Source organism: Bos javanicus, chromosome 9, assembly GCF_032452875.1.
Source record: "Bos javanicus breed banteng chromosome 9, ARS-OSU_banteng_1.0, whole genome shotgun sequence".
Lineage (NCBI taxonomy): Eukaryota > Metazoa > Chordata > Mammalia > Artiodactyla > Bovidae > Bos > Bos javanicus.
The window spans coordinates 34,158,531-34,302,709 of NC_083876.1; the positions used below are offsets into that span (position 1 = coordinate 34,158,531).

The following is a 144,179-nucleotide window of genomic DNA, read 5'->3' on the forward strand; positions in this document are numbered from 1 at the left end:
AATTTGTAAAGGTGTCACTTATTAAATTATAATTTAAACCAATAACAAAATTCCAATAGGATTCTTTATGAGAGCAATAAATTTATAAGTTAAAATGTCAATTTTCTGTAAAAAGTTTATCAGCGAATGTGTCATTATACAAGAATCAAATCATATACATAAAATTATTTACAAGATAATGAAGTCTATTATAGTTTGTAAGAAAATGATACAATATTCAATAAATAATGCTGGGTAAATTTGCTTTATTTGAAAAAATACATTTTCTTTTTTAAAATTTTTTTAAATAAATTTATATGGAATATAGTTAATTTTAAGAGAAATCAACCCTGAATACTCATTGAAAGGACTGATGCTGAAGCTGAAGCTCCAGTATTTTGGTCATTTGATGTGAACAGACGACGCATTGGAAAGTCCCTGATGCCGGGAAAGATTGAGGGCAGAGGGAACAGAGGATGAGGTGGCTGGATGGCATCACCAATGCCACGGACATGAGCTTGGGCAAACTTCAGGAGATGGTGAGGGACAGGGAGGCCTAGCGTGCTGCAGTCCATGGGGTCGCAAAGAGTCAGACACAACTGGGAGCTAAGCAACAACGATAGTTGATTTACAAAGTTGTGTTAGTTTCTGCTGTATAGCACAGTCAATCAGTTATTCATATACATAGATTATACATATTTTAGATTATGGGAATACTCATTACAGAGTATTCTTAAACATAAAAATAATATCCAGATGAAATAAGATATAATTTATGAATATATGGTAATACTTGAGATACAGATGTTGTAATTGTTGTTTAGTTTCTAAGTTACGTCCCACTCTTTTGCGACCCCATGGACTATAGCCCACCAGGGGCCTCTGTGAGATACAAATGCTCATAAGTAAAACACAGGATGTATAAGTCATAAAACACGTTTGAGTCATTTGATTACTTAAAAATTAAAATCTTAAAAGTGAAAATAGCCCACAAGCAGTTTATTTTAAATTGACGGTGCCTGAAGATCACAGATTGATCACATGTTATGACCACCCCTTTTGCTCAAGAACTTCAGGAATTACTGAATGAAAAATTTAGAGATACCCCGTAATTGTTTGCCACAATATTAAGGGAATCTTTTTTTGATCAGAAACTGAGGAATCCCTGGAAATAAAAAACAGGTCACAAATGCACATGATATAAAGCTACTACATTAATATTTATTAATCCCTGAGGTTTTTCAATAATGAACCAAAGGCAGTCAAGGATTGCAACATTTAAAAAAATTGTCTTTGGGATTTGATCTTTTAGGATTATATGTATTTGGCTGAGAATTTTATTCTTCATTTATATCCCAGATGAACCTCAAGGGGAAATCTTTCATCTTCTTTTGGAAAATCTTGTGAAACCTTTTACTCTGAGCCATAGACAACATGATTTTTCCAGCCACTAACAGTACCTGGGATGGACAGCAAAGAAATTGCTTTGGTGACATTTTAAGGATGGGGAAACATGATAACCTAGTGTTGGGGAAACATGCTAACCTAGTGTTGGAAAAACATTATTTTTCCTCTTTTACTTTTTTCTTTGCCAAGTTCCCAGTTATGCCTCCACAAAGCCATGACTCACCCACTGTACGGAAGCATGTGAACACACTTACCATTGTATTTATATTATAATTACATACAGACAGTGTGCCTTCAACTACCTGGGAAAAAAAGAAAATTACTATAAATTGATGACTGTTTTGTTCCAGGCTAACACTGGTTATTGTACATTACAGAAGTACTTAAAAATTCCGTAAGATCAGTCAGCTAATATTTAGCAATGAGGACATGAATTTTCACACAGAGATTTTCATAAGTAGTCCAAGGTTATACATTTATAATGTCAAAGCTAAAATTATTACACCTTTACCCAGTTTAGATGTGAGATAGCCTTAAACTAAACTTACAGAGATACTGATTTCTGATGACAAACAGCAGCTGATAGGAGGAGTAGCAATAAAAGAAAATGATTTTTAAAACACATGGAAATATAAACAAATGAAACTCCAAATAAACTGAAAACACAAACAAAAACTTAGTGAAGACTGGTAAACTCTTTAGTTACCAGTTCTTATTTTTCAAGAGAAAGGGGAAAATTATACTTCAGATTAAGTGAAAGAAATACTAACTTAGAGAAATACAAAGCCGATGTTTATTGCTGCTGGACGTAGACGCATATGACCTTTCATGTGTTCCAATTTATTTGTCATATGACGAATTCATTTATTCTGCAAACTCTAATCACCAAAGGTCAGATAAATGAGATGTTTTCATCAATTTTATGATATGAGATTTTGGTATAATAAAAGGTATCTAATAGCCCCTCTCAATAGTGAAAGAAAGTCATTTGTGTTATTACATCTCCCTAGGGGGAGGTTCAGGATTAATTATGGAGATGTAAAAGTGGCCTGTGATGGACAACAGTACAGTCATCATACATCATCAGTTCTGTGGTCTTGTTAATGAGGCGAAAGAGTTTAACATTAAATGAACACTAAATGAACAACCGCTTTGTGCCAGGCACTGTGCTAGGCGTTGGTGGATGCTCAAGTGTCAGGTAGGAAGAACTTACAATTTTAGGATATTTATCAGATACCTTCTAGGAAAACATAATGTAGTTTCTTGTAAGACAAGAAGCAGAAGCCATGGAAACGCAACTAACTAGGTAAGAGAAGAAGGCCAAAGGGACGCCATTTTTGGAAACTCTGGAAGGAAGCCCACACACTACACTGCGGTTCATTCGCGCCACAGTCCAAGACAGCCATTCACGGCTAAACTTCGCCTTTTCGAAGGAAATGACCATCCACAGGTTCCTGATTCAGCTCTTTCCCCAGAAATTCACAGAATTTTAACACAGAACTTCTGAGATTCTAAGGGTATGAAAATTATGCAAATTATAAGAAAGGAGACTTATACAAATGTCACAGCTAAATATCATGATGGGGATGAAAAATGTAAGTGCTTAACAACAGACTGGTTCCAAACAGGAAAAGGAGTACGTCAAGGCTGTATATTGTCACCCTGCTTACTTAACTTCTATGCAGAGTACATCATGAGAAATGCTGGACTGGAAGAAGCACAAGCTGGAATCAAGATTGCCGGGAGAAATATCAATAACCTCAGATATGCAGATGACACCACCTTTATGGCAGAAAGTGAAGAGGAACTAAAAAGCCTCTTGATGAAAGTGAAAGAGGACAGTGAAAAATGTTGGCTTAAAGCTCAACATTCAGAAAACGAAGATCATGGCATCTGGTCCCATCACTTCATGGGAAATAGATGGGTAAACAGTGGAAACAGTGTCAGACTTTATTTTTCTGGGCTCCAAAATCACTGCATATGGTGACTGCAGCCATGAGATTAAAAGCCACTTACTCCTTGGAAGGAAAGTTATGACCAACCTAGATAGCATATTGAAAAGCAGAGACATTACTTTGCCAACAAAGGTCCATCTAGTCAAGGCTATGGTTTTTCCTGTGGTCATGTATGGAAGTGAGAGTTGGACTGTGAAGAAAGCTGAGTGCCGAAGAATTGATGATTTGTTAATTAAGATAATAGTTCATTTTGTGAGTGTGGCATAACTTGAAAATTAGGAATCAATGATATTAGAACATGTATTAAAATGAGCTGCTCAGCAAAGAATCTCTGATTTCATATCATGAATTCTCATTTATCTGAATCATTTAGGAACTTTTTGAGACACTTATGATCTCCTCCCCCTTCTTTCTTTCTAGATAACTCTGTAATAATATCAGAGTGAAAAAGACAATAGGTAACATGTCTGTGACCAAAGGCATTCTTTTAGTTTCCTCATATCCATGCCAAAAAAAGTGATATGGTACACCTAGCAACTAAGAAATGACACCAACCTTTTTGTTTCTTGGGATTTTCCAAAGCTTAGTGAAGTCTTCATTTTCTAAGTGTTGTCTCACAGAGGCCAGAGTAAGAGGACCCGGGGGAGAAGTTGAGAGTCTTTGGCAAGTTTGTTTAGATTCTTTGCACACATTTGTTGAGATGCTTTACTCAAACTCACTTTAGATAACTCCGCACTAATAAATAGCTTATCTTGCTTGACTAACAAATGAGCCACTTCAAATTTGATTGTAGCTTCACTTTTATTTTTATTTTTCTGAAACAATTCTGCTGTGATGAGGTATTCTGTTTAAAATTTTATATTTTTCTGTTCATTTCTTTCCTGTCATTTGGGAATGTTGTGATCACTGCTTAGTCTGGTTATGTTGAGGCATATTGTATTCTTTCAGCATAACTTTAAGTGTTATTGTTTACCAACTTTTAAATCAAAGTAATCCATACGTCATTGTACTTTAAAAATGATACACTTGAATCTACTTTTCTTGCTTTTACTTGATGAGTATGTATTGGTAATAAAATAATACAGTATCAGAGTATGGCCATACAATGGCACACGAAGTGCCATTTACTAATAATGACATCACTGTGATTTTTCTTAATTTTTTATTAAGGCAGTTTATAAGTGGAGAGTGAAAAAGTTGGCTTAAAGCTCAACATTCAGAAAATGAAGATCATGGCATCTGGTCCCACCACTTCATGGGAAATAGATGGGGAAACAGTGGAAACAGTATCAGACTTTATTTTTCTGGCCTCCAAAATCACTGCAGATGGTGGCTGCAGCCATGAAATTAAAAGACGCTTACTCCTTGGAAGAAAAGTTATGACCAACCTAGATAGTGTGTTCAAAAGGAGAGACATTACTTTGCCAACAAAGGTTCGTCTAGTCAAGGCTATGGTTTTTCCTGTGGTCACGTATGGATGTGAGAGTTGGACTGTGAAGAAGGCTGAGCGCCGAAGAATTGATGCTTTTGAACTGTGGTGTTGGAGAAGACTCTTGAGAGTCCCTTGGACTGCAAGGAGATCCAACCAGTCCATTCTGAAGGAGATCAGCCCTGGGATTTCTTTGGAAGGAATGATGCTAAAGCTGAAACTCCAGTACTTTGGCCACCTCATGCGAAGAGTTGACTCATTGGAAAAGACTCTGATGCTGGGAGGGATTGGGGGCAAGAGGAGAAGGGGACGACAGAGGATGAGATGGCTGGATGGCGTCACCGACTCGATGGATGTGAGTCTGAGTGAACTCCAGGAGTTGGTGATGGACAGGGAGGCCTGGCGTGCTGTGATTCATGGGGTCGCAAAGAGTCGGACACGACTGAGCGACTGATCTGATCTGATCTGATAAGATTATGTAAGTTTCAAATGAACAACACTGTATTTCTGTTTCTGAAGAACTTACAGCCTGCTCACTCGAAAAATTTAGTTTTCATTCCATCTATTCCCATACAGTTCTTCCCCCTTTACATATTTCCTACCGCACCGCCACCCAACCCACCCCAGCCCCTTACCCTCTGATAATCACTATTCTGTTCCCTGTTCCTATGTGCTTGGTTTTGTTTGTTCATTTATTTTGGATTGTTTGTTTATTTATTATATTCGTCTTATGAGTGAAATAATACAGTATTTGTTTTTCTTTGTCTGATTTACTTCACTTAACATAGTATTTTCAAGTTCCATCCATGTTGTCATAAATGGCAAGATGTTTTTATGGCTGAGAAATATTCCATTTCATATACATGTAAAACATCTCTATTCATTCATCAGTTGTTGAACACCAAGTTTGTTTCCTCATTTTGGCTATTGTAAATGATGCCATAATGAACACAAACAACGCATATGACTCAACAACAACAAAAACAACCTAATTAAAGGATGGGCAGAGGAGTGGAATAGAAGACAGACAGATGGCCAACAAGCAAGCACGTGAAAAGATGTTCAACAAAACTATTATCAGGGTAATACAAATAAAAGCCCCAGTGAGATATCACCTCACATCTGTTAGAATGACTTTACCAAATAAGGCAAGAAAAAATGAGCGTTGGCAGGGATGTGGAGAAAAGGGAACCCTCATACACTGTTGAAGTAAAGTGAAGTGAAGTCGCTCAGTCGTGTCTGACTCTTTGTGACCCCGTGGACTGTAACCTACCAGGCTCCTCCATCCATGGGATTCTACAGGAAGAATACTGGAATGGGTTGCCATTTCCTTCTCCAGGGGATCTTCCCGACCCAGGGATTGAACCCAGGTCTTCCGCCTTGCAGGCAGACACTTTAACCTCTGACCCACTGTTGAAGGGAACGTAAATTGGTGTAGTTACTATGGAAAACAAGCTTCCCAGGTGGCTCAGTGGTAAAGAGTCCACTTGCCAATGCAGGAGAAGCAAGAGATGTGGGTTGGAACTCTGGATTGGGAAGATCCCCTGCAGTAGGAAATGGCAATCCACTCCAGTATTCTTGCCTGGGAAATGCTATGGACAAAGGAGCCTGACGGGCAACATTCCATGGGGTCTCAAAGAGCAGGAAACGACAGAACGACCGAGCATGCATGCCCTATTGGAGAACAGTACAGAGACGGCTCAAAATTTAAGAATAGAACCACCATATGATCTAGCCATCCCACTTCTGGGTATTTATCCAAAGGATACAAGAAATAACTCAAGAAAATATGTGCACTCCATGCTAATCATGGCATTATTAACAGTAGCCAAATTATGAAGACATCATTGTGATTTGCAGTGAGATGAGCAGTAGTGGGAAGCAAAGAGTTTGTTGAGCACCGTAAATTGTCTCTGTCACTCTACCTGGCCATTGCAGTGCAAAAGCAGCCGTAGACATATGGACACAAGTAAGCATGTGTGCCAACAAAACTTCATCCATTACATTGAAATTTGAATATCATATAATTTGCACGTGGCACAAAATATTTTTCTTCTTTTAGTTTTTGTAATTTCTTCACCTTTACTTTTTTTTTTTTTTTTTACTGTTGTTGGAGTAGAGCTGATTTATTGACACTATTTTGTGTTAGTTTCAGGTGTGAATCAGTGAATCAGTTATACATATACACACATCCACTCTTTTTTAGATTCTTTTCCCATATAGGCCATTATAGAGTACTGAGTAGGGTTCCCTATGCTACACAGTAAATCCTTATTATTTATTTTATATATACTAGTGTGTGCATGTCAATCCCAATCTTCCAATTTATTGCTCCATTACTTCTGGTAACCATAAACTTTTCTTCTACATGTGTAATTCTATTTCTGATTTGTAAGTGAGTTCATTTGTACCCTTTTCTTAGATTCCACTTGTAAGCAGTATCATATATTTGCCTTTCTCTGTTTGACTTACTTCACTCAGTATGACAATATTTTTTACATTTTATTTACTTGTTTTTGGCTGCACTGGGTCTTCGTTGCTGTGGGGGCTTTTCTCTGGTGTGGCGAGCTGGAGCTACTCTCTAGTTGGGTTGTGCATGCTTCTCAATCGCAGTGACTTGTTGCAGAGCAGGGGCTCTAGGTTCACAGGCTTCAATAGCTGAAGCAGTATATGTGGATCCCAGGCTCCAAAGCACAGGCTCAATAGTTCTGGCACACAGGCATGTGTTGCTCTGTGGCACTTGGGATGCTCCTGGACAAGGGATTGAATCCATGTCTCCTCAACTGGCAGATGGATTATTTACCACTGAGCCACCAGCACAGCTCTAGTATGACAATCTTTAGGTCTACCCATGTTGCTGCAAATGACATTATTTCGTTCCTTTTTATAGCTGAGTAATATTCCATCATATATATGTACCACACTTCTTTATCCATTCCTCTGGGGAGGGTTTTGAAGTCCTCCCAGCCCAGATTCTTGCACCTTTACTATGCACTGGATCTTGATTCAAGATAGACAGGTTTAAAACTGAAAACTCAGTTCAGTTCAGTCGCTCAGTCATGTCTGACTCTTTGCAACCTCATGGATGATAGCACAACAGGCCTCTGTGTCAGTCACCAACTCCCAGAGCTTGCTCAAACTCATGTCCATTGGGTCAGTGATGCCATCCAGCCATCTCATCCTCTGTCCTTCCCTTCTCCTCCCGCCTTCAACCTTTCCCAGCATCAGGGTCTTTTCCAATGAGTCAGTTCTTCACATCAGGTGGCCAAAGTGTTGGAGCTTCAGCTACAGCATCAGTCTTTCCAATGAATATTCAGGACTGATTTCCTTTAGGATAGACTGGTTGGATCTCCTTGCAGTCCAAGGGACCCTCAAGAGTCTTCTCCAACACCACAGTTCAAAAGCATCAATTCTTTGGCGCTCAGCTTTCTTTATGGTCCAACTCTCACATCCATACATGACTACTGGAAAAACCATAGCTTTGACTAGATGAACTTCTGTTGGCAAAGTAATGTCTCTGCTTTTGAATATGCTGTCTAGGTTGGTCATAGCTTTTCTTCCAAGGAGCAAGCGTCTTTTAATTTCACAGCTGCAGTCACCATCTGCAGTGATTTTGAAGCCCAAGAAAATAGAGTCAGTCCCACAGTCTCCGTTGTTTCCCCATCTATTTGTCATGAAGTGATGGAACCAGATGCCACGATCTTTGTTTTTTGAATGTTGCGTTTGATTTGAATGTTTGATTTGGGCTAGAACCTGGAAAAGCCCCAGGCCAAGGGACATTGTTAAAAATAATCATAGTCATGGTGGGAAGCCTTCATGGAAGGTCAATATTGCAGATGTGATACTGGCTTGCATAATGAACAGAAAAACCAGAAATGCTAACAGAGACATCCAGAGGATGTGAGAGTCATAAGTGGACTTTGATAATCAACTGTATATTTCAGGGGGTCTGGCAGTCTGAACATATGCACAAGGATGCATGCACACACAGAAGAGACTGTATTGCTCTCCACCCATCATCATTCTAGAGCTAAATATGATGTCCTGTGCATCAAAAAGGCAAAAATCATGAAATATTTGTTAACTGCCTGAACTTTTGAATGTGCACACCAACTCACACCCATATACCTCAGCAAGAAGGTGGAGTAAAGGTGTTTACACACGACTTAGGACAATTACTAGCTGATTATTAAGACATACTGACCCAGTGTGCTTAGTCACTCAGTCGTGTCCAACTCTTTGTGACCACATGGACCATAGCCCACCAGGTTCCTCTGTCCATGGGGATTCTCCAGGCAAGAATACTGGAGTGGATTGCCACTCTCTCCTCCAGGGGATCTTCCCAACCAGGGATCAAACCCAGGTCTCCCGTACTGCAGGTGTATTCTTTGCCATCTGAGCCACCAGGGAAGCCCAAGAATACTGGAGTGGGTAGCCTTTCCCTTTTCCAGGGGAACTTCCTGACCCAGAAATCAAACCGGGGCCTCCTGCATTGCAGCAAATTCCTTACCTGCTGACATGGGATTGACACCTAAGAAGCCAAGATTTTTGTAAAATGGGAATAAAACACACAAACATGCACAAAAGTAGAGACATTAGTGATCATTGCGAGGAAGAAGGCTGCGGAATTAGTCAAGGCTAGTGACGAAACTGGAAAAACAGGCTCCATAGAATTAATTTTATTTCTAAGTTCTTTGAATTGTCTTTCTGAGTTATCTTGTACCTTGTTGAATTTCTTCATGACAGCCATTTGAATTCTTTATCAGTTATATTGCAATATTATGTGTCTTTCAGTTCCTTTGCTTAAGAATTGCCATTTTCTTCCTGCGATACTGCATTACTATGCTATTTCATAACATGTGATAAAAATCTCATTTGAAAGGGCAAATGCCTTTCTTATTTAGGGAAGATTGTGTTTACCTTGATTCAACAGTTTAACAGATTGACAGAAACCTTTTTTTTTGTTTTCCAGGAGATGGCTCTTAGCACAAATTTTTGGTTTCTCTGAGTGGATCTGACTTGCAAAAAAGTTGGGAGTGACCCTAAAAATTGTGGCCTAAAAAGAAGCTGGTAGCAGAGTGGGGAGGTATGTGCATGAGACCTGGGGCTTTGGCTGTGTCCGCAGCCCAGTAGGGAACCCCAGGGGACTGAGTTGTCTTCCTGCTGAGATCATGGAGTGGACAACAGGAAATGCGATCCTCTTATTCCCTTTGTCTGCTTTCTTCCCTTTCCTTTCCCTCCTACATCAGAGTTTGCTTCACAGATCCAGGTGCTCCTGGAGAGCAGCAGGTCTTTCCAGCTATACCTGAGCAGGCAGATAGATTTTCACTAAACACTTCCCTTTCCACCTCCTCTGCTAGAGAGGCCACGACCGCCCCTTCCCTCCACAGCAGCTGTGATACTCATGGCCCCCTAGTCTCCTCTGAGGTCCAATCCATTCCCTTTCAGATGCAGACAATGGATGTGTCTCCCAGCTGTCCTAGTGCAGTGCACAGAGGCACTTTTGTTTGGTTATACATATCCAATTGGTTTTAAATCAAAGGAGAGGAGAAAGGGAATATCTTATGCCACGAAGATGCTGATGTCATTCTCTGGCTTCTTTATTTCAATGGGTGTGATTGAGAGTTGGGGGAAAAAAAATCTTTTTGAAATTTTTTTCTAAGTGGGAGCTGATTTAAGGTTTAAACACAGTAGAGTCATTTCCTGGGAAAAACGGGGATGCAGGAAAATTTAGGCAGGGAACCTAAGATAGGCCACATTTCAAGGAACAACTATAGGTGCCTTTTTTACTGTTTAAAATTTTATTCATGCGAGAAGAGAGAGAGAAGCCTATCTGGGAAACAGAATTCTGTGTGATATCAATCCAATCCAGAGGAGTTTAAAGCCCATCAAGTTCGCTCAAACGACCATAAAATTCTAGAATCAAAACCCTATCATTCGAGTTCTGGTTGCAGGATGGTGGCATTAATTCCCTTTGCCCATCTTTCAAATATCTATAAACTCTCTGGACAAGTGAATTTAAAAACCCACAACTAGACGAAGATACCAAAGAGTAAACAAAAGCAGAAATTTTGTGGAGGGGACACAAAACTTGAACAATTGGTCACGTGTAGGGGATGATTGCCTATTTTTTGTTTGTTTAGTTTTGATGTTTGCCTGCTTTGTCCCTGGAGCCAGCCACTGCGGTCCCATAACACTGGTGATTAAAAAGCAATAGATTCCTTCACCACTAGATGGCACCAGTTAACCCAAAATTTTCAAGACAATGTACTCAATTTGGTTTATAGATAGGATACAGGCCTTTTCATAATCAAAAGAAGCATTTAAATTTAATACCATTTACAGAGTGAACAAGCAATCTCAGTAATACAGTGTGCTTAACAATTAGGACTCTATTATGAACAAAAATTTCTTATGAAATGGTAGTAATGTATCATATAGTAACCCAGAGTAAAATTCCCCAAAATTTTACTCCTCTGTTCATAACCATGCTTTGGCATATGCTTATCCTTGTTTATTTTTTATCATAAAAATATGAATTAAAAAAAAGAAACTCCTCTCACTTGCTACAACATAAGCATTGCTGTCTTGTTATATTGCTAGAACTTAATGTTCTTGAAGCCTAACTGCAAGATTTGCATGATTTCCATACCCCTGGAGACTTTTAATACAGTATAATCCATGCTTATTAGCTAAGCTACTTGCTACCTTGAAACTGCCTCCTAGCAGTGAGTCAAATACAAGACAAGGCTTTAATTATATTACCTCAATTTAATTCTCCTCTAACAAAATTGAATTCCACTCCATGCTTAAGTACTTTGTGAAATAAGTAATAAATATTTTGTTTTCTGTACCAATTCGTCTTATTCTCAAATCCGCCTTCCTGCCAACAAAATAAATAAGTAATAAAACTATAAGATTATATCTCCTTGAGTGTTGAACATGGATTTGAGGTAAATTTAATTAAGACAATTAAAATTCTCTGTCACGGCTGTTTCTCCCCTCCTAACCTATCTTGCATCCTATGCTCCTTCTCAAAAGGGAATATGACACAGAAGAAGCTGAGTGTCTGCATTTTCGGGGTTGGGGGTGGGGTGGGCTCAGCTAGTCCGGCCTGTGTTCTGTCTTCTCAAGCTCTGCAGACCCTGGGGAGACGTCTCTCCTTCCACCAGGGCCTCCAGCATAGTTGTATGCTGTGTGAAACTGGCAGCTACTGATGGTGACCATGGACCTGCTTTGCCTGAGGTCTTGAGTTCCTTCTCCTCGGAGCCTCCTTATCCCCCTACTCCAGGTCAGGTTCTATTATCCCTTCTTCATCCTTTATATAAGAGCTAGGGGGAATTGATGTCCTAGACAAAATACTTTCAGCCCTATCATCCCCCATATCCTCCGGGGGAGGGAGTCTTTTTTCATAATACTTGTTTAAATTGAGTTGCGATTTATAATACGTGCTGTAAAATTCATTAATGTTAAATGGGTAGTTGATGAATTTTTCCTTTTACCTCAGGTGACATTATGGCTCTCCACAGCACTGTCAAAATTTTTGATAACCCTTTACAATATTCTTGAACCTTCCCTAGCATTTTCCCATCTTAATTAATGGAAGAGATTGAGTACATTTGGAATCCAACCCACCCTCTTTCTTTCCAAGTCCTTTGATGAGTTTGCCCAACAAAGGTAACAGGAGAAAGAGGCCTTTGGGCAACCCTAAAGCAGCAGCAAGCTAGTGTCCTTCACACTTCCCTGTTTATAGGAATTTGCACTTCATGTGTCATTTGCGGAAAACTTTCCCTGTCTCTTTAGAAATCAATGGTCTGAAATTACTCCTAGTTCTTGAAATGCGTGACTCATTTGTAATCATACAATCCCTAACTTTGCTGCCTGCCGTGTGCGTTCTCTGAAAGACTAACACTGGGAGCTGCTTGTACTAGTTTACCTACTGTTTGTAGCTTCATAACACTTAACTGGCTAGCACATAAATATTGAAAACCCACAATTGCCTTTCTTCTGGAATCCAAGAATGCATTGCTTTACTTCTTGGCACATGTATCTTGGGAGTTTGTCCCACTACAATCAATGACCTCATCCTTTTCACTCATAAGAGATGTTATTGACATCTCTCTTAGATTTACCTCAACTAGGAAATGTTCATGTAATCTTTTGCTGCTGCTGCTAAGGCACTTCAGTTGTGTCCAACTCTGTGCGACCCCATAGATGGAAGCCCACCAGGCTCCCTCGTCCCTGGGATTCTCCAGGCAAGAACACTGGAGTGGGTTGTCATTTCCTTCTCTAATGCATGAAAGTGAAAAGTGAAAGTGAAGTTGCTCAGTCGTGTCCGACTCTTCTCGACCCCATGGACTGTAGCCTACCAGGCTCCTCTGTCCATGGGATTTTCCAGGCAAGAGTACTGGAGTGGGGTGCCATTGCCTTCTCCGATGTAATCTTTTAGACGTGTTTAATTAATATTTACCCACTGTTTTTCCTAAGGCATCAAAGAATGTGAAGTGGAAACTAGAAGCATTATTCAAAGCTTCAGACAGCAAACAGAACATTTCTTTGAAATCTCGTATTTTATCTTTAAAATGCATGGTCATCTTGCATTCTATTCCATAATTCATTCACTCAAAAATCAGGTGCCTACTCAGTGCCATTGTTCCAGGGATACAGCAACGAACACAAATATTTGTGTAGGTGTTTCACCTAGTAATACTGTATACCATTTAACACAAGTTAAAAACTGAAACAATTTTCCCTGATTCAAGAGCAAAACTGGTAATTCAAGACGAGCCAATTATTGCTTCAAATACCAGCCAGTCATGCTGTTACTGGGTGGGGCTTCCCAGGTAGCACTAGTGGTAAAGAACCCGCCTACCAAGGCAAGAGAACTAAGAGACCTAAGGGTTCAGTCCCTGGGTTGGGAAGATCCCCTGGAAGAGGGCATGGCAACCCACTCCAGTATTCTTGCCTGGAGAATCCTATGGACAGAGGATTCTGGTGGACTGCAGTCCCTAGGGTCTCCGAGTCGGACACGACTGAAGCAACTTAGCACGCACACGCGCTGTTACACATCTTGCAGTTATGTGTGCTTCAGTGTGAGAAGCAGTCTTTGCTTAATTCCCAGAATACAAAGTCAACAGTGTATTTTTATGCAAATGAACATCTGTGGGAGTATCATTAGAACGAACCAGGTTGTCTTCATTTCCATTTCACTGGGTTCTGCCTATATTTGAAATGACAAAGGTGCATATTCGATACCTGTAGAAAAGGCATAAAACATAGACTTAAATGAGGGGCAAGTGTAATCATTCTTTACACTTCAAGTCTTTATTGACCTCATGCTACACGGCTCACCACTGCTTTTCTTAACCTTAACCGAACCACTCTTTCAGGTTCTTAAGCAACTGACTAGCTACAGAAAGGATTTCACCTTAGGAAAAGTAAAATCTCACATAACAAACTTTTGGACTTCTCTTTGCATAGAAATACTGAATATTACTACTATTTCTTTTTATTGTTCAAGATCAAGGTGAGTGATGAGTATTAAATTCTTCAATGATGCTTTTGTCTTAACTCTAATCATAAAGCCTGACTTTAAAAATAAACATGGATATTGCCGCTCTGTGGGTATACAGTTCTTGTACTTTTGAACACAGACAGCCATTTGTAATAGCACAAGTGCTTTCCTGTTGGGGTTAAGAGTCAATACTCCAAAACTGCAGACTGGATAACTTGCATGAAGCCTGGCTCTCCTGCCTAGAGCCCCCAAGTCAATCATTCCATATTATCCTGAAGGTCTCATGTGCATGAATGTGAATGTGTGCAGTGAACAATCCCACGAATTCAGATCCCTTCAGACTGTCAGTTAGAAAAGTTGGGAACGTCACAGTTTATAGACCTGACAGCTGCAGGACAGCGGTTCTTCATCAGGAGTGTGCGTCACAGTCGCTGTATCTCTGGCACGAGATCTCACTCATAAGGCTCGGATTGAGGCTCAGTGCTTATTAAGCTTCACTGAGAATGGTCTAGCAGTGTACTCTTCCGTAACTCCAAAGATGATTCTTATTCAGGTATTATTATAGGACTAAAGTCCATTTTACTCCTGACTCTTATATGGGCTTCTGGTTTTAAGACTTAAGTTTATCATGTCTGAAGGCTAGAATTCAGGTTTAATGCCCTGCTCACTCAGTCTTCTAATGTTTTATATGAATGAAAACCCTTAGAGTTTGAAAGTCACCACTATCTCCACACAGAAATTTCTACTCCAATTCCTTGTACATAAACACACACTTGTGTTCAGCAATGGCACATCTTCCAGCCTGAGTGTTTTGGGCAGGATCTCTTTCCAACACTAAATGACTTTATAAACATTTGACCTTCTTCCCACCAATAAGAGGAAGTGAACATTTTAATATTTGAAATTTTTAAGATCAATTTATTAAGTTCAATGATGAAAGCCATCAGAAGAATATTCTCCTGAAAATTATTTTTTTCTTAGAAAAAAGAAAGAAAAATCAACACCCTCTCAGCATAGCCACAGATGCTGTGGCAGTCAAGCCTCTCTGCAGACGGGAATAGTCCATCAGTCGGTCAAGTCACTCTCCCGGTCAGCAGGATTGTAGTCTGGATCATCATCATCATCCTCCAGCTCCAAGTCATCCATTTCCTGGAACAAAGACTCATCTACCTCCACGTTGTTTCCAGCTGCAAAAGACAGAAGATTTCCCCTTCAGTCCTACACTCAGAAATAAAAGATACAACCCATTGGCAGGACCAAACAGGCTTCTTAAACACGCAGCTGTAGTGCACGTGACACAATCCTGAACTCCTACTGCAAATCATACCAGCGATGATCTGCACTGGTCAACAGAGACTCACACATCTCAAGAGCATCTTCAGGTTTCCAGTTCATAGTCTAAAAAGACCCAATACCAAAAAGGCCTTCCTAGAATGAATTATTTATGATCTGGCATGTTGTAAGCTAGAGACACCGATGATACAAAGTTGATTATCACTGACCAGGAGACCTGTACCAAGAGTTCATCTCTTTCCATACTGAAGATATGTATATACATCATTAAAGCTCAACTATCGCTAAGAGTCAGACACGACTGAGCGACTTCCCTTTCACTTTCCACTTTCATGCATTGGAGAAGGAAATGGCAACCCACTCCAGTGTTCTTGCCTGGAGAATCCCAGGGACAGGGGAGCCTGTTGGGCTGCCGTCTATGAGGTCGCACAGAGTCGCACACGACTGAAGCAACTTAGCAGCAGCAGCAGTAGCAGCATACATATAATCAGCTGACAAATTTATTTTGCTCTTCACTCTCATCCACCTCCCCTGTAACCAGTGGCATGCCTTTCCAAGATTCCAAATGTCTAAACCCTACCGGAAGCAATACTCAAGCTTTGCATGAAACAGCTTCATTCTTCAGTCTGTCTGTAGTACACCTAAGTAGGATATTACAGTACTCTTAAACCACCGAACGTTGTTCACCTTCTTTCCCTCTCAGACTCTAGTCCACTGACATTCAACACAGTGAGAAGAAACCCTGTTTCATGAAGCCTAAAAGCAGTTCAGTAATAAAATACAATTTGGTATGCTCAGGCCAAAGAGTAATTGACTAGGCCTGGGACAGGAAGTAGTGAAGCCTTCACAGAGCAGATGACATCTGAAATATCTTCATGAAAAATTCGAAACTATCCAGAAGAAAAGGAGCCAGGATGAAGCGATTCTAGGTAGAACATTATGCAAAAGCAGAGAAAAAAAGTTAAGACCTTGAATCCTAATTGGAACACAAGATTCATGAAGAAAAACATCCGAAAATAACAGATGAAGGCCAAATCGAAGGACCAAAGTAGGTCAACCCCTTCCTCTAAGCAGCAGAGACCACCAGAGGATTTTTAAGGGAAGAAACGGCACGATTAAACATGGGTTTTAGAAATACTGCCTCAGAGGTGGTAGCTACAAGGTAGGTAAGGGCGCGAGGAGGAAGAGACTGAGGAGGGCAATAATGAAGCTCCTACTAAAGTCCAGTTGAAAAAGAACAAATTTTCAAATCACGAGGAAAGAGTTAAAAAGACACTTCAGGGGCAGAATCAACAGAGCACTTTTGATAAGTTATTGGCTATAAAGAGATACTTGATCCACCAAACAGGAAAAAGAGTCAAAAATGAGTAAAGACAGTAAAACTTTTAGAAAAAGACGTTTGATACTCAACCTTCTTCCCTTCTCCAAAAGGTAGTCCAGGAATAAGGTCAAAAGGCCAGATGCTAGAGGATCCCAGCAGGCACAGAAGGAGGGGCATGACAGAAGGATGATGGAGCACAGAACTCGGGGAGCTACTGGAGGGTGACTGAGTAAGGAGCTCTGCATTTAAGATACGCTCCCTGGCCTCCAGCTCCGTGAGGGCAAGGGACTTATCTGAAGTGTTCTCTGCTGTATCCTCAGTGCCCAGGACAGTGCCAAGCTTATAGCAGGGATGCAATAGATATTTGTGGGTGAATGGAAATGAGTAGATGAAGACAGCAAGAGGATAAGGGTTAGGATAAAAAAGAGAAGGAAAGCACCAGATGTTCCAAAGACAGTAAGAGTGGTGTGAAATATAAGACTTTTGGTTAGTTCCAGGTTTGCAGCTTTTATAAAGCTCCGTGACAGACCACGGATTACAGTTCCCGTAGATTTGTGATACTATAACTTTGAGGAAAATAGGTGATCTGAGTCACAGTGACCTGGTTTACCAAGTGTTAGAGGCAAAAGTGATCATATTGTTTACCTATTGCTATCTTTGATTTTCCTTATCATAAAACTTTTAAAAAATACACTGCCATAGTTTAATGTATAAGCTGATCAAACATTAGAATTTATTCTTCAAAGTGTGATTCTTTAGAGCCTTGGGAGGAAGAATTTACATTAAGTTATCACTATGATTTTCATGGTTTAATATTAAAAACAGCACATTATATACATATGGAATTCTAGTATTATCTTACCATCTTCCAAGAACTGGATATCAGATGTGTCAAGATTATGATCTGTTTCAAACAGTTGTCTCCCTAAAAGAAATAAACATATTTAATTAGAATGGTATAGTTTTTCTCTATCTTCCCTACAATACCTTTAAAAGGTATAATACTTTTAAAAAGTTAAAGATATAAAAAAATCTGAAAACCCATTTTTCTGTGAATTTCAATAAATGTATGAACTCAGTAAGTAGCTAAAAGGCGTATGAAATGTATTGGCATTAAAATGGAACAAGTGAAAGCCTAGTCCCAGAAAAACAAATGGGTTTGATTCCACCACTCTTAAGCCTTGTGATCCTAAAAGTCTTGGCAGCTATATCTGAAGATCTATCCCTTGCAATAGATTAAAGATAAGCCATAAAATTAATGATAATTATGTGTGAAGAAACATCATCATACGGAGATAACACTCTCTTTTTGCCCTATATGCCTAAGTATATTATTTTCTTACAGAAATCTATCCAAATGATCCTCTTGCTATACAAGAAGTAATACAGGAGGGCTTAAAGGGAACAGGATATTGGGTGGGAGGTGGTGTCATACCACTTAATTTATTTTTTCCTGCTTGCTCTTCTTCCTTCATCCGTTTCTTTTTAATTTCCAAGAGTTCTGCATCAAACTTGGCCTTCCAATTTAAGAAATTCTCAATTGTAACAGGAGTACCATGGAATAATTGCTTATGAAAGAAAAAAAACACGTCACCAGATAAATGAAACAACAGTTAGAAAATAAAGCCTAATGAACTTCTAGACTAATGAACACAGCCACTGAGAGGAAGCAAAGAGAAAAATGGTTTCAAGTCCATAATATTTAGTCTGATTTCTATCTGCACTGGCTACTTTCAGTGGTTTTGGCAATTTACTCTAGAAAAGTCTGTTTTTATATAATTACAAAAAACCAAAGATAATATGTGAGGTGTTAATATGTTTAAATATACATCAATTCATAACACTAAATCCCTGCTTACATTTCTTACTTCATTTTAGAATCTAAGGTTTTCTTTAAAATTCAGTAAATATTTAAATTATTCTGACAGGAGCTTTATAATTCTAAACTTTATACTGTAAGTGAAATAATTTATATGTCTTGATTTTACCTGCATGCACTTTATTAACCTTTAACCAACTAACTGATCGTTATTGTGTGATGCCCACCAAGTAAATGAAGGCCCTTCTAAAATTTTACTTAGTAAAGCTTTATTAAATTTTACTTGTGCTTATTTTTGTGATTTCCTCTCAAATTATTGAAATTTCCAAAACAAAAAAAAAAACCCCAAATGACAGATTTAAAGAATAATGAAATAAAATATGACTTTTAAATATACCTTTTCGGCTTCTTCTGCTTCTTTTTCTTTTTGTTTCTTTTCTTCTTCTCTTCTAGTTTTTATTTGATCTACTATTTCATTTAATTTTTCTTGCACAGCTGTCACTAAGGTGAAGATCATCACCATACCAAGGTTTTCTTCTGCCTATGTAACCAAAAAAGAAAAAAAAGGCTGTAGTTAGAAACATAATTCTCAGAAAAATAAAAACAACCAACCAGTGGTGGGCAGGAGGTGTTTTAGCACAATCACTACACTCATACATGTATAATATGATCACTAATTCAGTTACACCATAAGTTCAGACTCTTGGATCATTTACGACAGAGGATGAGACGGTTGGATGGCATCACCAACTCAATGGACAGGAGTCTGAGCAAGCTCTGGGAGTTGCTGACGAACAGGGAAGCCTGGCGTGCTGCAGTCCATGGGGTCGCAAACAGCTGGACACAACTGAGCAACTGAACTGAACTGAACTGAACTGATGTGTGTGTGTGTGTGTGTGTGTGTGTGTGTGTGTGTGTATAAAGTGAAGTGAAGTGAAAGTCGCTCAGTTGTGTCCGACTCTTTGTGACCCCATTGACTATACAGTCCTTGGAATTCTCCAGGCAAGAATACTGGAGTGGGTAGCCTTTTCCCTCCCCAGGGAATTTTCCCAACCCAAGTTTCCCACATTGCAGGCGGATTTTTTACCAGCTGAGACACCAGGGAAGCCCATATACAACATCTTAAATTTTAAGTCTTATAATTTGCTATATTCAACTGAAAACAGATATTTCAATAGATTCTATGTAATAATCATATATGTAGGTAGAATTCAGAAAACCCTTTTCTACAGTAGCTCACAACATCAGTTCTCCAGCATATATTCATCATTTTAGCTTTAAATCATTACAAAAAGAAAGAAAAAAAGATACATAAAGTTAAATCATAAAAGTATCTACATTGTTATTATGTAGAAAATCCTTTTGCCTTCAAAATTCAGGTTAGTGTCACAGCTCTCAAAATATGCCCAAAGCACTAAAATGATATAACATGCTAGACACTGCTAGCTACTGCAGGAAAAAGTTTTCTGAATTCACACCAAGTGTTAACAAGCAGTTATACCTGACTGGTGAGATTAAGAATAATCTTTATTTTCTTCTTCATTGTTTTCTGTATTTTCTGAGTTTTTTTGTAATATAAACTATTTTGATAACTAAAAACTAATACAACTAAGAAAAAGATACAAATATGCCCTAAATACCTCTGATCACAAGTAAGTATCAGAATCAAAACTTCATTTTTGAAAGAAAGGAGTTTGAATATAAATAAAATATACATATTAACAAAAATCACTCAGATCAAGAAACTTATATTAATACATGAGTGACTGAATACAGTATATTGTTCCAAGCTTTCTACAATGTTTCCAAATGAAGCACTTTAAACTAAATGATATAGAAATAATATGACTTCACACTGGGTGATGAAGTGAACAGGACCTAGAATCAGCATAAATTAATGTTTGATATATCTTCTTTCACTCCTCATTCTCTAACAGCTCCAGATATTTTTAAAAGGTCAACAGTGAAAGCACCCACAGTTCTTGAAATATACCAGTCATATTTACAGTGGAGATGTTTTCTGTCAGTTTTTCTTAGAAAAACAAATAAAACTAGGACTTCTGCTTTTAAGATGGTGGAGAAAGATTTTATTTGCCCTCCCTACTCTCTACTGTGAAGAATCCATGAAAACTCTACCCAAGTAAAAGAGAGCTTTAAATATCTACCACGCCTAGACTGTGACTAGCCTGACCCATCAGAGAACGCTAGTAAGAACTTTCCAATACCCATTTTTTCTTCCAAGTAAACACCTGCTCTTGGAAGGGTCATAGACTATTATTGCTGTTCATAAGTTTAGGGAGCAGGAGAGATAGGAAAGAAAAAAATCAATCACCACTCCTCTCACCAAATTGCAGGTAACTAGACTGCAACAGATCAGAGGGCTTAGGGGCTGTACTTTTTTTTGAGTTTCAAACAAGGGTATAGGGAGAACTTCTCTTATTCAAATTTTAAAGGTATGGGAGGGAAGAATAATAAAGATGCTTTGTGAATGTGTGTGTGTGTGTGTGTGTGTGTGTATACACATGCATCATGAATTCTGCTTGTTCAGTACACTCGTTATACATATTTAATTTTCTGACTCAAGATTAATGTATAATATTTAAGGCCAATAAAATAATGCCACTACAAAACGTGTTACTTCCTTACCTGTAATGCTAATAATTTTAAAATGTCTGCTACATCATTATCTTCTAGATTTAACTGGGCGAATATTTCATAAAGGGGAGCTTCATCTGGGTATTTTTCACTGTATGTAAACTTGAGGGTTGTCTGGACAGCTAAAGACATAAGAGAAGAGATTAATACAAATACCTTAAAATGTAGAGAGAGGTCAAAATCTTTGTTGAATTAGTAATTAATTTACAATGTGTCAATGAAAAGTAGCACAAAAGATTCTCCTACAAAAGGAAAACAAGGTTACTATGAGACCAGATAATCATTAACATACATAACATATACCACAAATGTAGGTAAAAACAAATCACAGGGATACCAAAGATCACATCTAACACATGAAATACATTTGCTACTTATGAGTATTTTATCTTACTGCATGTCAGAAGAGGATGAAGAAGACACTCCTTTTAAAACCCTCCTTAAGATGAACAAAAGGCACTGAACATGACACACAGAAAAAGTACCAACTCAGGCTCATTTCCAGGCCTCTCCCAGAGCCGGCGTCCAGTGCAGAAGATCTGACTTTAGCTCCAGAGTCCATACTTCTATCTGCACAATGCCAGCAGAGCATTGCTAAGGGACTGCTGGAGGACACAGGTGTAAACTGGACAGTTTGAGAGGTTGTCTGAGAAACTTTTAACCTGACTCACTGACATTCTCCCCCAGTCTTTGGCCTATGCCAGTTCACAGACAGGACACCGGTATAGGTGTGACGTTCTTAAAGGCACATAAGTGGGAAGTATCTCTCTGCTACCTAATCTGATGAATTCTCAGTTTTGCCAGGCAATCTAAAACAGAGCAGTAGTGGTAAATATTTTTTGTTAAAACCTATTTGTCAACAAGACCCTTTATCTCCATTTCCTGTAACTCATATTTTAATTATTAAAACCTCCTGCTTTTGATGATTTAAACTAACATCTAGATTTCTCTCCATGGGAATGGAAAAAAAAAAACCTCAAAATCTGCTGGCTTGGTATTTTTGTGTATGATGTCAACAAAGAATTTTATGAATCTACGGATATAAGATTGAACGTCAGGTAAGAAACACATAGTGTCTCTTGGCATTTTCTTTCTTTTTTAATTAACATGTTTCTAAATTTTATTGCTAGCACAAGTTTTCTTTTTTTTTTAATTTACCGATTCCACTATATGATGTAACAGAAACTCATTACATAAAATTTAGCAATATATTAAAGGAAAAACAAAATCAATAATGATCCCATCCTCAGAAAGAGATCACTGTTACCATTTTGGTATCTTTAAAGTATCTTAAAAGTACTATTAAAAGGATACTTTAAAGTATCTCTCTATGCATATAGTCTTTTAAACAAAATGTCAAAGGATCCTCATGTGTAATTGAGACTTTATACATATAAATAAAATCCATCTATATAAATATGTTAATAACTGTATCCAATATCTCTTTATTTCAGATTTCAGTAATATCAGTATTAACCTCATTTTCAATTCTATAAGACAGATTTAGTATTATCAAGTGATACCACTAAAATTGGTGTAACTGACTACTCATGACAGAATTTTAGTTGACTAGCTTAACAGGAAAAAAAAAAATTCTCAGGGTTAATGCCAACTTATATAACATTTTTATCAAATTACAGTATTAATTGAACTTGACCAAAGCAGAAATAAACTTAAGATACGCCTCTCCCAACATGTGCCAAATTAATTTGATCTTATTAATTTTATAGCTCCCTTATTTCAATTTGTATATTTGTCTTAGTTTGACAGTTATATAATATTGGTTTTTATCTGGCTTTATGTATATACATATTTAAATAACAGTACACTATCCAATCTAAAAAGACAGAGGGAAAATACAGGTAGGTATTTATCCAGCCCAGTTTATTACAGCAAATGTCTAGTAAACAATCTAAATATCCAATGAGGAAAAAGTAGATGGCATGCCATGGAAAACCACACAACCACTATATTATGCTTGCAGAAAGTCTTATTGACAAAAATTTCCTCCCCTTTCTCTACCCGCTATATTGTTAACATTTCTGTTTCACTTTTAAAAGTTAAGCTTTTTCTGCCAGAAAATCTCCTTGACTTCCTCTCTGTTTCTCCAGAAGTCATTATTACATAGTAAATACTGGTTAGAAACATGTTAACAATCATACTAAATTCTTAACAGAACCTTAGCACCTCCACACATCCAATGGCCTGCTAAATGGCTGCAGAAGGAATAAAATTCCTGAGAGAAGTGTAGAAAATTCAAAAGTATTTTTAATTAGACTTACTTTCATCATTTTCTCCAGCCTCAGATGTCACAGTAATGGTGAAGCTGGGTGGATTTTCTGATAATACTGCAAGAAAATATACACAGAGGTTAAGTTATTAACATAAGGCACATGCTTTTCCTTATTAGCAAAATACCAATTCCCAGTTCTGGAAACTGACCCCTAGCCTGTATTTCCATTTCCACAAATACAGACTTAATAGCAACAGTTCAGATGATAAAACATCCATCAATTTCTATTTAAATCTAGGGTTTTCTTTAATCTGGGAAAAAACACCTGTAATAGATACTCTCTTGGAGTTGTATCAATTAAGTAATTTATATTTTAATTCAAAATTTTCACCCACACATGGAAAGTCACATTCTAAAAAATTTCCAAATGAAATGGCAAAAAAAAAAAGTTTGATGTTTCTCATCAGAACCTACCCACCCATAAATACTCAGTATTATCACTAATTTTTCTACTTATATATTTTGAAATACAATTCAGAATCTCTATGACAATCAGTAAATATCAATTTGTAAGAGTTTCTATCTTTTAGTTATCTCTTTCTCCCACATTGTCTCTAAAACCTTTGTTCTTTCACAAATTATTGAAACCTACCATCTTTCATGGAATTACAAAATTATCCATGAATTCAAATATCAAATTACTTCCAATTTGTCAAGCAAGACATGTCAATCAGCATTTTCATAAATAAGAAAGCTTTATATGCTATTTTACTGCCTGATGTCTATCTGATACTATTTATCTGTTTATGATCTATTCCCCCACAAGAATACTGTAAGAACTCGGAGAACTGGTGGATCAGTGCCAGGCAGTATCTAGAAACTCAATAAATTCTGGCTCAATGAAAGATCTAAACAATAAAAAGAGAAAGACAATAACAAATAAAACTCATATTCGGAACCATCAGAAAACTAAAAAAGGAAAATTCAAGCCACCCTTAACTACTGCTGAGCACACAAGTCTGCACTTCACTTCAGGCCTGAAAAGCACTAACCCCTACCCTACCAAGGTTGGTAACAGCTCAGCAGCCTGTTTCTGATAAGGGGCTCCCTGAAGATGTCACCATGAAAAGGACTCAGCTTTTCCTACTCAGTAACTTCTGAAGTCTTCATAAATATTATCAATAAAATTTTCAAGACATATGCCCTCATTCTAATTGAAGTTTGGAAGTACCTGAAGCAATGATGAACACCTATGACTAGTAGAGAGGGTTTGTCAGAAAGGAAAAAAGACTCACAGGACGCACATTTTAACAGGTCTCAGGCTGTCCAGCCTATGTTGAAAAAGCCCCTAAAAGGCAATTATAGTAGTAAAGCTTTTATAACATGACTGGCTCTGCCTCTTTTTCCTAACAAATGTGCGTAAAATATATTAGATGTATTTCACTCCCATTTTTTTCATAACCAACTTTAGCATTTACATGTCATGAAATATAAACAGTGCAACTACAGAAATAAGGGTTCAATGAGGCTGTAATTTAGGGGAACCTACACCAATAACTACAGATGGTGACTGCAGCCATGAAGTTAAAAGACGCTTACTCCTTGGAAGGAAAGCTATGACCAAACTAGACAGCATATTCAAAAGCAGAGACATTACTTTGCCACCAAAGGTTCGTCTAGTCAAGGCTATGGTTTTTCCTGTGGTCATGTATGCATGTGAGAGTTGGACTGTGAAGAAGGCTGAGCGCCGAAGAATTGATGCTTTTGAAATGTGGTGTTGGAGAAGACTCTTGAGAGTCCCTTGGACTGCAAGGAGATCCAACCAGTCCATTCTGAAGGAGATTAGCCCTGGGATTTCTTTGGAGGGAATGATGCTGAAGCTGAAACTCCAGTACTTTGGCCACCTCATGTGAAGAGTTGACTCATTGGAAAAGACTCTGATGCTGGGAGGGATTGGGGGCAAGAGGAGAAGGGGACGACAGAGGATGAGATGGCTGGATGGCAACACTGACTCAATGGATGTGAGTCTCAGTCAACTCCGGGAGTTGGTGATGGACAGGGAGGCCTGGCGTGCTGCAATTCATGGGGTCGCAGAGAGTCGGACACGACTGAGCGACTGATCTGATCTGATCTGACACCAATAACAGCTAACATTTATTGAGCATTTCTTTGCACTTGTGCTCTTCTATGCATTTACACAGAGACCCTTAATTTCTCACACCAAAACGGTGGTTTTATACTATCATCATATTTTACCAAATTTAAGATGCCATCAAGTATATAATGCACCCTACTTTATGTACCACTAAGAAAGAAAAAAGGAACTGCCAACTAAACTATGATATGTAGTCAACTGTTCGACAAATTCAGACTTCAAAGATGTTTAAATGTTAAGATGTCTTAGAATCAATTAAATATAATATCATTCGAATTTTATAGATGTGGAAACAGGGATAAAAAGCTTTTAAATAATGTGCCCAAAGCTATACAACTGGCAGGACTAAATAAACTGTATAGAATTTCACCTAAAAAGAAAAAAAAAATTCCAGCTGAGAAATTCCAGGGAAGTCACTGGAGCCAGGTGGTGGATTAAGGCATACTCTATGCGATCCCATAGATGGCAGCCCACCAGGCTCTGCCATCCCTGGGATTCTCCAGGAAAGAACACTGGAGTGGGTTGCCATTTCCTTCTCCAATGTGTGAAAGTGAAAAGTGAAAGTGAAGTCGCTCAGTCGTGTCTGATTCTTAGCGACCCCTTGGACTGCAGCCCACCAGGCTCCTCCGTCCATGGGATTTTCCAGGCAAGAGTACTGGAGTGGGGTGCCATTGTCTTCTCCGACTCTGTAAGCAGAGATGGAGAAAAGGAATGCAGGTTAGAGTAACGTGGCAGCAAGGGTATAATGGTAAGACAGCTTAAGGAACATACAAGGAATTAGAAGTTATTCCATTGGTGGATGTATGTGGTGAATAAAACAGGCTGAAAATAAACAGCTGAAAGTTTAGTGTGGATAGTGATAGCTTTTTTTAGTGGTAGTAATAAGGTCAGAATTCTATTTCTAAACACGGAAGATAAATCTAGCAACGGTGCATAAAACAGAAGGAGAAAAACAAGACTAGAGGCAGGATGAAACTAGATAGCCACTGAAATTGTCTCAGCAAAGTTAATGAGGTTCTGAATTAAGCTGGTAGCAATGGAAACAGGGAAGAGGAAGAAATCGAAGATGGTGATGGGTGACAACCTGAATTTGCAGGCAGGACCACCAACAAAAACAAGGACTAGAAATGAAAGACCAGACATATTTGAAGGACACAGGGTGCTTTCAGCTGGAAATATCAAGTAATCAGAAATGGGCAAATGACGCTGAAGAAAGTTGGGCTGGAATTTAATTTGGGGTCATCCACAGAGAGGTAACAGGGAAAGGCATTTGACTAAATGAAATCACCAGAGAGAACGCAGAGAGAAATAAGGGCCAGGATCAGCTGTGTAAGGAGTCCTAAACTCGGGGAACAAAAGCAAGAGGACGAAATAGTTCCAGAGATTGCAAGAAAAGCAGTCATGACAGGTCAGCCCTCAAGAGAAGCCTGAGTACCGAGGGATGCAGGTCTGACGAGGCAGTACCTCCAGTGCGCCATGTGTGTCTGGGGCGCCAGGGTGAGGGTCATGGAGAAGGAGCCTGTAAGGTCACACCTAAATCCCTAACAAGGCCCTTGGTGATCTGGCCCCTGCATACGTGGCAGGCCTCATTTTCTGTGTCTCTCTACATTCTAGCTATACCCAACTACCTGTCCTTTGCACACATGGCTTTCACAGAGTCACAAGTCTGCACATGTGCCCCCTCCCCCAGTCTCGTTTATATAACTCCACATGACCCCTCAGCTCTCCAGAACAACTCAGTCCCCTCTCCCTCAGTTCCTGCTGCATTCTATATATACCTCCATGAAAGAATCATCCCACTGTGTTGTAAATTACTTATGTGATGTCTTTGCCCAAGAGACTGAGCTCCTAACAGTACAGACAGTAAATATTTGTAAGTGAGGAAACCATTTGGTAAATGAGGACAGGGGAACACTAGCAAGAACATCACTGAACTGCCTGACCATGATGAACAAGACAAAAGCTGATAAACTACCAATCCATGAGAATTTGTGATGAGAGCCATGTTCAGTAAAAGCCTGGAAATGAAAGAACTGCAGGGCTACAAAGTGTATGGATGGAAAGAGGAATTTCAGAGGCGAAAATTTTAAAGATGGCATTTCCAAGCTGTGACTATCACCCCATGCAGTTGGAGGAAACAGAAATCAAAACTGTCTGTTGATAAAGACAGGAGTTATGAAGCCATCAGAAGTATCAGAAGCAGCAGCAACTAAGATGGCAAATTTCCAGGAACCAGTATCTTATATTTGTTTAACAGTTATGAAGTTTCCACACTAGTATCAGTGCTCATGCTCAGTTGTGCCCAGTGCTTTTCGACCCCGTGGACTGTAGCCCACCAGGCTCCTCTATCTATGGGATTCTCCACGCGAGAATACTGGAGTGGGTTGCCATTTCTTCTCCAATGGATCTTTCTGATCCAGGGAGGAAACCCGAGTCTCATTTCCTACACTTGGCAGATGGATTCTTTACCACTGCGCCATCTGGGAAGCCCCTGGTGGAAGGTCCCCTGGAGGAGAGAAGAGCTACCCATCCAGTATTTTTGCCTGGAGAATTCCACAGACAGAGGAGCCTGGTGGGATACAGTCCATGGGGTTGCAAAGAGTCGGACATAACTGAGCGACTAACTCTTTCACACTTACATTATTCCTTATTAAATAGATAAGGAAGCAAAGGCTTAGAGAGGTTATATGATTTGTCCAAGGACAGAGAGCTGATACCCACTGCACCAAATTGCCATTACAGAGAAAAAATGGTGAATCAGGAACAAACAAAGATTTTGGAGAACAATGCTAATTTCTGCAGTAGCCACTCTCCCCTTTTTTCAGTTACACCATTTTTAACTGAGTGTACTGCCCATCCAGAATAAAAACTGTCTTTCCCAGCCTCCCTCCAGTTAGGTCTCACCAAATGACTGAGTTACAGCCAATGGGATAGAAGGAAGTAAGTCCTTTGATAGTTTTTGAGGAAATTTCCTTAAGGAACTGCTGTCTTTTACTTCTTTGTCCCCGCTCCCTTCATTCCTTTATCTATCCTACTGCCTGGAAAAGGAATGCTGCTATCCTCACCATGAGGGTGAGACTATATCTTAGGGATGACAGAGAACTAGGAAGAAGACTGGTTCTTGAAGAAATCTTGAACTAGAGCTACATAAGTCTCATTTATGTGCAAGAGTAATAAACTTTTACCTTTTTAAAACCAGCTATTTGGGGTTTTCTGTCATAGCTAAACCTAACTAAAAAACAAACAAACAAAAAAAAACACAGAAAATTTAAAAGGGATAATATTCCAAAGCTTGGAGGTTACTAAAATAGGGAAACTTACTTAATTGGACTCGAAAAGATGAATTATTCCTGAGTTCTCATGAAGTGATAATCCTATTCCAATGCATTACTATCGTACTGTGAGCTGAGGCAAGTTGAGGAAAGATTAGCTTTCACTAAAGAGATCGGTCAATCCTAAAGGAAATCAACCCCAAATGTTCACTGGAAGGACTGATGTGGAAGCTGAAGTTCCAATACTGTGGCCACCTGATGTGAAGAGCTGACCAATTGGAAAAGACCCTGATGCTGGGAAAGATTGAGGGCAGGAGGAGAAGAGGGTGACAGAGGATGAGATGCTTGAATGGCGTCACTGATGCAATGGACTTGAACTTGGGCAAACTCCGGGAGATAGCAAGCGACAGGGAGGCCTGCCACAAAGAGTCAGAGTCACAAAGAGTCAGACATGACTTAGCGACTGAAAAACAACAACAAAGAGACCAGATATCCACCACTGTGAGTGGATCAAAATCCTTTTGAAAAAAAGAATACAGTTGTTGGGCACTGTTCAAGGAGCCAGTGGAGGGGCAGGAGAAGTGTTAGGTGACACAGGGGCAGATGATGGAAAACTAGACAAAACTAAGAATTTTGTCAAAAGCAGAGAAATCGGAGGTAGTAACTGAAAGGTACACTAAAGGAGCATACAAATGACAGGTTTTCCACAAAAAACCAGATCAGCCCCTATTAAAGGAAGTCCCTATGGGTCTTAGACAGCAACTGTCCTAGAAAAACTGCTTTCACAAGATGACTTCTGCCCCGAGTCTAAATGCAATTCTAACTGTTAAGCTCACAGCTGTTAACTCAGAGGTACTAACACAAGCAAATACAGGATTACGTACCCCTCTTTGTAAGGTCAAACAGAATTTAGGGAACCTGACTTTGGCTAGCCTGAAGCTAACCAATTTGATCCAACAAAACTCCCCATATATAGCCAGGGACTTTGATACAGAAATGGAAATAACCAAATTCAACTATCGTAGCAGGATCTTGTGAAGTGAAGCACTTCTGAAGGAGGATGTGGCATCAGGAGCATCCATGTATATTTTAGAAGACTAGTTGTTAGGAGGATTGGATTAGTGTGCAATCAAGTTACAGAATGGACACAAAGAAGAAACTGTATTATGATCTGTTAGAATTCACAACAAATGCAACACTGGGCCAAAAGTTCTCTGCAAATAGCCAGGAAATCAGTTCTCAAGTCAGGTTAGGTCTATGTGCCTAGGTCTACGGCTGGATGAGCAGTGCCTCTTCAGCCTCCACAAGGGGGCCATGATGTACTTAACAAAGGCTTCTCTGTCAGCACTCTATCATTTATTTTAAAAATTATATATATATATATACACACACACACTTCATCAACAGCATTGAGCACTTACCAACTCTAGTATTCAATGAAATTCAAAATGAGATTTGAAAACTACCAATTATTGTTCCTTGGCAAACTAATACAAACAAGCTCTCTTTCTTAAACCAGGTATGAAAATACTAAAGTATGAAATCATCAACACATAAGGAAGCTATAAAAAAATAGTACACCTTGCAAATCCTCAAAAGATTCCAAAAGACCAAACACAGAAATAAACGACTCCAAAGTCCGCTTGCCTTTGCCTTGAGATTGCATACAGTAGTTGACCAAAGTTCCTAAATAACTATAAATCAGGACAACTCCTTTTAACTTATTTAATGCAACTGTAGGGGTGCTGATAGGAATTAAGAGACAGAAGGGCTCAGCTGATACTGCAGAATACTTGAGGCGTCCAAGATCCACAAATTTTCTTTTGTTAACTTGGCTCAGAATTCTCAAGCACTTTTGCATCTGACAAGAATTTCACATACCCAACTACATCAGACCCTAGTACAATTTGAAAGAACCATCCAATTATTTTAGGGTTAAAATGTATCACTTTTACAAATGTTTATAAGCACAATATTTAATGAGTATATCTTAATGCCCAAAGAAATGAGAAGAGCACATCTTGTGCTTTCTTCAGTCCGCCTATGCTGTGCTCATGCCTGTCCCCTTTCCAATGTACCAGAAATGACCAAATGTCATGATTAAGAGCATATCCAACAACTGACCCTATATTCTGTTTTATTTAGACATTGATACATCAGCAAGGATAGAGAAGGGAGCCAGACTCCATACACACTCACCCAGTTAATGACACTCTCAAACCCCTCTTCACTCATCCCCTTAACATCCTCACAGCACAGCTGAACTGCTGGTGAGAGAGAACATGAACAGGACTGGAACTATACAGGGATAGCTGAGAGACATAAGCCTGTTGGCAAAGCAGAACAAAATTTGCTACCATTGCAAGCAGTGATCAAAGGGTAGAGCTAAGAAAACTAAGCTAAACAATGACAAGGGAGAGGGGTTAGAGTTCATGAGTTAAAATAACATTACCTTACACTCTGAATTCTGACAGTCAGTTATGCACAACACTCAAAGGACGGGGTAAGGAAGGTAAGTCCCACAAACCTAGGCTATACTCGCTCATATTGGCTTTATTAGATCACCTCTCAAAACCTGAGTGTAAAGTGAGAGAAGGCATATTGATATGCTTATCTTGAAGCATTTTCAGAATCATCAGAAGGATGGTTTACTACAGAAGAATTCTCTTCCTTGAAAATATACCTAATGAACTTCTCATAACCATTTTACATTAGCCCAACTTACCAAGTAACTTTCTGCTCCCCGTCATACCAGCTGGAGTGGAACCCCAGTCCCAGACCTAACTGTTATTACCAGTCCTGCTACTAACTTGCTGGCCAACCCAGAGCCAACCGCTTGCCTTTCCCAAGCCTCCACTACCTTGCTTCTAGCAAGAGGAAGCCAGGCTGCTGCTGCTGCTGCTGCTGCTGCTGCTGCTAAGTCGCTTCAGTCGTGTCCAACTCTGTGCGACCCCATAGATGGCAGCCCACTAGGCTCCTCTGTCCCTGGGATTCTCCAGGCAAGAATACTGGAGTGGGTTGCCATTTCCTTCTCCTAGACAACATCTAATATCCTACTACAAGTCTAACTACCTGTGATCTTACAGTGGACCTGAGATTTGAGCCAACTCATTCATTGGGCAATCTGAAGAATGTCAGAACATTAAAAAAAAAAAAGAAGAGAAGAGAAAAACGACAAACTTCAGGGACAAGACTACTCTCAAAACTGATCCTGGGTAACTTTGAGAATTCTGAATCCCACAAACTTTAAAACACCAAATATGAGAAAACAGCCTGAATAATGGTGAAAATGTGAAAACTGATACTTCTGCGGCTCTGGAAAGGCTATTCCCACTTGGAGAACCTTCATTCGTGTATTTCACTAAACCTCGCGCTGCTGTTAGTTCAGGTCCTTTCAGTCGCTCAGTCGTGTCCGACTCTTTGCCACCCCATGGACTGCAGCGACACAGAAACCAATGTGCACCCGACTGAATTCCAGGCCTGCCACTCCAGGGACCTTGCTAGCCTCGCCCGGACTTTCAGATTTCAAGGAATTAGCGGAGAAGAGAGAACAGCCGTAGAGTTACTAGTAAATGTCTGATCACTGCAAGAGAAGAGCTAGAGGAGAGAGTGGCGAGCCAGGTGGCCACGCGGCCTGGCTGTTCCCTTCTCCATCCTGGCAGGGGATGTCGAGGGCCGTGGAGCGGTCCGTCCCACTCCACCCCGGGTAGCTGCCGGCCTGTGGCCGCGGAAGTCACCTGTGAAGGAGTCAGGGTAGATGGACTCCAGAGCCTCCAGCTCGTTGCGCTGCTCCTCGCCGTAATCTGTCATCGCGGCCCTCGCTGCAGCCCATGGATCGCCCAGATACCCAGGCGGCGTGCTGCAGCCTGGACCGCGGCCGCGCCGGGAGAGCAGGCAGCGGCCGGGCGGGCGCAGGCGCAGAGTCCCAGGCAGAGAGGCCTGGGGCCCACAGCCAGGCTGGGCCTGCTGATCAACAGCCCTGCGCCGGCCTCCGCCTTCTCCCTAGTTCCGCTTTCGACTCGTCGGGCCTGGCCGTTGGGTTGACTGTCCCACGCCCGCTCGGGACTTGCTGGGATGGGGAAAACACCAGGTCTGGCATTTGCCACAGACACCTAAGGATTGGTTACTGGGCTTTGCAGAACCAGAACTTGAGAAGGCCCTCAGCGCCGCATCCTCGCTCTACTAGTCTGGTCTTAAGGCCAGCCTCGGGTACCGGGGAGGGACTATCTAGCTGGAGGCGGGACGCTGCGGGCGTCCCTGCTCTTGATCGCTTCGGGTCTCCGGCTTGCGACCCTGTGGCAGCGTCCAGAGGGCGGATGCCCACGTCCTAGTGCTGACTAATGGCGTGTCCCAGGTGATTTCTACGTTTCTGGAACCTCCAAGTTCTCGGCATCCCACAAGACTGTAGAATCCAGTGGCCAGAGGAACAGCTCTCGTAGTGCATCAGGCGGGTCCAGAAAGCTCGGCCCAACTTCCGAGTAACGAGTCAGAGTGGATCTGGGGGAGAAAGCAAGTGAAAGTCCTGAGATCTTTTGAATTTGTAAAATGAACGCGGCAGGATGTAGATCTAAATATTCTGAGATCGCGTATTTCTGAACTGATGAAAGAGGTGTAAGTTTCGGTAACAGTTTTGGTTAAGTATTGTCTCCGAAAAATACTCAGAACCTTTGATTTGGAAGGATGAAACTGAAGAAGTAATAGTACTTAATACATATACATCTCTTATCTTCCAGTTCATCACAGCAGTTACAAAGAGAGTTTTCAAAAAATAACTGTAATGGCACAAACTAAGAAAATGGCCAAACATGGTACTTTTATGAAATGAAAGCTAAACTTCCATTTATGTGTATAATAAAGGAAGATTTTTAGTTTTTTAATGCAGAAAAATATAAGAACATTAAAATATTTTTCATATTTGTCTGTATTTTTCTTTTTGTTTCTGTATTAAAGCTTAGAGATAACGGCTCTGAAGTTTTCTCTTGCTAAAATGATGATGTCCCATGGACCAGAAGGTATCTTGATATTCTCTTGGGACTTATTGCCTCTTTGGCAACCCACTCCAGTATTCTTGCCTGGAGAATTCCATAGACAGAGGAGCCTTGCGGGCGAGAGTCCATGGGGTAGGAAAGAGTCGGACATGACTGAGCAACTGACACACACACTGCTTACTTAGCAGAAGGATATGTGAAAACGAACATATTCACTTCGGTACTGATTCCATGTCTTCGGTATTAAGGGTTATTAGGGCATGCATTGGAAAAGGAAATGGCAACCCACTCCAGTGTTCTTGCCTGGAGAATCCCAGGGACAGGGGAGCCTGGTGGGCTGCTGTCTATGGGGTCACACAGAGTCGGACACGACTGAAGCGACCTGCAGCAGCAGCAGCAGCAGCAGCAGGGCATTGTTTTAAATTTTCAAGAAAAAAATGGGAACTCTTCTGAGGATGGTAAGAATCTCATGAAATACGTGAAGTAACTTTGCAAATACAGGGTGCTTCTGGGAATCCTCGGTTTAGGGAAATCAGTGATTTGTTACTGGAGAAGAAGGTTCTGTGCAAAGGGGGGAGCCCGCTTGTTATTTTGGAAGCCAGTGTGGCTGGTGCATGGTGAACTGGTGTGGGAGTTTGCAGATCATGTAGGATCACTGGAGGATTTAGGTGGAAGAGGGACAAAGTCTGAAAGTGTGGAGACCAGTTAGGCCATGGCAATAATCTAAACAAAGACAGTGATGATTTGGACCAAAGCTACAGGACCAAACAGGTTCTGGATATATTTTGAAGGTGTCAGGATTTGATATGAGTTGTAAGAAAAGGATGAGTAAAGGGTGATATTTGGCAGGAACAGCTGGAAAGATGAAGTTCTTTTGACCAAAATGACAAATGAGGAAGATAGAATGAGTTTGGCAAGGAAGTTGATAGCACCTATAATCCATGGATCAAAGAAAAACACCCAAGTAAAAACTTTTTTAATTTTCTAAATGATAATCAAAACACAAGTTATCAAAATAGGTGCAGTGAAGCAACCAATTTAAGCTTTATATTAGGAAAAGAAGGTTGGTTACAAGTTTTAATCTTTTAAATGGAGTGCCCCTTTATCTCCTTTATTTTTTTATTAACAGAATTTTTGGTAAAACATTTTCAAATCTGTTGTATATTTACTATAAAACCTTCCTATTTCAGGATGCTCAAGAGTGATTCTTTAATACTAAAGATAACTTCCAGTGCTAATGTAAGCAAGAGAACTCACTTCCAAATCTTTGTGTTACCTATTTGGGCATCATTAAGCATTTTTGGTTGATTTCTAATTTCCTTTTGACACAGAGACACTTCACAGAACACCTGTCTGAAAGTGGGTGATTTTTATGAGACAGACTGACTTTCTTTCAGTGTCTCATTTTTAATTTATAGTTAAAGATGTTACAGGATAAGTGTGTTTCAAGCTCTGCAGACAGGTAAACGATATAGTGGAGCCAAGCATCATGGGATCTTAAGCCAGAGTGGGAAGCCCAGCCTCAGCACTAACCTTTACAGTTATATAAACTTTTAAGATCATTCGAGTAACACGAAACAATGTATGTGACAGTGCACTGCAAATTCTCAAATAGGTTATCAGTATTAGTCATTAGAAATATATAGAAATGTATATATTCCTCTGAAGCAGTTCTGTTGTTCTCTTCTCTGTTAATCTTTATTGCTAAAGAAAAATGTCTGTAAGAGATTCATTGTATCATTTGTGTTTCTTTCTACAAATAATGCAAAGTCACAGTTGCTACTTCTAATATTAGCAGTATTCAAAATGTGTTTTGAAGTTTATTTTTGCTTTTCTGTGCTTATGAGTTTTTTAGGCCACCTCACTTTTCTCAGAGGTGCAGAATTGAGAATTCCCTATTTAAAGGTTAATCTTAATTCTCAAACAGTTCATGTGGCTACTTTCATTTAGTCAGGTGTTTCAAAGACTCATTACCCTCATAAGTGTAAACACCCATATGAAATTCTGATTCTGAGAGTTCCTCTAAATGGTAGTGAATCACTGCCTGATCACTGTTCTGAATCACTGATTCAGATCACTGATCTGAATCACTTCCAGCCTAACTAATCTTCCTGACTGACTCAACATAAAGGGACCAGAGTGATCTGTTACAATGTAAATCAGGTCATGTTCCTCTTTCGCTCATGACTGCTCCCTCCCCATCTCAGATTAAAGGCCCAGGTGTTGACAGTACAAGCGGCTCCCTGACCATCACCTGTACCTCGCAATTTCTCTGACCTTACCTCCTATTACTCTTGTCACCTACTCTGTGCTTCAGCCTCACTAGCCTCCTTGCTGTTCCTCAAATATGCAAGACAGGCTGTCCTCCTGCAAAGGGACTTCCTGTTCGCTCTATCTGGAATGCTCTTCCTTCCATGCCTACGTGGTCTACTCCCTCATCTCCTTGGGATCTTCTTCACATATAACTTTTCAATGAGGCTACCTCAACCACTGTACTTAAAATTACAGCCACTATTGATTCACTCTTTCCTATTTTATTTTTCTCGTGACACTTTAAAATTACACTATGTATTATGTTTATTCTATTAGAATGTAAATTCCTTAGGGTCAGCGATTTTAGATACTGCTGTACTTTATGATATAGGGTAGCGCCTGACACAGAATAGGCACTCAAAAAATATATATAGTCTCTGAAGGAGTGAATCCTATGCAATGATAACATGGTATGGTTCTAAAAGCACTGGACCAGGGAGTTATAAAACTATCGCCCTTCTTTACAGTTACCATATGTGTTTGGATAAGACCCATCCTCTCTGGGTCTCAGCTTCCCTATCTGTGAAATGGGGCTGTTGGGCAAAAATTATCTTCGTGATGCTTTCTATGTGTAAAAATCTATGATTCCTCAAGGTCATGTATATACTGATGATAGTTGTGTGAAATCAAAGTTAGTGCTTAACATCTCTGACCCAAGGTGTCATGGCCACAAGAGAGGTATGTGTGGGTGGAGTTGTTACATTCCTAACACCCTAACACCTTGACACTAATGTTCTTGAACCAAATAACAAGATGGGAGCCTCCATTCTGGAGCACAACAAAGTGGGGACAACGTGAGTTTTAAGTGGGCTGCACTTCCAACATTACCTTGCACATAAAGATGACGTATGCTGTTTCCAAGAAGCAGCATCTATACATGTTCCTTTTCTCCACCTCGTAAGGACCATTTCGATCACTTGTTCTCTTTTTTTCTCCTTCTCTTACTCTTCCTCCCTCTTCTCTCTCTCTGTCCCACAGGCACATATGCACTCACGGGTATATGCACTTTGCTTTGAATTTGAAAGGGACTGAGTAGAGAAGGAAGAGAAAATAAAGGAGTAAAAGAGGTGTGGAAGAAGATAGGATTAGTGAAATGCAATATGATTTTTTAAATGTATGGAGGGAAAACAAACTTGGAGGTTAAAGTGGAAAGCTAAAATTTAAGTCAGATTACATTTTTGGCTTCCTGAAAGAAAATATAGTGAAGGTTGAGCCAGGGATGCCCCTAAGTTTGTGCAAAGTCCTAGGCAAACATTTCTGTGGGGTCTTTGGCGATAAAATAAGTAATGATATTAAAAGATGTATTTTATGGGCTCACGTAAGATCCAGTGGTTAACTGATGTAGAATAATAAAGAGAGACACCTACACATCAGTCTACTGTTTAATCAGTGTCCATGCACCATCCCTTCCTGCTCAGGTTGAACACCCATCTCTTCCTGTTCTTTATTGTCAGATAAACTGGTTCCATCTAATTTCATATCTCCTACAATGACTTTTTTAAACATAGCAGTGCTGATACTATTGTCAATACTGTGGCTCTTTGTAATTTCTATCGAAACAATATAGTTCTTGCCTCTGCAGTATTCTAATACCATTTCGCGGGTGACATCATTACTCATTGACTCCATCATCATGGTGCTGCTCCTGAACACTGGCTTCCAGTGATTTTCTTGAAGAATGTACCTCTAGATGATGTCCACAAATACAATTCTTACTCAGGATATGCAGGAAAATGTGACTACCATTTGTTTTCCAGTCACGTTAAATTTACCATCTTCCAAAAATGTCTTGATTTCTTTGGGCCGTAATCACTGCATCCCTAGCCTGGGATCTGTGTTGGAGTTGGATGCACGCCGCCTTCCACACAGCGCCACCAGCTGGGAGGACCAGACAGGAAACTGCAGCGGAGCCAGAACAAGGGTCCCTTTTGCATGCAAGGTGGGAGTTGACCCACCCAGCAGAGCACAGCGTCATCACCCCGTCAGCAGCCAGAGAGGACCGCGATCGGAAGGCCGTCTGAGTACTTGTTGCCGCCGCCCCCACCCATCCACCCAGGTGCCCACCCTCACCCAACCACGCGCCCACTCCCACCCACTGCCTGGTCAGAGGCGGGCAGCCTGCGCGCAGTCCACCCTGAGCGTCCGCGGTGCTGCGCACGAACAGAGGGGCCGTCGTCACGGCCAACTCGGACGCTGTAGCCGGAAGCTGGCACCTCTGGTCGAAATACCCCCGGCACCCCAAACTCGGGGAAGAGGGTCGGGGAACGCACGGAAATAAAGAAACCGGCCCAAGCGGTAGGGCCCCAGAAAGTCTCCAAGAATGAGCTCAAAACGCAGAGCTTGCTGACCACAGGCAGCACAGAACTGCGTACTTACTCCGTTTTATTATTCTAACTCTGCCCGTAATAACTTGGATGGTTTTTGCTTTTCGCTTTATCTTCCCTGCAAAATAAAGGCCTTTCTCACAGTACTCTTAGGATCCATTAAATCATTAATGGAGTAAAGATGCTTGACATCATCAGAACTGTATGTTATACTCTTTCTCAAAAGCAGCTTTCTCAAATTCAAGTTATCTCCAAGGGAAGGAAAGGCAAGCATGAACTTACTAGCCAACTATTCTTAATTTATGAAATTTAATAAATAAAACACCACATGGATCAGGATTCGTTTTTTCCCTTTGGCATTTGTTTTCCTACGTTTCAAATGCTGGATTATATCCACAATATGTCATCGAGTATAACATATGGTTCTGTTGATGTCATTAACCGGCAAGGACACAAGACAAATGTAATTTAAATATTTTTATTTGTTTGGATTGAAACATCTATAGAAACATAAAATGTATATTCAGCTGTTCTTTCAGCACTTTAGAACACCTTTAGAATATTTTATATTTTTATATTATAGTATAAATATATTTGTTTTCCTAGAGCAGCAGTTCCCTAGGGCAGAGTATCAATGCATAAATGCTTATGCTAGAAAGTACCTTGAAGAGGCCTTAATCCAAAGCATGTCACTTGTGACAGGCTTGTGGGGTCATAAACTCCTGAAATGTATCGATATGTGTGTTTATTTCCTATCTCCCACTGTAGCCAATCACCACGAACTTAGTGGCTTAAAACAATGCAAATGTATAATCTTACAGTTTGTAACTGTGAGAATAGTATATATTTCTTACTGTCAAACACAGGTCAGACACAGGTCTCAGTGGGCTCCAATCAAGGTGTCAGCAGGACTGTGTTCCTTTTAGGGGTTCTGGGAAGAATCCATTTCCCAGCCTTTCCAGCTTCTAAAAGCTGGCTGCATCCTTGGCTTAGGATCCTCGTTATCTTTAAATTAGCCCAACTATGGCTAATTTCTCAGACATCACCCTGACACTCCACGACACTCCTCTTTCGTTGCCACTTGGTCTTTTCTCTGACTTTGGTTCCTCCTCTTATAAGAGTCTCTGTGATTACAGTGAGTCCACCAGGATATTCCAGTATAATATCCCTGTCTCAAGATCCTTAACTTGATGACATCTGCGGTGTCTCTTTTGCCATGCAAAGTATAAAGTAAGATTCACAAATTCTAGGGCTTAGAATGTGAACATGTTCAGAAGACCAACATTTAGTCTACCACAGTACACAGCCTCTGAGGTATGTGGGCCTGTGTGGGTATGTTTGCACAGCCTCTGGATATTTCCTCAAGATAAATTTTCCCGGAATGGCCCTTCAAAGGGTCTGTGACTCAGGATAGTTTAAACACTTAACTCCCACCATTTGATCAGCCTCTCTATCTTGTGGAAGGGAAATTAGTTCCAGAGAGATTGACTTGTACAAGACAGTATGAATGATGAGAGAGTGTGTTTTCCTTTGTTCCACTTTGACCCTTTATAACTATACCCTATCAAAAACAAATCGACAGATTATAGCAGTGTTCTGCCACTACCAGAATGAGAACGTGAACACCGGAGATTCCTGGGCAAGCTTGCAGTTAGTCTGTAGCTAATAAAATCACTGTCGCTGGTTGTTGAGTAGTTCAGGTTCAGAGTGACAGCAGACAAGTCACTTTGCTAAGAACAACACTGCCTTGAAAGTGAACCATTATATGTGTAGGTGCAGTGGAAGTAGAAAGAGATAGGCAGGTAAGATAGGCATCTTATTTTTAGAACTCAGGATGTTTTAGTGATTCACAGACAGGGGTAGGAGGAGAACCCCCTGACGTCTACAAGGCCCTGGAAGGTTTGTGATATGCCTCATTTTGCTGTATTCAGTGCTATGGAGTGCAGTGTCAAAAGTCAGACTAGCAGGGAACTTTAGCAAACTGCTTGACTTCTCTATCTCAGTCTACCTCATCCATAAAATGGGAGAACTTATTTTATTTGGGTCAAATAAGACTGGATGCAAATTATGAACAATGATTCACCAGTTACCAAATAAAAATAATTATATCTTAAGAAAGCATTTTATTCATATAAGAATTTACACCACTCAGAATTCCTTCACATTCTCTATGTCATTAATGTCATTTCAGCAATTCATTTTCTAATATGTGACTCTACCATTTTGCTGTAAAGAAAGAATGGGGTCATTTGTTTAAATTAGCTTCATAATACATAAATAGTAAGAATTCTTTTGGGCGTCCCAGATGGCTCAAGGGTAAAGAATCTGCCTGCAATGCAGGAGATGCAGGTTTGATCCCTGGGTCACAAAGATATCCTGGGGAAGAAAATGGCAACCCACTCCAGTATTCTTGCCCAGGAAATCCCATGGACGGGGATCCTGGTGGGCTGTAGCCTATGGGCTCTCAAAAGAGTCAGATACAACTTAATGACTAAGCAACAACAAAAGAATTCCTTTTACAGTGGCTGCTGTGGCCACCACTATACTTGAGTGCAGCCATCTGTCTATACCATGAGAGGGCAGCAGAGGAAACAAAACTTGAAAAACATTTCTGACGTTCTAGTGAGTCGGACACGACAGAAGTGACTTAGCGGCTGCAGCAGCAGCAGCAGCAGTGTACTGAGATTAGAGTTTAATTGTGCTTGGTGGTTTGAGTTTGAGCAAGCTCCAGGATCTGGTGATGGACAGGGAAGCCCAGCATGCTGAGACTGAGTCCGTGCTGAGTCTATGAGGTCGCAAAGAGGCCAACACGACTGAGCGATTGAACTGAACTGAACAGAAGAGTAATTCAGGGTCAGGGACAATGAAATTTGTCTCTCTGAAAGTACCATCATTGCTCCTTGGTCCAGAGGTCACATTTATAACTGTGCCCCACAGCTCACGGAGCCAATTGTATAGCTGTCTACTCTAAGGACAGCTTGCCAACATCTACTCCTTTAGTAACCAAAATTATGCCAAATTTTGGTAGGTTTGTTTAGAAGCTAAAATGAAAACTCTAAACCATATATTTTGATGTAGCAAATAGCTGCTGAGTCTTGCATTTGGAAGGCCTCTGATTGGTTGTGATATTTCAAGGTTTTAAGGTTAATGTGATTTCCCCTTGTGCTACAAACAGAATGCAAGAAAAATTTGTAAAATCACATTGTTGTTTCTTATTACAATCATCGGAGAAAGCAATGGCAACCCACTCCAGTACTCTTGCCTGAAAAATCCCATGGACGGAGGAGCCTGGTAAGCTGCAGTCCATGGGGTCGCTAAGAGTCGGACACGACTGAGCGACTTCACTTTCACTTTTCACTTTCATGCATTGGAGAAGGAAATGACAATCCACTCCAGTGTTCTTGCCTGGAGAATCCCAGGGACAGGGGAGCCTGGTGGGCTGCCGTATATGGGGTCGTACAGAGTCGGACACGACTGAAGCGACCTAGCAGCAGCATTACAATCACATGCTAGAATTTTTTTAATGGAACTGGAGACTGAGAACAGAGAAAGAAGACAAAGATGATGAGTATAAGTATTATTCTGCAGTTCAGCTTTGGAAAGCATAAATAAGCAGGGTAAAACACGTCTAAACATTGGAATTGTATTTGTCTCCTGGGAAGGAGGCAGCTTGGATTATGGGAGGCAAATGTGGGAGCTGATGAAGGTAAGAAATGAGCAAGTCTGTATTTATGCCAAGCCACAGCATTTGATGTAGTATCCAAAACCACCTGGTAGCAAAATGTAAGGTAATATTAGCACATAATTGATTTTAATTATATGTTTTAAACTTACATAAATCCATTAAGCATAAAGGAGAGGAAGCACAATGTTCTTAATGGAAAAGTTTTGTCCAACTGGCTATGGAACAGAAGAATATTCTTGGACCAAAAAAAAAAAAAAATTGGCAATTTAATTTAATTTGAAATAGATAAGATACAATAAAACGCAAGAATGCGTACTATCCTTTAAATGTTCATACAGATGCTATAAAACCCTTTGAAGCTATACAGAAGAGTTCCAAAATACTTACAATCCTTTGACCGAAAGTGAAAGATCATGATAAAGTGGTCCAAAAGATAAACTGTATGCAATACTCTGAAACAGCTTGATTTAGAAAGTACTTCTAGAATTTAGTGGAAAGAAACTTTCCTGGTGTCAGTATAGGAACAACCATTCTTTCTGATAATATAAAGTTTTAACCTCATACACTCTGATTTTGATAACTGAAAATCTTACTAGAGTATTTATTCTAATTTCTGTATATTATTCTATCAGAGTATATTTCCTGAAAACTAATAAAATAACTCAGATCATGGTATAAAATGTTACTTTAACTAGTGTATCCCAATACAAAAAAACTTCAAAGAGTCTCAGAGCCATGGGATTTGGAGCTGGAGAAGATGCCAAAGAACAAAGTGGAGGTGGCCTTCCATAATGTGTTGTTGTTCGGTCACTCAGTCATGTCTGACTCTTTGTGACCCCATGGACTGCAGCATACCAGGCTCCCCTGTCCTTCACCGTCTCCTGGAGCTTGCTCAAACTCATGTCCATTGAGGGGGTGATGCCATCCAACCATCTCGTCCCCTTCTCCTCCTGCCTTCAATCTTTCCCAGTATCAGGGTCTTTTCTAATGAGTCAGCTCTTCGCATCAGGTGCCCAAAGTATCAGAGCTTCAGTATCAGTCCTTCCAATGAATATTCAGGATTGATTTCCTTTAGGATTGACTGGTTTGATCTCCTTGCAGCCCAAGGGACCCTCAAGAGTCTTCTCCAGCACCACAGTTCGAAAGCATCAATTCCATAATTACACAGCTCATTTATATCAGAGCAGACCAAGACCCTACTTCCAAACTTACTTCCATTTTTTAAAGATCCCTCTTGTCATGTCACATCAGAATTGTATACAGAATTAGATAAGTGGAATAACTTTTCTCGGCCACTTGAAAAAATCAGTACACTAACATTTTTTTAAAAGTAGAATGCCAGTGAATGTCTAGAGAGGAAAGCTCAGAAGCAAACTTGGTGATATTTTCCTTTCAATAGAAACAACCTAAGCTACTAGCGCTCTAGAAGATTGTACACTTATTCACCTGTATATGTATAAACATCTTATTAGACTTAGAAAGGATCTCAAGAATTCATTTGGTTCAGTTCCTTCCCTTCCAGCAGATAAGGTATCACTATCCCAATCTACAGATGCAACAGTTGAATTCCAGAGAGACTAACCAATTTGCTCAGTAAGTGATGGAGAGGGAGGAACAGGTCTCCTGTCCTGGCAAACTACTATAATATGTATCTCTCATTGGTTAAAAAAAAATAGTCTTCTTAATATTCATCTTTATTGTTTCTATTAAATTTGAAAGACCCATAATTTCACACGAAATGGACTCTTCCATGATTGTAAGATTACCAGGTAAGCGACTGCATTTTAGATGGTCAGATTCTCTGGTCTCCTTGAAAATGAATCTTGAAAGTCACCTTGACTACTGGAAGTTGGTCCATTGCCCAGTAAGTAGCCATTATTTTGCTTAAAAGATAAAGAAAAACCCTCACTTTGCTTATTTTGACCAATGAACCAGTTGTTCAAGTGAATGTGGCAAAAATCAGACATGAGACTATATATACATCAGAAATAATGAAGATAAAATAGAAAACTGTCAAATATTAGAAGTGAAAATTTAGGTAGGTCTTCCCTTTTAGAGTTTAGGTAATAGATACACAAATATAGCTTACAGCCTTCCTTCCTAAAATGGGTTTTGAGTACAAAGGTGTGATAACAAAAAGACATAGATGCTGTCCTGGTAGTGGAACACAGGGGGAACTTTCTAGAATAAACTTTCTATATCATAGCTGTAAAAATGTTTCCACTATGGAGACGCCACAAATAACATTTATAACACCAGTGAGGATACAATATGTGTCCATCTTTCCTTGGGCATGGCAAGATGACTCAAGACCTTCTTGCCTGGGCTTCCCCCCTACATGGTAACAATTTATAAAGGTTTTTTTTTTTTTTTTTTTTTTAAATCTTGATTCCCAAAAGATTAGATATTTAAGCTTGAAGAAGAGGAAGAAGCAGTGAAAAGTCACTGGGTATTATACAGAGGGAGAAAATTTTAAAAACAAAACTTAGAAATGGCGAAAATAATGATAAAAGACAAGCAATGCAAAGAGGAAGGGCAAAAATAACATTTATGAGCACTTATTTTATGAAAGGCACTGTGCTGAGTACTTAGCTTGTATTATCATATTTAATTGTCATATGTGTCCTCACAAATCTCAGAAGTAGCTGCTATCTGAATGCAGATGCAAAATAGCACTCAAAGATATTCACTTTTGCACGACTAAGTAACAAAACTAGGATCCAAATTTTGATATGACTACAATTTTCGTATTTGTAAAAAAAAAAAAAAATCAGGCCAATATATGCACTACAAGACCATCAGTGAAATTTCAAAACGAGAAATTGTTACCATGATCAGATAAACTGATTTCGGAAATAGCATTTCAGATGAACTGACATAAACAAATATCAGAAGAGAGAGAAAAAGATGAAGGGATTGATGGAAACTTTGTCCTTATAAAAATAAAATACTTGAATTGTGCAAGGTGCTATGATTAAGGTTTTAATTCAATACCTCCTGATCTGCCTTCCTCATTATCTTCATCCACCCTGCCTCCAAGGAAGCTGTAGTTACCTTGCACGTCATTACCCATGCAGAGAAAGCTGGGGACTGACATCTCTCTCCAGTCCCGACATGAAGGAATATGGATGTGTCTGACATCTTCATTTCCGGGAATGACGCCAAATAGCTTCTTTATACGCTGCAGGATGAGGAGCCGGGAATGCTGCGCTGCGGCTTGTTCAAAGAGCTCCCTCTCGTTGTGGAGGTGGTTAGTAAAGTAGCAGTGCTGCAGGGAGGTGAGGGGTGAGCAGCACCTCGCCAAAGAGTAGGAGACTAGGGCGGTGATGGTTGCCAAGGTGATCAGAATCCAGCCCAGCATCTTCACATAATCATTCAAAAGAAAAACAGAAAGCATCAATATATTAAATATTCAAGAAACAGCCATGATGGGAGGGATCCCCACAAATCTGAGAACTAAAATATGGGTAAGAAATTTGCTTTTCTAGTCTTTAGCATATTGACAGGTGCTATTCATTTGATCCTGGGTGCAGGTGTGACACAGGATATAGGCCCAACCATTTTCAACTTGGCTTTGGGATTACCAAGGATTTTTGGATTGGGGAAATTTCCAAAGATTTTGAAGTGGGTTCTAGATACTGTCCTGGAAGTGGCAAACATTATAACCTGCCTATTATCTTTGCATAAGGGACATAAACCACATTTTTTATTTTAGTTTAAGCATCAGGTGTAGGCTCATACATTTCTTTGGACACTTAATAAATATTTAATAATGATAGTGATGAAAATTATGATATAATAGATAATGGTAGTTTTATAAGCTACCAAGCTCAATGATGTGCCAGCAAGTATTCACTGACATTTCTTCCCAAATGACTATTTCCTTTTATTTTTTTGTGACTGAAGAAAGTTAATGAGCAGACTCTCATGCCCTTAAATGTGCACCACCTATTGTTTTCCTTTTCATCTTCCTCTCCCTTCAAATAATCTTTTGCTGGCCAGTTTTATGATTGGTTTTTGAAATATACTTTGAAAGGAAAGTCAACTAGATTTTATTTGCAACTATTTAGTTTCCACTTTTAAAGACTGACAAATAACAAATAACTGTTTTCTATGCTTAGAATCCTTTTTTTTTTCTTTTCATTATTCTTTTTTCAATATTTAGTGGTTGTTATGTAGAGTGAGACAGATGGGCTGCACACATTTAGGGAAACCACCAGTATGCAGCCAGAATCTAAATGGAGAAGGTCTGTTCCACAGCTTGTGATTCACCAACAGGCCTGGAATCACCAGTGTGTGCACAGCAAGATAGCTTCACTCTAGAGAGGCTGAAGCCTACAAAGTGATACTCATCATGTCATGATTTAACTTATTAGAGGCCAGCATGGTTGAGGAAAGGTCATCGCAGATGCCCATTAATTCATCAGCTATCATTTACTGAGCCCGAGGTTGACCTCCCACCATCTGTTGTACATACTGCTTGGTTCCTGGGACACAGATCCAGATAATTTTAGATATATTCTCTCTTTCCAAATCTTTAAGCCTAAAGAAGGAGTCAAATATAAAGCCAAAAAAATACAGTAAAATAGGATAGTTTTGTTAGGCGTAAACACAAAGCCCAAGGAAGGACAATGAAGACACATGAACTTGTTTAAAGGAGAAGAGTGTCAGGGAGCACTTCCCAGGAGAGATGGTGAGGCTCAAACTTAATTTATTAAAGACAAGTTCACCAGATGCAAGAGGTTGAGGAGAATTCCAATTAGGGAAGAAGTCAGAAGAAGAAGCATGTGAAGAGTTGGGAAAACCCCAAGAAGTTGAATTCACAAGGTCATAGGAATCATATGGGGAAATGGTCAGGGGCCACATATTGAAGGATATTGTATGTCAGGCCAAGAATCTGGATTTGTGCTTAGGCTGGTAGAAAATCACTGAAGGACTTTATATGGGTGACAGTGCATGGAGCAGGGGTAGAGGGAGGGTTCATCATTCAATTTGCAGTTAGATGATTTGGGCATGGGTATAGAAGGTATCGAAATGGGATGAAATAAATGTCCAGAAGGTACAGGCAGAGACAGGATTTAAGCTTAATTTGATCTGGTGGTCAACCCAGAATTATCTGACAGAAAGATAGTACATATTCCTCAAATGAGATTGGAGTATGAGGTGACTGTAGAAGGTGGGAGGGCAAATAGAAACAGCCGCTGGTCTTTGGCTAGCTTGATAAGCCATTTATTAGCTCTATAAACTTATGAAAGTTATCAACTCTTTGAGTTTCAGTTTCCTCACCCGTAAAATAAGGTTGATTATACCTACCTCTTAGGATTATGAAGATTAGAATTAAGATATAACGTATTTGTACACTATAGGATAAGCATCTCAATAAATATTAGTGGTCAGTAAATATCACTTAGTTGTGTCCAACTCTGCAACTCCATGGACTGTAGCCCACCAGGCTCCTCTGTACAAGGAATACCCCAGGCAAGAATACTGGAGTGGGTTGCCATTCCCTTTTCCAGGGGATATTCCCAACCCAGGGATTGAACCCTGCTCTCCTGCATTGCAGGCAGGTTCTTTACTGTCTGAGCCACCAGGGAAAACCAAATATTGGTGGTGTTGTCACTAAATCAAAAAATCCACTTGCTCATGGTACTCAGAGTTATAAAACTGTCTTTTCACAGAAGTCTGTGTATCATGAGACAAGATGTTTTATTTTGACCTTAAGAACATCTCACCATTGTGTATTAAACCTTAGTTTTAGTTTTTTAAAGCAAGAACATTTTTTAAAGTCAAAATTGTCCCACTGATTTTTTCACTTTTCACAGCTCCTCTGCTTGACATTTAAGGCCAGTATAAATAGGTTCAGACAAATCCTTTCTTAATAAGATTTCTAATTTTGTTTCAACTGGCCCATATGTAACACTTCAATATTGTTGTGTTGACAGTAATTTTTTCAACTAAATATCATCAGCACTTTTAAATTTTAATAACTGAAAAGTGATGGGTCAAGAGAGGCCTTTGCAATAAGTAGTTTAGAAATTAATGTGTTTTTCTCAATATTCAATAATAACCTATATGGGAAAATAATCTGAAAAATAATAAAAGCATAGATAGATGGGTATGTATAACTGAATCACTTTGTTGTATACTTGAAACTAACACAACATTGTAAATCAACTATGCTGCAATATAAAATAAAAAGTAAATTAAAAAACATGAATCTGTTCTTACGGCATTGCAGTGATTTGAAATACGTTTTTCTCCCAAATCCCTGGGAGAAATCAGGGATGAACACCAATGATTCTTTCTGTACTGACAAAAATGTACTTTTACATCTTTAGATTCAACATATAAACCTAGTAGGTTTAGGCCTTCCCGTCACTTGACTCCACTCCCTCCCACAAACCTATCTAATGACACGAAATTTAGAACTATCATCAGTGTTTATTTTTAATTATAATTAAGCCTTCTGTAATTTTAGATGTGATTTAAATATATAAGAATGCATATTGAAGAATATACATGCAGAAAGATGGGATTTAGTAATAATATTTTTAATAACAATATCTAAAATTCCTTGTTGAAGAAAAGTTATGACCAACCTAGACAGCATATTAAAAAGCATAGACATTATTTTGCCAACAAAGGTCCATCTAGTCAAAGCTATGGTTTTTCCAGTAGTCATGTATGGATGTGAGAGTTGGACCATAATGAAAGCCGAATGCCAAAGAACTAATGCTTTTGAACTGTGGTATTGATGAAGACTGTTGAGAGTCCCTTGGACTGCAAGGAGATCAACCAGCCCATCCTAAAGGAAATCAGTCCTGAATATTCATTGGAAGGACTGATGCTGAAGCTGAAACTCCAATAGTTTGGCCACCTGATGCGAAGAACTGACTCACTGGAGAAGACCCTGATACTGGGAAAGACTGAAGGCAGGAGTAGAAGGGGATGACAGAGGATGAGATGGTTGGATGGCATCCCTGACTCAATGGACACGAGTTTGAGCAATCTCTGGGCGTTGGTGATAGACAGGAAAGCCTGGCATGCTGCAGTCCATGGGGTCAAAAAGAGACACAAGTGAGCAACTTAACTGAAAATTCCTTGTTTTTAATATATAATAGATTCTGAACACAGTACTGAGTGCTTTAGATGCATTAACTTGTTTATTACTCACTCCAACCCTATATGACAGATCATATTAACAATATCTCCATTTTACAGCTGAGAAAAGTGAAGCATGGATAAGTCAGATAACTTGCTTAAGGTTTTGCAGGTTAATACATGGTAAAGCAAGCCTCAAATGCAGGTCTGCTCACTCCAAAGCCCAATATCCTAACCATATTTATGCAGCTGCTCAGTAGAAATCTAACTGATGAGTGGCATCCAGTTTGTGTTCTATAATCAGACAATATGAGAAGCAGCAGGAATGGAAAATGTTTCCAGTGATTGTAGTTAACATGAGATTGCTGTTGTTCAGTGGCTAAGTCCTATTCAGTTCTTTCGCGACCCCATGGATTACAGCCTGCCGGGCTTCTCTGTTCTTGGGACTTCCCAGGCAACAACTGGAGTGGGCTGCCATTTCTTCCTCCAGGGGATCTTCCCTACCCAGGGATCAAACACGCATCTCCTGCACTGCAGGCAGATTCTTTACCATAGAGCCACCAGGGACGTGCCAGTTAATACGGGATAGCAGAGCTGAAAATAAAAAGCAAGAACATACCTGTGACTGGTATCTGTGTAGAAGAGCTACTTCGTCTCTGACCAGGATCATATTGGGTGGAACTGGTCTGCAGCATGGAAACCTGGCTAGGATCTCTTGCTGTTCGCCGGCACTAATATTGTCAAACGCTCGGTAATGGTCCACAGATGCGAATTCACTTGCCGCACATTCGTAGTACTTGCCTGTCAGCAGGGTCACCGCCAGCCACGTTAATGGAGCAACAAGTGCCCTTCCGGTGATGCTGAAGAAGTGAAGGCAAGCCAGCTTGCGCTCCAGGAGGCTGATTCTCCGGAGCTGAGGAACACAGCTGCAGCAGTATTCACTGGTGATTGTCCACGTCTGGCTTCTCAGAGCAAAGCCGGCAACCAGAAGGATTAAGGCAGGAATGATCAGAAAAGCAGAACCATAGTAGAAATTTTTCCCAACCTGACAGGGACAACTGAATGTGAAAGAGGAGAAGAGTTGTTGCCCACCGATAGTCAAAGCAGCAATTAAAGTGTTGATAAATGTTCCACTTCTCTGCAGAGAAGACACAATGTCCCCGAGAGCTGAGCTCATCTTGAGAAGCTCCTTCACAAATCAGCTCGTAGCCCTTTCTGATCATTAGACTCCACCAGCTATAACCATTTTATGGGATCTTACTGGTTTAACTGGTTGTGTCAGGCGACCCAACATCCTTACATGTTTAAAGGATTCTAGCATCTTTCCTTGTGTACTTTGTGAATCCTGAGCTAATAAATGAACTTCAGAGTACAGCCAGAGGGACCTGAGGGAGAGATTCATCTGGCTTGAGTAACAGGGGAAACTTCTTCAGTATAGTAAGTAAAGTAAAGTAAAGTAAGGTTGCTCAGTTGTGCCCAACTCTTTGCGACCCCGTGGACCGTAGCCCACCAGGCTCCTCTGTTCATGGGATTCTCCAGGCAAGAATACTGGAGTGGGGTGCCATTTCCTTCTCCATCTTCAGTATATCTTTCTACTAGAAAGAGGATGACTTGATTGCAAAGCAAACTGCTGCCATCTTTCTATGTGCTCCTTTGTGTGACACAAAATGCTTAGCACCAGCAAATACAGTACTGAAGAAAATCAGAACATTCTTACCCTTGTACTAGTCCAAGATTTTGTTACCATAAAATTATAGCATAAAGAATCGTGGAAGTTATCTAATACTAGAACAATCGAAATGTAGGGCTGTCTGGAGCATCCGTAATTTCAGAGTTCTTCCATATAGATTCCAAAAGTTTTCCCAAAAGATACGAGCAAGACCTGGGTACCCCTGAAGTCAAATCACAACAAAAACACTCTACCTTTGCATAAAAATATGTTTGTGTTGACAGAACATAATGTAACAATGTGTTGTCTTTAAAGTTAAGTTGCAAATTTGTTAATATGGTATCATTTGTTATGTGAAAATATATTTGTGTAATAAAGTTATATACATATAGATAAGAAATTATATGATCACACATAAAATGTCTATATTTAATCATCAAATGCTTTTTGTTTAAAGAGTGGCTTTTTAAAACCATATTGCTTTGGCTTATAAAAAATGAATAAGATACAAATTTCTCTTCTTAAATAAATCTCAGCTGGCCTTGGTTAAATATATCATCAGTGAATTGAAACATAATGCTGAGGAACTAACCCAAAGTGCAGTATGAAAAGACAAAGAAATAAAAGAGTATATTTTAAAAAGCAGTTAAAGGGAATAGAAAACAGATTAAGCAACTCCATGACCTATCTAATAGGAGTTCTGGGGGGGAAAATGAAGGAATAGACAATATTTGAAGAGAAATAACTGAGAATTTTGCAGAATCAAAGAAAGTTCTCACATCAGGAAAGTGTTATCTATTTTAAATAGTTTCACTAAAGATAAATTCACACTGGACACATCATATTAAAACTGCACAGTGTGAAAAACATAAAGTCTTAAAAGCTGTCAAAAATAAAAGATAACCTATCAAAAAGTGGCAATATATTGACAGCACACTTCAGTAACAATAGAGACCAGAAGACAATATCTTCAGAGTTCTTAATACCAGCTAAACCATCATTTGAAATAGAGCAAAACAAAGACAGCACACAGAGACTAAGGGAATTTACCACCCATAGAACCTCATTAAGAGGATTATTAAAGGATATGTTTCAGCAAGGAGAAAAATAAACTCTAAGGAAAGACATAGGAGCAAAAAATACTGATGAGTACAAGTATATTTTTAAAGTTCCTTTATTTATTAGTTATTTCTATAAATAACCACATTTTATTTCAAAAGATACAAATAAGATAATCCATGGTTATAGTAAGATATCACTACATATCTGATGTAATGGCAAAAACTAAAAAGGTACTCCATACCAAATGTCGGTAAGGACTGTAGGGCAACTAACTCATATACACTCACGTTGGGAATGTAAAATGAGACAATCACTTTTGAAAATTGTCAGTTTCCTTAAAAGTTACTTGTATATACCTCCCATACAACATAACTTACTTCCTGGTTATTTACTCAAGAGAAATGAAAGCAAACGTCCACACGAAAACCTGTACATGGATGACACAAGCTTTATTTACAATAGCTGCAAACTGGAAACAACACAAAAGCCATGCACAGACTGTTTTATATCCCTGTAAGGGAAATTTACTCAGAAAAATATGAGGAATAAGCTATTAATATATACAGTAACAAGAATTGATTAAAAATAATTTTCTAAAGGGAAGAATTCAGGCAAAAGAATACATAATGTATGACATTTATATAAAATCCTCGAAAGCATTAATTAACCTCTACTGATAGAAAACAAACTAGTGCTTACCTAGAGAGTGGAGGAGAAGAAATAAGAAGAGAGGGTTTGCCAGGGGCATGGGAAGACCTGTGGGGGAATGTATAAATTTGAACCACGATTTTAATTTATGGGGGTGACTCGATGATGACAGAGAGGCCAATGTCATCAAAAGGAAATTTTATTACTTACATTTATTAAGAGAAAGGGGCATGCCAGTCCATGCAGGGCCACTTGGGGAAGCACCGGGTTGGGCTGGAGGCAGAAAAGGAGGAGGGGAAGCCGAAGCCAGAGCGTTCCCTGGGGTTTCTGTGGGAAAGTCAAAGCAGGTGAAGGGAAAGAGCTTAGAACTGGCTAATTTAAATGATTCTGGTGGGCTTCAGGGCATGGGGGATGTTGCTATTTGTCTGATACCTGGTCCTGGGTTGATTAACAGCAGAGGAAATATTGGCTTGGTGTATGAGAGTTAGATAAGAAGGTGGGTCAGAGTACGGACTCTGGGTCACGCAGGAGATACAAACTATTTAGCTGTTAAATTGGCTGTGCAGTTAATGGATGCAAATTAGACAAAGAATCAAAGAAAACACAGTTATAAAACTGGAGTGATGGGTATATTAATTATGGTGATTAATTTGATGGCTTCAAGGGTGTATACATATGTCAAAACTCATCAAACTGTAAAATCACTTACATCTTAATAAAGCAGTAAAAATCTTAAGTATAATTATTAAACAATAGAAACACAGTGCATAGATCACTCAGAAAAAAGGGAAATAAAAAGAGAATAATGATAGGAAAAGAAATAGTAAACAGAGGAAAAAGGATGGTAATCAGAAAACAGAAAATAATGGTATATATGAGACCAAACACATACAATAATCACACATACAACATTTTAAAATAGCTAACAATTATTGAGTGCTCACTACATGCCAGGTAAGAACATTATCTTATTTAATTTCCATAATAATCCTACGATGAGGTACTAATATTATCCTCAGCTTCTTTACAGATGAGAAAAGTGTACTGTGGAGAGATAAAGGAAATTGCACAGGGCCATGCAGAGATGAGGGAAAGGGCCAGGACCAGGACTCAGGTGGTTTGGCACATGCCTTTAACTACCACACCAGAGCTGGGGTAAATGCATCTACAGAGATTAAAAAATAGAGTCATGCCACTCACAAGTGACACCCTTAAAACACACAAAGCTTGAAAACTAAAGGTGCTGAAATGTATACCCTTGGAAGTAACATTCAGTTCAGTTCAGTTCAGTCCCTCAGTCGTGTCTGACTCTTTGCGACCCCATGAATTGCAGCACACCAGGCCTCCCTGTCCATCACCAACTCCCAGAGTTCACTCAGACTCAAGTCCATCGAGTCAGTGATGCCATCCAGCCATCTCATCCTCTGTCATCCTCTTCTCCTCCTGCCCCTAATCCCTCCCAGCATCAGAGTCTTTTCCAGTGAGTCAACTCTTCACATGAGGTGGCCAGCCTACTGGAGTTTCAGCTTTAGCATCATTCCCTCCAAAGAAATCCCAGAGCTGATCTCCTTCAGAATGGACTGGTTGGATCTCCTTGCAGTCCAAGGGACTCTCAAGAGTCTTCTCCAACACCACAGTTCAAAAGCATCAATTCTTTGGCGCTCAGCTTTCTTCACAGTCCAACTCTTACATCCATACATGACCACTGGAAAAACCATAGCCTTGACTAGATGGACCTTTGGTGGCAAAGTAATGTCTCTGCTTTTCAATATGCTGTCTAGGTTGGTCATAACTTTTCTTCCAAGAAGTAAGCGTCTTTTAATCTCATGGCTGCAGTCACCATCTGCAGTGATTTTGGAGCCCCCCAAAATAAAGTCTGACACTGTTTCCACTGTTTCCCCATCTATTTGCCATGAAGTGATGGGACCAGATGCCATGATCTTCGTTTTCTGAATGTTGAGTTTTAAGCCAACTTTTTCACTCTCCTCTTTCACCTTCATCAAGAGGCTTTTTAGTTCCTCTTCACTTTCTGCCATAAAGGTGGTGTCATCTGCATATCTGAGGTTATTGATATTTCTCCCGGCAGTCTTGATTCCAGCATGTGCTTCTTCCAGCCTAGCGTTTCTCATGATGTACTCTGCATAGAAGTTAAATAAGCAGGGTGACAATATACAGCCTTGACGTACTCCTTTTCCTATTTGGAACCAGTCTGTTGTTCCATGTCCAGTTCTAACTGTTGCTTGTAAAAGTGAGCTAAAGGCAAAAAAGTGTCAAAAGGGCTAATTTTGAAGACTCAATCATAAGAAAGGAATGATCCATTATGAGATAGGACAGTCATCAACTTGTCTATGACTGTATTACTGAAATATATAAAGCAAAAATATCAAATTATAAGGAGAAATTCTTATAATCAAAGAGATTTTTAACATTTTAGAAGTGATCAAAGAAACATTAGGAGATAAACATTGAAAGGATATAAAAGATACGGAATAACAAAATTAGCGAGCTTTGTCTAACATCTAGTATTCCATACCCTAAAAATAGAGAATGCACTATTTTTATAAGTTCTCTATAAATCACTTGCTAAAACATACTGATCGTATACAAGATCACAAAAGGAAATTTCAGCATTAATGTCTAATAACAAGGATACAAGTTGAGAAACCATGGTAAAAGAACGGTATAGAGTAGGAGTTGGCAACCTATATATAATTCAGGGACCAAACTGACCCACTGCCTGCTTTGTAAGCTTTTAAACCAATAATAATTTTTTTTAATGGTTTGAATTTTTTTCAGTATTTTGTGACGTGTGAAAACTACGTGAAATCCAAATCTGAGTGTTTATAAAGTTTTATTAGCACGTATCCACACTGGTTCCTAATTGTCTAACTGCTTTCCCACCACCTGAGCAGAGTTGAGTAGTTTGTGACAAGAGTCTGTGTGGCCTTAAAACTGAAAATGTTTACTATCCAGCCTTTTATAGAAGAAGTTTGCGGAGCCTCTGTGAAAAATAAGTAAACTAGAATGAACGGTATGAATAGAGATAAAGCTTCAATAATTTTTAAGAATGCAAGCTGTATGATACCTGCAGCATGTTACACTCTGTAAGTTTTAAAATAAAATAATATTATGTATTCTTTGTGGTTACTGACATCTGTAGAATTTAGAAACATGTACAGAAATAACAAATATCAAGTTTCAGGTAGTGGTGACCACTGAGGAGGAAAGAATAAGATTAAGAAGGGTACAGAATATTTCAACTGTATCAGTATTGCTTTAATGCTTAAAACAAAAACTGAATTATATACAGCAACTTGTTCAGTAGAGCTTGGTAGTAAGTACTACATCTTCCTTATGTTTATAATATAATGTTTTAAAACTCCATTTAATAGAGTATATGGTAAGGAAGTGGAGAAGGAAATTGTAGGCCACTCTTTCAAGGAACATTGATTAGAAGTCATTATTGAAGTGTCAAAGACTTGCTGTAAAGAAATTTGTTGATTACAGATTCTTAAGTATTTATTTTCATTTACTATTGAAAGAATTGACTCTGTCTGCAGTACCAGCACATACTTTGTCAATGATCATGAATGGTCACATCCATGGATAATAATTTTCTTTGGGGCTTTATAGCCAAATGGTGTCCTTGTTAGTCTGCTGTTGCCTGTCTGAATGAAAGTGAATGTATTAACGGCTCAGTCATATCTGACTCTTTTCGACCCCATGGACTGTAGCCTGCCCAGCTCTTCTGTCCATGGGATTCTCCAGGCAAGAATATTGGAGTGGATTGCCATTTCCTTCTCCAGGGTATCTTTTCAACCCAGGGATCGAACCCAGGTCTCCTGCATTGCAGGCAGATTCTTTACCATCTAAGCCACAGGGAAGCCCATTGCCAGTCTAGCCAACGTAAAGCATCTACCCCTTGGCAGGGATACCCTAGCTCATTCACAGAGCACACACTCGTAACACCGGTGTGGGGAATCAGGTCTGAGAGACAGCGCTGTCCTCAGAGGGGTAGGGATGCTGAGTAAATTAACACTGATTTTACGTAAAGAAATTCACTTAAACACCAGAAGCAGGCTTAAATAGAAAAAGAAGCTGCAAAAAGATAACAAGCCCCTGGCCCAGATGTTATAGTATTTGGAAGTGGCTTTGCCTTGTCTGAGAGTTTGTGGATGGGGTCAGATAGTAAACCGACTGCTGACACATCAGTAGGTGTCCTCTGTGCATCTCCCCAGTTCTCGACTCAGCTGCCCGGGGAATTCTTCAAAGGCTGGTATAGGGGGTGGCCTTACTTGGTGAACAAGTAAGTTCACCACTTACTTGTGGTGATTGGCTGCTGTGCAGATAAGATGAGATTGATGAATGTGTCATTTTTCCAACCCAGGCTCCAAATTCAGTCCTCAGTTACAGAAAAAATACTTAACGAAAGAGGGAAACTTTCCTCTCCTGCATTATTTTGAAATGATTCATCTTCCTAATTTGCTGCCAAGGCAGAAAAGTAGAATCATACAACCCGGGGGGTCGTCAAAGAGTCTGAGCCGACTTAGCGACTAAACAACAACAACCTGTTTGAAACACAATCTCTGTGCCTCCCTCTCTATTTAAGTGAAGGATGGTTTTACATAAAAAAGAAAGAGCCTGGGGAATGCAAAGCTCGCTCTGATCTGAAGAGCTACTAAAGGCAAGTAGATTTCATGGTCTGAACACCAGAGCTGTGCTTGAGTCAGTTATGTTTTTGCACAGGCCCGCCAGGCAGGGGTTCCTAACTTAAGCCCCGTGGTCCTGGCTGCAGGGGAGGGAGAGGGGGGAGACCCAACCATCTGGGAAAGAGCTGGGGTTTTCTTTCTTTCTTTCTTTCTTCATTTTTAGTTGCTTTGGGTCTTCATTGCTGCTCACGGGCTTTCTCCAGTTTCTGCAAGCAGGAGCTACTCTTCTTTTCAGTGGGTTCCCTTTATGGCGGCTTCTCTTGTGTGGAGCATCCTCTGGGGGTGGGGGTGATGGGGGCCGGGGACTGGGGGAGTTGTAGCACATAGGCTTTAGTTGCTCCTTGGCATATGGAATCTTTCCAGACCAGGGATTGAACCTGAGTGCCCTTCATTGGTAGGTGGATTCTTATCCACTGGATCACTAGGGAAGTCCTGGCTTTTTCTAATGAATCTAGGATGTCCTGAATTCTCACAGTGGCCCTGATGTCACCACAGCATTAGTTTAGTGAAATCAGTTCCTGTATCATCATTCGCCTCCCACCAAGTACACAGACTTTTTCTGTCTTTCTCTGGATCTTTCATCTAGAACCCAGAATTATCCCCAAATTGGGCCCTGCAACATATTGTCAGCATACCTTCTGAGATTTTGTGAGTCGACCTCTAAAATATTTTGCTCTAATGTAAGTAGCATATGAGCAGTGGAAATAAAAAAAGACATTGCTGATTTGGAGTCAGCAGATTTAGTGCAAATTCCTCTTTGTTATCCACTTTCCAGCTTGTTGTTGTTCAGTCACTCAGTCGTGTCCGACTCTTTGTGACTGTATGGACTGCAGCACGCCAGGCTTCCTTGTCCATCACCAGCTCCCAGAGCGCGCTCAAACCCATGTGCATTGAGTCGGTAATGCCATCCAACCATCTCATTCTCTGTCATCCCCTTCTCCTGCTTTCAGTCTTTTCCAGCATCAGGGTCTTTTCTAATGAGTCAGCTCATCACATCAGGTGGCCAAAATATTGGAGCTTCAGCTTCAGTATCAGCTAATCTTGAACAAATTTCTTAATTCTCCAGCTAACCTTCAACAAATTTCTTAAGCTCTGACTTTTAGATTTCTATCCTTTAAAATGGTCATGATTACAGTACTGAATACTTCAAGGGTGTAATTAAATTAAAATGAGACCAAATGGCTTAGTGTGCCAATGCAGGAGACACAGGAGATGTGAGTTCAATTCCTAGGTCGGAAGATCCCCTGTAGAAGGAAATGGCAATCCACTCCGGTATTCTTGCCTGGGAAATCACAAGGATAGAGGAGTCTGGCAGGCTATAGTCCATGGGGTCACAAGAGTCAGACACAACTTAATGACAACCACCACCACCAAAGAAAATGAAAAACAGGTTGTAAACCGTACAGTTTATATAAACATAAGATGTTATTAAAATCTGCTACTGAAAAGTCCCACACTTCCCAACCCAGCAAAACTGCTCTTCCTGATAATGGTATCTTGGAAGAAAAGCACTAATAGAAATACCTTAAGTATTGGAGCATACCATTTGATACATCACCTACAAAAACCATCTACAGTAATTCATGTTTGTATAGTACATGATAATGGAGAAGGAAACGGCAGTCCACTCCAGTATTCTTGCCTGGAGAATCCCATGGACAGAGGAGCCTGGTGGGCTACAGCACATGGGGTCGCCAAGAGTCGGTTTGTAGCACACATCATTTCCTTGATACAACTCTTCTGTGAGGTGGGCACTGTTATTGCCATTTTCCAGATGTGAAAACAGATCCAAATAGCAATAAAATGCCTTGCCCATGGTGACACAACCAGTAAATTATAGAAACGCAGCTAAGCCTGAGCCTTCCAAAGCCTCCTAGGCTCTTTGAACTAAGTCACACTGTTCTCCAAAGTAGTCAGTAGTCTGTCACTATATAGCAAGAATTTTCCAGAACACATAAGACTAATCGACTCAGGCTGTAAGAAATAGAGAACTACTTTCTCAAATTGAATTTTATGCTTCTATTTCTGGAAGAGTTTTGATCCTCTGAACCCTGCAGTTGTCAAGATGAGAAGGTTTCTTGTTTTTAACTTGAGGTATCTCTACTTCTGCGTAAATAAAACAGCCTTCAATAGCTAATATATTAGGTACTTTCAAAAGAAAGCTAAGGGCTTGTTTTCTCTGCCAGAATCATTATACATTATTAAACTGTAGAACATGCATTTTGAGCAATAGTTTTGTAAGAAAATATTATCACCCAAATTCTATCACACCTTAAATGGCTGCTTATGAAAAAGAAAGTTACCAAATTTGGATTTGTAATCACACTAAGTGGGGATCTTTCATACTTATTATTTGGGGGATAAAATGAAACCCATTAGAGTTGTCGATTAGGTTTGAATCCAGGATTTAGTGTCTATAAATTGCTGATCCTTTCTCGAATCCACACCACAATCAATACAAAGACTGAATAATGCTAACATTTAGATCTATCTTGGATTGTGAAGGTTTATGTTTGTGATTTTAAAACAATGCTTTGGCATGAGAACAAAACACCACTCTTAATACTCCCTTGGGCCAAAGAATTCTCAGTAGCTGGTGCTTCTGGTCTGACTTTTCACTCTCAGCTTTTATGTCTTTAGTTTACAACTCGTCCCTACAAGTGAAGCAGTATTTGATTGCTGGCACTGTACTTGGCTATAAGACAGTCCTATTTATGATTCTTTTCCTCTCCAGTTCAGCAGAGAGCAAAAGCTGTAGAGTACAGAAGTAGCACCCGTGTCTCAGAGCAAGGAGGAGCTACAGAAGCAATACGAAAAGACAAAGATCGGTGAACCTTCTTCACCTGCCAGGCACAATGTCTTGTCCTGCACACAGAAGACCAGAATACCGTAAAATAGTAAGATCTCTTTATAAATATATTCTCAAAGAGATTATTTTTTTCCTGCTTTAGAGAAAATGTTTTCCCAAGTGATTTCTGAATTATTTTGAAAGGTGATGCTATTAAGTAGACTTTTCCAGTGGAGCAAAGGGAGTGTTTTGTGGAGAGAAACATAAATGACACTTCTGGGAATAGTTACAATGATCTTTTACATACTGTGAGAGAATAATCAATTCTTTATACATATTTTAAAGTCTTCTTTTCTGACTAATTATATCTACAGAAGTGTCAAATTTTTCTTCTATCTCTAACAGTAAAAGTAAAAAGATTAAGCAGTTCTTTGTATTTCATACTTGTAACTGGTTGTATTTCATACTTCATGAAATAGGAAATGAAACATATACAAAATAGATGATTATATATTACATTAAGTAGGAATAGGTCATCAAAAACTCAATACTAAAATGATTGCCTTTAAACTATATTTTCTAGTCTTAAATATGATTATTATTGTGACTTGGTGTGGGCTCTTATCTTTCCTGTATATTCCAAGTTCAGAGTTATTTTTAAAACTATTTGAGGATTAGATTTGGATAAGTGTTGTTCTTTAACTCTCTTTTATTATGGTTTAGAGGTATTCAGAAGTTACAGATGTTAAAATTCATCATTAAGTTTAAAACTCTGTTAATTATTTCAGCAGACTCAAGGGCATTACATAAAAGTAACTCTGGACATGAATACTTAGGATTGTATGACTAACCCATGCACACCCCATTTGGAAACGGCTGTAGATGCCAGTCTGGAATCTTCATTTTTTTATGGGACTCCTCAAATGCTGAAAAATATTGTATGTGCTTCATATTATACCTAAGTCACTTAATTTATGTATCAGTTAAAACACATTTTTATCTTGATATATCCAAAACCTCCTGAAATAATTAATGGTGTTCTATTTTTTATGTAAAAAAAGATTGATTTTTATGTTTTCAAAACTGTGATGATAAATTTATGTTGATCTCTCTTGTGATCAATCTGAGACCCTTCTGGACATGTGTTTCAAGATACAGTCTTTGACCATGAAACAAAATGAAGAACACTGGCCTTTATGGGCACCGAGCTTGAAACTCAGCTAGAAGTAAAACATAGTTAGTATCCACCCACCAGAGAGAGAGAGGAAAGAAAAGAAAATGCTATTTTTTTTTTCAGTTTAGCCTTAATTATAAATGGGCACAATGTTGAAGGTATGGCACATAGATAGGTGTAATTTTATCTCCTGTTCTCTATTTTTCAAATTCTTTTGTTTTACTGCTGGCAGCAACAACCACATTCATTCATTTCTCTCTCTCCTTCAACTTTGCTTATTCTTACACTGTCATATTGGCTTTTAACAGTGATTTATCTTCTGCTGTAGCTCCTTATATGTTAGGCAGATATTTTCTGTATAATTTACAGGCAGTTCTTGTGATTTATGATTAGGTTCTTGGAAGGTTTAAATAAGAACGGAATTAAAACTGAATACATGATGACCCTTCAGTGGTTTGCTTAACAAATATTTTTATTTAAATCACATGCTTTACATCATTGGTTTCCTACTAGAAATATTAATGTACTCATTTTTTCCTATGCCTGAAGTGTGTACATTAGTGCTTAATGTCAATTAATGTATTTAATGTCAATTAATGTATTTAATGTATATTCTACACATGTTTATGACATTTTGATTTAGCTTTTCAACAGAAATTATGTCCCTATGCACCATATACTATTTGGATTCTTTTGATTTATCATTTATAATTTAAATTTTAAATTATAATTAAATTATAATTTAAAATTTACAAAGTTATAATAAATATTCTACCCAATTAAAGAAACCTATTTATTGTGATATAAACCTATTCATAAGAGAATGGACATTGGTGGTATTGGGTCAATTTTGGAAGCATTTGGATCAATATCATATAACATTTCAAAGAAGTCACTTGGTTGAATAAACTATTTTATTGGTTTTCTGAGTCATTTCTACTACTTATTTAAGAAAAAATAATTGAATACATATTATCAGGCCTTATCTTGCCCTCCATGTTGTGCTACACAAGATACCTGAGCCTGCAGGTAAAAACACCACTTCTAACCTGGAATCCATATTTGATCTAGATTATGCACAAAATAAGATTATTTTTGACAATGGTACCCCTTCCTACCTCCCTCTCCCACTCACCTCTACTCCAGGCAGTGCCTTCTTTTGTGCACCTCAAAGAAAATTGCTACGACAGAGAGGAGCCTGCAGTCTCAGACTCCACCCGGGCTCTGCCAATCATGGCCAGTTGGGCGAGTAACTCATTCCTCCTGAGGCCTCATTCCCTGCTCTGAAAGATTGAGGGAATTGTAGTAAATTATCTCAGATATCTTCTTCTATTTCTTTGTTTTCAATAGCAGATACAAAAAAAACTTTTTTTTAATTGGAGGATAATTGCTTTATAATGTTGTGTTGGTTTCTGCCATACAACAATGTGAGTCAGTCATAATTATACATATATCCCCCCCTCTCTTGAGCCTACCTCCCATCCCCTAATCTACCCCTCTAGGTCATCACAGAGAGCCAGGCTGGGGCCCCTGTGCTATTCAGCAGCTTCCCACTAGCTATCTTTTTAACACATGATAGTGTATATATGGGGCTTCCCTGGTAGATTAGCTGGTTAAGAATCCACCTGCAATGCGGGAGACTCTAGTTCAGTTCATGGGTTTCGAAGTTCCCCTGGAGGAGGCATGGCAACCCACTTCGATATTCTTGACTTTCTTAATTTGTCCCACCCTCTCCTTCCTCCACTGTCTTCACAAGTCTGTTCCCTATGTCTATGTCTCCAATCCTTCCATCCAAATAGGTTCATCAGTACAATTTTTCTAGATTCCATATATATGCATTAATGTACAATATTTGTTTTTCTCTTTTTGACTTACTTCACCCTCTATAACAGGCTCTAGGTTCATCCACCTCACTGCAACTGACTCAAATTCTTTCCTTTTTATGGCTGAATAATATTCCATTGTATATCCGTACTACATCTTCTTTATCCATTCATCTGTTGATGGATATCTGGGTTGCTTCTATGTCCTACCTGTTGTAAATAGTTCTGCAGTGAACCAAAAAAAACTTTTTAAAAGGGATTGATTGAATTTTGTGTTTTCTTTTTTGCATATTTTCAACATATCTTTGGTAAACTAAACCAAATTTATTCTCAGTTTTACTTTTCATTTTTAATTTATTCTTAAAAATATTACATATTTTAGAGATCTATAAGAAAAGTACAAATTCTTTTTTCTCTAAGTATAAAGAAAAACTCTAAATTTGTTGCTATAGTAGGGTTCAGCCTGATGGTCTCCTTAGCAGATCTGAAACGTATTAGGGATTGTGCAGACTCATGAGACATCTCACCCAATTTTTCCTTCCAAGTGAAAACATGGTCAAAATATACCAAAGGCCATTCTAGAACAATAAGAATTTATATTAGCAATTAGCATTTTAAAAAACTTCCTCCATGAAAACATATTGTAAGTTGTATAAGCAAATGCATAGAAAGATGTTCGCATGTTAAGAAATTTATTTCAGAGCTCTTTTTCCCCCAGCAAAGTATGCAAATATGGGTACAATTTGTTCTCTAGTGAAAATTACTGCAGTCATCAGACACAACTGAGCACACACACTTAGTGGGGAGGGGGATGGAAGAAAGGAACAGATGATCTTAAAGGCTGCTTCTGGCTAGAAAACTTTTTATAAAGGACCAGTAGTATATTTCCCATAACTTTGCCAATAACATAAAACTATCTCTTTTTCCCCAGAATAAAGATCTCTTTGTCCTCACCTATGGAGCTCTGGTTGCCCAACTCTGTAAGGATTATGAAAAAGATGAAGATGTGAATAAATATTTAGATACAATGTGAGTAGACGTCTTTTATTCTTGTGGAATGGAGTTGGTCTTCCTCTTTTGACTTGTCTTGCTCCATTTTAGCTCCTCTTCTATTTCAACAAATCCCATCTAGAGAGGAACATAATTTCTAATAACTGCCATTTAAGTTGCCATAAAGCCTAAAGCAATAAGAAGGGGCTTTTATTCCATGAATATCAATCATGTGACATTTTCTTTTTTATTAGAAATCATTTATTTGCTAGTGTTCTGTAAGCAAAAGACGTGGTAAAACTGAAATTGCTCTTTAAAGAATATGGTGGGTCATCACATTTCTTTTCAAGTCTTCTGTTCTAGCATAATTTCTTCCAATGTAAATGTGTGTTTATGTAAGCATAGACTATCTATGGAAGGATCTGTGCAAAAACTGCTAATAGTAGTTGCCTGAGAGAACTGGGGGGAAGGGCAGGAGATTATGGGTAGAAGGGAGATATACTGTTCCTTACATAGTGCGTTTATTATCCGAACACTTTTAACATTACTCTGTTTTACTCAAAATCATACTAAATAAAGAACTCATTCCTTCCTTTTAAAATAAAAGTCCATTCTCCTTTATTAATAGACATTTCTCCTACACTAATTCAGCCTTTAATTTTCAGAACAATTATATGATTATTATATTACTGCTTAACAATAAAACGTCTATAAATATACTTAAATCTCTTAATTATGGATCCTTAAAAGGTTTCTAACAGAGCAATGACTGGAAAATTTGTACTAGTTAGAAGGTTCCATTAGAAAGTTTGAAGAGGAAATTTAGTGTAGATGAGCATTTTGGACCTCTTTTAAAACGCTCATTATATTCTTGATTGACATACAGAAAAAAGACATTAAGAAAAGCTTGAAAGATTTTTTTGTGAGCTCTTGCTTTCCTCCCTTTCTATATGCTTATCCTTTTTCTATCAGAAAGTTCTCCTTCATTGTTCTAAGTTCTGTTCATTTTGGTCCACATATTCTTTTAAAAAATTTCTTAATTAGTCAGGAGGACTTCCTCAGCTAAATTGTCTGTAACAGTGGTAGCTTTTTAAGCTATTTTATATTTAGGTCACTCTTAAAAACATGATAAAATATTTTCAGAAGTCAGATTATTTAACTTGTTAAATTTCCATTGTTTTGCAGAACAACAGCATAAAATGAAGACACTCATTTATTTGACACCCCCCCAAAAAAAATACCCATGGGTAGCTACTTGGGTGCATATTTTAATAAACATGAATGAAATATTATTTAAAGAATGCATTTTGAGAGGCTGTAGAAAGGCCTTGCCGTAAGAAAAACAATAATTCGCATTTGGATTTCTTTAATAGCTTCTGCTGACAGCATCTTACATTTTTAATTTGATATATAAAATATCTGCTTTGCAGAAATATACCGTTTGACCAAAGCAAGATGTATACTGCACTGACTACAACATTCTGCCTTTCCATTACCTGTCCTAGCAGCTGAGCCTGCAGATATGCATAATATAGAAAACACTGAAAACATTTTTTTCTAAAATCCTGGTACAACTATTTCTATAGTTTCTATTTTTTAAAAGTCTTTTCAACGTGAACTTCCTGCCTAGAATCACAAAGCACTTTTCTTGGAAGGCAAGTAAGCTAAACTGAATATTTCTATCTACTCAGAAATATAAACAGATAACCTCATAGATTTAGTAAATCACTTTGACATCAAATCCACCTTCCTCTCCCAGTTGACTGGTCACTGAATATCCACTCCCACCCTTTTCAAGCCCTGTGGAACAAATATAGCCCCGTATAGACTGTGATGTCTTTTGACTTGTTGAGCTTTCTGTTGCCCTGTTCAAATTGTTTCACTAGTCATGGACATGCGGCTGTGACATTAAAAGACTGATTTTGTGCCAGTTGGTAAGCAAAAACAGTCTTCTTTCTTTTATTTCCACTGTTAAGTTCATAATTCCTCAAGTAGATTGAAAGTTTTAGGTCTGTCTTGTTGAATCTGTCTGCTCAGATATATTATCACATCTCAATAAAATGATTGCAGAATTGTGCTTTGGGTACGACTCAAGCCATCTGCTGTGAGATAGAGTGAACACATAATACAAATACCTTCTCCCCAGTCCCATACATTTAATTTCCCTAAAATTAAAAAAAAAAAAAGAACTTTCTGAACTTTGCTTTTTTTGTTCTTTTCACTAAACCAGTGTTCCAACTTCAGTGTAGCTGAAAACTAAATGGCACACAAAAAATTATTTCTCCATTCCCTTCTTCCTCTCCTTCCAGAACCGATCCCAGACATACCTGCTCTCCTACCATGGAAACTATGCTAAGAAAAGATGAGCATCTAGGTACCACACCTGTAGCAGCCAAGTCAGCTAGAGCCTCATTCTGTTTCTGATAATGGCCAGTGATGAGAAAGCTAGCTGCCAATGAGACACATTAGGCTGCAAACACCAACCTCTTTTAATTTTAGTTTACACTGTCAAGTTTGGGTCAGCCTTCACTCCTCAGACTCTTTTGCTTAAAGGAGACTGGTTAAAATTTCCTGGATGAGTTGTGCTCTATGGGTCATAAGGCTGCTGCTGCTAAGTCACTTCAGTCGTGTCCGACTCTGTGCGACCCCATAGACGGCAGCCCACCAGGCTTCCCTGTCCCTGGGATTCTCCAGGCAAGAACACTGGAGTGGGTTGCCATTTCCTTCTCCAGTGCGTGAAAGTGAAGTCACTCAGTTGTGTCCAACTCTTAGCGACCCCATGGACTGCAGCCTACCAGGCTCCTCCGGCCATGGGATCTTCCAGGCAAGAGTACTGGAGTGGGGTGCCACTGCCTTCTCCGGGTCATAAGGAACCCCCTGCCAAATTGCCATTTGACTTGTCAACTTGGTTTACTTTATTATTTATTTACAAATGTCCTAACAGATGATTCCATGCTGAAACATGGAGGGACTTCTCTAATGTCTCAAATATTATTTTCATAGGACACTCTTTCCCTTCCTCCACAGGGGATACGGTATTGGAACACGGCTGGTAGAAGACTTTTTGGCTCGATCGTGTGTGAGAAGATGCCACAGTTATTCAGAAATTGCAGACATAATTGCCCAGGTAAGTGCATTTTAGCTTTGGCAGTATGTTTTGAAAAATTTTGATTGGTCCTGTTTGGTGGTTTTCTTCTCCAATTGAATGGGTTTCAACTGTTTTTGTTACTAGGTGCTAAGAGAAGGGATTCTGATCAAAACGCATTTTATTTCTGCACAGAGATAAAGCTACTGTGACCAGAGATAAATGCTGCCAGGCTTTTAAACATCTATTGATTTTTTTGACCACTTGTGGGGCGTGTACGTCCCACACTGGGAAAAATGTTTTGAGAAGGTAAACAGAAAGACAGGGTAAAAGGCAGCCTTATAACACGTATAAGGGTATGGAGAAGGGGATAGCAACCCACGCCAGTATTCTTGCCTGGAGAATCCCATGGACAGAGGAGCCTGGTGGGCTACGGTATACAGGGTCGCAGAGTTGACATAACTGAAGCAACTTAACGTGCATATAACACATATGCCCCAAACTAATTTCTTTGCATAATCATTTTTAGCACATGGAAGGAGGTAACCTTTGGTTAGCTCAGAGAATATTGGTGTAGTCATTTTGTTCCCAGAACAATGTTTTCCCCAGAGGAAAAAATAAGCTTCCTGTAAAAGCATGTGCTCTAAGAACTTTCATAGCCCTTATATATAAGAAATAACTTTGAATCATCCAGCACAAGCTCAGATTTCTTGGATATAAGGTTAGGAACTGAATCCTTAGCCAAAATTCATTTAATCTGCAGGTCTTATGGTTACTGACCTGGTGCTGTCTGTTTGTGGGAGCCCTAGAAAACAGGCATGGACATGAGATATTGATGGAGACAGTAAGCTGCCTCCAGTTCACACAACCGACCAGTCAAGTCCATATCATTTTCCTTTTCTCTCATTCTTAATATAATTCTATGTTGTCATACTGACTCTTCATCTAAGTGGTGATAATGGTTTGACATAGTGCTTTGTGATTCTCAGTGCAATTTTACATACTTTTTGTCTTTCATTCTAAAAGTATCTCCGTGAGGTAGACAGGGTAGGGGTTATTGTCCTCATTTTCCAGTTAAGAAATCTTGAGCTCCAGAAAGAATATGATAAAAACTGAATATAGTATATGTGAAAAAAATTATACTAAAAAACCACAACCAAATGAAAGATGTTTTCACATATTATTATTATTACTTTCATTATTTTGTGGCTAGTGAATCATGTAGTTGAAATTAAAATCCAGGTCTTCCAGTCCTAGCGTAGTCAGTTTATTATACCACTAAACAGGTTAAAAAAATTCTCTTTCCATATTTGCAGATGGTAACTAAGATACTGAAGCAGTAATTTGAAAAATGAAATAATTTTTCACTCAATCACTGCTATGGGTAATGCTACAAGAATACTAGCTGTTTTAATGGAAAGTAAATACTTGAAATGTATAAATGTACATGGCTGTATTCTATTTCTGTAAAAAAAAAAAAAAAAACACCATTTGGATTTTGATAAGGATTGCATTGAATCATTAGATCGCTTGGTAGTATGGACATTTTAGCAATAGTAAGTCTTCCAATCCATGAACATAAAATGTAGTTCTATTTTTTGTGTCTTATTTAATTTTTTTTCATTAATGTTTTGCAGTCTTCAGTATACAAGTCTTTCATCTCCTTAGTTAGGTTTATTCCTAGGAATTTCATCCTTTTTCGATGCTTCTATAGATGGACTTTTTCTTTTTTCTTTTTGAGGGGTGATAGTTCATTGTCAATGGCACCCCGCTCCAGTACTCTTGCCTGGAAAATCCCATGGATGGAGGAGCCTGGTAGGTTGTAGTCCATGGGGTCGCGAAGAGTCAGACATGACTGAGCGAGTTTACTTTCACTTTTTACTTTGATTCATCAGAGAAGGAAATGGCAACCCACTCCAGGGTTCTTGCCTGGAGAATCCCAGGGACGGGGGAACCTGGTGGGCTGCAGTCTATGGGGTCGCACAGAGTCGGATACGACTGAAGCAACTCAGCAGCAGCAGCAGCAATTCATTGTCAGTGTATAGAACAGTACTAATTTTTGTATGTTGATTTTGTATTCTGCAGCTTACTGAAATTATGTATTAGTTCTAACAGTTTTTTGTATAGTCATTAGGATTTTTATGTATAAGATCACATCATCTGCAAAAAGAGAGTTTTACTTCTTATCCAATTGGGGTGTGTTTTCTTTCTTTTTTTTGCCTAATTGTTCTTACTGTGATTTCCAGTAGTACTATGTTGAGTTGAAGTAGTAAGAGCAGGCAGCCCTACCTGGTTCCTGATCTTAGAAGAAAAGCCCTTGGTTTTCACTATTGAGTAAGGCAATGGAAAAAGCACAGCCTCTTCAACAAATAATGCTGAGAAAGCACAGAACAATGCACCTGGACCCTTATCTTATACCATACACAAAACCAACTCAAAATGGACTAAAAAAATGTAAAATCCAAAACTTTAAAATTCCTGAAACAGACTATAGGGGAAAGGCTCATGACATGGGTCTTGACAGTGATTTCATGGATACGACATCAACAGCACAGGCAACGAAAGCAAAATAAGCAGGTGAGATTACACCAAACTAAAAAGGTTCTGCACAGTAAGCAATCAACAGAACGTAAAGATAACCTATGGAATTAGAGCAAATATTTGAAACCACCTATCCGATACGGAATTAATCCCCAAAATACATTAGAAAATTCTATAACTTTAATTAAAAAAATAAACCAAACTAATAACCTAATTAAGAAATAGGCTAAGACCTAAGTAGACATTTCTCCAAAGAAAATATACAAATGGCCAAGAGGTATATGAAAACAGTCACTAATTGTCAGGGAAATGCAAATCAAAACCACAATAAGATATAACCTCACAACTGCCAAAATGGCTGGTGTGTTTTTTTTTAATGTTGCTGAAGATGCTCAGAAATTGGAGCCCTTGCATACTGTCAGTGGGAATACAAAATGCAGCCACTGTGGAAAATAGTAAGGAAGTTCCTCAAAACATTGAAAAATGCAATTACCATGTGACCTACCGTGCCTCTTCCGGATATGTACCAGAAAGAATTGAAATCAGGGTCTGGAAAAGATACTAGCACTCCTGTACTCTAGGAAACAACCTGAAAGTTGATTGACTGATGAATAGATAAGGTGATCAATACTACAATCGCATACTATTCAGTCTTTAAAAAGAAGGACATTCTGCAATATGCAACAACATGCTGCTGCTGCTGCTGCTAAGTCGCTTCAGTCGTGTCCGACTCTGTGCGACCCTATAGACGGCAGCCCACCAGGCTCCCCCGTCCCTGGGATTCTCCAGGCAAGAACACTGGGGTGGGTTGCCATTTCCTTCTCCAGTGTGTGAAAGTGAAAAGTGAAAGTGAAGACTCTAGCGACCCCATGGACTGCAGCCTACCAGGCTCCTCCGTCCATGGGATTTTCCAGGCTGGTGTGGGTTGCCATTGCCTTCTCTATGCAACAACATGGTTGAAGTCAATTACAGAATGACAAATCTGGTATGATTCCACTTATATGAAGTCTCTAAAATAGTCAAATTCACAGAATCAAAGAGTAGAATTGTGGTTGCCAGCAGCTGAGGGAAGGGAGAAATAAGGAATTACTAATCAACAGGCATAAAGTTTCAGTCAAGCAAGATGAATGAGCTCTATGACACTTCTCTGATGGTCCAGTGGTTAAGACTCCATGCTTCCAATGCAGGGTGTGCAGGTTTGATTCCTGGTTGGGCAACTAAGATCTCATGTGCTATGCCATGCAGCGCCCCGCCCCCCCCCCAAAAAAGTAAGTTCTAGAGGTCTGTTGTAAAAAAGACTTAAAAGAAACAGGTCTGTTTGATATAAAACTAAGAACATGTGCAACATCCACTTTCCAAATATCTCTTCTCTAAACATTTTATGTCTTTTTGGTCTTTCCAATGTCATGTAAATTCTTGTCAGCCCCTCCTATCCTCAGCGATTGGGAAAAAAATCCACTTTCACTCCCATACAAGATTCCTTATTAATGAAGAATAAGAAGGACCTCGCCCTTCTCTTGTGCAGAGAGGCTGTCTCTTGGCCTTTGCACTTTCCTTCAAAGACCTGATTTCCTCCCTCTTGATCATTTCCACCTCCCCAGCAAAGTGTTCTTTTACATGTGGGGATGATGTCACCCAGTTCAAGAGCATTTTAACACAGATGATGGGTCAGACTTTATACTCAGCCACTGATGCTTTGCTTATAATTAGTAGCTTTTGTTAAAAGGTTTGGCTTTCCATAGCATTATCTCATTAGCCCTTGTAAACTCTCCTGGAGGAGGCAAGTATAAAATGTTCCAGAGCTGGTGTTGTAGAGAAGTGGGGCAAGGTCAGAGGGAGTTCACCTAGTCACGTGCTGCCGTGGGGCACAGCACAATCGGGAACAGAACCTAATGGTGTGACTTCCGTTTGGCTGCCCTCTCAGGCCACGCACTTGTACAGAACACTGCCATCATTCTTCCCGAGTACCTACTGTATACTGACATGTCATGGCTTCCACAGAATTCATGATTGTTGTCCTGGCTCCAAACCAGGAAAGAGAAAGAGGATGCATTTGAAGGAAATTGGCTAGATGAAGAAATCTATGCCCATATGAGTGAAGTGATTCTCCGAAGATCTGGTTAGTGAAAGACTGCACGTAGGAACAGGTCTCCTGACTTTATGCCTCTGCCTCTGAGAGGGGACAACTATTTGACTTTGGATATTAATAACATTTTCCCCTCTCTAGCTTTCTTCATTTCATCTTTTCCACACAACAGATTGTCACTAGGCTTCTGACAAATTCTTTTGACAGTCTTTATCAACTTAGACAGCTTATTAAAAAGCGGAGACATTACCTTGCCAACAAAGGTCTGTCTAGTCAAAGTTATGGTTTTTCCAGGAGTCATGTATGGATGTGAGAGTTGGACTATAAAGAAAGCTGAGCGCCAAAGAATTGATGCTTTTGAACTGTGGTGTTGGAGAAGACTCTTGAGAGTCCCTTGGACTGTGAAGAAACCCAACCAGTCGATCCTAAAAGAAATCAGTCCTGAATATTCACTGGAAGGATGCTGAAGCTGAAACTCCAATACTTTGGCCACCTGATGCAAAGAACTGACTCATTTGAAAAGACCCTGATGCTGGGAAAGACTGAGGCGGGAGAAGAAGGGGATGACAGAGGATTAGATGATTGGATGTCATCATTGACTCAACAGACATGAGTTTGAGTATACTCCGGGAGTTAGTGATGAACAAGGAGGCCTGGCGTGCTGCAGTCCATGGAGTCGCAGAATCGGACACAGCTGAGCAACTGAACTGAACTGAACCCTTAAATTGCGCCATCTAGTGGTGTGAGAAGAAATCTCATGCCAGACACCAAATCACTGATTCAAAGAATTTTTATAGTCAGCCTTACATTTTATAGAAAAAAGGACATAGGCTAATTATGAACTCAACTTCCTGAAACATTAAACATGTATGAATTTCTAATGTCATTTTTTCATATACAAGTGTACCTTTTGTGATTATTCCTTCAAAATACAACTACAAATTTTAAGTAAGACAATATATAATTAGCAGCATTATAACGTGATATGTAGCAGCATATAATATTTTAAAACGTGAGTAATACAGAGCTTTTCTGAAGAAAAGCTCAAAGTAATTTCCACCTATTGTCTATTTTTCTATTACAAGAACTGTGTGAAGTAAAAAGGCATCTGTCATTAGCCTCATTTTACTGACAATGTAATTAAGACTCAGATGATGTCACCACGAACACATAAAGAAGAAAAGCCAGTTTAACTGTTGATGTGAATCTAAATTGATGCATTCACTATTTTCATAGTGTTTGGAGATTCCTAAAAAAGTTAAAATAGAACTAACATAAGATTTAGCAATTTCACTTGAGTATTTACCTGAAGAAAATAAAAACACTAATTGGAAAAGATATATGCACTTTTATGTTCATTGCAGAATTGTTTACAGTAGCCAAGATATGGAAGCAACCTAAGTGCCCCTAAATAGATGAGTGGATAAAGAAGATGTGAAACACACACACACACACCACGCACAGGTGTGTGTGTGTGTGGTGTGTGTATATAATGAACTACTACTCAGCCATAAAAAAGAATAAAATCTTGCAATCTGCAACAACATGATGGACCTAGAGCGTATTATGCTAAGTGAGATGTCAGACAGAGAAAGACAAATGGTGTATGACTTTACTTATATGTGGAATCTAAAAAGCAAAATAAATGAACGAACATAACAAAAAAGAAACAGACTTACAGATACAGAGAACAAACTAGTGTTTGCCAGAGCAGGGAGATTTGAGAGGAGGGATGAAATGGTTGAAGGGGATTAAGAGGTACAAACTATCAGTCATAAGATCAATAAGTCACATTGATGTAATGTACAGCACAAGAAATATAGAAAATATTTTTAATAGTATGGTGTATAATCTATAAAAATATAAATCACTATTATACACCTGAAACAAATATAATGGTGCAAATCAACTACACTTCAATTTTTAAAATGTATAGCTTTCAGAGAAAAAAAGCCAGCTTCGAATTTAATTCTTCTGACTTTGTTCCAGTGCTTTTTCCAAAAATTAATTGTTTCTTTAAAATAGACCTTTGAATAGAATATACATATATATATACACACATATATATACACACATATATATATATAACCGAGTCACTTTGCTGCACATCAGAAACTAATACATGTAAATCAACTATACTCCAATAAAAATATGAAATGTACCTTTGAAGATTTTTCTCCTATTACAACCACCATTCTGAGAAAAATGAAAATGCAAAATTTGCAGTAGAGTTACCCTAGATGATTTTAGTTGTAGTAATGAAATATTGGAGAGTTTAAACTTAACAGGCATACATCCCTGTGTTTATTATAAGAGCAAGTCAAAGATAAAATTGTACTTCTCTCTGGTCTAAGGTCTAAAAGAGAGCTCCTTATTACACAAAAATGTATTTCATGGTTTCCAAACACATTTATGATAAAAATTTTTTTATTAGAAGAATCAAATCAAAGAAAAACTTCATCATTGAATCAAGATAATCATAAAGGATGGGCCTGAAAAGAATTATTAGAATGTTGCCTTTAAGAGTAGCTTAAACATGAGGAGCTCCGATCCTCATCAGATTCGGAGCAGTAGTCTAACCAAGTTCAATGTAATGGAGATTAAATCTGAGTCCACATCCTGCTCAGCCACATTCCCTCTCTGTGACCCTGAGCAAATCATACAGCTTGTCCAAAGGTCAGTGTCCACATGTATCAGGTGAGACCTCTTCCAGTTGTGGTTTCCGGATTTTCAGGTATTGCTTTCCCTAGCTAAACTCTGGACACAGAACTGTAATCATAAACAGCTGAATATGTTGATTGCAGCTTCCAGTCTCTCTCAGAGCATCCGTGCCTTCTCGTTACTGATAGTATTTACAAATAGTTGACCTGGTGTAAACTCTGTTCATCAAAGCCTGGAAAGCTTTTTACTGTCAGGTCAATGTCATTATGATGGTTGCTCTGAGGGGTATAGACGGAATTTATGATTTTCTAGAATAAACATCACATCATTGGTATTGTCACAATGAAATTTTTAAATAGAAAAAAATATGATATAAAATATATAAAAGATAGAAACAGACTTATAAAACTTGAAATTCTGATCCTTAGGCTGAAAAAATTGGAACTCCATATATTGTGCTTGCAATAAATTCTGAAAAGCAAAAGCGAAATCTTTTACTTTGAATAATATAAGTTGAAACCTTGGAAAGGTAAAGGAACTCATGATCAATCTTACTGAGAACATCTTTATTATGAAAATAAGGCAACATAAGGCTGTATTTTAGTTCAATCTTTTAATCAGGCTGTGACACACAGTTTCACTGTGTTTTATGCCTGTTGATCTTCCAAGAATTTGCTGCTGGCCAGCTTCTTTTATATGTATTTCTGTTCTCCATCCAACAAGAACAAGACTGTTTTACAATGAATGAAAATAATATGAAGTTTTCCTGAGTTACGGTAATACACATAAAATTTGACTTGATACTTACATAGATTATCCAGAAAAATTATATTGAATTTCATTTCCCCATCATGTCTGTAAGCTTTACAAAGGGAAGGATAATTTCTGGCATTCTTGGGGTTTGGCCCATCATGCCATGGCAAACCAGCGCATTGTAGACATTCATTAAATATTGTTGAAAAGAATTTAGAAAGTATTTGAAGATTTTTTTTCACATCTACACTGTTGGTCCTCCTAGTCTGTCCAGAAGAGGGCAGTGGGCCGTATTCATCGCCAAATAGACTCCTCTCTCTTCCTCTCTTACTGTAACTCTCATCACCTGCAAAAGCCCCCTTATTTCAAGTAATATTTACTACGCTGAAAATACAGTGCTCTAAAAGTCTCTAGTTGCTCACAACAGCAAATCAGCAGTAACAAGATTTGAATTACAAAAGGATCCTGAACAGGAAAATAACGCTTTCGCTGCTGCTGCTAAGTCGCTTCAGTCGTGTCTGACTCTGTGCGACCCCATAGACGGCCCCCTACCAGGCTCCACCATACCTGGGATTCTCCAGGCAAGAGTACTGGAGTGGGATGCCATTGCCTTCTCCAGACTCTCACTGAATAACAGACAATGAACTCATCTTGATAATTTTACTGAAATGTTTATTTTTTCCATGATTTATAGAAGTGTAGAAATTTTCAGGAGAAGATTCATTCTTGTTACATTGATGTCACTTGTGATTACAAAATGCAAGCATTAAAGAGGTAATCCAATACCATTTCACTTAACTTAATGGGCTCATATGTCTTCCAGTTTATTATAAGGGCAAATAGAAAATACAGTTGTACCTTTCTCTGGTCTAAAATCTAAGAAACATCTCCTAAGTTACAGAAAAATATTTCTCATGCTTTCCAAACACACTTATGGTTAAGTTTTACAATCTTGAGAAGCTAGAGACAAAATTGATCATTTAAATAAATCATTCCCATTTATTATGGGAAATGTTCGAAATGTATCCTAAAACTCCTCATGGAACAAAATTGTGTTAGGGAGACGTAATGTTGTTAGCATTGGGGTTGTCACGTTGTAGGGGCCTGTTGTGCGGATGTTCGGGACCCCACAGCTGGACCTCATGGAAGAATAGAAATGGAGTCTATCTTGTCATCTCAGTAGCCGGCATTTATGGTTCCTTACTTCAGTCTTCTGCCATTTTAGTGACTCAATTACTCTGGTTATTAAGCTCTTGCAGCTACCTACTAATATCGTTTTATTCTTCTTTATCTTTTCTCCATCTCAGTGATTCTGCTGCCTCACAGTTTTGGCCTCCTCTTGATTTCTACTTAGTCATTTACTCCAGGCATTTTTTTGCTTTCTGCCCAATTATTTAATCTGTGATTCTCTCTGTGTGTCTCACATTCAAAATCCCAAAAAGAGAGCCTCTAGCTGGTACAGCCAGTCACTAGCCCTCTGTTGGGTAGAGTTTTTACACTAAGCCGCTTCCACAGACCCATAGCCAAACTATGGACTGACTGTCTTGATTTTCAAATGCCTGTCCTTGTCCATTGTGCTCAGTCGTGTCTGACTCTTTGCAACCCCGTGGACTGTAGCCTGCCAGGTTCCTCTGTCTGTGGAACTCTCTAGGCAAGAATACTGGAGTGGGTTGCCATGCCTTCCCGCAGAAGATCTTCCTGACCCAGGGATCAAACTCAAGTCTCCTGCATTGCAGGCAGATTCTTCACCATCTGAGCCACCAGGGGAAACAACAGGGTAATGAAACACAAAGCACGGCCATCAGAGGGAACCCCTCAGAAAGGGAACTCGGGCATGAAAAACAGCCTGCTGCTGCTGCTAAGTCGCTTCAGTCGTGTCCGACTCTGTGCGACCCCATAGATGGCAGCCCACAGGCTCCCCCGTCCCTGGGATTCTCCAGGCAAGAACACTGGAGTGGGTTGCCATGTCCTTCTCCAATGCATGAAAATGAAAATTAAAAGTGAAGTTGCTCAGTCGTGTCTGACTCTTCGTGACCCCATGGATTGCAGCTCACAGGCTCCTCCGTCCATGGGATTTTCCAGGCAAGAGTACTGGAGTGGGGTGCCGTCGCCTTCTCCAAAAACCATCCTGAGACTTTCCCAAATGGGGAAAACGAAAGAAGAACCTTATTCTTTCCATCTAGGAAATTGATAGCAGTAATTTATGGGTCTTACTTTACCTGTGAACACTCTACTTGGTTTATTCATCTTACGGATGCTACTGTTTGTTTTCCTTTGTTCCAGCGGCCAGAATTCCTGTATACAATAGTGTGCTGCTGCTGCTGCTAAGTCGCTTCAGTCATGTCCGACTCTGTGAGACCCCATAGACAGCAGCCCACCAGGCTCCCCCATCCCTGGGATTCTCCAGGCAAGACACTGGAGAGGGTTGCCATTTCCTTCTCCAGTGCGTGAAAGTGAAGTCGCTCAGTCGTGTCCGACCCTCAGCGATTCCACGGACTGCAGCCTTCCAGGCTCCTCTGTCCATGGGATTTTCCAGGCAAGAGTACTGGAGTGGGGTAGCAGGCTCCATTTAGCATGCAAGCTACAAGGTACTGAAGAAGGGAATTGTCATTGTTACACATTTTGCAGACAATAATCAAGTAAGCAAACCTTTCCAAAAAAAGAAAATGTTTCCCCTAGGAAGCAGTCCAAGTGAAACCACATTGTTAGTTGAAAGTAAATATTTTAGACCATTAGCAAGAGTGGGGCAGACATTTCTTAGAACACTAAACTCAGAGATACTTTGGTGGAAGGGAGATAACCAAGTTCTCCTAAGACAAAAATGATGTTGTGCTTCAGTAGACAGTATTTGGTTTTTCTTTTCAATTTCTTATAAAAGAACCAATCATAAAAGTTCTGGTCCTCTAATCCTATGGGGGTTTTGCTTTTGCTTCTTTTTTTCTAAATCCCTTGCAGTCCTTTCTCTTGGCATTCTGTGTTTCTTCAGAGAATGTTACCAGAGATGACCTGATATTTTTATGTGAATAGAGAAACTGCCTGGGTGAAGTGAACTTAAACCAGGCCATTCAAGTCAGAGACATCAGTATATCTTAGGATGTTTTTCTCCTCTTAAAAACAAAACAAAGCAAACAGTTTTGTTCCTTATGCTTCTGTATTTTACTTTTGCTTTTTTTTTTTCCTGATTATATTTGGCTTCCTTCATTTTCTTAACAATATACTTTATCTTTAAAAAAAAATACCTTCCACAAAAATCACCATATTTCACAATTCTGTAGTAATAATCAGTCACTCAGTTGTGTCCAACTCTTTGCAACCCCATGGACTATAGCCCGTCAGGCTCCTCTGTCCATGGGGATTCTCCTGGCAAGAATATTTGAGTGGTTTGCCATGCCCTCCCCCAAGGAAATCTTCCCAATCCACAGATAGAACCAAGGTCTCCCACACTGCAGGTGGATTCTTTACGGACTGAGCCACCAGTGAGGCCCAAGAATACTGGGGTGGGTTGCCTTCCAATTCTGAGTGTAAGCCTAAATGGAATGCACCCAGTACCATGCACAACATACATGATTATGTTGACACCTTAATTCTGTGCACAAAAGGGGGAGGCTTTTTTTCTGTGCTTTAAATGTTTTATTATTTTTTTTCTCTTACCAGGATAAAAATTTAAATCTCAATTTTAAAGTTGCCTCCATTCCTACGATGCCTCCCCAAAGATACACATAAACAGATACACCCCTTGCCTTTTACACACCACTTACTTAAAGGGATAGACAAAGAAATGCAGCCTGAATGGCATAAAATAAAGGGAGCCTTGGAACATTTTTATGGCTAGGCAACACTTGTCCTTCGTTAAAATCTCTCACTGATGTGGAGGACTGGTTTTCGCTGATCCTTTTGGTAACCCGTTCATGCTGCTTTTACGGCCTCAGGGCCAGGAGCATGCCTCTGATGCTGCCTAGTTAGTGGTCAGCATCACCAGTGATAACACACCTTCCTTCTTCTGCAACACGTGCTCTCCACACTCAGCTCAAATCTCTCCACGTCAGGCAACTCAAAGCCGTAACCCGGACAACCTGCCAGGAATCCTAACACTATGGGGTGGGAAGAGGGAGAGGGTGGAGTGGGCCACCGCTAATTTCTCCTCCATGAAATTGTTTAACAGCCAACAATTGTGACTCTGGGACAAAGAGCCCCCAATCCTGAATTTGTAGGTATCTTGCCACTGTTTTATACTAGACTAATTTTTAAGTAGATGTTTGAGGATTTAGACATTATGATATGGGCTCCCATCCGCACCCAAAAGATTTAAGTGGGAAACTGAGGTCCTAGAACAATGGAGTCCTCAGAATCTACTTGGCATTCAGGAGCCAGGCACTCCTTACCTGTGATGCGTACAGGGAACTGAAGCAGCGGTGGGAAAGAAGCCAAGTGGCAGCCTGGGTCACTCATCAGAAGCGTCTGGGCAGACCAGGAGGGTCAGGTTCACAACCAACAGGGTGGCAACTGGAGAGCAAGTCAGAGAGCAGTTCCTAACGCAGCACGGTGGATGTGGGTTTCAGGGCTGACGCACCACACGTGCCCCATCCCCAACTCCTTCCTAGGATTCCTGCTTCCTCTCATCCCGCAGTCAAGCAATGGAAGTGAATCAGACTAAGCCTCAACAGAACATCTTTCTTTGCTATTAATTGCTATTTTTCAAAGACTAGCTCATAATCTAGTGGTAGAGGCCTACTGACTTACTTTACTTTTTTCCAACATATGGTATTAACATAAGTTGGAGCCCTTAGTAAACAGGGATTAAATTCCATGGAAGTCACAGCATAGCACCACACAGCATTCCAGAGAAGGCTGGTCTCACAGTTAGCTGAATGTCAGACCATTTTCCTAGTTAGTAACATTGTCGAGCAGAGAAGACAGAAAAACTAAAAGGAAAGAAAAATCCTTTATAGTCAGAAAATTCTCAATATTTAAAAATGATGAATATTAACAGCAAAGGGCACACACAAAATATTTTGAAAATTCTTACCATTTGGTCCAGAAATGTGTTTCTTAGAAATCAGAAAACTTTTTAAAGCAAACATAACCATTTAGACTGAATTTTCCCCCTCTGAGTAGGCAAGAACTGCCTTATATAAACACCCCCACACTCGCTCTGTTCCCTTTGTAGCTCTGGGAGGGGTGAAAGAAAAAAAACGTGGGAAGTTTTCCTTTGTGAACAAGCTTGTGTGCATAACCACAAGGTCGGTGGATTCTGCAGGCTGAGGGTGTCTAACCCAGAGGACTGCATCAATTGCTTTGGCAGATTCTCAGTATGAAGCCAAGGCACCTGCAAGAAAATTACCCTTTAACTTTTTATAGACTACATTTGTATAACATTATTTTTCTTTTAGACACAGAGAAGTATCTCTTAAGGCTCAACTCTCAGTAAATTCTGCAAGTTACCTCCCCTTACTTGTGAATGTCTATCTTCCACTTCTGTTCATGGTCAAATCTTACAGGCAAACTGGCTCTTTCCAGGCATCTTGTCTCCTTAGCACTATTACCAAAGATGTTCCAGAAGGAAGTGTTCAATCTTTCAGGTATCTCAGCACATGAAATCCAGACTGTCCTTAAGTTTCCATTGGAGACTCTTGGTTTTATTCCTGTGGCTTAACTTATTTGGAAGAAACTCATGAAAGAGACTGACTTATGAAACAAACTTAAGTGTTTGGGTTGAAAACAGCAATAGCATTGGGAGCATTTCATTAATGTAAATTTATCATGAAATTCCTGACTAGGGGGTGAAAACAGTTGAGGAAACACTGGGAAACAAAACCCCAAAAGCTCAAGCAAGCTCTACCTGAGCCTGGAGATTCGGAGACACGTGGGCAGGCAAGCCCTGCTTGCTGTGTCTTGTAGTTTGTGTCAGAAGTAAGATTCTGTCCGGATTTGCCCTGACCTCTCAGTGCTGCGCCAGAGTAATGGTTATCGACCCTGACTATTTCATAGAATCATCAGCTTCTCCCAACTCCAAATTCTGATGCCCAGGCCCTAATTTTGACCAATTAAATGATGGTCTCTGGGAATAAGGCCCAGGCATCAGAAATTTTAAAATGCTCCCTATGTAATCTTAGGGCTTCCCAGGCAGCGCTAATGGTGCCTGTAGAACCTGTCTCCCAATGCAGTTTGATCCCTGGGTCAAGAGCCCCTGGAAAGGGGCATGGCAACCCCTCCAGTAGTCTTGCCTGGAGAATCCCATGGACAGAGGAGCCTGGTGGACTATGGGCCACAGGGTCTCAAAGAGTCAGATGTGACTGAAGTGACTTAGCATGCACGCACACACGCATGTGATCTTTAATGGCACACACTGCTTTAGAGCACGGTTTTCTTGATGCACCAGAGTGATCACTGCAGAGGTGGGGTGGCATGTGGGGACTGCTACTTCTTCTCTCAGTTCAGATGCTTCCAGAGTTACCACTCCCTTTTATCTCCTTTAAGTGCTTCAAATAAAATAAAATGTAATTGGGAAAAAAGTGGAAAACATTAGAGGGATGTAACCAAGGAGAGTCTTGATAGAAACAATGCCCGCCAGTGTTGGGATAACTAGTTTATCCCATCGAGGAGGAGGTAGGGAAAGAAACTGCTTCTTTCAGGACCTTCACTCCAAAGAAGATGAAATTGATCAAACACCAGTTTCTAACTGTATGTTTGCAACTACGTATTTCTTTAACTGCTTTACTTCCTTTTTAGTATCAGGTGAAACTCACTCATTGGAGAAGGCAATGGCACCTCACTCCAGTACTCTTGCTTGGAAAATCCCATGGACAGAGGAGCCTGGAAGGCTGCAGTCCATGGGGTCGCTGAGGGTCGGACACGACTGAGCAACTTCACTTTCACTTTTTACTTTCCTGCATTAGAGAAGGAAATGGCAACCCACTCCAGTGTTCTTGCCTGGAGAATCCCAGGGACGGGGGAGCCTGGTGGGCTGCTGTCTATGGGGTCGCACAGAGTCGGACATGACTGAAGCGACTTAGCAGCAGCAGCAGAAACTCACTCATAGTTAGCCAACAGTTTAAGGAAGCAAGCCTTTTAAAAACCCTGATTACTATCTCTCATGTTTCGTCTCTTGGCACAAACACCAACAAAACACCTGGGAGAAATCTTCCTGATCTGTTGATACCATCAGCAATTATTATTATTGCAGAAGCACATCCTTTTATGTTAAAAATCTAAGAATAAAATGTTGTTACCATGCAACTAGTGGAGACGAAAATGGCAACCCACTCCAGTATTCTTGCCTGGAAGAATACAGTCCATGGGGTTGCAGAGTCAGACATGACTTAGTGACTAAACCACTACCACCATGCAACTAGGAACCATTTTATAGGTTGTGTAGTCTGCCAAAGGATGTGTATATTTTGAGGTATTTTCTAAAGCAAAATCATTCAACATCACCTGAATTAATAACTTTTCTTACTTTATCCTCTTCCTTGAAACGATCTAGAGAATGTGATTAAGTAAATCAATTCATTTTCCCCAATTTAATCTCAGCCATTACAATTTAAAATGTTTTAAAGATTTTTTTTTTCTGGCACTGGTGTGGCTGTAGGGTCAGGAAATTTGAAACTGTGAAAAGACAGCTGGTCATAGAGACAGATAGAAAGATGTGCTCTCAAAGATAAAATATTAAAGTTTGGGTACTCTTCTAAATCTTTTATGAACTTTCCATTGCTGAAAATTTCTTCTTTATCAATTGTAATTTTTACCTGAGGAAATAAAATATGATAGTGATGCTATGTTCTAACTGTGCTTCTGGTTCACCTCATCAATACAGTGAATGAGAAGCATAGTTCAAGCATAACTATCTCAAATGTCTAGAAACCCAAGTGAAAACACTGTACAGAAAGGGAAAGAGGCCAAGGGCCCAAATAGTGACCAAGCAACTTGGAGACAGACATCAGTCCCCAAGAGTACACGCAGAAGACAACGGACTAGGAGTTTATGGACTACTGCCTTAAGACTCAGGACAACAGAGTTGAAAACAACTCTGATGTACTAATCCAACACTCAAATATTACAAGTGAGGAAATTCACTTTAAAAGATTAAATGAACACTTGAGAATACACTACCATGAAGCAGTATTTATGTGACAGAAGTTGAATTACACTAATTCAGGTCCAAACTTAAGCTCCATCTCTTACCTGTGGCTTAAACATAACCTTTTTGAAATTTAATATTATTCATAAAGGTGGAAACAATCATCTTTCCCAGTATGCTTTTGAAATTTTAAATACAAATTATATGTAAAACATCCAACACATAATAGTTTGTTAACAAATTTTAATTCTCCCTTTCCTCTTTAGTGGAGTAGCAAAATTTAGAATATAATCTCTCTTACAAATATTCTTTTATTTGGCTAGGCAAATATTCTTTCTGCATAACTCAATTTTAACAAACAACTGAAGTTTGAAAATATTATTTGAAGCAACCTAAAAGCAGTTTTCTTCCAGAATCAAATATGACATTTTATATTTGTAAGAAGAATCTTCCAACCTCCAAAATGAATTAAACTAACCTAATGCTCTTGACCAAAACCCTACTCCAGTAGGTGTAAGTACAAAGGCACTGGCACGTGCCTTGCCTGCAAGTAACACAGGCCTCCTTCTGGGGCTACCCTCCATGTTCAAGTTCAGCCTCAGTAGCTCAGCTTGACTCCTTACCTCTCCTAAAACCTCATTATGTCCCAGTACTCATTTAGGGCTTCATTAAGTTTTAGTCAGAAGCCACTGCATTAAACAATTAAAACTGGAGCCAGATCCTTCCTTGTGTCAGCTCCCGAGGGCAATCTAGCCTCCCTTGGGAACTTTGGGGAATGAAGAGATTGGTTGAATACATGATAACAATCAAGGCTGAAACCACACCAATGAGAATAGTCATCCTTGCAGCTGCCACATAAAAGGAGCATGTACAGATCCAATGCTCCTTGCTCTTTAGGTCATAGGTAAGGGGCTGCAAATGTCAAAAAGTCAACTACTGACTTTATTCTGGTTGCATGAGTGAACAAAGGAGAACAAACCAACATGCTATTATCATGCACATAAAAATGAACAGTTCCTTGAATTACCACATATTATGTGCCTCCTAATCTGGTCCCACCACTTCGTGGGAAATAGATGGAGAAACAGTGTCAGACTTTATTTTTGGGGCTCCAAAATCACCGCAGATGGTGACTGCAGCCATGAAATTAAAAGACACTTACTCCTTGGAAGAAAAGTTATGACCAACCTAGATAGCATATTCAAAAGCAGAGACATTACGTTGCCAACAAAGGTCCGTCTAGTCAAGACTATGGTTTTTCCAGTGGTCATGTATGGATGTGAGAGTTGGACTGTGAAGAAAGCTGAGCACCAAAGAATCGATGCTTTTGAACTGTGGTGTTGGAGAAGACTCCTGAGAGCCCCTTGGGCTGCAAGGAGATGCAACCAGTCCATTCTGAAGGAGATCAGCCCTGGGATTTCTTTGGAGGGAATGATGCTGAAGCTGAAACTCCAGTACTTTGGCCACCTCATGCGAAGAGTTGACTCCTTGGAAAAGACTCTGATGCTGGGAGGGATTGGGGGCAGGAGGAGAAGGGGACGACAGAGGATGAGATGGCTGGATGGCATCACTAACTCAATGGACATGAGTCTGAGTGAACTCCAGGAGTTGGTGTTGGACAGGGAGGCCTGGCATGCTGCGATTCATGGGGTCGCAAAGTCGGACACAACTGAGTGACTGAACTGAACTGAACTGAACTGAATAGCATGTTGGTTGCCTTCTAACCAACTCATCCCATGTTGTCCCCTTCTCCTCCTGCCTTCAATCATTCCCAGCATCGGGGTCTTTTCAAATGAGTCAGTTGTTTGCATCATATGGCCAAAGTCTTGGAGTTTCAGCTTCAGCATCAGCCCTTCCAATGAATATTCAGGACTGATTTCCTCTAGGATGGACTGGTTGAATCTCCTTGCTGTCCAAGGGACTCTCAAGAGTCTTCTCCAACACCACAATTCAAAAGAATCAATTCTTCTGCGCTTATCTTTCTTTATATATTCATTAAGTAATAGCTTTTTCATGTACTCAAATAACTAGCACTTAGAAAATACCATGGAAAAAAGAAAACATTAGACTAGTGGCAAAGAAGAATGAAGAGGTACAATATTTGCAAAACTTAGGTGAGGAAAACTTTAAAACTATCCCTAAGTGATGAAAGGTAGCCTTGAATAAATAGAAAATACATGGAAAGTCACCCCATGTTCTCAGACAGGTTGATAATAGCACAAAGTCTAATTCTGTAGATCTGGGGTGAGGCCCAGGATTCTGAGTTACTTCTGTCTTGCCTTCCCCAGTGTAGACTGCTTTGTGCTTTACAGCTGTTGTTCTCAAGATGTGGCCCCTAGACCAGCAGCAGCAGCATCACCTGAGAAGTTGTTAGAAACGCAAATTCTTACCCCCAACCCGTCAAATCAGACACTTGGGCTCAGCAATCTACATTTTAACAAGCCATCCAAAAAACAAGATGATTTTTGGCACACATTAAAGTTTGAGAACCAGCACTTCTAAAGTTTAAGTTGCATAGAATCACTCAAGATCTCGTTTAATGGAAGGCTTGATTCAACAGGTCTGGGATGGAGTCTGATTCTGCATTTCTAACAGGCTCCCTCATGATGCTGATGCTTTGGTTTGAATGTAACACTTTGAGGAGCAAAGCTAGAAGACCAATCTGTTTCTAACTTACTCAAGGCCGGCCTGTCCTATGCCTTCCACTGTCATCTTTTTCTTGGTATTAATGCTAAAAATATGTCACTTTCTCAGTAATATGTTTATTTTAAACCAAATTAACTCATAGCAGTGTGTTCCTCTCAAACCAAATTTAACAAAAAATCATTAAAAATGAATCTCAGGCTTTGGTGGAGCCAGTTTGGAGAAGTAACTATTCAGCATCTATCAAATCATTCCACAGCTCATTCACTACTTACTGAAATCAAGAGGTAAATGTTATTATAAAAATCTATGCATAAGGAGATATTTGCATAATCTATATATAAATTCAATGTGCCTCTAATCTCTCATTTAACAAATTCTGATTTTCACATATTAGTGTTCAGGATATCTTCATAATGCCCATAATTTGATTGGCTTCAAACAACCAACATTTATTTAAGCTCAGGGGATTTGGACAGGACACAGTGGGGACCCTTTTATAATATTTGCAGCAGATGGTGTGGCTGAGAAGTCTGCATGGCTGGTATGACTTCACTCAGACCATAGATCTAGGATCTTTTTCCTGGATGTTTGCTGGATCCTCTGGTTCTTCTCCATGTCTTGTCTGCTGAAGCTGGAATGTCCAAATGACTTCTTTACTCATATGCCTGGTAACTAACCTAGACGGACTCAAACAGTTGGAGCTGGCCAGCTATGATCTCTCTTTGTCTCGGTCTCTCTCCACTTGGCTACTTTAGCCTTCTTCAGGGCTTGGGACTCTTCATTAAGGTAATTGCATTTCTTACATGGTGGCTGGTTTTTACCAGAGTAATCACTGCCAGAGACCAAGGCATAAGCTGGAATAGTTCTGCAACCTGGCTTCACCTCTGCTACATATTGTTGGTTCGTTAAGGTCAGACTCAAGGAAAAGAGGAAAAGACTCTCTCTCTCAATTGGTGCCATTAAGCCATGTTTAATCTACCATGGTTAGGTTTTATTGCAGTGAAACTCAGATCCACCAAAGTGGTACCAGAGACAGTTTGGCTAGAATGAAAGTAAATGCACCACAAAATCTTCTTAGAAAGTTCTGGCTCATATTGTCTCTTCCTAACTCTGATTTCAGTGACATCACCTGGGTAACTTGAAATTACAATATAGAAATGGGCAAATACTTCAAATAACCACTTTTTCCAAGAACCAATTGTTACACATTTGTCACACACCATGTTTAAAACCCAAACAATATTGCAACCTCACAGCCCCCGCCTCCCACTCTCCCACCTACACACACACACACACACACACACACACACACAACCTGACTCTGCACCTCCAAGTTCCCAAGGATATGTGTCAGGTCTTATACCTATAGGATCCTTTCCCCAGTTTGGGATAATGCCACATGATAATAAGGAATTCAGCCCCAGGATTCTCCAATGAGGAGGCAAGGACCCTCCATGGTATAAGCTGTGAGCCACAGCATAAAGCATGGTACCTCTTCCTTAAATATTGATTCCATTCATAGATTTAGAGGGAACTAATGTATCTATATATTTAAACTAATGTGGATATATTATATAATAGAATACAAAATTTGCATTCTGTAGGAGCCCACTAAAGTGTTTTTAGTTTCTTATAAAGTCACAAGGTAATAAATGAACTTCAAGGTTGAAACAAAGTTCTAACGTATAATATTAATACTGTTGTTGCTGTTCAGTCATGTCCAACTCTTTTGTGACCCTATGGACTGTAGCCTGCCAGGCTCCTCTGTCCATGGGATTTCCCGAGCAAGAATACTGGAGTGGGTTGCCATTTCCTTCTCCAGGGGATATTCCTGACCTAGGGATTGAACCTGGGCCTCCCGCATTGCAGACAGATTCTTTGCCACTGAGTCATCTGGGAAGCCCTATACAATATTAATATATGCCTTTATATCAATAGTCATAAGAATAGGTGTGTGTGTGCTTGTATGTATGTGTACATGTGTATTTTTTAATGTAGAAATAAGCCCATGAAGGCAAAAGTGCCTAGAGCCCACAAGAGTCATAATACAGCTCTGACTCCAGGGGTCTATTTTCAATGCATAGTGGAAACATGAGAAAAGCTCTGAATTTTTGGCATCATATCCTTTCAACATGTTATTTTTTAGAACTGATGTCTTCAGATTCCAAGGAAATGAATTTTAAATGGTAGCATTTCATTACATCCTTGGAAGGTAGTAAGATAGATTTACTACAAGGATTTCTACCAACTACACCGCAGATCCCACTGTGTGGAAGTGGGAAGTCTGTTAATAACAGAAGTCTGTTAAGGGGACCAGGCTCACTCACAAGTCACCACTGCTCCCCCTGGATTCTGTGACTGTATTTACATAGAGTGGCAGAACTTCTTGCATGAGTCTCACTGTCAGTCATCAAATCTTAGAACCTGAAGCCCCTGAGCCCGACTCCCAACCCCCAACCAATACAAGAGCACCACTGTCACCATCTTTGGCCAGTCACTCAGCATCAGTTTGAGCATGTGAAACCTTTGTCATGTCTAAAAAGCTGCTTCCCTTTGTGTTATTGTCTGATTAAGAAATATTAAATGGAAGAAAACACAGAGATACTCTGGTAGCTGTTGATGCAGGAGGAAGATGTCTGGACCCGGTGAGTCAGTGATGGTGGGTGAGCTGCACGTTTTGGGCAGTACCCATAAGCATCATTGTGGTCTCCTCATCCTCCGGACGAAGGTCTAGACCCTCCTCTACCACCCTGTGGAGGGTGCTGTAGTGTTGCCGATTTTGGTGGAAGGAATGGAGCTCTGAAGCAGCCTCCCAGGCTGCAAAGGTGGGCATGGGGAAGACATCTGGCCTCTTGTTTTCCAAGAAGCATTTCAGGTTTCTGTCACTCAGCTTTTTGGCGTAGTCTACAAATGTGTTTTCCAACTGCTCCTTCTCCTTCTGTGCATACGTCTTCCAAAAACTCAGCTGAAGGTAACTAACTTTAGATCGGCAGCGAGCATAACACGTGGTGAGCAGAGAGAAGAAAGATGCGGAACAAATCAGGAACCATCCTAGAATCTTAGAAAGAAAGAAATATTGAGCATACCAAAAGCAAAGCCACTTCTCAAGGAGACAGGGTAGTGTTATTGGGAAGTGTATGGCTAATTTAATAGCAGACCTCAGTTGACATCCTTCATCTTAATTAACAAGTTTCGTTTTTTTGTTTTTTGTTTTTTACAAAGTTAAGGTTTACCTAACCTCTGTTCTCCATCCTACCCACTATTGCTGGTATGCAAAGAAATACCCAGAAGGCAGGCAAATGGAAATGAGCAAAAATATAGATTATCCAAGAACTGGAAGAACCAAGCCCTCATATAGTACTAGCTTTAAAGGAAAGAATTCTGTGTGTGAGCATATTACCAGTTCCTTACTGGAGTATCTTCAGGCATTGATACGTGGATATTCACGACCAGTGACTGATTTTTTCCCACGTTACATTGTTTACAGAGAACCGCAGACCCTTCCTGAGAGAAGTAGCTTCACTCATTACCCTATCCTATCTCACTGTAAAGCAAGACAAATGTAACACAATAAGGAAACTGAAGCTATAAGAATTGGAAGCTTGCGTAAAAGCCAAGGGGAAAAAAAAAAGAACGTTTGGACATCAGTTCTCAAAAATAACACATTGAAAGGATATGATGTAAAAAAAAAAAAACAGAATGAATTTTTTGGCCAACCCAATATTTTTCGTAATTGGAGTTAATTTCATATGTGAACAACTAACAAAGCTCTTTCCAAGTTTCTCTTAATATTTTAGTTAAATGGCCCTTAGTATTTCTCAGCAGATGGGCCTATTTGAACATAAAAATAACAATCTGCAAATGAACCCATGCTGACCATAATAGAACAACAAATAAGCTCCAATGTTTATCTGGAAACCAATGGTTGCCAAACTCTGATTCAGACTACAGAGGTCACTGTGCAGGATCTCAGACCCTACATGAGTGCCAGCTCTGGGTTGGCACTGGTTGGGTTTAAATCTCAGCTTTCACTTTTTTATAGATATTCTCTGTGCCTCTGATTCCTCAGCTGTAAAGTAGGTGTTACCCTCCTCAGAATGTAATTTAGAGGATTCAAATGAGGTGATGTAGAAATCCACGTGACTCAGTAAGTATCAGCTATTAGCATGGGCTATTATTTTTCAATCATATCCATGTCTATGTAAAGGCATTACTGAACATAGAGTATCTCTCTGACGTGATTTATATTTACTTTACTTATATTTACTTTAGTCACTTGTGGTTGGCTACATCAGATCTTCCTCTTTTCTCTAACCTCTATCTTTTTCCACACAGCCCATCCTCCTGCAGGCCATCTCACTTCAGTATCTAAACCAATTCTGCTGAGTTATTCACTGTTTGATCAGCTTCAGGCCCTCCTCCCCTCATTGCGTGGCCTTAGCATCAACTTGCTTTCACGTGAGTGCTGAGCACTGAGCCCTCTTGTTCTTCACTAATTCATGGTACCCAGGATCTAACTAGACATGATGGATGGTCCCACCCCAGCCCTCAATAATACACCATTCTGCATGCGTCTTCTCCCTCAAACCTTGGCATTTTTCTCATCAGTTTAAAATACTTACTGTGTGCCAGCAGTTTTATGCCCATTTATGTCCATCATCTCTGTACTTCCAAGGGTAGGTGTTATTACCCCCAACTATGAGGACACTGGGGCTCTCAGGGGTCAAACAGTAGCTCTGGGTCACATAGCTGGTGAGCAGTAGAATCAGGATCAAACCCAAGACTAGGCAACTCCAAGATGGAGTTCTTGCCACTACTCTACCTACCCAAAGGACAGAAAGCCACCCAGCTGGATTTCGTTCCTCTGCCCCACCCATGGACGTGGCACTTTTTCCACCCCTACCCACATACCCAGCTGTGGGTCCAGACTGTTTGCTGCCCCTGCCTATCGGAAGCACTGCAGTCAGCACCTGCTATGATACAGCTCCCTTTGTCCACATCTCTTATGCATCATCCCCTAAGGAATCAGCCCCAGGTCCTTCTCATTCCTCTGAAAAATAAACAGGTCAGTGTGCCCAGGCTCAGCTGTGGCAAGGACAGGCATGATTTCCTTATGCCTGTATTTAGAGAAGGAAAAGCTCACCCAGTGGTGTTTGGATCCGCTGCTACCTGAATGGAGCCTGGTACCCCAGGACACAAATCATAAATCACTCACTGCATCATCACATTTGTAATTAAGACCTTCCTTCAGCAAAAGAAGGAAGATGATTGGCAGCCTGGCATGTTTTTGTCTAAAATGTGCTTTATGCATTAAACAAAGGGTTTTATGGGGGAGCATTTATAGGCTTATTAGTTTATAAAGAGAGTCTGAATATATTGCCAACCAATTTGGAAACAATTTTTGATTTGATGTGTTGTTGAAAAGACCAGTCTATATTGAAAAAAAAAAAGAGTAAAGTCTCAGTATTTTCAGCGCATTTATTCTTAAACAAATAGCCTTCCTGACAGACTGTGGACCTGTTTATCTACTCCTATTGCTTGTTTTGATTTGTGAAATATCATTCCTGCTCCTCACAAGTAGGAATTCAGTCTTTTCCTGAGGCCAGGGCCAGGCTCACATCTGGATTTGTGCTCATGTCTCTGAAAGAATGACAAGCTACTTCCTTGTATCAGTTAGGTAAAGCTACAATTTCCTTCTGTTAAATAAAACAATGCCCCAAATCTTGAGCTCCTAAAGTAACGTAAGAAGAACTTTTTAGCTATAGAGCACAGAACATAGGAGGAAAACTCCCTGGAGAATATGGTTCTGTTTCACTGAAGGCTATTTAAAGTCTGCCAACATCCCATTTTATACAGGAAATTCTTTTCCACGTTAACAATATTTACACATAGAGATAGCAGTTGCCAGAAATCATGCAAGGGAATCTCTACACTAATTATATGATGTGCAACTTTGAAAAGTATTAGCTCACTTGATTTAGCTGTATTTTAATGGATGTATGCTATGCATGTATGTGTGTGTTTCTCTGAAAAACCAGTTTGAAAATAATTAATAGAAGGCAGTAATTTCTAATTACAGCTCTGCCATTAACACTTTATAATGAGTTAGTGTCATGCATCATTTACAAAGTCAACCCAGAGAGATTGTTTTAAAGTACTTAAGTGTTTACAGATGTCTAACTCAAGAGGAGATTTTCTTTTCGAAAGTGGAAAAGACAATCCAATCAGCAATTTTATTAGCCATCCAACCTCGGAAAAGCTTTTCCTGAGACTGTCTTAACGCTGCACCACATTCCAATTTCCAGAGTTTCAGAATGTTCTGGCAGGATTCAGGCTCTACCCTGGCTGAACGAAGTACAGAGAGAATACTTCAAGCTCACGCTGGGGGGCAGGGGGGTGTGGGGGAAAGGCACTTGTGTCCCTTCTTACCTGAGACTGGGCTTGCAGCGACAATTTCAGTTCTTCGTTGTCTGTGGGGGTCATGCTGGTTTTTCCGCAAGATACTTTGTAAAGTTCTTTCCAGCACTCTTCAGGCTTGCCTTTGCAAATCAGATCAAGGAGTCTTGGACTTTGGGTCCCGCTCATTGCACATTCATAAAAAGTCCCATTGAGCAAAGCCACAGACAGCCACATCACTGGAGCCACCAATGAGCTCAGAATGATCTGCCCCAGGACGGAGAAGAAGCGGCAGTTGTGGCCCCTGGGGAAGATTTTCCTGGGATTCACACAGCAGCCTGTGAAGAGTCTCCATGACCTGTTGTTCAGAAAGAATCCCAGGATCAGTAACACCCAGGCGGGAGCAAACAGGAAAGCCAGCCCGTAGATCACATTCTCAGTGCCGCAGGGACACTTGAAAGCCACGAGTGAAAAGAGACGCTCACCTCCCACGGTCAGCAGAGCCATGAAGCTGTAGCCAATGAAAGTTTTCTGGTTGAGGATGAATTTTAGAAACCCCTGAAGAGCATCCATGTTGGAGATACACAGAGGGAAAATGCTTTGCTCTTATTTGTTGGCAGAGCCGCTGTGGCAGTGGCCGAGGGTGGAGCTCTTTCTTCATTAGAAACAACAGTCCTCCTTCTCAGACTGAATTCAGCCAGATAAGGAAACAATGTCATTCCCTAGGAATGAATATTTCCCAACAGTGTTCAGATAATGCCTCCTACTGGTGGATGTTAGGCCATGAAACTAGAGCCAAAACACTGGGAATAAGAGTAAATTCACAGTGAACAGCCCCCACTTTTATGTTATTTCCATGTGGCTTGGATTGAGAATCAGAAAGAAATTCCGACTATTACAGATAATAATAGTTTAGCAATTTTCCATCCAAAGGAATAAACATTAGCAGAAATCGCGTTTCAGCCAACTGATTGGGAGCCAAATCAAGTCTCCTAGCCTAGACTTTCATGATGGTATTTTTCTCTTGTTACTTAAAACTTTTGCTACTTTGACTTAAGATCTGGAAGCTTCATTTTACATCCTCTTTAACTGATCTGTGACTTTATCAAATTTTTGGATTTGGGCTGTTTGAAATTTATATGGAAAAGTTCAGGGAGAGTTTGAGTTTTGAGTGAAAGATAAAGTGAGAAGGGTCCTCATCATTTCTTTCCTAGACTATCATAGTAACCTCTTGATTGGTATTTCTGCCTTTGACTTCATGCCTACCCCCATTCTCAACCTTAAATTCGTCCTCTATGCTGACATGAAGGAGATCCCTCTAATATAGAAATCCAGTTCCTCCCTAGCCTACTCACATCTTTGGGGCTCCCTGTTGCCCACAAGTTGATGAATGCAAACTTTCCCTGAACCTCATCATGGAATTCTGTGCCCTTGACATGTTCCTTCTATCTGGAATATCCCCCCCACCCCCATGCACACACACACACACACACACACACATACACCTGACCTTGTCTACCTGGCAAACACTCGCTCAGTATTCATAAACAGTGTAGAAGCTTCTTCCTCTGTAAATATTTCAAGGGTTATTTCCTAATATACAGCATTGTACTTGTGGAGCTTATTGTAATATTGCAGTTATTTATTTACTATCTATAGCTCCTTTTAAACTGTAAGCTCTTCTAAAACAGGAACTACATCTTAATACATTTTGTATTCTGGGTGTAAAGATGATGTCAAACACAGAATGAATGCCTATTCAAGAATTCGTTTTTCAAACAGTTGTTGAATTCCCCTGTGTGCCAGGCACTGGGCTAGACAGGCAGTACTCAACGTGTACTGTTGAATGAATGACTGAATCATGAACATTTTAGTACTTCTAATTATGTGTAATTTAAGGAAATTGTCTTCACTTCGCTTCTACACTGCTTTTAGTATTAAATACACTGCTTTTAATATGAAAATTAATGGAATCACTTGAAAGACAACGATCAAGCTGACAAATTTCCATTAACAAACCTCAGTTTCCAGGTCTGTATATTTGGTGACAAGAAAGCCACTTGGACTAGAAGCCAAGGAACTATGTTATAGTGTAATCTTAGCCATGTCGTTTTACTTCTCTGGATCCCAGTTTACTCGTTTGTGAAACTGGAGGTAAAAAGAAATAGTCCCCAAGGTTTCCTCTATCTCTACCTTGTAAAATTCTTGAAGCTCTTTAAAACAGCAGACTTTCTTGAGAGGCTACTTTATGACCCACTTATGTGCCTGCCACCGCTGGCCCTTGTTCCTTCTCAGAGACGTTACTCTTGGTGATAGGACTGCCTCCACTTCCCAAAGCATACTCTAGGGTTTAATCTTCCTCGACTCCCTCATCCCCGACTCTGTCACCTTCCTGTTGTGGCACATGTGTCTTGGGTCCCTTCTAATTCAGAAGACTTTGCTGGGCTCATGTGACAAATATTACGCTAGCATGCTGCTGCTGAGTAATATTTTAATTTCTTACCCTTCTGAGGAATATTTTTTTTTAGGAATTTTTTTTTGAAAAAGATTTTTTTTCCCAAAAATACTGCCTTAACTTTGTGTTTCATAAACCATACTGTTTCCACAGAAAACTAATACTTTAGGAGATTCCATGAAGAGAGTGTAAGAATTGTACAAGTTGGTAAGGTCAGTACATTTCAAAGCTGAGCGTGAACTCAGGCTTTCTGACTATGAACTCCAGAAGCTTAACAATTGTGCCTGGAATGGTACTTGGGTGTCTTACTAACAGTTCTTTATTTTTATTTATTTATTCTTTACTCAGAGGAAAACTGCTTTACAGTATTGTGTTGGTTTCTCCTGTACAACAACGCAGTTCAGCCACTTTGCCGTCATTGTTTCGTCATTAAGTGGTATCTCTTGTGCGACCCCATGGGCTGTAGCCTGTCAGGCTCCTCTGTCCAGGGCATTTCCCAGGCAGGAATACTGGAGTAGATTGCCATTTCCTTCTCCACTAATAGTTATTTATTCCAGGCCAAGTTTTGTAATATTGTTTTTTTCCTGTTTGCTAGGTTGCTTTCAAGATGTACTTGGGAATTACACCAAGTGTGACCTGTAACAACGCAAGCAGAAATGAATTTTCCCTGATTCTAGACAAGAATCCTCTGGTGGAGTTTGTGGAAGAGCTCCCCACTGGGCGGTCTTCTCTGTGCTACTGCAACTTACTCTGTGGAATTATCAGAGGGGCCCTGGAAATGGTAAGGCACATACTTTATTTTGCCAGGTGTACAGTCATTATCTGGGCTTCCCTGGTAGTCAGCTGGTAAAGAATCCACCTGCAATGCAGGAGACCTTGGTTCAATTCCTGGATTGGGAAGATCCCTTGGAGAAGGAATAGGCTACCCGCTGTACTATTCTTGGGGTTCTCTGGTGGCTCAGATGGTAAAGAATCTGCCTGCAATGTGGGAAACCTGGGTTCAGTCCCTGGGTTGGGAAGATCCCCTAGAGGAGGGCATGGCAACCCACTCCAGTATTCTTGACTGAAGAATCCCATGGACAGGGAAACCTGGCGGGCTACAGTCCATGGGATCGCAAAGAGTTGGGCACGATTGAGCGACTAAGCATGGCACAGCATTCATTGTCTAGTGCTGGCTAACTAATTACCCTCAAAGGTAGCTGCTTAAAACAACAAACATTTATTGTCTCACACAGTTTCTGAGGACTGGAAACCTGGGACGGCCTTGCTAGGTGGCCATGGTTCAAAGCCTTTCACAGCGCAGTGCACAGGCAGTCAAGCAGTTGGTTGGAGCTGCAGTCTCTGAAGACTTGACTAAGGCTGGGAATCTACCTCCAAGCTCACTCACTGGCCTCAGTGCCTTGCTCACAGCTGGCCAGAGGCTTCCTGAAGTTCCTTGTCACATAGGTCCCTGTAGTGCTCTAATCACCACAGGTGCTGTCAATTCTGCTGGACTTTGGAGGGAACTACTTGAATGATAGGAGGTGGGGTCACTGGGGGCCACTGGAGGCTTAGTTAAATCTAATCTAATCTAATCATTCATTGATTTAACTAAGATAGGGATCAGTCTCTGTGAAGCAGCGTTGAGCATACAGAGAAGAACAAGAAACAGTTGTTGCCCTTCGAGAGTCTTTTGTCCAGTATAGGAGCCAAATGACTCAGGGTCATGGGAGGATCTGGGGTGGGACAGGGGTGGGGAGAGGGAAGCCTTCCTAGGGAAACTGTGAGCTGACATCTGAAAGATGACAAAGCAGTTAGATGAAGGTCTTGGGGAAAGGGGAAAATAATATTCCAGGTAAAAGGAGAACTATGTCCTAAAGCATACAAAAAATGTTTCATTAAGGGACAAAGAAGTTGAATTAATTCAGCATCAATTGCATATAGATAGAGAAAAAAATCAACTCCAAAATAGGATAAAGAAGTCTCTTCAGTTTTCATGGATAATTGATTATATGTGCTGAATGATATATGTGTATCAGACCTCTTGTGGTCCCATATACCCAAATAATTTCAATGTAGTCTTCTTATTATTTTAATTGATTTTCAGTTAAATTATGACAAATACAAGAAAGATCTTATGAGAAAAAAATGAGAGTGCATTTAACTTCCATATTTCAAATTCAGTTTCAGTTCAGTCGCTCAGTCATGTCCGACTCTTTGCGACCCCATGAATCACAGCACACCAGGCCTCCCTGTCCATCACCAACTCCCGGAGTTCACCCAAACTCATGTCCATCGAGTTGGTGATGCCATCCAGCCATCTCATCCTCTGTTGTCCCCTTCTCCTCCTGCCCCCAATCCTTCCCAGCATCAGAGTCTTTTCCAATGAATCAACTCTTCACATGAGGTGGCCAAAGTATTGGAGTTTCAGCTTTAGCATCAGTCCTTCCAAAGAACACCCAGGACTGATCTCCTTTAGAATGGACTGGTTGGATCTCCTTGCAGTCCAAGGGACTCTCAAGAGTCTTCTCCAACACCACAGTTCAAAAGCATCAATTCTTCGGTGCTCAGCTTTCTTCACAGTCCAACTCTAACATCCATACATGACCACTGGAAAAACCATAGCCTTGACTAGACGGACCTTTGTTGGCAAAGTAATGTCTCTGTTTTTCAATATGCAGATATCTAGGTTGGTCATAAGTTTCCTTCCAAGGAGTAAGCGTCTTTTAATTTCATGGCTGCAGTCACCATCTGCAGTGATTTTGGAGCCCAAAAAAATAAAGTCAGACACTGTTTCCACTGTTCCCCATCTATTTCCCATGAAGTGATGGGACTGGATGCCATGATCTTCATTTTCTGAATGTTGAGCTTTAAGCCAACTTTTTCACTTTCCTCTTTCACTTTCATCAAGAGGCTTTTTATTTCAAAGTGCAGTGTATATCCTTTTACTGGGTGATGGGCATCACAAAGGTATGTTTTTTGCACTCAAATAGCAAATAATTTGGCACACCGAAGTCTACGGACTAACAAAGGCAAGCTGGTTGACCAAGGAATTCTTAGTAAGAGAGGGGAATGAGTCAGATCTCAATAAATATTAATTGGTAGATCCAGGCTTTTTCACTTATTTGCTTTTACTAGGTATTTTTGCTTATTTATCTTATTTATTCCTGTGACTTAAAATAACTGAAAAGGCACTCTGTTGAGGGTACGTCAGCAATATGCTGCTCTTTTTTGAGTGTATTTTAACGAATAGAGAAGTAAGCCCTAAGGGTTTACTTCAATGTCTGAGAAATGAGAAATGCTTTATTGTGCAAAAGAAGGCCTGGGTATCAAATATTCAAGTCCACAATCTCAATGTTTAATTTTTATAATTTATTTAGTTGGTGTTGTTTCATAGTTCTCAAAGCCGTAAGTGATTGCTAAATGTTGTTAGGACAAATGATTATGTTATTGAGCTAATGAGAGAATGACTTACAGCAAGTCAGCTGGAGAAGAATCGTTTAAGAAGCCATTTATCCTTGGAAGTTCTGTTTGGCAAGGCATGTTGGGTCAAGGCCATCACTGAGTTGGGAGTTTGTGTTCTTCCTGAGATGGATCCATAGTTTAGACTTATACTGTGAGCAAAAACAGGCCCACATTCTGGGCTTGCCTGAGAATGAGCCAGGATGATTTGAGCCTGTCCTGGACCACCCTTCTCTTTGAAGACTCACACACAGAGCTGACCACAGCCAGACCATCAATGGAGTAAAGGGCTCTTCATCCACAGAACAAGCCCTTTTTTTATCATTCCACAAGGAAAGTGAGCTCTTTATGGGGTATATCAAACTGAAAAATAGAAAAATTTGAGTTTTTTAAAAAAGCTGAATGATATAAGCCTGTTTTTTTTTTTTCTTTCCTAGGTTCATTTGGCGGCTGATGTTACATTCCTGCAAGACAGACTAAAAGGCGACAGTGTGACAGAAATAGGAATAACATTTCTGAAAAAGCTAGATGAGAAAAAATACAGACGGAAAAAATGAAGAAAAGCATGCAAAATGCCACAGGCTGGCTGGCTGAGGAGTTAATATTAGTTACATATATATAGCCATATAAATTTTGAATTTCTTAATAGCATGGGATTTAAAAGGCTTATAAATCAGCCAGAAATTTGAAATGCAGGGCACTAAGATTTAAAGCTGTTTTTTCTTTGCTTGTAAATCACACATTTTCAATCTCAAGTCCACAAGATTTCACATACAAATAACTCCTTGTAAGATAGCAAGCATGAATTCTATATATTATATAGTCTAGTCTAAGAGAGTCTGTTTATTTCATTTACTTATGGTAATGAAAAAGAAGTATACCACCTACACAGTTGGTGTATTTATCTCTTCTTGTTGGGAAAATGGATGAAATGATATAAAATTCACTATGTAAAATATTTTCTAGATATTGTATATTGCATTCTCTATAGAAACAATATCAATTGCCACAATTTCCCATAGTTTTATGAAGTGGTAGCTATAGACTAAATATCTATAGCTATAGACTTTTCTCATATCTTGGCTTGGCTTATAGCTTCAGCCTCCTGAAGTTACTACTGGTTTATAATTATCAAGACAACCTATTTATTTGGATGCTAACTCTGAAATATTTTAAAATAACATTTAATTTTATTAACTTAATTTTTAGATAGCTGGTATTAACTAAATTCCTTCCTTTATTCATGAAACATTGCTGTTGGTCAGGCCAGGAAATAAAATGAGAGATAAATAATGTTCTTTGAGAATAGTTTCTTATCTTCAGTTAGAAATTTTGGTATCACTTTTATCCCTTAAAAATTGTACAAAGTATATTCTGTCACCAGAACATACTGAAAATTCATAATGTACTGAATTAAATAAATGATAATCTTTACCAGACCATAAGCATATAGCAGTCCAGGATCTACTAGGCTCTGCAGAGAACTCAAAAGATAAGTAAAAGTTACCGTTAGTGTGGCACCATCAGTTAAAGCTGGTGTAAATGATACGGTAATGATAGACCTCAGCTACGTCTCAGGAACCCAAACATACAGACTCAGTTCTGTTTCTAGTGGCTTCAGTTAATCCTGACCAGTGGCTGATCCTGGCACATCATCTCTCAGCCGCTCTCTGCCGCTGTCTCTCTCACTCACTTATCTGTAAACTGAGAGGAATGAATGTAATAAATATTTGAAATTATACCAGTGAGCTTAAAAGATATAAATAACCACCACTGAAATTCCATATTTTTGGACTTTAGAAGGCTATGGAAAATTGTTTGTTCCCCACCTCCCTAGCTGTGTCTTTGAAAGGACATTGAGGTAGGTCTCAAGAACCAGATAAGGTCACTGGAGCAGCTGCAGCATCAGTGGAAGGAGTTTCAAGCCAGTTGTATAGAAGACCAGGAGTAGAAGGATGGAAGAAGGATGTTATCTGATCTCAGAAGGGATAATGTCACAATTCCATGGATGCCTTCAAGAAGAATGTTGGCCTACAGTCCACCCCAAAACTTATTTTGGAATGTTTCCATCTTCTGCTCAGCTTTCTATTTCTTTTTTATAGTAGACTCACTCCTCCAGAAACCCAAGATATTCATGTCTAACGGCCTCCCTCTGAAGATAGCACTCAACTAGCCATTTTGAAAATGTCCCAGGCCCTGGAGTATTCTACTTATCTACACCTTCCTCTCCTTTCTCTCCCAACCCAGTCATCAAAACTCACTCGGCCCATGTCTTCATTACCCACCCTCTGAAGGCAGCTAATCTAATACTCTCAGTGGTGCTGAGTGTTGAAACTGGTAGTGGCTTCAGGATGAGATTTGTTTTCTATCCTTTTTTATTTTCCTCCCCCTGGAAAGGGAGACAATTCTCTTGGCATTGAATTTATGCTATGAAAGGTGATTCATGTAACCAAGAGAGTGGCTTGTTTGTATTCAATTGTTGCTCCTTTCTGAAAAATGAGAATCTAGAAAATGCCATTCAATAGAATTATGAGATTCATATATAAATTTTCTAATTAAATTCTTTACATTAAAAAATAAAAAGAAATAGGTAACATTAATTTTAATAATTTATTTATTATTTAAATCTATCATTATTTAATAATTTAGTTATAAAAATATTATTTTAATATTTAGCTAATATAAAAATTACTATCGACATATTACATTCTCTTTTATACTAAATCTTTGAGCTCTAATGTGTATTTTACACTTTTAGCACATCTCAATTCAACGCTAAATTTTCAAAGTGTAAATTTACAGTGAAATGCAGTTCTACCCAAACAACCAGTGTTTAGTGTTATTCGATAGCTTCAGTTTTTAAATCTAAATTAGTTAAAATTAAACTACATTAAAAATTCCTTTCCTCAGTCACACTAGTCACATTATAAATGTTCAGTAGCTGTATGTGGCTTCAGTTGCTGTGCTATGTAACACAGGTCCAGAATTCTCTGTCAAAGGGAATCGACCTTGGACACAAAGAATAAGTGGGAAGGATCCAGGTTCATGGAGAGGGACAGAAGAGATGAATTGAAAAGATAAAAGGTAAGGAGGGAGAACATCCAAGATTCATGAAATGGTGTCTCTGCAAACGGAGTGGGGATCCAAGAAAACAGAAACAGTTCTTCGTAAAGGAAGGTTGCACACCACCCGCTGGGCTCCGAGTGTCTCTTCATTGCCTTTGTGTGAAGTTGAGTCTTTACACAAAGAACATGGAAACTGCACAGCATAAACTGCAGAGCTATATAATATCTTTATTTCATAAAAGCTTTCACTTTGAACCCCAAACCTTGATCAATGCAGAGATTTCTATCATCTTGGTAAAGCCAAAAGGGAAGAAAGGTTTGGGACAGAGGAGTAATTTAGGGTTATTCAAATGACATCATCAGATGGTTCCCCAGCTGTTTACCGAGGAGGCCTGCCTGGGTTGCCTGTTCACTATTTAAAGCTGCCAGGAATCAGACACACTTCTCTTAGCAGCCTGCTCATCTATTTATTGTCTTCTCAAATCTCTCACTTTCATCCACTAGTTATTGGAAGCCTGGATCTCTTTAGTTGCAATGGACTATCATGAATAAGTGGAAAGTTCCCTCTCCTCCTTGTTTATGAAGGACCAAAGTAGAAATTCGGAAAACCAAATGCTTGACATGCAAAGATGATATTAAAATTTTATAACCAAAGAGGTCACTTTAACCAATATCTGCTCAATGTTAAGTAACACTGCTGCTGCTGCTAAGTCACTTCAGTCATGTCCGACTCTGTGAGACCCCATAGACGGAAGCCCACCAGGCTCCCCTGTCCCTGGGATTCTCCAGGCAAGAACACTGGAGTGGGTTGCCATTTCCTTCTCCAATGTATGAAAGTAAAAAGTGAAAGTGAAGTCGCTCAGTCGTGCCCGACTCTTAGCGACCCTATAGACTGCAGCCTTCCAGGCTCCTCCGCCCATGGGATTTTCCAGGCAAGAGTACTGGAGCAGGGTGCCAGTACTTGCCTTCTCTGGTTAAGTAACACAGTAAATGCTAGAAGATATATTATTCATTGCTTAGTGTCTCTCCACTTGGGACCATAGACTCTGGGTAGTTGTGATAGTTCATAGCCTCATCCACCAGCTACAGAGTCTAATTCATTTTTTCTCAGTAACACTGAAGCTGTCCCTGATGAAGGTGCCTCCCAGCCCTAGAAACCTGGTGTAACAAAGGATTCTCTCTTTAAAAAAGAGAGCCGAGTTTCCTTTACACTTCGTTGCATATTCCTTAAAGAATCAGTCCAGTTGCTGTACTTCCTTATTCTGGGAACCTTCCAGAACTTTAACTGGACATGACTAGTGGCCATCCTACCTTGGCTATGGCAAATAATCAGCAGATAGAAGAGAGATGCAGTCAGTATAAGGTACCTATTTGTGATCTGAGAAGGAAACATGTAGTCCTTATTCAGTCAGCAATAGTTGCCCTAAAATTGAAAAAAAAAAAAAAAGGCCATAGCCACAGAAAAGCAAAATTTTATTTTTCAAGTGTTTCCTTAAGAGAGGAGAGGTTAAACAAAGCACATGAACAGTTGGAAATACTTCACTAAAAACAGTTAAGAAATAAATGTCCGAGGATAATTGCTTCTTCTCCGTTATACCCAGACTCTGTCTTTCCCAGTTAGATCTTTCTTTGCTTTTATTCTTTCAGTCTCTTTTGTCTTCCACTTTCTTTTTCTTCTAGGAGCTCTAGTGCCACTGCGTGCACCTTTTCTTCCAAAGAAATGTCCCTACAACTCCTTTACTTCCTTTTTAAGTTCTCTCTATCACTATGCTTCATGTAATGGACATTTGTTGGCTGACTGTATCTTACCACTATTAAAAGAATGACATGCTTCTATTCAGGTGCCCACCATTTTAGGAGGCAATGTTTCTACTTCAGGGTAAGTCATCCATAGCCCCAGCTCCACTGCTATTAGCTAGGCATAGTGGCTTTTTCCCAGGTGAAAATCTTGCCATCTAGTTCCAAGCCAATCCGGACATGGCATTGGCCAGACCAGAATCATCACTGCTGACATAGGGAAGGGTTGAGACTGAATGGATTGAAGAGAAAAAAAAAAAAACCTGTCTGTTCCATGAGGCAATAAATGTACTATATTCCTTAAGCAAACAGTTGGGTTTCTATTAAAATAATGCAGCAAAGTTCATGGCGTGATAAATATGTGATAGGCCAGACAATTTGCAACACACTGGAGAATACCAAAGAGAATAACTCTTTATCAATGCCTTTTTTTTTTTTTTTCGTGATTGATTGCCCAGTGGAATAAAATTTGAATTGACAATAGCTCTTTTCCTCACAGAGAGGAAAAGTTTACAGGACAGGGAATAGAACCTGAATTATAGTGTGTGTCTATGTGGCACAGGTTCCAGAAAAATGAGATTTCATAGAAAGAAGACATTTTCAATCAGTGGTAGCTCTTAAAAAAAAAAATCATACATTTCAAGTTGCTGCTTCAACTATTTCTACTGGAAACTTAAACTACACCTGGAGTCACCTGAGGATTTCCAAGTCAGAACCTTCTAATTTCTGGAGCCTCCCAGTGGCCTAAATCTTTCAAGTCAGCAAACTGTATTTAGTGACTTGCTATTTCCAAGTAGCCTGTGAACCACATTGATTTTAATGACTTAAAAAAGGAAGTGCTGAAACTCCCAGTGGTCCATGTATACCAAACAACAGAAACACCTGGAAAGGCTGCTTTCTTGGTTTTAAATTCAGTTAAGATTTCTATCAGGTGCTAGGCATGTTAATTATGTGGTATGTCACTTCATTTTCATAACAAGCTGTGAGGTATTAAGTTGGTAACAGAGAGAAGGGGCTGGAGCTGAAACCACAAAGGGTCTAAATGTGCCTGCCTTAAGTGAATTATTCATGGGAGCAGTAAGTCAAGAGAGGTGGCAATCAGACTTCAGAGGCTGAGTGAGGGATGCAAGAAAAGGAGGCAGCTTAGGAAAGAAGCTAACACGCTTTGAGTATTTTGAGTCTTGAGATGCCTTTGAAACATCCAAAAAACATGAGGAGCTCAGAAGTCTGAATTGAAGATGGACTTTGGAGTCATCAGTATATGAACAATAGTAAAAGCAGAGGATAAGAATGGCCACATCCGGGGAGAGCATGGACTTCAGCAAATACAAGGAGCAAGACTTCCCGGCTGGACCAGTAGTTAAGACTCTACACTGCCAATGCAGGGCACTTGGGTTCAATCCCTGGTTGGGGAACTAAGATCCCACACGCTGTACCACACAGCCAAAAGATGAAAGAAAGAAGACAAAATACAAGGAGCAAAGATAGAATCTTGAGAAATATCACCATTCAAGAGGTAGCACAGACAGAAGAACACAGGTGAGGCTGGACCTTCAGTCAGAGATGGAGATGGGCGAAACTGGTAATACTGAGGCCAGGAGAGTTTCAAGGAGAGGAGAGTGGTCAAGGGATTAGATGCCATAGAACAGCCAAGAAAATTAGTCCAGAAAGGGACACTGGATTGATGAGGAGAGGGTCTTTGTCTCAGGGTAGCTACAGGGCAAGACGAAGGCAGCAGCCTCATTATGGTAGATTGAAGGGTCAGTGCAAGGTGAGATGCTAGGACAGGTGAATCTTGGAACTTGACCGTAAGTAGAAAGAGAGGTAGGATAGTTGGTATAAAGTTGGGCTTTTGCTCTCTCCTTTTTATTTTTAAAGAATGCAGGCATAAAAATACAGGAGAGAGAGAATGATTGATAAAACAATATTGTTAGAAGGTAGAAACGGACAAGATTCAGATCATAAGAAAAACATTTGACTCTAAACAACAAAAAGACTACCCTTCCCCTGAGAAAAGTGATGATGGTCAGAGTGGGCACACACAGGAGTGGGATTAGCGTGAGGGGTAGACCTTGATGCAGCTTGTCACCCCTGGCCTCAGTCTTTGCCTTGAAGCAATCTGCAAGGTCTTTGTGGAGATGGAGGTGGGCAGAGGCTGTATGAAGATACCTGCTGGGGCAGGTCACCGCCCATCCTCTCAGCACTCACACCCAGAAACAGAAAACGCCCCACCTTCAGCTTGAAGACTGTACACAAGCCTGAGGGGAAAATACAGATCACCTTTTCTTCCCCTGAGCCCTAACGGACCATCCTGCGCCCTGGCATCAACACCCGGGCTATAACAGCCTCACTGGCTGCTCTTCCCTCAGACTCCACACGGATCATAAGCGAAATTCCCTCTGTCTCGGAAGGAGGTGGGGAGATTCGGCAGTGGGCTCTTTTAAGGAGCTCTTCCCCATGACGGGTAGAACTGTGGCTACAAAGCTGCTCCAGAATGCCCTGTGTTCTGAAACTGCTGATGGTACACACCAAAAAGTGACCGCTGAGGATGGCCATGGAAAGTCACAGAGCTGAATGACCAACTCTTCTAAAACGATTTTACCAAAGATTAGAAGAAATGGCGTAGTTTCCATTTGGGAAAGATTTTCCAAAGGTTCACACAGAATCCTGTAAAAAGCTGACAAATGCCACTATTAGAAAAACAAACAAACAAACAAACAAACAAAAAACAGGAAAAGCTGCATGAAAGCTGGATCCAATAAGTAAAAATGTCCATGGTCATAAATTTTATTGCTGCAGAGATACTCTAAAACTAACAGAAAGAGTATATGTATAACTGAATCCCTTTGCTGTATACTTGAAACTAATATAACATTGCAAATCAACTAGCTCCATACATAAAACAAAAGTTAAATTTTAAAAAATAACAGAAAGAAGCAAATCCCCATCCCCACTATCAGCAGTCCCTAAAATCTGTAACCTATGACTGTCATATGGCTGCCTAATAGATTTCAGACAGTCTGGAAGAGCTCCAGGTGTGAACCGTGTGCCTTTCAACCCCCTCGAGAGGTGGAAATCGCCTCTTTAAACTTTTCTAAACAGCTGCTGGGTGGGGTCTCTCCTAAGGATGTCAAACCAAAATGAACGAATGGGGGAAAGGAGGCCCATTACTAGTTGCTTCACTTTAGACAGCTCCAGGGGCAATTTTTTGCCAAGAATTCAACTTCTCCAGGTCCAGTAGTTGAATAAGATGGTGTTTCTAGTTGAATAAGATGGTGTTTCTATGCACAGACTGGGCCAACCATCTCTTGGCAAAGATTTGTGCTACTTGATAGTCAAAAGTTAAATGTACCTGAACACAGGGATATGCCTGGTAGCTACCTTTTAGAGGTAAAAATGTCTGCAGCAAATCTGGCTTGGTGGTAGGGAGGCAGACCATGTGATAACCCAGAAAGTTCATTTCAGCTTTGGGATGGTAGATTTTATAGAAAAAGCTATAAAAATAAAAGTTGAGTACCAAACATGGTCTTGGAGATTATCTAAAGTATCCTTTGTTGTTATCATTTAGTTGCTAAGTCATGTCCGACTCTTATGTGACCTTATGGACTGTAGCCCGCCAGGTTCCTCTGCCCCTGGGATTTCTCAGGCAAGAATACTCGAGTGAGTTGCCATTTCCTTCTCCAAGGGATCTTTCTGACCCAGGAAACAGACCCAAGTCTCCTGCTTCTCCTGTAATGCAAGCGAATTCTTTACCACTGAGCCATCTGGAAAGCACTACTTTTCAAAAAATTAATAAGGTTACTGAGACCTGAAAGCTTGATATTGATGTCAGGAGGAAGACCCCAGGAAGAGAAATTAATGAATAATTTCCAGTCTATAGATTTGCCTGTAGAGACACAGGCCCACTGTAGCTCCCACTACCTCCTCAGGAACCTTTCCTAATCACTTATCTGCCTTCACCTTCCACATGGTTCCTTCTCATTAGCCTAAAAGTATGCTCAAGTCTCTACAATCCTAAAAAAACAAAAAACATCTTTTTGACACTGCTTCTTTAATAGGCCACCAATGTCTCCTTGATTTGTTGACTGGAAAACTTAAAAAAAAAAAAAATTTAGCAAAAAGACTAATCTATGAACTGAATGTTGGTTATGTTGGTTTCCCACAGAATGTCTTAGGTTGAAGCCCTCACCCCAGTGTGATATTTGGAGGTGGGATCTTTGGTAGGTTATTAGGGTTAGATTAATTCTTGAGGGTGAAGCCCTCATGATGGGATTAATTCTCTTCTAGGAAGAGAGCCACAGGATGGCTCTCTCTCCTGGCCCAGTGAGGGTACAGCAGGGCAACCGTTTGAAAACCAGGAGGAGGCCTCTCAGAAACACCGAATCTGCCTGCACTTTGATATTGAAGTTCCCAGCCTCCAGAATTGTGAGATAAAAAAATTTTTTGTTGTTGTTTAAGTCACTAAACCTATGAAATTTTATGATCACAGACCAAATAAAAACAGAATGCCAGGTTTGAAACTGGACAATTCTCTGTTAAAATACTTATCTTAAATTTCTCCATCCTGATTCTTCTTCTCCATTTTAGCTGGCTATTGGTTCAAAGACTCTTTCATTCTCCTTTAGTTCCTCTTCCTTCCAAAAATGTTAATATAATTAAAAATAAGAAATTTGTATGCAGGTCAGGAAGCAACAGTTAGAACTGGACATGGAACAACAAACTGGTTCCAAATAGGAAAAGGAGTTCATCAAGGCTGTATATGGTCACCCTGTTTATTTAACTTATATGCAGAGTACATCATGAGAAACGCTAGACTGGAAGAAACACAAACTGGAATCAAGATTGCCGGGAGAAATATCAGTCACCTCAGATATGCAGATGACACCACCCTTATGGCAGAAAGTGAAGAGGAACTCAAAAGCCTCTTGATGAAAGTGAAAGTGGAGAGTGAAAAAGTTGGCTTAAAGCTCAACATTCAGAAAACGAAGATCATGGCATCCGGTCCCATCACTTCATGGGAAATAGATGCGGAAACAGTGGAAACAGTGTCAGACTTTATTTTGGGGGGCTCCAAAATCACTACAGATGGTGACTGCAGCCATGAAATTAAAAGACGCTTACTCCTTGGAAGGAAAGTTATGACCAACCTAGATAGCATATTCAAAAGCAGAGACATTACTTTGCCAACAAAGGTTTGTCTAGTCAAGGCTATGGTTTTTCCTGTGGTCATGTATGGATGTGAGAGTTGGACTGTGAAGAAGGCTGAGCACGGAAGAACTGATGCTTTTGCACTGTGGTGTTGGAGAAGACTCTTGAGAGTGCCTTGGACTGCAAGGAGATCCAACCAGTCCATTCTGAAGGAGATCAGCCCTGGGATTTCTTTGGAAGGAATGATGCTAAAGCTGAAACTCCAGTACTTTGGCCACCTCATGCAAAGAGTTGACTCACTGGAAAAGACTCTGATGCTGGGAGGGACTGGGGGCAGCAGGAGCAGGGGACGACAGAGGATGAGATGGCTGGATGGCATCTCTGACTCGATGGACGTGAGTCTGAGTGAACTCCGGGAGTTGGTGATGGACAGGGAGGCCTGGTGTGCTGTGATTCATGGGGTCGCAAAGAGTCGGACACGACTGAGCGACTGATCTGATCTGATCTGAATAACAATTAGCTATCTCACAGTCTCTGTGGGTCCAGAATTCAGTAGCAGCTTACCCTGGCTCGTTCTGGGCTTCTCTAGTGGTTCAGATAGTAAAGAATCCACCTGCAAATGAAGGAGACCCAGGTTTAGTCCCTGGGTAGGGAAGATTCCCTGGAGAAGGGAATGGCAACCTACTCCAGTATTCTTGCCTGGAGAAGCCCACGGACAGAGGAGCCTGGTGGGCTACAGTCCATAGAGTCACAAAGAGTCAGACACAACTGAGTGACTAACACTTAACCCTGGTTCATTCTGGTTCAAGGTTTCTCTCAAAGCTGTGATCAGGATGTCAGCAGAGTCTGTAGCCATCCGAAGGCTGGTGAAAACTGGAGGGCTTAGTTCCAAGACAGGCCACTCACATGGTTACTGGCAGGAAATTTCAGTTTCTCACCACATGGGCCTCTCCACTGGCTGCTCCATCACCCTCACAACCTGGCAACTAAACTCCACCAGAGAAAGCAATTTAGGAGACAGAGAAAAGGTGGCAGCACATTTTTATGACCTAAGTTCTGAAGACACCAATATCATTGCTTCCACTGTTTTCCCATCTGTTAGAAATGAGTCACTAAGTTCAGCTCACAATCAATAAAGGGAATTCATCTTTCTCTCTCTCTCTCTCTTTTTTTTTTTTTTTTGGACTGCTCACATGGCATGTAGGATCTTAGTTCCCTGACAAGGGATCGAATCCATGCCCCTGTGGTGGAAGGGTAAAGTCTTAACCAATGAACCACCAGGGAAGTCCTCATCTCTATCTCCTCAAGGAAGGTGTTTTAAAAACACCACATGCTATTTGAAAGATGTCTCAGTGGTTTTCCAACAAAATACTAAGAAGGTATAATTTTGTTACGTTTTTAACTTCCTCTCTGCTGCTGCTACTGCTGCTAAGTCGCTTTAGTCGTGTCCGACTCTTAGCAACCCCGTGGACCACAGCCCACCAGGCTCCTCCATCCATGGGATTTTCCAGGCAAGAGTACTGGAGTGGGGTGCCATTGCCTTCTCAGAGCCAACGTTACTCTTTCTGCCCCCTTCTGATGCCTATGTCAGAAGCTTTCTCTATCTCCTTTATACTTTAATAAAACTTTATTACACAAAAGCTCTGAGTGATCAAGCCTCGTCTCTGGCCCCGGATTGAATTCTTCTCCTCTGGGGGCCAAGAATCCTGGCATCTTTGCATGATTCAACTTCCTCTCTAGCCCTCAACTAATCTCAGGGCTAGCTAATCTTATTATCAGGGGTTAATTTTACCATCATTTTTGCCTTTTCCTCTCACTGTCATAGAGATTTCCTTGTCTCCATCTTCTATGAGACCCCTTGTTTCCTTGATCCTATGACTTTCCTTTCTTAGAATCCTCCCTCTTCTGAAACTGCATACCTTAGGGGCTTCATGATAAAGAGTGAATAGGGGACAAAGTCTGTGAAAACATGATCATTAAGCTTCCAACTGTTTTTCAGAAATTCAATGCCATTTGATTTTGGATTCTTGGTCTGTTATTTCTCTGGAAAACTTTAGGATCTTCTTATTCTCATTGTTCCAAAACTGTGCCATGATGCATCTCATGGTGGGTCCGTGTCCTTCCAATGTGCTGATCATCTGATGAACTCTTCAATATAGAAACCTATCATCTATTTGGTTAAAAACATATCAAATTATTTCTTTGATGATTTCTTATCCTATTCTATCCATTTTTCCTGTTTCCCCCAGACTCTTATTAGTAGGATGTTAGATATTCTAGACTGGTTCTCTATTTTTATTTTCTCTCCTTTCCATCTCTTTATCTTAATAGTTTACTTCCTGGGAGATTTCCTCAAGTTTATCTTCCAAACTTCCCATTGCAGTTTTTAATTTCTGCTATCATGCTGTTAATTCACAAGAACTCCTTTGTCTTTAAATGTTTGTAATACAATTCTGTTCTCATCTCATATATGTCGTGTCTCCTCTTATATCTCTAAAATCTATAATGGAAGATTTTTAAGTTTTCTTCAAAGTGCAGTTTGCGTCCTCCAGTAACTTTTTCCATTTGTTTTGATTTCTTTCATACTTTTCTCAAATCACTGGAGCTCCTTGGTTTTCTGCTCATATTGAATAAAATATGAACTTTGGTGGAACTTGCAGATTATGGGCTTCAACATAGAATAACAAACTGAAAGATTTTATTTTATCATTTTTTAATTTTAGTAAGCATTTTACTTTAAAGTAGCTTTAGATTTATAACCCTGCAGGCCACTCATTTGTTTTCTCCTCTTCTGGATCATTTTATGAAGATTCATTGGGAGTGGGGTACAGATTGGAGTAAGGACTTTTTCCCAAAAATTACAACCTGGTGATTTTTCAGCTAGGATTTTAGAAAGCTTCTGAAAGCACATCATTTCTTCTCTGGTCCCACTTTATCTCAGCCCTGATGGACTGAGCTAGACCTGGCTTTGTCATTGAGTTTCAGAGTTAAATAGCCTGCTTTCTGACTCTGTCAATAGAGTTGGATAGCAACTGAGAGAGTTAAGGATGGCAGGCAGGTACAGGAGGGATCCTTAACATTTGGCTTCTGGACATCCTTCTCTCTCATGGGACTGTGATAGGGGAGTGTTAATCATTTCTGCTGGTGTTTCCTGACCCAGATCCCTCCCGTGGAACACAGGGAGTGTCTATGAGGCAAGGCCTGTTTGCTCAGATGCTCTCTTGAGTCTCTCCTCATACCGTGCAGAGTGATTTGAGGTGGTGGCTCTTCTGGGCCCAGGCTTCAGTCTGCAAGAAGACAGGTGGCTGTGGGCAGGATAATATCCATGTGCAGCTGGTAGACTTTTCTGTGAGCCCCAACCATATTCTCTGTTTAAGCGAGAGGGGTCTGCATTCTCCTTGGTTCTGGGTGTGAGTGGACAAGCCTGAAGTTTGTTCACAGCCTCTGCTGGATGTGAGATCATTCCAGAATGATATTCCTGTGAAATTATATTCCACTCAGGATGTGAAACTGGATTTGTGTGAGAGCCCTGGCACTAAAACTCAGGCTCATAGAGGGGCAGAAATGATAAGTGAGATACACAGCCCTTCTTTAGAAGGTGGGAAAGACAGAAAAAGAAAAAAATCAATTCTTAAAGGATTTTGCACTTTTAAATCGGTGTGCTAAAAGCACCCCCAGGGAATTGGTGGGCTTGCCACTCAGACTGCAGAGCTGGTGTTAGTTGTCCCAGCTGCCTGCCACCCTGGCAGTAGGGCAAGTTGGGGAATTTAAATGTGAATCTCAAGATGTGTCATTTTATTGAGATCTCTTCTCTTGGGTAGTTCAATTTGCTATTTTTCTGATCTACTGCCTGGAGAATATAGGCCTAAATGCCAGCATTCTGGGAGCCAAGCAAGGGAAAATAAAATTCAGTATGTATGTTTTAACTTTTATTCCACTTTGTTCAGTACAGTACTCCTGCCTTCAACTAGCTGGTTGTCTGAGTCCAGAAATGTTGAAAAAAAAAACCAGTATCTAGGAACCTCCCTTGGTCCAGTGGTTGGGACTCTGTGTTTCCACTGCAGGGGGCGAGGGTTCAGTCCCTAGTTGAGGAACCAAGATCCTGCATGCTGCACAGTCAAGAAGACAAATTTTGAACTGAATAAAGATGAAAATACCACATTAAAAAAAAAAGAAAAGAAACCCTCTATCTGGCAATTAAAACCCCCATGTTTGCTAAGTTAGGGAGAAATAGCTGTCCAGCTGTTGGAATGGAGGCAGTGATCTGAGGGATCAATTCTTAAACCAGGTTTCAGTCAATCATACTTTTAACTCTGCTGCCAGCCCCATTTCGAGATGACCGGTGCTGTTGATTCCTCATGCATTTTTACAGATTCCATGGCACAAATCATATTGCTTCTTATCTTTCTCCTGTTCTGGCTCGGGATTCAGATTTCACTCAGGTCTGTTAGGACAATCACCACTTACCATCTGCTTTCCAACTTCCAAAAAATCTACTGCTTTTTCCTCTCCTTTCCTATGGTTGCTTTATGACATGAAAAAAAAAAAAAAAAACAACTTTTCATTTTGATTGTGGTTGAATACGTACTTTCAAACCAACAATTTTAACCAGAAGTACCTCTTTGGATTGCCTTTTGCCGCCGATGATTGCATTTATTAAACATTCTTTAAACAAGTATAACTTACTGAATCTCAAATTGGAGTGGGGATATAGAGGATAGAGAGTAAAGATGTAGACTTTTAGAAAATATAATGCCCATTTTATAGAGAGAGCTTTAGCACACGTCTGCAGAGAGAGTTAGGCAGCACCTAGTGGGAATAAATGTGTCAGTGGTTAGGAAGCTGGCAGGATTGTGGAATTCTGTTGGTATGAACAGTGGCAAGCAGATTTAAAGGTAAAGAATGTAGGCTTGTTAAAGTTAGTCTTCTTAGATTGCATAGGAATTGAATTGGAACAGTTGTCTCATCAAGAAATCTTGAGCAGAGCTGGGAACTGAGAAAGGGGTTAGGATTGTTTTGATTTTTAAGAGGAACATCTGTTCTTTATTTTATGCACTGCCTCTCTCCTAGTGCTTTTAAGTATCTTTAAAGATGCCTACACACATGATGATCTGGTCTCTATGAAATAAACTACAGTTTAATGAATCCCCTATGTATCCATCTACTTGCTTGGCTGTTGAAATGTTGCCCCACAACTTGACCATGTCTCGGACTTGAGTTCATTCAAGTTGCTATTTTTGGATAGACTATATGATTTGAGAATACTGTGAGGCAGTCCAAACAACAGTTGATTTTCCATCTGCCTCTGATTATCAGAGGTACTGGGTCCCAAACTGTGGTCTGTGGAACATCAGTAACTCAAGTTGTTAGTGGATACTCCATGAGGAAAAACTTTTGTCTTTTAAGTTTTGTTTCATTCCTATATGCAAAAAAAAAATTAAAAATATTTTTGTAACTGTTTTCCTTTGCTATAATCTGCCTTTAAGAAATGGAGTACCGTACACAAAAGACCAAAAAATAACATAAAAAAAAAATCACATGATTTACAAACACATGGTTTTCAAGTCAAGAAATGGTAGTGTATTGACCAAAATGCAATCTCTGGTTATTGATATATTTTCATGGTCATGGGTTTTGTGTCTTAAAATTTCAAGAAGTATTTGTGATACTTAAACTATTTTTTCTTCTTAATGAAAGAATAAATATATTTAATTATTCTCACTTGTTTTTAATCAATTTTGTTGTTGTTTTGTGACATTTACAAGATAATCTCTTTTTTAAGTCTTCAGAAGGCATAAAATCATTCTTGGAAGAGAAAACACATAATTTTAATGTGAAACAAAACAGGTATATGATCAAGTGCTACACTGAGTTTGAGAGGTGTCATTGCGAGAGTTCAGAGAAGGAAGAAGTTGTGTGGACTGATGTAGTTGGGGAATGCATTGAGGGGGAGGTATGATTTGAAACAGGGCTTGAAAGTTGGAAGATATTGTGTAATGGGAGATAGCCCTCCATGAGTTCTTGTGCTCTTGCATGTCTCACTGGTATGCCCGGAATGCAAGGTTCTGACTGCTTTTTACTAGGTCATCTCTTAGGGTTGTGTTTGCACAGCCTGCCTTGAGAGAATAACCTTTCTCTTGGACAAAAAGCAGGCTTGATTACCTCTTGCTATGAAACAGTGATGACCCAAGTTCAGTGTTCTCTCCTACGACATCATGCACAGTTTGTGCAGGTAACCATCTTAGTTTTCTGTGTTGTTCTCCCTAGAACATAGGATGCAAAGGGAATCAATGCAGACACAACATTCACACTGTCTGCTCTGCTGTGATTAAGAGTTTTTGTTCATTGGCCCAGAAATTTTATCTCTGCCAGCCTGCATGATACAGTAACAGGTTGACTATTAACTTGCAAGTGGGATAGAATCAAATCCCAGTCAAGACATCTGGACAGTGACTGAAAAGAGAATCAGTTGAGTGAAGAGGAAAGGCTGAGCCTTTCACTTTCACACTGTTTAATGTGTGTGGTATGATGTCAGAAGACTGATTAAATCTGAGATTATATATTGGAGAATATTAAAAAGTAGCAGTAGACAGGTGGGATGGAGTGGAGGGCAGGTAGATTTTAAATGCTTTGAATGATGATGCTACGGACTGCTATCTGCGACCCTTCAAAATTCATGTGCTAAACTGGTGTGTCTTGACCCACAATGAATGTCAAAATAAAACATTTGTGGTGCATCAGTTAAGAATCCACCTGCCAGTGCAGGAGACACAAGAGACGCAGGTTTGATCCCTAGGTCGGGAAGATCCCCTAGAGAAGGAAATGGCAACCCACTCTAGTATTCTTGCCTGGAAAATTCCATGGACAGAGGAGCCCAGTTACAGTCCATGGGGTCGCAGAGTCAGACACGACAGCACACATGCACATGTGAATATTGGGTTCTTTGTGACAATCACTGTTTAATACATGAGAAAAGGTGACCAGGCACCGTGAACATGCTGGGGAGAATTCTGAGTTAGTCTCCATAACAGTATTGGTTTAAATTAGATAGATTCTTAAGCTGCCACTGTTTAAAAATAAAATTCTACACACAGAGAATGAAACATTACATTGAAACACACAATCACCACCCCTCAAAAGAGGTTGACTTGAAGAAAAGAATGCTGCAGAGGACCAAGCTGTGGTGGAGAAACCGTGAAATATCACTTCAAGGGGTAGGGTAGGGTAGGGTGAGCATGCCTTAGGACTTAATACTGATTGCATGTTCTTTTTTTTTTTTCTTTCTTTAGAAGCCTATCATGGCATTTATTTATTTATTTATTTTACTTTACAATATTGTATTGGTTTTGCCATACATCAACATGAATCCGCCACAGATTGCCATGTTTTTAAGCAGCACTCCTCAGTAGGAATGTAACACAGGGAAGCTTTATTGGGAGGCTCCGGGTGACCTGGGAGAATATTACACTTTTGGTAGGCTTGACTTTTCAGTCCCTCCCTTATGAATGGAATCCAACCCACTACGAAGCCTTAAACTATCCTTTTTCACAACGATTTCTTTAAATATTTCTAGGCAGAATTTATTTTCTTTTTTCTCAAAACACTTTGCTTATGTTTCTATTATCATATATCTTATTCTTACTCCTGTTATGGTTAGGATGGAGGAGGGTCTTAGTTGCTCAGTCGTCTCCAACTCTTTGCAAACCCATGAACTGTAACCCACCAGGCTCCTCTGTCCACGGGATTCTCCAGGCAAGAATGCTGGAGTGGGTTGCCATTTCCTTCTCCAAGGGATCTTCCTGGCCCAGGGATCCAAACCGGGTCTCCTGCATTGCAGGCGGATTCTTTACTGTCTAAGCCACTAGGGAAGCCTATTATGGTTAACTATTTACTTATTTGCTTACCAATTTCTTGAGACTAAATGTTATCTTATTTCTCTCCTTTTCTCCAAACCAGTTAGCCAACTGCCTTATAATAATAAAAATAAGTTATGTTTATTGAACATCTTCTAGGCATTATCTCAGTTAACACTCAAAAAACCATTTAGGTAAATACTTATGATTATTCTACATTTTTTAAAAATGCTGAAACTGAGATTTGGAGAGATGTTTAAGGTCATTTCCTTAGTAGAGGCTGAGCTAGAACATCAACACAGTATTATAGACTGAATGTTTGTGTCCCTCTAAAATTCATATGTTGAAACCTAACCCCCAATGTGATGGTGTTTGGAGGTTGAGCCTTTGGGAGGTGACAGCAGAGCCCTCATGAATGGGATTAGCGCCCTTATGAAAGAGACCCCAGCTCTCTTGCCCCTTCCACCATGTAGGACACAGCAAGAAAATAAGCCATTTGTGAACCTGGAAGTGAGCTCTCTCCAGACACTGAATTGATGGTGCCTTAATCCTGGACTTCCCAGACTCCAGAGCTGTGACAAATAAGTTTTTATTATTTATCCACCACCCAGTCTGTTGTATTTTGCCTCCAGTGACTGAGCTCTTAATCATGGTGTCATAAAGACTCCCACATACAGTAGTTATTCTCAGTGTATGTTTTGATATTTCTTGAATGAAAATCAACCTATTAAAATGTTGATGATGAACATGAAGGCACTGGTTAAGTGGAGCCCAAAACTTGACAAGGGGAATCACTGAAATGTGAGCTTCAGAGTTTTAAAAACAATCTGTGACTTCTGAATATATAGCTTCATTTCTCACCAGTATTAGTTATTTTGCCAAACCAAGTTTTCTCGAGTTAATATCCTCCTAACAAAACAAACTATCAAAAATGTACTTGGTAAGAGAACTCATGTGCACACATACTCACATACACAAACATACACTCACATACTTCTTATCTGACTTTAATTCCACACTATCATTAGGTCTTAGTCATCATTTCCTTAGTTCCAGGGTTATGGTCATCTATAGTCAAAAAGAAAGCATCCTTTCTTTTTTAGAGTCAGCATGCTCTTGCCTTCTGTTGATTATCCCCAAGGATTCAATGGTCTGAAATAGTCATCAGATGATTTATTTGTTGTTATAGGGAATGTGTAAGGTAGTTACTCAGTTCATTCAGAGTAAACACCTAAGTCCTTATACTGGCCCCAAAGTCTTCCATGATCTGCCCCTGCTTCCTTACCACTCTGACCTCATGGTCTAAGTTTACAGGGCTTTGTGCAAGATCTGAGTTCCCTGACCAGGGATCAAACCTGTGCCCCCTGCAGTGGAAGCACAGAATCCTAACCACTGGACCACCAGGGAGGTCCCCATATCCCTTTTGCAATATATGTATCTTTCCTTAGAGAAGCATCTATAATCAATTCCACAGTACTTACATTGAAATGCATAAGTTCATAATTAGGTAATGAAAAGGACGAAACAAGACAACTAAAGCTTAGATTTCAGGGCAGGCCCAGCACTGGACACACGTGGGCGCTCAGTGGGAGTTTGCTGCTGGCAAAATCGGCAGCAGTGACTGTTGCTGGGCTGACTCAGATGGGAGCGTTTCTCCATCTTCTATCCTGGTGACCTATTCATAACAGATCACCTGGTAGATAAGAGGCTTCAAAATTAGATGTTCCCAGATGTTTTTCAACCAGAGACTAATTCCGAGGCTAATTCGACTCTCAGAAGCTTTCCTGGAGACTTGCCTTTTTAAACAGTTCACTGAGCATTGACATTACTGTCCATGGCTTTGGCGGGAGCAAAAAGAACACGCCTCATCTTATGCTCTGTAAGTTGTATCATCTTACCGGTACTCAATATATTGCGGAATCATCTCTTAGAACAACATGGTTGTTTTTCGGCAAATACTAATAGCAGCTGTGTCTGCATCTCTTCTGAGGTTAAGGCTTTAGAGCAGCATAAAGCCATCATGATTATGAAGGATCATCTGGTGAGCCAGCAAAAAAGTATACATTGAGTATAGAAATGCTTCTTGAGTCCATGACACAGCCTGTTTGGGGCCAGGGTCAGAGGAGTGATGTATCCAGTGAAATAGGGGTGACTGTATTCCCACCATGAAATAACTGCTGTGTCCTGATCGCATGATGTTTGTTCAAAGTGGCCTCAGCTATCCAGAGTTGCCAACTTTCTGGATGAGATGAAAATTCCCGGGGGTCACTAAGGACATCTGTATCATTTCTGCCCACCAGGGCTCATGGGTTTAAAATGGGGGTGGGGGGTGGAAATCTAACCCAGTAATAAACACAGCCAAGCAGCCACTTTGAACCGTATGATCCAGAGAGGATTAGGCCCCTAGCTTCAGTTCTACCATGCGACCTTGGACTAGTAATGTGACCTCTCTAACATTCAATTTCTTACTTGTAAGTGTGAGTGAGGGGCTTCCCTGGTGGCTCACTGGTAAAGAATGCACCAGCTAATGCAGGAGATGCAGGTTTAACCCCTAGTCAGGAAGATCTTCTAGAGAAGGAAAATGCAACCCATTCCAGTATTCTTGCCTCAAGAATCCCATGGACTGGTGGGCTAGAATCCATGGGGTCATGAAAGATTCAGACACAGCCTAGGACTAAACGACCAAGTGTGAGTGATGTGTTTCATGGGGTATTCCACAAACTCTTGAAAATAAAATGAAGTGAAAGATGCAAAACTTCTTTATTGACTATAAAGCCCTGTGCCAGTAATAAGGGTTCTTTTTAATCTTTTCTAATCATACAGTTCGGGTGGGTCATGGTGGAGAGGTCTGACAGAATGTGGTCCACTGGAGAAGGGAATGGCAAACCACTTCAGTATTCTTGCCTTGAGAACCCCATGAACAGTATGAAAAGGCAAAATGATAGGATACTGAAAGAGGAACTCCCCAGGTCAGTTGGTGCCCAATATGCTACTGGATATCAGTGGAGAAATAACTCCAGAAAGAATGAAGGGATGGAGCCAAATCAAAAACAATACCCAGCTGTGGATGTGACTGGTGATAGAAGCAAGGTCCGATGCTGTAAAGAGCAATATTGCATAGGAACCTGGAACATCAGGTCTATGAATTAAGGCAAATTGGAAGTGGTCAAACAAGAGATGGCAAGAGTGAATGTCGACGTTCTAGGAATCAGCGAACTGAAATGGACTGGAATGGGTGAATTTAACTCAGATGGCCATTATATCTACTACTGAGGGCAGGAATCCTTCAAAAGAAATGGAGCAGCCATCATGGTCAACAAAAGAGTTCGAAATGCAGTACTTGGATGCAATCTGAAAAACGACAGAATGATCTCTGTTCGTTTCCAAGGCAAACCATTCAATATCACAGTAATCCAAGTCTATGTCCCAACCAGTAATGCTGAAGAAACTGAAGTTGAACGGTTCTATGAAGACCTACAAGACCTTTTAGAACTAACACCCAAAAAAGATGTCCTTTTCATGATAGGGGACTGGAATGCAAAAGTAGGAAGTCAAGAAACACCTGGAGTAACAGGCAAATTTGGCCTTGGAATACAGAATGAACCAGGGCAAGGACTAATAGAATTTTGCCAAGAAAATGCACTGGTCATAGCAAACACCCTCTTTCAAAAACATAAGAGAAGACTCTACACATGAACATCACCAGATGGTCAACACCAAAATCAGATTGATTATATTCTTTGCAGCCAAAAATGGAGAAGCTCTATACAATCAACAAAAACAAGACCAGGAGCTGACTGTGGCTCAGATCATGAACTCCTTATTTCCAAATTCAGACTGAAATTGAAGAAAGTAGGGAAAACCACTAGACCATTCTGCTACTGCTAAGTCACTTCAGTCGTGTCCGACTCTGTGCGATCCCACAGATGGCAGTCCACCAGGCTCTCTCATCCCTGGGATTCTCCAGGCAAGAACACGGGAGTGAGTTGCCATTTCCTTCTCCAATGCATGAAAGTGAAAAGTGAAAGTGAAGTCGCTCAGTCATGTCCGACCCTCAGCGACCCCATGGACTGCAGCCTTCCAGGCTCCTCCGTCCATGGGATTTTCCAGGCAAGAGTACTGGAATGGGGTGCTATTGACCTAAATCAAATCCCTTAAGATTATACAGTGAAAGTGAGAAATAGATTTAAGGGACTAGATCTGATAGATAGAGTGCCTGATGAACTATGGACTGAGGTTTGTGACATTGTACAGAAGACAGGGATCAAGACCATCCCCATGGAAAAGAAATGCAAAAATGCAAAATGGCTGTCTGTGGAGGCCTTAAAAATAGCTGTGAAAAGAAGAGAAGCAAAAAGCAAAGGAGAAAAGGAACAATACAAGCATCTGAATGCAGAGTTCCAAAGAATAGCAAGAAGAGATAAGAAAGCCTTCCTCAGTGATCAATGCAAAGAAATAGAGGAAAACAACAGGATGGGAAAGATTAGAGATCTCTTCAAGAAAATTAGAGATACCAAGGGAACATTCATGCAAAGATGGGCTCGATAAAGGACAGAAATGGTATGGACCTAACAGAAGCAGAAGATATTAAGAAGAGGTGGCAAGAATACACAGAAGAACTGTACAAAAAAGATCTTCACGACCCAGATAATCACGATGGTGTGATCACTGACCTTGAGCCAGACATCCTGGAATGTGAAGTCAAGTGGGCCTTAGGAAGCATCATTACGAATGAACAAAGCTAGTGGATGGAATTCCGGTTAAGCTCTTTCAAATCTTGAAAGATGATGCTGTGAAAGTGCTGCCCTCAATATGCCAGCTAATTTGGAAAACTCAGCAGTGGCCACAGGACTGGAAAAGGTCAGTTTTTATTCCAATCCCAAAGAAAGGCAATGCCAAAGAATGCTCAAACTACCACACAATTGCACTCATCTCACACGCTAGTAAAGTAATGCTCAAAATTCTCCAAGCCAGGCTTCAGCAATACATGAATCGTGAAATTCCAGTTCTTCAAGCTGATTTTAGAAAAGGCAGAGGAACCAGAGATCAAATTGCCAACATCCGCTGGATCATGGAAAAAGCAAGAGAGTTACAGAAAAACATCTATTTCTGCTTTATTGACTATGCCAAAGCCTTTGACTGTGTGGATCACAATAAACTGTGGGAAATTCTGAAAGAGAAGGGAATACCAGACCCCCTGACCTGCCTCTTGAGAAATTTGTATGTAGGTCAGGAAGCAACAGTTAGAACTGGACATGGAACAACAGACTGCTTCCAAATAGGAAAAGGAGTCCATCAAGGCTGTATATTGTCACCCTGCTTATTTAACTTCTATGCAGAGTACATCATGAGAAATGCCTGGCTGGAAGAAGCACAAGCTGGAATCAAGATTGCTGGGAGAAATATCAGTAACCTCAGATATGCAGATGACACCACCCTTATGGCAGAAAGTCAAGAAGAATTAAAAAGCCTTTTGATGAAGGTGAAAGAGGAGAGTGAAAAAGTTGGCTTAAAGCTCAACATTTAGAAAACGAAGATCATGGCATCTGATCCTATCATTTCATGGGAAATAGATGGGGAAACAGTGGAAACAGTGTCAGACTTTATTTTTTGGGCTCCAAAATCATTGCAGATGGTGACTTCAGCCATGAAATTAAAAGATGCTTACTCCTTGGAAGGAAAGTTATGACCAACCTAGATAGCATATTCAAAAGCAGAGACATTACTCTGCCAACAAAGGTCCGTCTAGTCAAGGCTATGGTTTTTCCAGTGGTCATGTATGGATGTGAGAGTTGGACTGTGAAGAAAGCTGAGTGCTGAAGAATTGATGCTTTTGAACTGTGGTGTTGGAGAAGACTCTTGAGAGTCCCTTGGACTGCAAGGAGATCCAACCAGTCCATTCTGAAGGAGATCAGCCCTGGGATTTCTTTGGAAGGAATGATGCTAAAGCTGAAACTCCAGTACTTTGGCCACCTCATGCGAAGAGTTGACTCATTGGAAAAGACTCTGATGCTGGGAGGGACTGGGGGCAGGAGGAGAAGAGGACGACAGAGGATGAGATGGCTGGATGGCATCACCGACTCGATGGACGTGAGTCTGAGTGAACTCTGGGAGTTGGTGATGGACAGGGAGGCCTGGTGTGCTGTGATTCATGGGGTCGCAAAGAGTCGGACACGACTGAGCGACTGAACTGAACTGAACTCATACAGTTAATACTTGTTATTTAAAAATCCAAAGATCAAAAATGCCTAAGGTTTAAAAGAATCCTCTGACCCATTATTAGTCCTCAGAATTGACTGATTTTGACAGTTTGGTGCTTATCTTAAAAATATATATATTCATTTATTTTTGGCTGTGCTGGGTCTTTGTTGCTGCATTGACTTTTCTCTCATTGCAATGAGCGGGGACTATTCTCTAATTGTGGTGTGTGGGCTTCTCATTGTGGTGGCTTTTCCTGTAGTGAAGCTTGGGCTCTAGGGTGTGTGGGCTTCAGTAGTTATGGCTCTCAGGCTCTAGAGCACAGGCTCAAAAAGTTGTAGTGTACAGGATTAGTTGTTCTGCAGCACTGGAATCTTCTTGGATCAGGGATCAAACCCGTGTCTCCTGCATTGGCAGTCAGAGTCTCTACCACCAAGCCACTAAGGAAGCCCTGTGCTTATCTTTGTATACTGTAGGAATGTGTGCATGAGTGTGCATATTCTTTTTTAACAAAAAAGAAATCATTTCCTACTACTCAGTAGAATACTACGCAGTAATTTTTCAGGAGGTAAATTGCTATGTATATATACACATGGAACAATGATATTTTATTTGAAAAAGCTGCAGAATCACATTTATAGTAAGAGATAAAGCTCATGTACACACAGAATGCACAGCTTTTTCTGGGAAGAACACATGGCAAAGGAATGAGGTAATTTCACTTTTTCTTTCACACAGTTCTCTATTATTATCATTTTTATCTTAAGCATATGTACTTTCACAATAATATTAAAGACCATGCAAGAGAAAATGGAGCATAAGTCAATAAAATGGAGATCATATGATACAATTGAATATAGTATTATACATGAGTATAAATGATAGGCCAGAAAAAATATTGAAGAGAAGAATATACTAAAGAAATTTTTATACTGAAGCAAAAATGAAAGTAGACATATGATTTTCAAAATTATTCAGTAGGGAATCGAAAAAAAATGGATCGTGCAGTTTCTGCTGCCAACTTTCTTGCAATATATAACTCGCAAAACCAGAATATCCCGTTCTGCTGACCAGTACTAAATAACGGCCTCTATACTACAAGAGGCAAACAGAAGCAGAAGCAAGGCTCTGCCAAAAAAGGAAGAAGGGCTAAATATGAGCCATGCTCAATTACTTTTGCTTTTTAAATGCCAGTGTTTTAAATACACAAACAATGTGTTGTCTGCACGAAAGTGAACTTGAAATTAACATCAGATACCTTAAAGAAAGGTATGATGTTCAATTGTTAGTTTGCTGTTTTTGCTACTAAATTGTTTTATTTGAAACAGTATTATAGCATATAGGCTAGGGATATAAATCTTCTGATTTAGTTCCAGGGTCTCTTGATGAAAGTAAAAGAGGAGAGTGAAAACGTTGGCTTAAAGTTCAACATTCAGAAAACTAAGATCATGGCATCCAGTCCCATCACTTCATGGCAAATAGATGGGGAAACAGTGGCTGACTTTATTTTGGGGGGCTCCAAAATCACTGCAGATGGTGACTGCAGCTATGAAATTAAAAGACGCTTACTCTTTGGAAGGAAAGTTATGACCAACCTAGATAGCATATTAAAAAACAGAGACATTACTTTGTCAACAAAGGTCCGTCTAGTCAAGGCTATGGTTTTTCCAGTAGTCATGTATGGATGTGAGTTGGGTAAAGTGAGCTGAGCGCCGAAGAATTGATGCTTTTGAACTGTGGTGTTGGAGAACACTCTTGAGAGTCCCTTGGACTGCAAGGAGATCCAACCAGTCCATCCTAAAGAAGATCAGTCCTGAGTGATCTGGAAGGACTGATGCTGAAGCTGAAACTCCAGTACTTTGGCCAGCTGATGCAAAGAGCTGACTCATTCGAAAAGACCCTGATGCTGGGAAAGACTGAGGGCAAGAGGAGAAGGGGACAACAGAAGATGAGATGGTTGGATGGCATCACCAACTCAATAGACATGAGTCTGGGTAACCTCTCGGAGTTGGTGATGGACAGGGAGGTCTGGCATGCTGTGGTTCATGGGGTTGCAAAGAGTCGGACACGACTGAGAGACTGATCTGAACTGAACTGTCACACTGAGTGAACCATTTAACCTTGCTTACTTTTTAAATAAAATAATAAAAAGATAAAATTCTAAATTTCTATTTTATTTAATATTCTATGTTTCCATAACTTGGAAGACCAAACAGAGGAGTCATAAACAATACCCACATTTATTTTTTTTAAAGGAATCAATAATTCAGAAGAGCTTTCTTTTCTCATTCATTAACAAGGTCATAAGTCTGTAGTGCTGTTCATATCAGATGAATCTACAAAGCCAAGAACAGGAACCATTGCATCTTCTTCAGAAGATGTGCTACTTTGATTCTTCTGTTTTTTGTTCACGTATTTGTGCAAAGTGCTGTAGTACTGCTCCTTTGGATTGAAAGTATATAGTGATGAAATCTGCTGCCAGTCTTTAATGCTTGGAGTGTTGTATTCCTGTGGATGTGAGCACTCAAAGAAACATTTGATATTTTCTTTCGCCAGTTGCATTGCATGTTCTGTGGCTTGACTTTTAAGAATCTGTTGCTCCTGTTGCAAATAGATTTTCCAAAATTTCAGCTGCAGGTAACTAACTGGAGACAGGCATCGAGTGATTGATGTACAAATCAGGAGGAGGATGATAACAACTGCTATCAGGACCCAGCCTAACACCTTAGGTAAACACAACAAAACAGTGATTTAGTCACTTAAAAAATTTTTTTTAATCAACAGGTAAAATTTGAACTACTCGGAGTTAAGATGATGAACAAGCAACAGTTAGGTCTTATTCCCTTAAGAGAAAGAAGTGGCAGTAACCCCTCCCCCCACCCCTCAGTAGAATTGCTTGCTTGACAAGACAGTCATTTTCCAAAGCATGTTAAGGATCCACGGAGGAGCTTATATGTGGAATCCCTGGAACTCAAAATGTGGAATTTCAGAAAATCCAGTGAAACAAGTATTCATTTCCAAGAACTTCTGAGCTTTACCAGCCCAGAAGCAGTGTGGGGTGATGGCTTTAAAGTCAGGCAGACCTGGACTCAGTGTACCCACTGTTAAGACAAAAGAGAATAATAACAGAGATCAAGGACCCAGCAAGGTGTCGGGTGTGGGGCACAGAGCAGATCCCTGACACAACAGAGTGCCTGAGTGCCTTCCTCCTTTCATTAGTAATACTCAATTTTTTACAAAAACCTATAATGGGCTTCCCAGGGGGCTCAGATGGTAAAGTGTCTGCCCACAATGTGGGAGACACGGGAGAAATGGCTACCCACTCCAGTACTCTTGCCTGGAAAATTCCATGGACAGAGGAGCCTGGTAGGCTACAGTCCACTAGGTCTCAAAGAGTCGGACACGACTGAACCACTTCGTTTTCACTTTCATAAGGGAAGAGACTCTGAAGACACATGCATATGTAAGACTGAAACTAATTTAAGTCAACTATACTCCAATTAAAGGGAAAAAAAGAAATAGCACCGAGATGAAAGAAAGAGAGGGGAAGAGACGGAAGGAGGGAGGGAAGGGGTAGGGAGAGAGAGAGAAAGAAAAAAAAAGATAGATGATGTGCTGTGGTAAGTCATTTCAGTCGTGTCTGACTCTTTGCGACCTTATGGACTGTAACCCGCCAGGTTCCTCTGTCCATGGGATTTTCCAGGTAAGAATACAAGAGAAGGTTGCCATTTCCTTCTCCAGGGATGGAACCCTCATCTCTTGGGTCTCCTGCATTGGCACTTTACCACTAGCGCCACCTGGGAAGCCCTGGGAAGATAGATGACAGATTTGCCTATCAGCTCATTTGAAGCCAACAGCCATTCTAGTTAGCTTGCCTTCGGTGTCAGGAGAAAGGGGACGCATTTCTACCTCCCGTCTGCCCCGCAGAAGCCAGTCCCTCTCCGACCCCCGCACCGCATTCTGCGCGGGCGCCCGACCTGCGAGTGCGCCGTGAGCTCCTTCTGCAGCTCCTTCTGCAGCTGCTTCACGTCGGGCGCCTGGGCCTGCTGGCAGGGCACCAGCGGCAGCTGGGCGGCGCAGCGCGGGTCGCGGCCCACGCACAGGTACCGCGCCAGGACCTCGCTCCCGCTGGCGGCGCACTCATAAAAGGCGCCCCCGAGCAGCGCCACGGCCACCCAGGTGAGCGGCGCCACCGCGGCGGTGGCGCTGATCTGCGCGCACACCAGGGCCCCGCGCAGCCCCGAGCCGCAGCTCCGCGCGCAGCAGCCGGTCAGCAGGCGCCAGGTGCGCGCGCTCAGCACGTAGCCCAGGAGGAAGAGCGCCAGCGCCGGCACCAGCAGGAAGACCAGGCCGTAGGGCAGGTTCCAGGCGACGCTGCACGGGCACTGGAACACCGTGGTGGAGAAGATGCGCTCCCCGCCCGCCGTCAGCAGGCTCACCAGGCAGTAGCCCAGAGCGTTACGGTGTTTGAGGTGCAAATTCAACACCTCCCGAAACTTCTCCATGGGTCTCCTACCCTAGGGAGCCGTGGACAAGGCTCGGCTGCTTCTGCCTCTTCGCCGCCCAGCTCCTGAAATGATTTGGGAGTTCTGGCGTTTGCCCGTGCCCCGCCAAGTAGCACCTTCCAAAAAAGGGAAGAGGGTTTCTCAGGGTGTCTTGAGCTTTCGCTTTCTTATTTCAACCCAACTAATTGTGGCAGATCCAAGCACACAGGCCGCCGACCTCCCCATGCCCACCCCTTTCCAGAAGCAGGAGCATTGGTGACCTTTATCCCTCAATTGAGGAACTCTGACTGAGGGAAGATAGGGCCTGTTCCACTGTAGCTTTTGTTTCCTCCACACTGACAAGGAACCAGGGACTTTCCTTTCCCTTAACGATCCCTTTATGGAAAGAATACTTTTTACTTGAGTTAACTGGGGGAAACACCAGCTTTTCCTCTATTGCAGCCACCCTGGCTCCTAAACCAACTCCCAATCAGACCCAGCAGTTACCAGCAACAACAAACCCCCACAAACCTCGATGATTTACAGGAAACATTATTCAAGGGCAAATTTCCAGTTTCTCTTATATAAACTGAATTGCAACAAAGCCCCGCTCAAATTCCAGTATATCCATGATATTCTGCCCCCTTCCTGTCTCCCTTCTGAACAGAACTGCCACTTTTCTCTCCTCAACCTGATCTCCTACAGGACAGTAGCCTGAATATACTGTATTGACTTCTACCTCTTTTTCTCCCCACTCAGGTACGTCCTAACACTGGCAGTACATAGAAGTGTATCAAATCCTTACCCAGGGGCCACCAAATTGATCAGCAGAGGAGCGGGGTACTGGCTGTTCAAAAAACACTAGTTGAACCAAAAACACTTCAAACGACAACTACCTCTAACTAACGTGTTGTTTCCTCCACTTTCAGTTTGCTCAGAGCAGCATTCCTCTGACAAGCTAAAACCACTTCTGTGAAACTGAGCCTTACTCTATGTGGCTCTAGAGTGAGGTGAGGTGTACTCGAAAGAACATGGGTTTTGAAGTCAGGTGCATTTTGTGTGTGTGAGTGTGTGTTTAATACATTATCTTCTCTAAGATTCACCATCCTCATTCGTAAAAACAGAATATAGTGCAGACAGTGAGATTGTTGAGACAAGTGAGTAGCATCCATAAAGTGCTTTGATATGCAGGATGTGCCTATTAATGGATGTCCGGTGTGAGAGATTACCTTTTGCATTGCAACTTTAGGAAGAGACAACAAATAGCTGTGTAGTATTTAAGAATCCAAATGAATGCTCCATTTTAGACCAAGAATTGTATTCAGTGACTACCTTCAGAAAATCGCTGTGCCCTCAGTTGTCCATTTCACCTCAAGGAGGGGGAGGTGCATTGATACAGAGTCTGGGTGGGCAGGTGAACTGCTTGCTGCTCAAGCCTATCCACTAGGTTTGCCTTATTTTTTCTGGGAAGAATAAGTAGCCTACAGAGCCGAGTGAATTGTTGCAGAGAAGGCAGGAAACACCCTATTCTTAGTCCAACTTGCCTTTTTAGCTATCTCCCACCACCAGTGCCTGGCACAAAACCACCATTCCCCAGCACTGTGATGAACAACTATTCTCTCTGTTTGAGTGTTAAGAAGCTGTCCCCAGATAAATGTCCTTTGTGTCATGCCGGGCAGATGGGGCCTCTTCTCTGAGGTTAGACCAGGTACTTTCAGGTTCTGTGTAAACTTGCATCTAAGTTGCATGTTTGCAGCAAATCACTTCTGCTATGACTGTCATCTCTGTAATCCCACATCTGCAGAAAAGCTTCCTTCCCTTATCCTTTGGGTTACTCAACACTCCTCTTACTGATGGAGTCTTCACCGCCAGCACACTCCTCTGAGATGTTGTCTCCCCTTCCACGATTTTCACATACTGTCATGAACAAATACCACTCTGTCAACACTTTTGTGTAGATGGCTTTATCCATATCCCTCTTAATAGTAACAGAGCTAAAATATACCTTCCCATTCTCTTGAATGAGATATATTTATTTTCCCACTTCTCAAAACAAGAGGGAGGGCTGGCTTTCTCCCATTCAGTTCAGTTCAGTTCAGTCGCTCAGTCATGTCGGACTCTTTGCGACCCCATGAATTGCAGTACGCCAGGCCTCCCTGTCCATCACCAACTCCCGGAGTTCACTCAGACTCACGTCCATTGAGTCAGTGATACCATCCAGCCATCTCATCCTCTGTCGTCCCCTTCTCCTCCTGCCCCCAAAGCCTCCCAGCATCAGAGTCTTTTCCAATGAGTCAACTCTTCACATGAGGTGGCCAAAGTACTGGAGTTTCAGCTTTAGTATCATTCCTTCCAAAGAAATCCCAGGGCTGATCTCCTTCAGAATGGACTGGTTGGATCTCCTTGCAGTCCAAGGGACTCTCAAGAGTCTTCTCCAACACCACAGTTCAAAAGCATCAGTTCTTCCGTGCTCAGCCTTCTTCACAGTCCAACTCTCACATCCATACATGACCACTGGAAAAACCATAGCCTTGACTAGATGGACCTTTGTTGGCAACGTAATGTCTCTGCTTTTGAATATGCTATCTAGGCTGGTCATAACTTTCCTTCCAAGGAGTAAGCGACTTTTATTTATTTATTTATAAATTTTATTTATTTTTTTTACATCTCAGTGCTTTTATTTTATTTATTTTATTTTTAAACTTTACAATATTGTATTAGTTTTGCCAAATATCGAAATGAATCCGCCACAGGTATACCCGCATTCCCCATCCTGAACCCTCCTCCCTCCTCCCTCCCCATACCCTCCCTCTGGGTCGTCCCAGTGCACCAGCCCCAAGCATCCAGTATCGTGCATCGAACCTGGACTGGCGACTCGTTTCATACATGGTATTATACACATTTCAATGCTATTCTCCCAAATCTCCCCACCCTCTCCCTCTCCCACAGAGTCCATAAGATTGATCTATACATCGGTGTCTCTTTTGCTGTCTCGTACATAGGGTTATTGTTACCATCTTTCTAAATTCCATATATATGCGTTAGTATACTGTATTGGTGTTTTTCTTTCTGGCTTACTTCACTCTGTATAATAGGTTCCAGTTTCATCCATCTCATTAGAACTGATTCAAATGTATTCTTTTTAATGGCTGAGTAATACTCCATTGTGTATATGTACCACAGCCTTCTTGTCCATTCATCTGCTGATGGGCATCTAGGTTGCTTCCATGTCCTGGCTATTATAAACAGTGCTGCGATGAACATTGGGGTACACATGTCTCTTTCCCTTCTGGTTTCCTCAGTGTGTATGCCCAGCAGTGGGACTGCTGGATCATAAGGCAGTTCTATTTCCAGTTTTTTAAGGAATCTCCACACTGTTCTCCATAGTGGCTGTACTAGTTTGATTCCCACCAACAGTGTAAGAGGGTTCCCTTTTCTCCACACCCTCTCCAGCATTTATTGCTTGTAGACCTATGGATTGCAGCCATTCTGACTGGTGTGAAATGGTACCTCATAGTGGTTTTGATTTGCATTTCTCTGATAATGAGTGATGTTCAGCATCTTTTCGTGTGTTTGTTAGCCATCTGTATGTCTTCTTTGGAGAAATGTCTATTTAGTTCTTTGGCCCATTTTTTGATTGGGTCATTAATTTTTCTGGAGTTGAGCTGTAGGAGTTGCTTGTATATTTTTGAGATTAGTTGTTTGTCCGTTGCTTCATTTGCTATTATTTTCTCCCATTCTGAAGGCTGCCTTTTCACCTTGCTAATAGTTTCCTTTGTTGTGCAGAAGCTTTTAAGTTTAATTAGGTCCCATTTGTTTATTTTTGCTTTTATTTCCAATATTCTGGGAGGTGGGTCATAGAGGATCCTGCTGTGATGTATCCAAGGAGTAAGCGTCTTTTAATTTCATGGCTGCAGTCACCATCTGCAGTGATTTTGGAGCCCCCAAAAATAAAGTCTGACACTGTTTCCACTGTTTCTCCATCTATTTCCCATGAAGTGATGGGACCGGATACCATGATCTTCGTTTTCTGAATGTTGAGCTTTAAGCCAGCTTTTTCACTCTCCACTTTCACTTTCATCAAGAGGCTTTTTTATTCTTCTTGACTTTCTGCCATAAGGGTGGTGTCATCTGCATATCTGAGGTTATTGATATTTCTCCCGGAAATCTTGATTCCAGCTTGTGCTTCTTCCAGTCCAGCGTTTCTCATGATGTACTCTGCATGTAAGTTAAATAAGCAGGGTGACAACATACAGCCTTGACATACTCCTTTTCCTATTTGGAACATCCAAACCTGGGTTTTTCCACCATGTCTAATATTCTTATTAGAAGTCTTATTCTCCATCAAGACTCAAGCTATTTAGCATGACCTCTCCCATCACCTAGTTCTGCTGTCTGTTTTCATTCCCTTCATTTACTAAGACTTTTGCATCTGGAGACAGCCTTCCTCTTCTTACCAGTTCCTGTCAAGGATTTGGTTTCAAATATTTTTAGTTACAGAAACTTTTATCTTGTCAGTCCCCTATTTCAAGTCGAGTAATTCATTCCCAATGTATTAATTAGCTCATTTGCTGATGCAATCACTCATTTCAATATTTAATAAGCACCCAGTATGCTTTTACAGGTACTAGCATACCTGGTATTATTGTACAAAACAAGGAACAAGACGAACAGAAACCCTGCTTTCGCTGAGCTTGTGTTCTAGTGGAGAGGATATAGATAATTAGGGTGAAAGTCCTCAAGTGATGCAGGTAATTAAAATGGACTCATGTGCTGCAGAGTGTCCTAAGAAAGCCTCTATGGGGAGAGGACATTTAAGCAGAAATGGGAATGCCAAAGGCTCTGTGTGTAAAGGAGCTTAGTATTCTGTGGTTAGAAAGACAGTCAGAGTGATGAGGGCACGGAGGGTGAGAAGGAAGGCAGAGCTGCAGGTGGAAGGTCATTCAGGGGCTTTGTAGACCAGAGTATGCAGTTTACAATCCTGCCCTGAAATGTACCGACTGACCTGCATCCTCACCCATTATCCTGTCAGCTTGTGTCTCCAGACCCCACCTCCTGGGGTTGCCACCACTGTGCTCCCTCAATCACAGATCTCCCAGGTAAGACGATCATTCTGTACTTATTACAAGTTTCCATAACTATTAGCTCAGTTGGCAAAGAATCTGCCTGCCATGTAAGAGACCTGGGTTCTATTCCTAGGTCGGGAAGATCTGTGGGAGAAAGGATAGGCTACCCACTCCAGTATTCTTGGGCTTCCCTTATGGCTCAGCTGGTATAGAATCCTCCTACAATGTGGGTGACCTGGGTTCGAACCCTGGGTTGGGAATATCCCCTGGAGAGGGGAAAGGCCACCCACTCCAGTATTCTGGTCTAGAGAATTCCATGGATTGTATAGTCCATGGGGTTGCAAACAGTCAGACACGATGAGCAACTTGCACTTTCATAACTATTAGAGTCCAGCTACTGCCTGCCAGCCTGAATTTCCTCCCAGCCACTGCATTTGAGTCTAGGACCCAGACATGCACCCCACCACCTCTGCAACAGTGCCTAGTTCCAGTTCTGGGTCTATTGAAGATTGTCCAGCCCTTTATCCCCAGCTCTATTCTGAGAGGACATTGCTTAGAAGTTCAGCCCTTAGTGCAAGTAAATAGTAAGTCAAGAAGATGCAAGAATTTTCTCTAAGACTACACTGACTAATATCTGAAAGATCTTTGTTGTTGTTGTGTGTGTGCTCAGTTGTGTCCAACTCTTTGTGACCCTGTAGACTGTAGCCTGCCAGGCTCCTCTGTCCGTGGGATTTCTCAGGCAAGAATATTGGAGTGGGTTGCCATTTCCTCCTCCAAGGGATCTTCCCAATCCAGGGATCAAACCCCCATCTCCTGAGTCTCCTTCATTGGCAGGAGGATTCTTTACCACTGAGCCACTTGGGAAGCCATGAAAGACCTTTATAATTTTGAAAATCTATAATTTAGTACCAATTTAACTTTTAAGAAAATGAGTGAGAGATTCTCATGTTAAACACAGTGAAAAACCAATGGTTATGAATTTTGTTCTGTTTTGTTAACTGTAGTACTTTTTTCTCAGCACTATCATTACCAGTGTCAGAAATGGGTTTCAGAGACCACAAAACATTTCTCAGAAAAGAAAGCAAGAGAAACTCTTGAAAGAAAATGCACATTCACACTGTGCATCTGAAAGTTCTTTGCAGTCATCCTCAAGTGAGCTGGATCCCAAACATTCTCTGTGGCGCTCATGAGAACTTTAATTAATTGTATGGTCCTGCTTGGAATACAACTGCTAGATTCCAGCAAACTGTCAGTCCTGGCCACAAGACCCACAACAGTAAGATCAAATTAAGGTCTGCAATGTGCAAGATACAACTTTAGATGCCAAAATGACAAGTAGGGGCTTCCCTGGTGCTCAGTGGTAAAGAATCCACCTGACAATGCAGGAGACATGGGTTTGATCCCTGTTCCAGGAATATCCCACTTGCCACGGAGCAACTAAGCTCTTGCACCACAACTGCTGAGCCTGCACCCTAGAGCCTGGGAACCACAGCTACTGAAGCCCTCACACCCTAGAGCCTGTGGTCAGCAACAAGAGAAACAACTGCAGTGAGAACCACAACTAGAGAAAAGCCCACACAGCAAAAAAGACCCAACACAGCCAAAAATACATAAATAAATGAAATTATTTTTAAAAACCAAAATAACAAGTAAATTTAGAAAGTCTGACATTCTTAGACTATACATTCCTGCATGTGGAATATATTTTTTATGTTAAGAAATGTATTTGAAAATTTGGGATGTGTTATTATATGATTTTTGAATGTCTATTAAAGTTCTTCCTCTGGAAGTTATGAAACAGAAAGAAGGAAAGATCAGATCTCTTCCTTAGTACAGGACTGTCATTTGTTAAGTAGCAATCCCATGACATTTCAAATACCTTTTAATGGATAGTTTCCCCTTTTCTTAACATGAATTTCCTAAACCTATCACAAAATTTTAAGTATTCTGTGATCCCTCCAATTTTTTTTCTTATGGTAGATGATTATTTTAATTCTGAGGACCTAGATGTAGCCAGTCTTTGTTGTCACCATCATCATCATCATCTGATACCATAAAAAGCTATTAAAGTCCTGGTTTTCTTTCTAAGGTTCTTAAGACCTTCAACTATTAGGAATCCTGGTAAACATACATTCAACTGCCTTTCCTCATAGACTCAGATAGCTATTTTAGAGGTGATTTTAACCTGGGATACAATTCACTGCCAATGGTCATTTATACTTTGCTTTACCACAAGCTCAGTTCCCCTGAACTCAGATTTGGCTTGCTAGTTTATGAAATATGACCAAAGATATGCATTTTCAAAGATAATAATAATGAGTAACAAATAAGATTAAAGGATTAGGATAAAGAAAATTAAAGTAACTCAATAGGGGGAAATTTGTGCTTCTCAAAGTATAAATGTCATATTTCAAAATGTCAAAAAATTATTTAACAACTCATTGGAGAACTTAAACTGTTGTGAAAGATCTTCCCTAAAAGGATAAACCATGTGGAATATGCTGCATATTTAAAACATTCACAATCAAGGTGAGGTTCAGTTGTAGAGGACTACTTATATAAATTATGGGCATCTATATAATAGAATACAGAGCAGATTCATATGATTGAGACAGATCTGTATGTGCTGATATGGTTGAAAAGACAGAGTAGACATGGTAATTGAAAAAGGCAAGCAAAAACCCTGCTTGTCATACAATCAATCCGTTTGTGTAAAAATAAAGAAAAAAATGAAAGATATATATAGTGTCTCATTTCTTAACATGCATATGTTATTTCAACAATTAAAAAATACTAATATAAAATGTCTAAATGTAATGAGAAGGTCTAAGGAACAACTCTGGGAAGAGGCTTTTTCACTCTTTCTCTCTTTGCACACAAAGCTTATATTAAGGGCTGATCCCTGAACCTGGAATCCTAATAACTCACCTCTTATTGCCCAAAGTAATAAATCCTAATGAGACACTGACTGTGATTAAAGAATATGGAAGATGAAGAACTGAGTATTTGAGAATTGAAAAATGTCAGAAACCAGTAGGAGGATAAAAGGAAAAGACCTGATGAAGATGGGATTGGGTGGCGTCTGTCCGGCCCTGGGGGATACAGAAAGGAAAGAGCCATCTGCTCATTCAGACAAAGCTCCACCTGTGCTCTGTAGAGTCTTCTTTGTGCCCACTGTTGGGACAGAGACAAGGCAGGCGGGAAAGGTGGGTGGAGAGGAAAGGAGGCGGGCGGGTGGCTGAAACTCACTAACCTTCTTCCCCACCCCCACCCCCCAAAAAATTGAAAGTCCAAACCAGTCATGACATGGAGTTCACAACCCAGAATCTCTACATCAGGTCTTCATGTGACCCCTTTGGTCCTCAGACTGTGAACTAAATAGATTAATCTGTTTCCCATAGACAATGCCTAGTGAAGGAACAAGGCCAGGACAGCAGGGAACACTCCATTCTGAAAGGGCAAAATGGAAGTGAGCAGCAGCCACCAACTGAACTGTTGGTGAATTTTTAATTCTTAACTACCTCTGGGCAAAAACTAGGGCTTCTCTGGTAGCTCAGTCGGTGAAGAATCCACCTGCAATGCAGGAGACTCGGCTTCGATCCCTGGGTCAGGAAGATCCCCTGGACCGAAGGAAATGGCAACCCACCCCAGTATTCTTGCCTGGAGAATCCCATGGACGGAGGAGCCTGGCAGGCTACAGTCCATGAGGAAGTGAGAGCCAGACACGACTTGGTGACTTGATGACTAAAGCACCACCAAACACCATAAAGGTCCCTACCCTGGGAACTGCAAAATGCTATTTGATTCTCAAGACTTGACTCTCTGAAAGGTCGTCTGTTATCATCTTCAGCTAAATACTTAATGGGCATTTGCCCTTGATGGCTGAGTATTTTTCTTAGTTCATGCACTACTTGTAAAATGTTGGAAGACCACAGGTCCAGTTGGGATTGTGTTCCTCTGGCTCAAATGTCTCTCAAATTTTCATAAGCTTCTTTATTTTTAATTCAGTAAACTATATATATTTTTCAATACCTATACTCATAGTTGTTTTCAAAACATGTTTTTCACATCTACTATATTTTTTTGCTTTCTTGTTTCATTGTCTCTCTAGATATAGACAAAGGTATAGACTATAGATACAGATACAAGCTGTCTCTTTCTTGCCATTACAGGTACCCTGAATAAACATGAGACTATGTTTTTTAGAGAAAAATTATACTTTGATGTTTGTCTCAGCTCTTTATCCTGTTGAGTATCTTAATTTTGTCTTTGCCTTGGAGTTCCTTAATTTACTGAGAGGTGTTATCAATAGATGTGGAGACCATTCAATTTGGCCTTTCCCCAGATCTATTTTAATGGACTTTGTCTTTTGAGGTTTCCTCAGTTTTTCTCTTAGTATATGGAGGCTGTTACCAATCAGGTTTTCCAATTTTTCAAACTTCAGTTTTGTGAAATATCTCTATTCCTGTTAATTTCTGCTCACAAATCAGCCAGTTTCTTTTTTGACGTTATAAAGCCTTGCCAAAACATATCCAGTAGCAACCAACACACTAGAAACATTGTTTTCCAGTCTTTTCCCCCAGAGTCATATTTTTTAAGCTACATAATCTTCTTTCCAAGTTAATACAGTCAGTTTTATCAACAACCATATAAGAAGCATTGCCATCTCTCTAGCCTTCATTATCAGTTTCCATTCTGTCTGTCCACCACTGGACTGCTAAGTTATTGCCACATTTTAGGAAAGGAACTGAAACTTCTTCCAGTTCAGTTCAGTTGCTCAGTCATGTCCGACTCTTTTCGACCGCATAAACCACAGAACGCCAGGCCTTCCTGTCCATCACCAACTCCCAGAGTTTATCCAAACTCATGTCCATTGAGTCAGTGATGCCATCCAGCCATCTCATCCTCTGTTGTCCCCTTCTCCTCTTGCCCTCAATCTTTCCCAGCATCAGGGTCTTTTCAAATGAGTCAGCCCTTCGCATCAAGTGGCCAAAGTATTGGAGTTTCAGCTTCAACATCAGTCCTTCCAATGAACACCCAGGGCTGATCTCCTTTAGGATGGATCTCCTTGCAGTCCAAGGGACTCTCAAGAGTCTTCTCCAACATCACAGTTCAAAAGCATCAATTCCTCAGCGCTCAGCTTTCTTTATAGTCCAACTCTCACATTCATACATGACTACTTAAACTTCTTTAAAGAATCTAATTATAAAATAAAGAAAAATAGTTCTTTCCCTTTGGTTTCTGCCCCCAGCTAAGCTACAAAGAGTATCCCTCCCTTAAGTAATTCACTTATGTGTGAATATGAGAGGAAGGTGGAGAAATGGGACAAATAGTGAGGATGAGAAAAGATGATTTTTATTATGGAAATGCCCTGTTCTGGTAGCAACATCTGATCAGAACCAGACACAAAGCTTTAGCTAACTGCAAGGGAAAGAATAAGTATGGTCTTCTCCCAGGCCTTAGAGGCGAAGAGAACTGAACATGGGACATGCCTACCAGATCTTCTATGACTAGACTCTGGATTCCCTCACCCATTCCTTGATTATTTTTAGCCTCATATTCATTTCCTTGTTACATATGACAGTTTTGTAACCTCCTATTTGCTGCTTGCTATGTCTTTCAAATCCCCAACTAGATTATCCATTTCATGAAGGCAAGGACCATGCTTGATTTAATCCCTCTTTGGTTACGCAGGTCTTAGCATTGTACCCAGAACATTATCAGTGTTCAATAAATATCTGTGGTACTAATGGGTGAATCAGTGAATGAATGAGAAGCAGACTTTGATGGTCTCTGCTCTCACTGCAAAGTCAGCACCATGCCTGCTTTATTCAGTTCAGAACTTGATTCCTTCTGTGCATGTCATTCAGCTCAGAATAACATAAAGATTCTTGAATTGCCAACCTTCTGACGGACAGTACATAAGTCTATCCAGATAAGAGCAGGGCAACACCAGGAAGAAGACAAGGCCATACCAGGGCAGGTCCCGATATGGCTGTAGGGCTGCCTGAACACCCACTCCCACCCTCTCTCCTCAGAGCCTCCAAACCACAGTGAGGGCTGGTAGGGCTGCAGGTCTTGGCGGAGCAGGGACTTTCCCATGACTTCCTGCTGCCCTCCTTCCTGCCCAGCTCAGTTTGTTTACTCAGCAGAGTTCTCTGGGATGTAGTGGTCAACTTTTCCACTATCTGCCCCATTTCTGCACCATTTTCTCATACCTATGGTCATGCTCATGTTCGGTAACTGTCGTGTCTGACTCTTTGCAACCCTGTGGACTGTAGCCTGCCAGTCTCCCCTGTCCATGGAATTCTCCAGGCAAGAATACTGGAGTGGGTTGCCATTTCCTCCTCCAGGGGACTGACCCAAGGATAGAACCCGGGTCCTCTGCATCTCCTGGTAAGCGGGTTCTTTACCACTATGCCACCTGGGAAGCCCCTCCCATACGCATGCATAAGTGAATTACTTAAAGGAGGGATTTTTCTTTGTAATTTAGCTGTAGACAGCAACCAAAGGGAAATAACTATTTTCTTCTCTATTCTATTGTTAGGTTCCTTAGAGGGGTTTTACTTCCTTTCTTGGAAGCAATGAATGAAATCAGAGTAGGTTTCCTTGACACCTGGCCTCAGAGCTTGACTGTTTTTGACTCTGCTTTGGCACACTACCTTGACCTCTCCCAGCAGTGACAGGCACCTGCAGTACTTTCCTAATTAAGTTAAGTCTGACTATTAATTATACTCTTCTGGCTCTCCTCCTAACTCGGTGACTCCCAACCAGGATATTAGTCCTCACTGAAGTTCACTCCTTTCTACACAAAGTGCCTGTGTAATCCCCTCTTGGTGCTAACACTAACTACATATCTCTCATCTGTAAAATGAAAACAGTAACATTACCTGCCTGACTGGGTTGTTGGGTAGATGAAGTGAGTTGTTACAACTAACATTCTTAGAACAGTGCCTAAAGTGAATGTGAAGTTGCTCAGTCATGTCTGACTCTTTGCAACCCCATGGACTGTAGCCTGCCAGGCTCCTCTGTCCATGGGAATTGCCAGGCAAGAATACTGGAGTGGGATGCCATTTCCTTCTCCAGGGAATCTTCCCAACCCAGGGATCAAACCCAGGTCTCCCGCATTGCAGGCAGACACTTTACCCTCTGAGCCACCAGGGAAGCCCAGAACATGCCTGGCACCTAGCAAATGCTCAAAAAGTGTTGTCCATTATCCTTACTCTGCCTTCACCTGACTGTGACAATCCCAACTGTATGTTACCATTTCCAAAATCTTCATCCCCTGTCCCTTCTTTTCCTAAGTTCTGGATAGGCATTTCTGATTGCCTAGTGGATATTTTCACTTAGATGCCCAGCAGTCGACTCCAACCCAAAACAGAGCTCACTTTTCCTTAAGACTTATTTCTCCTCCAGAGTTTTAAGGCTATCGGTCTTTCAAGCTAGAAAACTCAGGGTCAGCTGTGGGTGCCCCTCCATTTCCTGTGCAGCTCCATTCTTCCTGAGGACCATTTCTCAAACTGGACCTCTTCATCATCCTTGAAAGTGGACAGGCTCTTATACCTCATCCCATTCTAGTTTCTTCCACACAGTCCTGGTAGAGTTAACTTCCTGAAAAAGGAATCTTAATATACTCTGGAAACTGTTATGCACTTGTGAATAGGGTAAAAAAAAATCATAGTACTACTGTTCATATTATGCAAAAACTGGTTAAAAAATCAAAGAACAAATATCGAACAACAGCACACGAGATATACTGTGAAATATTCAAATGAGAATACTATACGGCAATGTAGAAAAATACTCCTACAGCAACAATCAACAAGGATGAATCTTAAAAACATAATGTTGAACAATAGAAATCAAACACAAGGAATATATTCAGTATGATTCCATTTATAAAAAGTTCAGAAACAGAAGCTTCACTTTCTGAAGATGTATATATAAGTGACAAAACTGAAAAGAAATGGTTAAGAATCACAAGGAGGGGCTTTCCCAGTGGCACAGTGGTAAAGAATCTGCCTGCCAATGCAGAAGACAAGGGGTCGATCCCTGGCCCTGAAAGATCCCACATGCCTTGAAGCAACTAAGCCCTTGTGCCGTAGTGTTTGAGCCTGTGCTCTGGAGCCTGGTAACCACAACTACTGAGCCCAGAGACTGCAACCACTGAAGTCTGAACACTCTAGAACAAGCTCCACAGTAAGAGAAGCTACTGCAATGAGAAGTCTGCACACCGCAACCAGAGAGTAGCCCCTGTTCGCAGCAGCTAGAGGAAAGCCCCTGCAGCACTGAAGACCCAACACAGCCAAAAATAAATTAACAAATAAAATTTAAAATACCGTATTTAAAAGAAAAAACAAACAAAAACCCTTCCCTGAAAGCCATCAGGGAAGTAAGGTCTTAAAAAAAAAAAAAAAGGGCATTTCATCCCAAAACAATGAATTACACCTTTTTCTCAAGCGCACATGGAACCTTCTCCAGGATAGATCACATCCTGGGCCATAAATCTAGCCTTGGTAAATTCAAAAAAATAGAAATCATTCCAAGCATCTTTTCTGACCACAATGCAGTAAGATTAGATCTCAATTACAGGAGAAAAACTATTAAAAATTCCAACATATGGAGGCTGAACAACACGCTGCTGAATAATCAACAAATCACAGAAGAAATCAAAAAAGAAATCAAAATTTGCATAGAAACGAATGAAAATGAAAACACAACAACCCAAAACCTGTGGGACACTTTAAAAGCAGCCCTAAGGGGAAAGTTCATAGCAATACAGGCATACCTAAAGAAACAAGAAAAAAGTCAAATAAATAACCTAACCCTACACCTAAAGCAACTAGAAAAGGAAGAAATGAAGAACCCCAGGGTTAGTAGAAGGAAAGAAATCTTAAAAATTAGGGCAGAAATAAATGCAAAAGAAACAAAAGAGACCATAGCAAAAATCAACAAAGCCAAAAGCTGGTTCTTTGAAAGGATAAATAAAATTGACAAACCATTAGCCAGACTCATCAAGAAACAAAGGGAGAAAAATCAAATCAATAAAATTAGAAATGAAAATGGAGAGATCACAACAGACAACACAGAAATACAAAGGATCATAAGAGACTACTATCAACAATTATATGCCAATAAAATGGACAACGTGGAAGAAATGGACAAATTCTTGGAAAAGTACAACTTTCCAAAACTGGACCAGGAAGAAATAGAAAATTTTAACAGATCCATCACAAGCACAGAAATTGAAACTGTAATCAAAAATCTTCCAGCAAACAAAAGCCCCGGTCCAGACGGCTTCACAGCTGAATTCTACCAAAAATTTAGAGAAGAGCTAACACCTATCCTGCTCAAACTCTTCCAGAAAATTGCAGAGGAAGGTAAACTTCCAAACTCATTCTATGAGGCCACCATCACCCTAATACCAAAACCTGACAAAGATCCCACAAAAAAAGAAAACTACAGGCCAATATCACTGATGAACATAGATGCAAAAATCCTTAACAAAATTCTAGCAATCAGAATCCAACAACACATTAAAAAGATCATACACCATGACCAAGTGGGCTTTATCCCAAGGATGCAAGGATTCTTCAATATCCGCAAATCAATCAATGTTATACACCACATTAACAAATTGAAAAACAAAAACCATATGATTATCTCAATAGATGCATAGAAAGCCTTTGACAAAATTCAACATCCATTTATGATAAGAACTCTCCAGAAAGCAGGAATAGAAGGAACATACCTCAACATAATAAAAGCTATATATGACAAACCCACAGCAAACATTATCCTCAATGGTGAAAAATTGAGAGCATTTCCTCTAAAGTCAGGAACAAGACAAGGGTGCCCACTTTCAACATTACTATTCAACATAGTTTTGGAAGTTTTGGCCACAGAAATCAGAGCAGAAAAAGAAATAAAAGGAATCCAAATTGGAAAAGAAGAAGTAAAACTCTCACTGTTTGCAGATGACATGATCCTTTACATAGAAAACCCTAAAGACTCCACCAGAAAATTACTAGAACTAATCAATGATTATAGTAAAGTTGCAGGATATAAAATCAACACACAAAAATCCCTTGCATTCCTATACACTAATAATGAGAAAACTGAAAGAGAAATTAAGGAAACAATTCCATTCACCGTTGCAACAGAAAGAATAAAATACTTAGGAATATATCTACCTAAAGAAACTAAAGACCTATATATAGAAAACTATAAAACACTGGTGAAAGAAATCAAAGAGGACACTAATAGATGGAGAAATATACCATGTTCATGGATTGGAAGAATAAATATAGTGAAAATGAGTATACTACCCAAAGCAATTTATAGATTCAATGCAATCCCTATCAAGCTACCAACAGTATTCTTCACAGAGCTAGAACAAATAATTTCACAATTTGTATGGAAATACAAAAAACCTCGAATAGCCAAAGCGATCTTGAGAAAGAAGAATGGAACTGGAGGAATCAACCTACCTGACTTCAGACTCTATTACAAAGCCACAGTTATCAAGACAGTATGGTACTGGCACAAAGACAGAAATATTGATCAATGGAACAAAATAGAAAGCCCAGAGATAAATCCACGCACCTGTGGACACCTTATCTTTGACAAAGGAGGCAAGAATATACAATGGATTAAAGACAATCTCTTTAACAAGTGGTGCTGGGAAATCTGGTCAACCACTTGTAAAAGAATGAAACTAGAACACTTTCTAACACCTTACACAAAAATAAACTCAAAATGGATTAAAGATCTAAATGTAAGACCAGAAACTATAAAACTCCTAGAGGAGAACATAGGCAAAACACTCTCTGACATACATCACAGCAGGATCCTCTATGACCCACCTCCCAGAATATTGGAAATAAAAGCAAAAATAAACAAATGGGACCTAATTAAACTTAAAAGCTTCTGCACAACAAAGGAAACTATTAGCAAGGTGAAAAGGCAGCCTTCAGAATGGGAGAAAATAATAGCAAATGAAGCAACGGACAAACAACTAATCTCAAAAATATACAAGCAACTCCTACAGCTCAACTCCAGAAAAATAAATGACCCAATCAAAAAATGGGCCAAAGAACTAAATAGACATTTCTCCAAAGAAGACATACAGATGGCTAACAAACACATGAAAAGATGCTCAACATCACTCATTATCAGAGAAATGCAAATCAAAACCACTATGAGGTACCATTTCACACCAGTCAGAATGGCTGCAATCCATAGGTCTACAAGCAATAAATGCTGGAGAGGGTGTGGAGAAAAGGGAACCCTCTTACACTGTTGGTGGGAATCAAACTAGTACAGCCACTATGGAGAACAGTGTGGAGATTCCTTAAAAAACTGGAAATAGAACTGCCTTATGATCCAGCAGTCCCACTGCTGGGCATACACACTGAGGAAACCAGAAGGGAAAGAGACATGTGTACCCCAATGTTCATCGCAGCACTGTTTATAATAGCCAGGACATGGAAGCAACCTAGATGTCCATCAGCAGATGAATGGACAAGAAGGCTGTGGTACATATACACAATGGAGTATTACTCAGCCATTAAAAAGAATACATTTGAATCAGTTTTAATGAGATGGATGAAACTGGAACCTATTATACAGAGTGAAGTAAGCCAGAAAGAAAAACACCAAAACAGTATAATAACATATATATATGGAATTTAGAAAGATGGTAACAATAACCCTGTGTACGAGACTGCAAAAGAGACACTGATGTATAGATCAGTCTTATGGACTCTGTGGGAGAGGGAGAGGGTGGGGAGATTTGGGAGAATAGCATTGAAACATGTATAATATCATGTATGAAACGAGTCGCCAGTCCTGGTTCGATGCACAGTACTGGATGCTTGGGGCTGGTGCACTGGGATGACCCAGAGGGAGGGTAGGGGAGGGAGGAGGGAGGAGGGTTCAGGATGGGGAATGCGGGTATACCTGTGGCGGATTCATTTCGATATTTGGCAAAACTAATACAATATTGTAAAGTTTAAAAATAAAATAAAATTAAAAAAAAAAAAGAATCACAAGAAAAGTGGTTGTTGTCTTAAGGGCTTGAGTGGGATTATGACTAGGGTTGGGAGATGGGGTAGGGTGT

General features: G+C 40.2%; 5 protein-coding genes and 1 non-coding gene across 9 annotated transcripts; 1 reads left to right on the top strand and 5 right to left on the bottom strand.

Annotated features, from left to right (window-relative positions):
- Positions 1-15,173: 15,173 nt before the first annotated feature.
- Positions 15,174-32,854, bottom strand: RWDD1 (RWD domain containing 1). 3 transcript variants are annotated; one of them, XM_061427493.1, is made up of 8 exons: positions 32,770-32,854; positions 26,378-26,446; positions 23,655-23,720; positions 21,364-21,494; positions 19,115-19,258; positions 18,334-18,466; positions 17,761-17,823; positions 15,174-15,471 (listed from the first exon to the last, which is right to left on the bottom strand). In XM_061427493.1, the coding sequence occupies exons 1-8, from the start codon at positions 32,840-32,842 to the stop codon at positions 15,350-15,352; spliced, it is 801 nt and encodes a 266-aa protein (XP_061283477.1). In that variant the 5' UTR covers positions 32,843-32,854; the 3' UTR covers positions 15,174-15,349. The 3 variants fall into 3 exon arrangements, with proteins under 3 accessions (XP_061283477.1, XP_061283478.1, XP_061283479.1); XM_061427494.1 differs by lacking the exon at positions 26,378-26,446 and having other exon boundaries at positions 32,770-32,850; XM_061427495.1 differs by lacking the exons at positions 21,364-21,494; positions 26,378-26,446; positions 32,770-32,854 and adding exons at positions 21,529-21,614; positions 31,232-31,351.
- A 12,360-nt stretch (positions 32,855-45,214) lies between these two features.
- On the bottom strand, positions 45,215-50,620 carry CALHM4 (calcium homeostasis modulator family member 4). The gene is made up of 2 exons (XM_061427498.1): positions 50,063-50,620; positions 45,215-45,703 (listed from the first exon to the last, which is right to left on the bottom strand). The coding sequence occupies exons 1-2, from the start codon at positions 50,618-50,620 to the stop codon at positions 45,317-45,319; spliced, it is 945 nt and encodes a 314-aa protein (XP_061283482.1). The 3' UTR covers positions 45,215-45,316.
- Positions 50,621-60,139: 9,519 nt separating this feature from the next.
- On the top strand, positions 60,140-100,950 carry TRAPPC3L (trafficking protein particle complex subunit 3L). Its single transcript, XM_061427500.1, has 5 exons — positions 60,140-60,428; positions 64,248-64,345; positions 67,334-67,433; positions 95,602-95,787; positions 98,885-100,950. Exons 1-5 carry the CDS (start codon positions 60,387-60,389, stop codon positions 99,002-99,004), a joined length of 546 nt encoding a protein of 181 aa, XP_061283484.1. The 5' UTR covers positions 60,140-60,386; the 3' UTR covers positions 99,005-100,950.
- On the bottom strand, positions 87,100-93,288 carry CALHM5 (calcium homeostasis modulator family member 5). 2 transcript variants are annotated; one of them, XM_061427497.1, is made up of 3 exons: positions 93,037-93,288; positions 92,585-92,909; positions 87,100-89,213 (listed from the first exon to the last, which is right to left on the bottom strand). In XM_061427497.1, the coding sequence occupies exons 1-3, from the start codon at positions 93,210-93,212 to the stop codon at positions 88,806-88,808; spliced, it is 909 nt and encodes a 302-aa protein (XP_061283481.1). In that variant the 5' UTR covers positions 93,213-93,288; the 3' UTR covers positions 87,100-88,805. The 2 variants fall into 2 exon arrangements, with proteins under 2 accessions (XP_061283481.1, XP_061283480.1); XM_061427496.1 differs by having other exon boundaries at positions 92,585-93,280.
- A 16,694-nt stretch (positions 100,951-117,644) lies between the features above and the next one.
- Positions 117,645-117,717, bottom strand: TRNAG-UCC (transfer RNA glycine (anticodon UCC)). The gene has a single exon. It is a non-coding gene; the product is annotated as a tRNA-Gly (tRNA).
- Positions 117,718-124,661: 6,944 nt separating this feature from the next.
- On the bottom strand, positions 124,662-127,320 carry CALHM6 (calcium homeostasis modulator family member 6). The gene is made up of 2 exons (XM_061427501.1): positions 126,486-127,320; positions 124,662-125,232 (listed from the first exon to the last, which is right to left on the bottom strand). The coding sequence occupies exons 1-2, from the start codon at positions 127,011-127,013 to the stop codon at positions 124,810-124,812; spliced, it is 951 nt and encodes a 316-aa protein (XP_061283485.1). The 5' UTR covers positions 127,014-127,320; the 3' UTR covers positions 124,662-124,809.
- Positions 127,321-144,179: the final 16,859 nt, after the last annotated feature.

What these genes read in the sequence shown, in the direction of transcription:
- RWDD1 (XM_061427493.1), bottom strand. Translation starts at nt 32,842, where the DNA reads ATGACAGATTACGGCGAGGAGCAGCGCAACGAGCTGGAGGCTCTGGAG. An exon ending in CCCATGGACGGAGGAGCCTG is followed by an intron (nt 23,721 to 26,377) that starts GTGGGCTGCAGT and finishes ATTTTCTTGCAG; the next exon opens with TATTATCAGAAAATCCACCC. An exon ending in TATCCAGTTCTTGGAAGATG is followed by an intron (nt 15,472 to 17,760) that starts GTAAGATAATAC and finishes TGTCTTTTGCAG; the next exon opens with CTGGAAACAACGTGGAGGTA.
- CALHM4 (XM_061427498.1), bottom strand. Translation starts at nt 50,620, where the DNA reads ATGAGCTCAGCTCTCGGGGACATTGTGTCTTCTCTGCAGAGAAGTGGA. An exon ending in TACACAGATACCAGTCACAG is followed by an intron (nt 45,704 to 50,062) that starts GTATGTTCTTGC and finishes GATTATGTGAAG; the next exon opens with ATGCTGGGCTGGATTCTGAT.
- TRAPPC3L (XM_061427500.1), top strand. Translation starts at nt 60,387, where the DNA reads ATGTCTTGTCCTGCACACAGAAGACCAGAATACCGTAAAATA. An exon ending in GACCAGAATACCGTAAAATA is followed by an intron (nt 60,429 to 64,247) that starts GTAAGATCTCTT and finishes CTTTTTCCCCAG; the next exon opens with AATAAAGATCTCTTTGTCCT. An exon ending in TTGCAGACATAATTGCCCAG is followed by an intron (nt 67,434 to 95,601) that starts GTAAGTGCATTT and finishes CCTGTTTGCTAG; the next exon opens with GTTGCTTTCAAGATGTACTT.
- CALHM5 (XM_061427496.1), bottom strand. Translation starts at nt 93,124, where the DNA reads ATGGATGCTCTTCAGGGGTTTCTAAAATTCATCCTCAACCAGAAAACT. An exon ending in CGCTGCAAGCCCAGTCTCAG is followed by an intron (nt 89,214 to 92,584) that starts GTAAGAAGGGAC and finishes TTTCTTTCTAAG; the next exon opens with ATTCTAGGATGGTTCCTGAT.
- CALHM6 (XM_061427501.1), bottom strand. Translation starts at nt 127,013, where the DNA reads ATGGAGAAGTTTCGGGAGGTGTTGAATTTGCACCTCAAACACCGTAAC. An exon ending in AGCTCACGGCGCACTCGCAG is followed by an intron (nt 125,233 to 126,485) that starts GTCGGGCGCCCG and finishes TGTTTACCTAAG; the next exon opens with GTGTTAGGCTGGGTCCTGAT.